Below are 144,179 nucleotides of genomic sequence, written 5' to 3'. Positions count from 1 at the left end.
TAACTAGGAAATAGATTAAAGAAAATAAAATACTTTGATGTGCTAAGAGACTATTATGAATATTAGACAAAAAGTTAGTATCCAGTACAAGCCACAATTTTATATTTTAGTTTTATTTTTGGTTATTATTGTGGGTTTTTTGCTTACACTTCAGCACACAATGTCTTCTCTGATCTTCGCAACCACTTATAAGGTAAAAGAGTGGGTGTCCCAGCCCACAATTGCAAAAAGTAAGCTTTGGCTCAGGTGGCACACCTGCCTGCAGGAAGGAACAAAGCCTTGGCAGTTGTTCGGCTGCTTTTTCAATGTTGTCTCTACTCCTGTAGGATATGACCAAGAGAGACAGCACAGTTAAAATGGTAAGTCCTATACTGCTACTAAATGACTGCAAAATAATATGCAGTGTGGCCTGACAACCCTCCAGGAAAGGATGTCATAACTGTATATTTCTTAACATACTTTTTTTTAAAGCTTTGAATAGTATTTATTTCTGCCTTCTTTCTCTATTATCTTCAAATTTTCCAAAATAATACTCAAAATTTGAAAGCTAAAAGGCTTCTGGGAACAAAGGTTCAAAATAAAACCGGCTTCAAAACTGTGCCTGGTTTTATTAGTGTGCATAAAACTGACATTTGGTGGGTGACTGTGCATGATTTTAGAGCTGTGCTTTGTTGAAGTGAAAAGACAGGGCAGTAAATCCAGGGCTGGAATCATGACAGCCAATTTCTAACTTGCTCTGTGACTCTTGACAAGTCATTTAATACCCATACTTCGCAATATTTTAATGCAAAGTGGGACAACAGCAGGTCTTAGAGGACTCAGGGCATTGTGATTACCAATAATTTGTCCAAGAGCAAGTTTTCAATATATGACTCAGAATGTTGGATAGATGTGAGAACTCATAGTTCAGATCCCTTTAGGGGATACTGTTAATGATACTGTTGTTGAGTTATAGACACAAGTTCCTACTCAAAATCAGCATGATTGCTTGGGGCTTTAATTTTACTAGGGACTCTATATAAGTCCAGCTACTGTCTCTGGTGAAGGCATTTTTATTTTATTTTATTTTACTTCTAAAGTATTGCTGAGGAAAACCTTGAGAAATTAGTTAAAATTTGACTCAGACAAAAGATTTTCCTCCAAAAGAACTCAGCACTGACTGTACCTCATTTATCTTTTGCAAGCCCAGATGAGGCTTTGATGAAGTAATTCAAATATATGAAACTTGGGACATAAGGAAATGCAAGTCGAAGGGGACCAAATCTTCTGTGTTCAGGTTCTCCTTCGTCAACTTGGCTACAATATTTAGCCAAATAGATAAGGATCTTAGGTATTTCTAAAAGAAACAGAATAGTCTCTAGACCTTCCACAATTGTAAAGATCATCAGAAATTTGCTCAGGGTCCTGTTAATAATTCAAATTGATGGCACACTTCTCCATTGATATTAACTCTGTAAATGAGTTCATCTAGCACTGGGCTTGATTTTCACTGATTTGATGGCACTCCTGAAATCACATCTTGATCTAACTCCTCCCAGAACACTAGACTATATATCCAGTAGTCTGCTACACACTTTCATTTGGTGCTCTCTCTCTCTCTGTCTCTCTCTTTTAAATGTTTATTTCACTCAAAAGACAAGTATTGTTTATTTGAACAGCAGTTACAGAAAGGGAGAGGATGTGAGAAAGATACAGCCCGAAAGAGAGGGCTTCCATTCGCTGACACATTCCCTGTTGGCTGCAACAGCCAGGTATGGGCCAGGAGTTAAGGGCTTTCTCTAGGTCTTTCAGGTGGGTGTGGGGGTCCAAGTACTTGGGCCAGTCCTCTGTGTTTTTTTAAAAGATTTATTTATTTTTATTACAAAGTCAGATATACAGAGAGAAGAGACAGAGAGGAAGATCTTCCGTCTGATGATTCACTCCCCAAGTGATCGCAACGGCCGGTGCTGAGCCAAGCCAAAGCCTGGAACCAGGAGACAGGAGTCTCCTCTGGGTCTCTCATGTGAGCACAGGGTCCCAAGGCTTTGGGCCATCCTCTACTGCTTTCCCAGGCCACAAACAGGGAGCTGGATGGGAAGTGGAGCAACGGGATTAGAACCGGCACCCATATGGGATCCCGGCGCGTTCAAGGCAAGGACTTTAGACACTAGGCCACGGTGCCGGGCCCCAGTCCTCTGTGCTTTTCCAGGAATGTTATCAGGGAGTAGGATTGTAAGTGGAGCAGCAGGACTCATGCTGGTGGCCATATTGGATGCTGATGGTGAAGACAATGGCTTAACTCTCTTGGCCACAGCACCAATATCATGGCTTTCTGATTGTATTTGAAGTTTAATGTGGCCCAGACAAGACTCCTATTTAGCCACCAAACTTTTTGTAATCTTCTCTAACTCTTTCAAGGTAAATACATATTTATGCTACTTAGTCCTAAAATGTGAGGGTTTTAAACAAATTATTATTATTATTATTATTTTCCATAATCCAATTTTGTAGGTTTAGGGATTCCTCCCTCTCATTCCCCCTCCACAATATCCCCTCCTTTCACATCCACCCCTATTATTACAGTAGTATAGCTCTTTAGTAGCAGTTGCAATTTCAGCTTTCTGCTACTTAAGTGTTTAATGGTGTTGTAGATATGGGCAAGAGGAGAATGGTATGGTAGAGAAGTTCAAGTAAACACCCTAGAACTGCTTGCAATCCTGTTCCTCTCTTTCCCTAACAAGATGAGCCTAGAGCAATGCCTCATTCCCAGAGGTATTACAGAGATTAGTGTTACCATACAAAATACAAATTTGAGAAATGAAATGGTGATTATGCTTGCCATATATTATTTAACATGCCTATTTGGCTTATGCAAGGGCCAGATGTATCAAAAGGAATTATAGCAAGCTATAGTAAACTTAATCATATATTGATTTTATTTGCATCTGTGGTATTCTATTTTAATGTGAGAAAAGGCAGAAGCAATTTGTATTTACATGGCAGGGACTACACTATACTGCTAGTATTTTGCCTGAGGACTATGTCGACTCTCCTACTCCAAGTGAGTCATAGCATTATCTAGATGGACCTTGATCATTTTTCATTTCACTAAATATTTTTGTCACCTACCACACAACGACTATAGAGTATGGTAAGCAGGAAGTAGCAAGCATTCTTTATGTCTCAGACAGATGCATTCTATCCTATATGAAAAAAGTACAATTTTAGGCTGTGATCTGTGAGTGGGTCAGTGGGAATAATGTGATGTCCTCTGCGAAGTGAGAACAAGTTGATACACCTTAAGCAATATTCAGCATTGGAGCCAATATTTACACAGCAGGACAAGCCTTGACCTGCAATGCTGGGAATCTATTGCGGCACTCAATTGAGTTCTGGCTACCTGGCTTTTGATCCGATTCCCTACTAATACATGGGAAAAGCAGCAGGGGATGGCGTAATTCCTTGAACCACTACACCCACATGGAAATTGAAGGAATCTCCTTGCTTCTGGCTTTAGTCTGTCTCACCCTGGCCTACGTGGCCATTAGGGGTGTAGACCAACAGACTATAGATTAATCCGCATCTCTTTCTCTGCCTTGCTCTCTTCCTGTCTCTCCACCCCTCTTTATTTCAAATAAATAAAGTTTTAAAAATTGAACCTTAAAAAACCCATATGTACCACTTCCCAAAATTGGTTAGGATTTTATAGCGGGAATATGTATATTTGAGCATGATACTTTGATCTATTTATTGTTGACTCACAAGGTTAAAAATTTTGAGTGGGACCTGTAAAAAAAGTGGTCCCTGCTTCAATTACAGAGTAGAGGTGCTGTGAGCATGGCTCTCAGACTCTTACACTTATTGATTAAAAAAAAAATAGTGTGCCACAGGGCAGACAGAAACGTTCTTCAGATTTCACGTGAACCTAGCAGGAAAAGCAACAGTCTTCAGGGATTTGGAATAAGGTCACAACCTTTGCATTGAAAACGTTTTTTCTATTTGCAAAGCAAGTTTTGGCTTGTTACTGGGTTCTGGTAAACATTAAAACCATGGGTATAAGATCTAAAATGAGATGAACAAGAGCTTTTCATTATTTATAAGCATTATTCCTATCTACAGATTTTAAGTTTTATGTAAACAACATAAATATCTTAAAAATTGTAATAAGTACATGTGTAATTCCAGTCCTGAAGACATTCATCAAGTATTGGAGCAGGTGGCAGATTCTATTGGTTTTCCATCTTTTTCTCAACCAAAGCTATGATTTCATGGGGAGATCACATGACTATTTAATTCTGGAGATGAACATACAGATCTGATTCAGGGATGGATCTCCATGCTCTCCCAGCGTTAGCGAAAGAATTGCAGAAACTCGCAACAGTGACATTCAATGGTCACCTTGAAAGTCAGTGACAGTATGATGGAAAGGACACCATTCCAGAATAATAATGTATCTGGCAGGGCCTCATAAGCTTCCTAAAGTAGGAATGTGTACAAGCGTAACTATAAAAATTGCAGGAAAAATGAAAATTTAAAGATTAATTTCATGCATTGTTTGTCATACAATTCATTTTTGAAATGCTTTATTATTTCTTGCCTGGTGAGGGATAGGAGTGAATGGCAAGGGGCAAAGGCTATGTTGGATAGCTTCCACTGCAACTATAGATCAACTTTCATCCTTGTAAGCCTCCATCACTGGCTTAGGAGACAGATTTATATGGATTGCATCATAAGCTTCTCTGAGTTTCAACTAGATGAGGCCAGCAGGGACCTCAGGCAGATTTTAACTAGAGTAAGATCAGTGTATTTGTTCCTCTACTTCTTTTCCTGTGAGTCCTCTTTGGCCCAGCTGTGTGCCTTGACTCAATATCACCAGTGTTTTTCAAGGTTGCCTTTTCTATATGAGTCTTTTTACCTTTGTGTTCTTGTCTGTTCTGACCCCTTGTCCTTTCAGGGTGATTTCAACAACATGCTCACCAGCACATCCCTGTGATTCAGATCCAGCCTGCCTACACCTTTGTAAACAGAACCTAATTTTAAAACTCCTCTAAAATTATCCAATTTGAGAGTACCATCTGTTTCCTATTGGGAAACATACCTCACACAGCCATCTTTTCTCCTAACTACACACTGTTTATTATTTAGCGCTCATGCAACTACAGGTGACAAAAATATTCTGACTGCCCTTGCTTAAGCTACAAGAAGCATAGAGGCTTATTGGCTGTCTTCACCACAAAGTCTAAGGGATGGTTCTGTCCAAACCTGCAAGGCTAAGCACTCACATGATGTTGGCAGAGTGCTCTTCTTTTGGCTCTACTTTCTGTTCTCTCCTTTTCAGGCAACTCTTCTCAACACAGTGACAAATATGGAGACTGGCAGCTTCTGGCTTTCAGTGGCTGTACAAATTATAGTCTCTAAAAAAAAAAGAGTATGAGAGATACTCAAAGTGTCCTAACATGCATCACAATGTGATTTCAAGGACAAGCTGCTGGAGTAGCTGAGGTTGCTGCCCTGATCATCATGTCACTCCTCTGCAGTTCTGCCAAGGAATGGCTGTGAATAGACAGGAAGATTGCCTGGCTCAGAACAGTACCATCTCTCAATCCCCAGTTCAAGTTCTCTCTCTCTGGAAGTGTGGATTTGAAAGTAAGAAACAATACTGATAATAGAGGAAGTAGGTCTGCCAAAGGTTAGTTCGTTTAACCTGAAGTATCTCTCTCACTGTAATATAGCATCACTTATCTGAGTTGGAATCAAAGATGATTTGATAAATCCACTTGGAATTGTCTCTTAGCATCATTCTTATTGGTAAATCTAGTAACAAAGTGAACAAGGGTTTCCTGGGGGCGAACAGAGAGGCATATTTGCTCAGAAGATTTCATAAAAGTCAAGAAAGTCCTTTTGCAACCTTGCATTTCTTCTTTGGAAACTCATTCTGCAAATATGACCCGGAGCAATGTATGTGGACCGCCAAGATGCAGAGCCAGCTTGTCTAGAAGCGAAGATGTTTTCTACTTTCTATAAAGACTGATTTGTAAACCAGCTGGGTATAGCAGTAGAGGCAACAGGCAGAGAGGGTAGGGTAGGCTCCAGATGGGAACAACTCACATTTATATAATTAGGAGAGTCAAGAAATGCCTTAGGGATCTCATATTAAATTGAAGCCTGAAAGTGGCAGGCATGGAAAATGATTTTGGCCATGGTGTTAGGAGGCTGGTGGGAAGGGGGTTATAGCTGTCTAGGAAGGGAGTGTCTGGGGTCTAGACAAGGGAATTAGCAATTTCCTAAGGGACAGTAAAATGAGGAGGTAAAAATATGTTTTATGTTAAAAACAGAATAACATGTGTCAAGAAAGAGTAGGCAGAATTGACTTGCTTCTTAAATTCTTGTTTATATACATCAAGCCAGAAATTAAAGTAGTACAGGAATACACACTGCATCTTTCATAGAACATACAGCATTTTGTGACTGGTGCTTTTGGCATGTTTTACTGAACAGATGTTTGTTGGATTCTTTATTACTGTGTGCTTGATACATACTAAGAAAGGTAATTTCATACAATGAAAAATATGCATTTTAGAATCAGGTAAGACAGGTCTTGAAAGCCTGCTTTATCACTTAATAGCTTTGTGCTTCTGGTGAAATAACTGAATTTCATGTTAAGAAGTAGGACACAATCCCCATCTCAGGCTGCTACTGTTGGTATTGAATTAGATAATAAACAAAAATGATGGCTCATAAACCATTCGAAAATGCTATAGATATTGCCACCAATTCCTTAATCAGAATGGATTTATTAAAGTCAGGTTGACATTACATTTGTTTCATGTGGCATGCAACTACAGAAATATTTATTCCTTCTATCCATTTCATTTTAAGTTGTTTGAGCAAATGGCTGCAAGAATGGGAGATGAGGTGAACCAGAGCCAGGAGCCTCCTCCAGGTGCTCTACACAAGACACTGGCACCAAAGGCAGAAAATCAGCTTACACAGAACCGGCCCCTCTAACAAGTATCTTTAAATCAGAGAATGTGGCTAGTACTTATGAATGTAATCATTCTGGAAATTTTCTGTTTGCTTTCTGCTAACTCTATTTGGGAGCTTGGTTTTGTGATTTCATTTTCTCATTCGTTATCCTGTATTGACAACTTCTTGAATTTTCCTACTTACATAATTGGAAACTTTCAGATATTTGTCAAAACAGGAACATAGCTATGTAGAGTAGAAGGCCCTTATTAGAGCTATACATTTAGCAACTAAGGGCTGTGCGAATACAAATTTCTTTTAGTTTTTATTAGTAAGTGTGTACCTATGCTTAAATCCTCTTTGGTACTCACCTTTTTATTGCAAAAAATGGATGCAGGTGCAGGGTACAAAGTTTATGAGATTGGTGGGAGGTCTCTCAGAGAATATGCAAAGCTGGGTCTGTGCCTCACTGAAGGACCACTGTAGAAGATGGAGTATTTCTGATGGTTGGTAGTCAGGGTTTCAAGTGCAGGTACCTGTAAATACTGCACCACCACCATGTTATGCACATCTCTGGTCTTGTTATTTCCACTTCTCCAACTGCTAAAAACTGACTGTGACAGTCAACTTTGTCTTTTTAAACTGCAAGAAATGGAGAGTCCACAGAAAAAGAGAAAGGGAAATAAACTGTAAGAGAGAATTTGGTTAGATGCTCTTTGTGAACATTGTTTTTCCCGAAGTGCTTCACTGACAATGGCATCATTCTTTGGTCCAAAGAGTAGGTTCATTTCTATCAAACTGAAGATTCAAATTTGAGTGGCTATTTATGATAAATTATGGATATTTATTTTTATATATTTTATTATTATTATTATTATTATTATTATCAGTTTCTGATACAATTCCATAGGCTCCTGGCAATTCCCTTATCCCCTCCCCAATTTCCTCTCCCCACCTAGTTCCTCTATATCATTACTAAAATATAGTCCTTCATACACAGTCATATATCCATCATTGCAGGCATGGACAATGGCAGAGAGTACAGAATCCTATTGTCAAGATATAGTAAACAGTTTCATTGTAAGTCCATCTTTGTGTGTAAGTAGAAATGCATACTACATTGTATCCTCACATCTGGATGTTAGTCTCCATTTCACAGCTACTGTACATCCCCGCAAATGAAAAGTCATAACACAAAATCAACAATAGAAAGAAAAATAGAACTTTACAATGCCATGAAGTTAAATGACATGTTACTACATATAGCAGTCTCAATTACACAGCTACTATACATCCCCTTAAATGAGAAGCCACAAAACAAAATCAACATCAGGGAGAAAAAAGAAATTAACAACACCATGGAGTTAAATAACATGCTAATGAATGACTAATGTGTAGCTGAAGAAATGAAAATCAAGAACCTTCTTGAAGAAAATGATGCTACTATATGATCTATGAGTCATTGAACGATTTAATCAGAAGAAAGTGTTTTGAAGAGATGAAAACAACAGAAAACAAAACCCATGCGATATAGTTTCTGCTGGTTTTTGTTGGTGAAGTGTGTCTCTTCTAGACAATAAACAGATTGGTTTTGTTTTTTAATCCAGTCTACTATTCTATGATGTTTGATTGAGCTCAAGCCATTTACATTCAGGGTTTAATATACATGGATGTCACTTTGGTCCTGTCATTTTAGGAATGGGTTGTTCATTGGTTTAGCCTTCTGTTGTCATTTTACTGGGATGTTCTTCCCATTTGCCTTTGGTTTTGGTAGGTGCTATACCTCTTCTCTGTCAGGAGAACATCTTGAAGCATCATTGGTAGGGCAGGTTTGCAAGAGGCAAATTCTTTTAAGTTTTCTTTACTGTGGAAGAATTTTATTTCATTTTCAAACACAAAAGAAAGTTTTGCTGGATATGTTATCCTAGGCCGACAATTTTTTTCTTTTAGAATCTGGAATATGTCACTCCATTCTCTTCTTGCCTGTAGAGTTTCCTGTGAGAGATCTCCTGTGAGTTTAATGGCATTCCTTTATATGTCAATTGATTTTTTTTCACGTGCACATTTCAGGATCTTTTCCTTATGTTCAACTGAAGAGAACTTGATGATCATGTGTCTTGGTGAAGATCGCTTTTGATCAAGTTTGTTGGGAGTTCTGTGCTCCTCCTGGATCTTGTTTCCCAATTCTTTCTCTAAATTAGGGAAATTTTCCTTTATGAATTCATTAAATACATTTGCAAACTCAGCTTCTCTTTCTGCACCTTCTGGGACTCCCATAACTCTTATATTTGGCCTCTTAATAGTGTCTTTCAATTCTTGAATACTTTTTTGGCGTGATCCAGTTCTGCTTCCAACTTTTCATTTATTTCCCCCTGATGACAGGAAATATCTTCCAATTCTGAGATTCTTTCTTCTGCTTGCTTCATTCTATTTTGGAGACTCTCCACTGTACTTTTAATTTGCTCTACTGTGTTCTTAATGTCTGATAGATCAGCCTTGATTTGCTTTATTGCTTTCTTAAATTCTTTAAACTCTTGCATGAGCTTCTCATTGTTGATCAGAAACTTTAAAATGAGTTTTATGGATTCTGTGTGCCCCATTTTCTCGATGTCTTCCTTAGTTAACTCTGAGGTTGGCATAGGGTTTTTCTCCTTTGCAGGGGAGTTTTCAGTAATATTCATTGTGCCTTTGTCTCTTCTTCTGCTCTTGATCATTGCACTTCTGGCTAGCAGAGTCTTCTCCTTGGGGCAGGTTTCTAAGCTGTGTCACCCACAGGTCTACAATGGGATTTTACTTATTGCAATTGATATGCAACTCTTTGTTTGCAGCCAATTGTGCCACAACCTCCAGCAAGTTCCAGGTCTGGGGTTCTTATGTTAGATTTGCACCGTGGTCTCCACAGCCCCAGCTCCTGGCTCACCACTGTCCATCTCCTGTGATACCGTGCTGAGGCTGCACTGTTGTCTGTACAACCTTTCTCCCACTTTCAGCTGGAACAGATCCCAGGATCAGGGAGACACCAGGTGTCCTATATAGCTAGGTTGTTGGTGGTGCTGATCATGTTAGAACCTGTTGGAGGTTAGGTTGGGTGCCACATGAACCTATTTTGACCCATACGATGCCACAGTTGGTACTATTTTCTTGCAGGACCAGTGTAATCCACTGAGCTCAGTTAGTTCTCCTGAGCTCAGCACATGCACAATTCACTGTTGTCCCCTGCAGTCCCAAAGCTATTGCCACAGTGTGCAAAATGGCGCCTGATGTACCACTACTAGAAATCTTGATCTGCTGGCCCTCAGGTCTAAGGGCTACCCAGACCTGTCTTTGGTGGAACCTGTAGAATGCCACGTTGCTGCAGTTCACCCAGACAGAAACGAGTTCACTCCCAGCTGAGCGGATGCTCAGTTCTTTCCCTTGCCTTTGCCTCCTTAAGCAAAATGGTGCCCAGTTCAGCTCTAGGGAGCTGACTGGGCTATGAAATCCACCCTGTTCTCGCAGTGTCCGTCTGGGATCTGCTGCTTTGTCTCTGCTCCTGGTCAAATCAAACAGACCAGCAGGACAGACAGTTCTTTGTCTGGGCTCACCTCCCAAGCTCCCAGTGAAAGTCCCTTCCCACCTGGTTGCTGGTGGAGTTTTGGCTGCTGGTGGAGTTCAGATCGCTGTTTGCTGAATGCTGCTGGAGTATCAGTCACTGCAACACCACACTGTTGTGTCTGCTGCTTTCCTGTGTCTGTCAGTCTCCAGGTACCCTTCTGCTGTTTTTCTGTCCTTTCCTATTTCCTGGAATATATACTCTCTGCTTCATTGTGATTAAATGTTTTTCTGTCCATTTAAACGTGTCCTTACCCTATTCTGCCATCTTGATTCTCTCCTGATATTTATTTTTCAGCAGGAGATGTGGTCATGATAAATAATCGAAGTGAGACAAACTCTATCCTATGTATCATAACTGATATACACAATCTAGAAATGTCTAATAACTGAAGTAGGTACCACATCTCACATTCATCAAGGTGTCTATCATTCTAAAAATAGAAAATAAAGAGCTTTGGTGAGAATGTGAAGACATTGGAATTCTTGTACATGACTGATTAGGATGACAAATGTGAAGTTGCAACAGAAACAAAATGGTGAGCTCTCAGAAAATTAAGAGTGATATGATTCAACGTATATCCAGTTTATACTCTAAAGAAGTGAAAGCGAGGTCTTAGAGGAATGTTTGTTAACTCATGTTCATAACAGTACACCTTCCAAGAATAAGAGACTAGAAGCAATGCAAGTGTCCAGTCATGAATAAATGGAAAACAAAATGTGATTTATACATACAATGTAATATTATTCAGCTTCAAATTTTGTCACAAACTATAGCATACTTGAATGTACCTTAAAGACACACTATAAGTGGAGTAAGCAAATTACAAATAGATAAATACTGTATTTGTTAATCTAAAGTAGTCCAATTTACAGGAAAAAATGGTGAAAGAGGCAGAGGGAGGGGTGTTTAACTGTCAGTTTTGCAAGATGAAAACAGTCTTGGAGACAGATGGGTGGCTGGTGATGATTGTATAACAAAGTGAAAGTGCTTAATGTCACTGAAGTGAATACTTAAACATGGATAAAATGAAAACTTTTAAGACAAATTATTTGTGGGGAAAGCATTTAGTGCACTGGTTAAGATACTACTTGGGACACTCAAACATTGGGGCAGAATGTTTGGTTTGAGTCCAGGCCCTGCTTCCTTGTCATTCAGTAGAGGAGTTGGACGGAATTCCTGCTCTTGAATTTGGCCGGATTCAGACCTGGTTATTCTGGGCATTTGGTATCAGTCTGCATATAGGACATCTCTGTTTCCTATCTGGATTTTTACCTTACAAATAAATATGGAAATAAATAATGAAAATTTTTAAAAGGAAAAATTATCCTAAAAAATGTAAAAGCTTTCACAAATGTACACACAACACACACACACACTTATCAAATTCATAATGAATCAGAATGATATTGTGAAAAGAGTGTAATTTTTATAATCAGTATGCTAACTTTTAAATTCTGCTTGGAACATCCTATAGCTGTGCAAACTTGGGTAACTCAAATTCTCTGGTTTTCAGCTTTTGTATTTGTAAATGGAGATGCTAATTTTTTACTTAATGAGGTTGAAGCAAAGATGAAATGAATTCCTACTACACAACCATGCTGACACATGCTGTCAATGTACTACATGCTCAAGAAACAGCAGTTATTATTTCTATTTGAATAAATCTAAAGTATTTTACTATTAAATTGAGCATATCATAGCATAATAATTTTGGCAGGTGCATTAAATTTGGAAGGATAAAAGGTCTTTGTTCTTGGGCACAACGGATTGGTTTCTTTAGACCACAGCCTCATGTATTTTTATTTTGTAATTTGCTTTTTGTAACCATTTACAATTTCATCATTCATTTAAAGAAAATGTATTTCTGCATTTGGATATTTTAGCTTCTCTTTCTCTTCCAGCAGTTTTCAGTAATTTTTTTCTGTTAGTTATACTTGGTTTGTATTTATTGTGGAATGATTTAGTGAGCTGCTAAAACAAGGCTGTGCATATCCAATTTTGCCAACTAGACCAGACTAGACAAAGGATTACATTTGCATAATGGTCTTAGTACAGCTAAACTTAAAATATTTCCTGTACATAGCAATGACATTTAAATTATTATACTGCTGAGACTATAGCTGTAAACTAACCCAGTCAGGTGTCCCAGTTAATATAACACATACTTGTCTTTCTCCCTGAATATAACTAATGAAATTTTGCTTATTCAAGTTTTCCACTTCAAAATCCATACAGGCCTCTCATGATTATGCATGTGTGAGTTTTTTGGGTCAGTGAAATTTTTGCTTAAGACAAATTTAAAAAGAATAAATATCACATGATACCAAAATGCTATTTTTATTAAAAAAAAAAAAAAAAAGAAACATCAACTATAGGGTTGTTGTGACTATTGAAATGTCATGGTTTATAGTGGAAGGTAGAAAAATGTCCAAATTCTAGTTTTTTCCTCCTTTACTCTCAAAAAAGCATCTATAAAGTTTGGCATTTATAGGCTTAGATCTGTATTTTGTCACTTATTATTTGTATAACTGGGAAAGCCACTTAGTTATTCTAATCTTGAGTTTTCCTATAAAGTATACAAATGCCTCCAATTTCATGGGGTGGTAAATGACAAAATGCCTTTTCTAGGTATGTTTGTATTTACCATTTCTAATGCCTTGAATTTCTTTCTTTGTATTTTTAAACATTTAAGTATTTTTTTTTTTATTAGAAAGGCAGATCTATGGAGAAAGGAGAAAGACAAAGATCTTTCACCTGTTGGCTCACTCCCAACCAGCCACAGTGACCAAAAGCTGAGCCAATTTGAAGCCAGGACCCAGGATCTTCTACTAGATTTCTCATGTGCGTGCAGGATCCAAAAGATTTGGGTCATCCTCTGCTGCTTTCCCAGGCTACAAGCAAAAAGCTGGATGGGAACTGGAGCAGCTAGGACACAAACCAGTGCCTGTATGGAATGCTGATGCTTGTACGTAGTGGATTAGCCAGTTGTTACCACACTGAACCATGCCTTGAATTTCTTTATGTCAATTCAAGTTCCAACCTGGTATTGTTTTCCTTGTGCCTGAGGAGCTTTAGTTTTATAAGATCTGGCAGTGAATTTTAAACTGAGAATAAATCAAAACTTTTCTTTGTGTGAAGAAGTCTTTACTCCACTTTAGTATTGAATACAATTTTGTTGGATATGTAGCTTTGGATATTAGCGGCCCCTAAAGTTCATGTTGGAATTTAATGCATGACATGACAGTATCAAGAGGTGGGGGCTACAAGAAGTGTCTAGGATTGAGTGCAATGTTTTGGGATGCCTTAATCTTGACTTTCGCAGCCTCCAGAACTGGGAGGAAAATCATTCCATTATTGGCAAACTATGCAGTCCAAGGTGTTCCGTAGTGGTAGGCTGAAGTGAGTAAGACAGTGTATTATTCAAGTTGTACATTTATAACTTGAATTGTTATCTTTCCTTTTTAAAAATTTTTATTTTCCATGACACAGTTCCATAGACTCAGGATTTCCCCCTTCATCTTCCCATTTTCTTCCCAGAACACTATCTTCCATGATATTATTACAATAGTATAGTCCTTCAGCAACAGTCACAAGTCAATCATTCTACCATTTAAGTGTGTCATGACATTGTAGGTATAGAAAATGGTGCGAAGTCCAGCATTCTATTGCCAAGCTATACTTAACAATTTCATTGGGAGTCTATCTTATTTGGGAGTAGAGGTGCATGATGCAACATATCTTCACACAATATAGTATTTTCAGTAATTCAGGGTCCTCTGATATACCTTATTTTTTTGTAAAAGCTTTTATTTTTTTTTTACTTATTTGAAAGGGAGGAAGAAATGTATAGGAATGGGGGTCAGGATAGAGGAAGAGAGAGAAAGGGAGAAAGGGGAGAAAAAAATCTCCTATCTAGTGGTTCATTCCTGTGTAAACATAGTATGTGCAACAGCTGGGTTTGGGTCAGACCAGCCAAGCCTCAAGAACTAATTCAATGCCAAATCTCATCTGGGTGACAATCACTCCAGTTCTTCACCCATCACCATCCACGATAGAATGTGCATTAACAGGAAGCTATAGTGAGAAAGGGAACCTGGACTTGAATCAAGGCACCAGACAGATGTTCTAAGCAGCCTCTTAATGGTTGTACTAAATGTCCACAATTGTACTTTTTGTCATCTATTTCTCTCCATGTGCATTTTTTTGCTTCACTTTCTGTCTTCAAGTTCACTAATCTAATTTTGTGGCATCTCGTTTGCTGTTGTTGACTTCAGTGTGTTCTCATTTAAGATATCATACATTGTGTTTCTAGATGTTTCATCCAGGATTAAAAAAATTTTTCTGGGTCTCAAATCAAGGTTCTGACATGTTCTTCTGCTTTCACGAACATTAGGACTATTTTTAATAGCTCTGTTAACATTCCTGTCTGCTGGTTCTAATATTTCTGCTATTTTTATCTGTTTCTGTAGGCCTTTTATGTGTATATATTCTAATTCTTACTTTTCTGATAAGTTTTGATTAGGTGCTGAACAGTAAAAATGCAATGCTAAGCACCCTATTTTACTATATGCTTATTTTATTAAATAAATACCTGCAACCCTATATTTATAACAGCACAATCCTCAATAGCAAAGACGTGGAAACAATGAAATGTTCATCAACAGGTGATTAGAAAAGAAACTATGGTGCACCTACTCTATGGAATTTACTATACAGCCATAAAAAGAATGAAATCCTGCCATTTGCAACAAAATGGTTCCAACTACAGACCATTATGATCACTGAAATAAACCAATCCAAAAGAAGAAACATTATATGTTCTCTTTGATACAAGACAAACCATGTAAAATACACAATAAACAGGTATATAGGTGAACAAGTATATACATATATTCTCATAGATTAACTGTGTCCTGGAGACTAGCATACCACGAAGTGAAGATATGTTGCAATGCATGTCTCTACCTCCCAGTAAAAGGAGGATTTTCAATGAAACAGTTAACTATACCATGGTAGTATGATACTGGATATTCTATCTTTGCCTATACCTACAATGCCATGGATAACTTAAATAGCAGAAAGTGGAACTTGCAACTGTTTCAAAGGACTGTACTATTGTAATAATATGGTAAATGGTGGGGGCAAAAATGGAGAGGGAAAAAGAGGAGAAGGGAAGAATCCCTATACCTGCAAAATTGTATCATGGAAAAAATAAAAATGATATAAAATAAAACATACAGTATTAAAAAACATTTTGGGTTCACCATGGAAAGGGTTGATGTTAGCAGGGGAAGGTGGATGGGTGAGATTAATGGCTCAGTTTTCCTTCCTGTGTCTGCTGGGGGCGAGGAAGGGCAAGGGAGGACAGGGAGAGGAGGAAGGGTGAGAAGCTCCTTGCTGTCACACTACATCAATGCTCCATAGATGGAGGCAGTTGCTTGAGACCTCAATGTGGGGAAGAATGGAAGAACATTCCTAGGGTGCTTCTTGAGTGGTCTTGCTTGTTCTGAGTATTTGCTGGCTTCTTACACCAAAGATGATAAATTTTTTCTATGGCCTGCTGATTGTCCTTGTCTACTTCAGTGTACCCACAGAGCTAGTTGCTTGTTGTAGAGCCTGTGCCAGAGTTTTAACTGTCTTTTCTGTCTTTTGCTGAGGTACCCAGACTTCTATCAGCTTAGATTAGCTGGCTGTCTTGTGTTATGTGTTCATACTGATAAGCTCTTCATTCTTGTATAAGTTTCTGTTACTGAGGTGGCCCAGTTGTGTAGTATGTGCTTGAGGGTTGGAGCACATGCCTATGTAATTTTCCATGAGGCTGGTGGTGGTACACAGCAGCTTAAAAAAAAAATCTTACCTGGGAGGTCCTCAGATCTTACTTTTATACATGCTAGTTGGTGGAAGGTCAGGGTCAGTCTTCCCCCTGCATCAGCCAACTCATGTATCAGTGGGTGCAGCTGCTTGATCAGACCTACCCACAGCCCAGGCTCTCATGCAAACTGGAGGATACAGCAACCTAGCCCAGCCTAGCTCAGCACACCCCAGACCCAGTGCTCATGTGCACCAGTGGATTCTGTGGCCTAGCAGAGGCATCCCCCAAAATCTTTTACTAGGCCTGTCCCAAGCCCTTGTTCTTGTGCATGCTGGCAGGTACTGTGGTTGACCCTAGCATGGACAGCCGCCACCCATGTACTCCCCAGCTAGTGCTAAAGCCTAGCCTGGCCCAGCTAACCCCTAGGCCCAGGTATCACGTGCAGGGAAGGGTTGCTTTTAGTAAGGATGATCCTAAGTAACTCGTATCAGATTTGCTCCCAAATATGGCTCTTGAGCATGCTGGTGGGTACTACAACCTAAACTAGCCTGGTTTGTCCCCAGTCCCAGCTCTTGTAACCATGGGTGGATGCTTTGACATGATTCAGGAAGGTCTTCTAGATTTTCCCTTCTGATTCACCCTGTACCAGCTTCCTCGATTAGCTGTGGATGCAGTGGCTTGATCTGTTGAAGCCCCCAGATATTTATACATGTCAAACAAGCCTTCAGTAGCTCCCATACTGATTTGTTCCCAGTTCCCATATTGTAGCAATTCATAGCTGTCCAATGTGTGGTGGTGGTGATGGCAGGGAAGTGGCCTGGGCTAGTGTACACCCTTAGTGGCATAGTGGACACTCTGCCTCTTTCCCCCTAGATCTTAAAGAAATAGATTTGTAACTATGTGGACATACTGGTATAGTTAACATAGAGTTGGGTTGGTGTTAACCTGGCGAACAGTGTAACACTTTTCTAGGTTTCCATAAATTTTTGGAAGTATTTTATTTTTTTAATAGATATTCTTCCTTTCTTCTGTTTTCTTTCTTTCCTGCCTTTCTTTCTCCCTTTCTTGCTTTCTTTTTCTTTCTCGCTCTTTCTTTCTTTCTTTCTTTCTTTCTTTCTTTCTTTCTTTCTTTCTTTCTTTCTCTCTTTCTTTCTCGCATGAAATAGTTCCATAAACTATGGGATTTCCCTTCCCATCTCCCCAAATCCCTCCCCACCCACTGATTTTCCCCTATATTATTACAATATATAGTCCTCCAAAAATATTCATTATATCCATCATTTTGCTATTTTAGTATTTCTTGATATTGTAGGTATAGAAAACAGTATAAAGTCCAACATTCCAGTGTCGATATATTCAACAATTTCATTGGGAGTGCTCTTCCTTATATCATCTGGCAATTTAGTCCCTTTAATTGATATGTTTATGCCATTTACATTTACATTTAGCCTAGTTTACCCATCTTTCTGGAACTATGTCATCTATCATAGTTTTGAAGTTACTAACTAGTAATGTTTTATTTCAAGATTTCAAATTTTAATTATTTCTCCTTCTCTGATTTCTGCTATAAAAGTAAACTTATGATTATAATTTTATATCCTCTACTGTTCTCAGCAATGCTAAAATGCATTGGCAACTGATAAGAATAGCTAAGACCTGCCTGAAAGTTACAGTTCTCAATGATATTCCTGACTATTCACTTCTTTATAACTAGAGTAAGCCCCAAGATAAGAAATTAATTCTGTGGTTTGTGCCATTGAACATGATTGACCACTATTTGATGCCTGATTGGCTATTCTCCCTGCCAGATAGTTCTCTTTTGTTGTTGTTTTCTCTTATTATAAACAGACCTGGAACAGGTTCTATCCAAGTGCTTCTTAATGAGTGGTCTACAGAGTATGTAAGTATTAGAATCTTTTACAATGTGTCTTATAATTGTAGACTGAGAGACATAGTGTCAGGCTCACATTATTTCAGGTATGTAAATCCCAGGAATATGTATTTTTAATAAGCTTACTAGGTGCTTCATTGAAAAGTCTGAAAACTAACCTGTATCCTGAGCTCTAATAATGGAAGAAATTTAGTATCCATCCTCTGGATTTCTAATATATTAATGATTTATATTTCTATTTAATTTTTGCACCTGTATTAATATTTTATAGAGGATGGGCAACATAGGCAAAAATAAATTTTAAAATATTGATGTCTAAAATAAATGAAAGTGGAAGTTCTAGTTTTCTATGCCTGCATCCTAATGAATTATATTTTTAAGACATCATGTTGCACACACCTGTTTTTAACATTGGGAGAACTTAGTAGAATATGGTTTATTTTTAAAAAAATTGTTGAGAGAAACCAAAAGGAATATTTAAAATGTATTTTAAGCAAATAACTCTTCAACCATGATGATTTCTAGAATATAGCCTAGATCAAGTCAGTATCAGTGTGTGATAGGATTCAGGCATTGGCATTTTAAAAAGCTTTCTATTACAACAATGCTCTGCATGTATGGGAACTGCTTGGAGAGCTTGGTTAAGCATAAAAACTTGGGCTTCACTTGCAGGTGGGTAGAAATCTCATGCTTTTAATAATCTCCCAGGTGAAGCTGATTTTACTGGTCCATGTTGTGTTTGGTAGCACTGTGTTACGCCTCTGTAGCCTTTAAGATGGCTCTTCATCACTAACAATATCATTCAGCTTTTAGTATTTAAAGCCTTGAATTTAGTTTGTTCCTGTATTAATTATTCTCTTGAGGTAAAATTATTATTTAAGGCAGCTTAATCATGACTCTTTGCTGAATGTTTAATGGAGCCCAGTTATCACACTTTTTAGAAAGGACAAAGCTGGCAGTAAGTTTTGGTACCTAAATTACATGATAGCCACATGATCTAGACTCGCAACTGATGACTAAGACACATCACTACGTTTATTAACCTCTCATTTCTTCATTCACAAAATTTTCAGTTAATGTGCAAATTGAGGACTAATTTGTATAATTATGTTGTTTCTTTTTTGTTTTTTTCTCTCTAGATTTAGGTTTTCCCAGACTGCTCAGGGGTCAGTTTGTATGCCTGCACACAGGACATAGAGAAATGAGGCGGTTGTAGCCTGTCTTTGCCATTAATTCTCTGGGTGAGTCTAAGAAAGGCATTAAAAGTAACGTGGCCTCATTTTTCCTTGACTATAAAAAAGGGATTTGGATAAGATGAGTGTTTTTAAGTTCCTTCCCAGATCTAAAATTGTCTTCTCTATCATTTTACAAAATACTACCCAGGCCAGGCAAGTTGTTTATTATGTGAAGGAGTTTGTGATGGTTCAGTAATTTGGAACATTAAAAAAAAAAAAAGTTCAAATGCTTAGCTTTCTGAGGCTCTAGCCTTTCAGTTTCCACAGCAGACCAAATACAATTAACATGGGTATAGTTCCATAGTGGTTTTGAAACCTCTTCATAGAATCTGTTTGAAACAATTGAAACCATCAGTTTTAGTCCCCCTTTGGCTGAACAAAGGCGCATATTTTGCTGGTAGAAATTCTATTCTTCTGTACAATAATACATATGCCAAAATTTTTTAAAAAGTACTTGATTGTTGTCAGATTCCAAAGAAGGATGAATAATGAGTTTTTAATAAGGTAACAAATAAGGGTTTTTGATCTGTTACCCTCTGTTCAGCTGTATGGTTGTGATTTGTTGTGAGAGGGATATGTAATTTGTTGTGAGGGCTTTTAAAAGGTTCAATTTGGTTTATCAGTGATTGTGAGATCTAGTAACTTTGTTATACACACGCTTAGGGAAAAAAAATCCAAGAAACACTTTAGGGGTCTTAAGGAAATGTCTGGTTACTTAACAACTCATTTTAGATGTTTTTAGTAAAGAAATAGTTAGAAATAGGTTGTGTTAGAAGGTTAGAAGTTTAGAATTGGGATTAGAGTCAGGATTTAACCCAGGTGCTTGGATACAAGCTATTGGCATCCCCAAAGGCATCCTAAATCCTGTATCAGTTGCCTACTCCAACATATTTTATAAATAATTTCTGCTCTCCTCATAGTCTACATTTTATAATGTATTTTTAATTGTTTCTTATAACACACTTGGATATATTAATCAATTTACAGGCACTCCATTGAATTATGGTTGTAGTAATGAGCACTGGAGTCCCTCAAAATGAGACATTTAATTTTTATTTTTACTCCAGGGTCTGAAATCATCACAGAGTTCCTTCGGGTATCTTTGACAAAAATGTGATTCTCATCAGCAAATAAGGAAAACTCCTTTTCTTTTTTTTTTTAAAAGGCCCATTATGAACAATTTTTATATCCAAAAATGATGAAAACCAGAATCTAAGTTTACTTCTTTTGAAACTCCCTGGCACAGAATTTGTTTCCACTGGTAGAAAACAATACAGATGGCCAAAAACTCAAACACATTGACAATCAAACATGCAAACCTTTGTAAGCTAATATTATAAATGAGAACATCGTGAGTAGATTAGGGGTAGATAAGATCTGTGTATTGATAAACATTAGTAGCAGCGTGAAGATAGTTCTAAATATTTCCAACTGGAAGGAACCTAAAATTGTCATTACTCTTTTCTGCAGTTAATAAAAATTTGTCGTTGCCTCATTGGCAGTAATTTTTCCTTTTTCTTTCCATATTTTAAAATCATATGTTTATGATTGTTTCTCAATTTATCAGTGTTTTCTAATATGACAAAATAATTTATCTGGAAAGTCAATGCATTGTTATGCTTGTGATTATTGGTTATGACTCTTACTTTATTTCCTGTTTCTTGAATTAATGTTTTCCTTTTCTGGCATCCTTTTCTGTCTTCTTGCTCTATCAAGATTTAGTTAAAAGTTATTATTTAATATCCCCTATTTGCATCTAATAATTTACAAATTATTAGATGTAAGGTTTCTTGTTATTTGACAACAAATTTATCTTGATTGATTTTCAAATGTCACATTGAATTTATAATAGACATATAGAACTGAATTTGTTAATGCTATGGAATTGTTTCATATATTGTTTCTGATATGAAATTTTTTAAAAAGATTTATTTATTTTTATTACAAAGTCAGATATACAGAGAGGAGGAGAGACAGAGAGGAAGATCTTCCGTCTGATGATTCACTCCCCAAGTGACCGCAACAGCCGGTGCTGTGCCAATCTGAAGCCAGGAACCAGGCACCTCTTCCGGGTCTCCTACGTGGGTGCAGAATCCCAAAACTTTGGGCCGTCCTCAACTGCTTTCCCAGGCCACAAGCAGGGAGCTGGATGGGAAGTGGAGCAGCTGGGATTAGAACTGGCGCCCACATGGGATCCCGGGGCATTCAAGGCGAGGACTTTAGCCACTAGGCCACACCGCTGGGCCCCTGATATGAAATTTTTAAAGTGCTGTTTTCCTCTGTATTTCTGAGATAATCCCATTGATTTCTTTTATTGCCATTGCTCATATTTGCTATCTAAGCAGTGTCAATTCTTAATACACATTGCATCAGTTGAGAATTGAAAGACTTTCTTAATTTTCTCCAAAAATCTGTGTATAGTTGGAATTATTATGAAGCTGAAATTGTTGCATACCAGTGTAAGTCACTGCATTCATTGCCGGCATTGCATATGGATCCCAGTTTGAACACTAGCTGCTCCACTTCTTTCCCAGATCACTGCTGATGCACCTGGAAAAGCAGTGGAAAATGGCCAAACTACTTGCACCTCTGCACCTAAATGGGAGATCTGGAAGAAGTTCCTGGGTTTGACCTGGCCCCACTCTGGCTGTTGTGGCCATTTGGATAGTAAATCAGCTGATGGATAGCCCCCACCTCCATCCCTTTCTTCCTCTCTGTTTCTCTCTCTATTTTTGTAACTCTTTGAAATAAGTAAAATCTTTTCAAAAAGAATTATTCTTCCTTGTATGTTTGGTAGAATTCATCAGTGAATCAATCTGGACATGAAATTGTCTTGGTAGAAAGTTAAATTGCTGAATTAATTTAACATTAAATCCTATTTTAATTTTTATATTATTATTTCTTTGTTAAGATACTAGTTTTGTGAAATATCTTAAAATTGTAATTTATTTGTTTTCATTTTTATTTGAAAAGCAGAGAGATATAAACATGGAGATATTGTCCATCCACTTGGGCATTCCCCAAATACTCAAAATACTCAAGGTTGGAAGCCAGGAGCCACAGACTCAGTCAGGGTCTCTTATGAGAGTGACACCTAGGCACCTGCGCTGTTATCTGGTGTCTCCCAGTGTGCACATTGGCTGGACGTTGTATCAGAAGTGGAGTAGCTTAGACTCAACCAGGCCTCTTATATGGACTGTGGGCATCCCAAGCAATGTCTTAGCCCATGCCCCATATAGCAGTGCAGACTGTGAGCCAACCCCATAACCCTCCTCAATGACAAACAACCTACACCGTCAGCTGCGAAAGGGCTCCTGGCAGAGCCTTTCAGGTTTTTCTTGATTGATAAGAGCTGCCTGACTCAAGCTGTATTGCTCCTGTTGGTGCCATGGATCTAGTATGTGATAGAAATGGAATATAAATGAACCCATCTCTTCAACTTAGTGCAGTGCCTTTGGTCTGCTTTAAAACTCCCCAGAGTATCAACCGAATTTGAGTCAAATTTCATCAGATCAAGATATCTCCTTCTACCCAAGCTTGTTTTCTTACTTTTCCTCAACAGACACTGACCCCTCCAACCTCCACCAAGAATATGTTCTAAGAATCTGATGATGACAGAGCAATCTCTGGGCCAGTCTTCTTTTTAGAGGGGTAACATCTATGACAAAAGACTTTCCAAAGAATATAATTTCCCACCTGAGCACTAGAATAAGTATATAAATGTATGTGGGTGGCAAGTACCAACTTTTCTTGTGGTGGAAGGGTAGAAGATTTTTGCAAGGATATATATGTTCAAGTGGAAGGATGAGGATGAAACATAGCACCAAGACAGACACAGATAGCAAAGTAAATTTTGTTTAGCACAAAAGGATCTTATCATCTTCCTTATAGCTGAAGATGTTGGGACAGTAAAATTGACTGGAATCCCTATGCACAAATCTTCTGTGGGAAAGACCTCATCATGTTAGGGCAGCAGGGTTTACTGAAATAGAAAAAGCATCAATTTTTGAAGTGTATTAGCACTTAGTCCGCAATAAATGTTTGCAGATAAAAATGATTGCTGAGTGATTATAGAATTTCTAACTACCAAGTTCCTCATTAGAAGTCCATTTCACTGTTGACTTACCCAGCAGGATTCTGGAGAGTGATTTTACTCTTTTGGGACCATGCAGCCTTCTCCTCTTACAGCTTGCAGGCAAATGGCACCCAAAGGGAAAATTCTGCATATTGTCAGTTTTCAGATACGCAAGTAGATCACTGCTGTGCTTTATTAAAGGCATCAATCTGAACTTGTGCTGAATACGTACAAAGGAATTTGATTTGTACGTCTTTAGGACATAAAACACATACTCCAGTTTCCAAACACAGCCTTTTTACCATCTCATTAACTGATCAACACCACAATAATACTTTCCAATAGGTGATTCCAGTAACCGCTCTGAGTGTTCTGTGCTTTAAATGCATGTCACACAATCATCAGTAAGACCCAAGCTAACACTCACTTCTTCAATCTTTAGTAATAAATGCAGGAACATCTTGTTTTGCTGCAAAAATTGCAGTTCAATATTAAACTCCAGATGGAAAAAATATTTATAAAGCTTGTAAGAAAATCACAGTAGGTAAAGGCAACAGAAAAGGAATGAAAGGAAGAGAGGCAGATGAAGGACTAGAGCTAGCTGTTTTAACTGAAGAGGAAAATAATTCGGTTTTTTTTTCTGTAACGATTTGTTCAACCACTTGAAAACTCTGCCAGGAAAGCTGGCCCATTAGCTTTGCTCTACAACCATCAGACCATAACAAATTCTCTTTCATAAGAGGCTACTTCAAAAGCAATATTACAACTCATAAACTACAATGTTTTTGGATGGAGTTTCCTGAAAGAATTGTAGGTAGAGTGATATTTTGCAGTTTGTATTTGGATAAAATTATTTGCTGTAACAGTAAAAAAAAAAACCACCGCAGTGGAACAGATTAACATGTGGAGATTATCTTTCACAGATATGATAATTCAGTAAGATCTAGCTGGATATTTTTACCTTCAAAGCAGGATCATAAAAGCAACCTATACAAGCTATCACTATATTTGGAGAATTTTGGTGGATAGTTTAACTTTCTATTCAACACAATCACTATCTTATGAAACTAGCATGAGCTTCCTTTTTTGTTTGTTTTTTTTTTAAATAAATTATGCATTGGTAAGATCACGTCTAACCTATATGCAGTATCCTGTATATTTTTAAAAATTGCATTGTGTTCAAAAATATCATTAAGAATGCAATGTTATTGAGTCTGCCATTTTAGATTTCACAAATGATGACAGATATCCTGAGGTGTGCTTAGGGAATTCATAGAAAACATTTTCAAATCATGTCCAATTCCAACATCATGTACTGAATAGCAGTCTCTGTTAATATTGTTGGACATATGCTCTTCCTGTATTTTAATGAAACGCTACTACAAATGAATTAACTGCCACCAACTCAAATGTGATTATACAGATTTTGACATGAGAATTACATTTATGCCTTATGCTAAGAACAGAGACAAATTTTGTATGATTTTATTAAGTCCCTAAGACATAACTATTATGTAGAAAAGTTGGCTTTGGATTGTTTGGTTTAAAGGAAACACTTCTATCTTTTTTAAATATTTATTTTATTCACTTGGGATCAGATACAGAAACAGGGAAAGAGAGAGAAGTGATTCACTCCTCAAGTAGCTGCAATGGCCAGGGCTTAGCCAGGAGGAAGTCACAAGTCAGAAACTCCATTATCAGGGAGTTCAATCAGAATTAGAACCAATCAGACTAGAGTTAGTGGTCATATCATATGCATGTGATGCATAATCTGCTGACCCACAAGGCTGTCCGCTCAAATCTGGTTTCCGAGATGGAGGAAAAGTGACTAAATGTCATTTTAATTCCATATCATAACACACATGTTCAGTATTTATTGACCAACTTATAACTGACTTATAGTCTTATAATCTTCATTGAAAAGTGATTATTGACATTTGGTTTTAATTGGTTCAAAAAGTTTTTCTCTGACCGTAGTAGCTTAAGTGCACCAGATCTTATTTTCTGATGTTCTATTATAGAGTGCAATTATTTTAGTAATGATAATCTACTGAGCTTCCATATCTCAAAAAAGCTAAAAATGAGGGAGACATTTGGGACTGTAGTTAAGGTGTTGTTTGGGCCTGTGTTTGGGGGTTTCTGGTTCTAGTTTCAGCACTTTTGACTTTGATCCAGTTTCCTATGAATGTGGGCTCTGGGACACAGTAGGAGATGACTTGAGTATCACCAACTGGAACTTTCAAACTGAATTCCCAGTTTCTGGCTTTGGCTTGGTCCAGGGCTATGTGCATTTGGGAAATGAATCAATTAATGGAAGATACCTTCCTCTCTGTCTTTCAAAGAACATAAATAAATACAAACTTGAAAATACAAAAGAAATATTTTTATTGCTTTCACCATAAAAGAATTGTCCTACAGTTGAAGAGATAGAAATTTTATTGTTATTTGGGCATTACAAGATCTATCTATCTATCTATCTATCTATCTATCTATCGCAAAATATAACCTATACAGTTTTTATATGTTAGTTACATGTAAATAAATAAATACCTCTTAAAAAAATAAGAGTATAGCTATACACACATAATAAACAGTTTTTAGTGCCAAATGGACTGCTCATTAGTATACTCTCACTTTTCTGATTTAAAAAAAAATGCATTTTGGATCTTTGTATGTATTTAGGTATTTGCAGTGGAAGGAAACTAATCCCAAAGAGCCTGGCTTTACTATTTTGTGATCTGAAATTTGCATTCAGCCACTTGATATCTCTGCTTCCTTATGTGTGAGTGCAGAGTTTGAAAAACATGCAGTATGAGTTGATTCTGTCAAGGTATCCCTGTATCATTTTGCTGCTTACACAGGGGATTCAAACATTAAGAAAGGGGTTAATGCAGACCATTTCAACAACAGTTCTTTTGTTGTTCATATGTAAATTTAGGTCTGAGGAAAAATACCTTCACTATTCAGAAATCAATTTCGATTGGTTAATTTGCTGCTTATTCTTTGGCTTCCTCTGTTAGGTTTTGCTACTTATCCTCTTAAATGCAAATTTTTAACTACATGCAACCTATTTCATGAGCTACATGGTTACAAATTTGTGCAGTTTTCATGTTTGGCAAAGTTTTACTGAGGAAGATAATGCATTAAAAGTAAGTAGGCTTGGTTTTTGGAATGGTTCCAATTTTTGATCCTTGGCAGAGTTAGATTTCTACTGGAAAGTAAAATTAGCCAAAGCTCCAGCTCAAAATATTTTGCAAGATAAAGCTGTGGGAATTACTCTAATATATTCAAGGTGTCCGTGTACTTTGAGTACAGCTAATAATAAGCTCCTTGGAAAATATGAGAAAGACTTTGGCAGATTATCAAAATTCAACAAAATCAACTTCATACACATCTGAGATGATTATTCCCAAAATGGATTGGCAGAGTTCAGGTTTATCATTTCATCTGGATTGCTAACTTTGGAGTTGTGGGAGACATTTTGCATAAGCACAAGGATGGGGACAATCAGCATTGTCTCCCACATTCGGTGGGTCTTCATCCTCAGACTAATTTATCTTACATCAGAAATTCAGAGCAGCTTCCTCCCAAGCAAAAGACCACCCAGGAGTTGAAATGAAAGGAGTTTGTAGAAGAACTTGTGGTGAATTTTGGCCATGGTCCTGAAAGTCCCCTTTCCTGTAGTTTTTCAAAGTATTGAATATCTGAGTGCTCAGTAAGGGAATGAATTTTCTGCCCAACACACTGAGCTTTTAGGAACGCTGGAACATCACAGTGTCCTCACAGTGATTGGTATTTGAAAGTGAAGAAGTGAATTGGAGCGCTGTCTTGCTATTCCCAGATACGGAAAAGCTAATGGAAATATCTCAGATTGTAACAAGTAATGAAGCTACATGTACAGTTCAGAGAAAACAGTTAAATTTTCGTACATGAACAAATAAACTCCCTTTCTATTCAGGATTATATAACTTCAGCAGTTGTTTTCAGCTAAGGAGGTGAAATGCAGGCTATTTCGTAATCATCTGTGATACATATTCCCCTTTCAGCAGTCCTGCCTTTCTCCAAAAGATTCTAGCACATTCTTGCCTATGAGGTAGCATGGATAGAATCTGCCACTGTGATCAATAGCTCCTTGAAAGGGTGGGCTGCGTGTCCTGGATACGGGGGTGAGAAAAGAGGTTGAGAAACACAGATCCAAGTCTTATACCAATATTCTTCATGAAGCAACCTTAGGGAACCTTATGTTTACTGATAATAAAGCTGCTGCAGCTGCTGGTTAAAACATTGTCTCTTTACTTCAAGCTGAAATTTGCATGAACTCACAATGAAATGCTAACTCCTGCAAACTCTTGGAAGCTCTGATGATCAGTTACCTGTTCTTTGACAAATAGAAATAGAGAAATGAATTTCTATTCAATTACACCTAGTCATTTGATAGATGAAACAATTCAAGCCATGAGACACATAGGAAAATAATGATTAAATGGTAATTTGGTAGCTAGGTGTGAAAACCTAAAGTAGAATAAGCAGCTCTGGGGAAATACTTTTGATTTACCTTAATTAATACTTTTTATAGTAGAAATATGTGCACTTATAAATGCTCAGATGTCTGTTTTGTTCTACAATAGATAGGGATGAGAAAGGAACAATGATTCTATTAATTAGAGATAAAGTTGTATATATACTGGCAGCCATGGTCAGTTATTAATTCTAAATATGAACTTTTAAAAGTGTTCCTGTCTTATGTGCTTTGGTAGATATGAATTCCACGCCCTTATTCTTCCAGAGATGGGTGCTGTGGGTGGTGAGATTGTGGGAAGCTAACTTCAGAATTTGCTTTTACAAAATTAGTATCATCAGCAAGTTCTAGATCTTACATAACCTTTGAATGCTTGTCCTTAAAACTATTCTCTCAAATACAATGCTCAATAATATAGTTCCTGCAAATTTTCTTGTATTGGATCATAAATTAATTTCTGGAAGACAGGATTCACTTTATTGCAGAATTAGCCAGAATTTCCAATAGGACATAATGATTAAGAGAGTTGCAAGAAAATTATAAATACCCAGGGCATATTTAACTTCTCTGGAGTAGAAAGAGATTTTTTCTGTTCTCATTCTTTCTTCTAATTCCAACTCAGACTGAAGAAAGGAACCAGAGTAAAAGAACTTTCTTTATTGCAGTGAAGAATACAACTGTGAGAAGTCTGATACAGGTTCAAGATAAATAGGTTTGATTGCCAGGATATAAATTAGAGATTGAGGAAATGGAGTGCAAAAGCTACTTCATGGAAGCATATGTCTACATCCAAAACCACATTGTGTAGTTTTATCTATATGTGTATTATATATGTCTCAGAAAAATACTGCTGCTTAAAAGTCCATCTTTTAGGACTGCTTGTATGGAACACATACATATATTATCAATATTTTCTGTAATTCGCTCACTTATTTACTTAGCAACATTTTTTCAAAGATTTATTTTATTTTCATTACAAAGTCAGATATACAGAGAGGAGGAGAGACATAAAGGAAGATCTTCTGTCTGATGATTCACTCCCCAAGTGAATGCAACGGCCGGTGCTGTGCCGATCTGAAGCCGATGTAAAGCCAGGAGCTCTGCTGTGTCTCCCATGCTGGTACAGGATCCCAAGGCATTGGGCCGTCCTCGACTGCTTTCCCAGGCCACAAGCAGGGAGCTGGATGGGAAGTAGAGCTGCCCGGATTAGAACTGGCGCCCAAATGGGATCCCTGCGCTCAAGGCGAGGACTTTTAGCTGCTAGGCCATGGCGCCGGGCCGAACTTAGCAACATTTTTATATTGGTGGGCTGATACTGACCTATGCTGTTTCTACTATTTAATTAGTGCATATCAGAGCTCCTTAAAAAATTTGAACAAAAGGAAGTTGGTCAGAGATCAGAAAGAAAGAGATGAAGAATGCCAAATATTTGCATTGTAAAGTAGCATTAAACAGAGTAAGCCTTTTGAATTCCCTTCTTGTGTGTCTGTTTCCAATGTATGGTGGGGGCCATAACTGAAAAGTTAAGGGCAGTTTGGTCATGTTTTCTGTCTTGTGTATGTGAAATTTTGTTCTTGTTAGTGAGTTTTCCATCTGGACAGTTGAAGAAAGAGGAAGTTCAGTGCAAATGACTTGAAACTGACAGGCTGCATAGAGGCCTTTTTCCAGTTACATATTTAGTTAGAGAACACAGAGCAAAGTGAGGAAGGGTTTTCCAGGTCTCTGTGTGTTCTGAAAATCTAACTCACACTTACCTATCCAACAGTCATAGGGAACAAAGGATAATCCTTGCTCTTTGGTCGGCGATCCCAAAGTTATACTCACCTTGGTTTGAACTTTGTGACATTTTTATCTGTTTTATCCTCCATTGTCATCCTAGCACGTGGTATAGCTGTATGGCTCTCAGCCATCATGAGCAAGCCGGAAATATGACACATTCAGAATATGAGCATGGACTTGGACATGGAAGTGTTGTGGGCACAGCCACTGATGGACAGCCCCACTGATGTCTTCTGAATTCAGCTGTGTGTCTAGACAAGACCAAGGTGGCTGACCCATAAAGGTGAGGGACTGACCTCTTCTGATGGCTTTAGATTCACTTAGGGCTGGCTGATGCCCTGGGGGGTAGTGCTGTAGTGTGAGACTCAGAGCAACCTCCCTTCCTTTCCCCTTTCCTTCCCCTTGGAAGCTTCTCTGCCTCCCTTCTTAGCTCCCCCTTTGTCCCTCACAGGGATTTTTTCCAGTACGTCTCCTGCAAGACTAATATGGAATTGGTGTTTGCTCCTGAGAAGATCTAAGCATCCAGAACAAGAAGATGCTAATGACGTGCTAGGAAACATTGAGAAAAAGAAAAGCATATATTCAAATGATATTTCAACTCATTCTTTTCCATCCTCTCTCTTACTAAACTCTTTTGGTTCCCCCCAGGTGCCAGAACAGTGTTGGATCATTTTTCATTTTCTGTAAAGAATGAGACACGCTCCCCATTCTCCCTCTCCCTAGTGTTTTCCTCTATATTATTACAATAGTGTAATCCTCAACATCATTCTGCTATTTAAGTGTATCCTGACCTTGTGGGTATAGATAATGTTAGACAGTCAAGCATCCTATTGTCAAGTTGTATTTAATAGTTTCATCAGGAAGTCCCTCTTTAATTTGGGAATAGAGATGCTTACTGTGATGTATCTTCACTTCTTGGTACGCTAGTCATCATTATATAGTTCCTCTAGATGGGGAGGGTGGAAGGGGAAATCCCTGAGCCTATAGGCTTATATCATGAAAATAGAAATTAAAAAAAAAAAAGAGTGAGGCAGCAAATGTCCTATGCTTTCAGGCAAGTACGCAGCTTTGCTTTGGGCGAAAGCACTCACAGGACATGCATAAATTAATGGATACGTCCTTGTTCTGATAAAGTTTTATTTAAAACACAGGTACCATGGTATATTTGGGTTGCAGGTGATTGTCTGCCAACTCCTGGTCTATTGAGTTTATTTTGGAGGTCCTTTGGCCAGCTTATCCAGTCATTTATCTGGGCATCTGGAAACAGAAATAATTTACAGGGGAGCATTCATTCTCTGTGTTAACATCTCCTATTTTAAAGATGTTGCATCCTGTGATGAGAATGCACATTGCCCTTCTCCGGGGATCTTGTGAGTGTCCCACTGTTTCTCAGTTCCCACTCCCCAAACTCTTGGTCATTGGCTAATTACCCCACTTTCTAAGTCTTCAAAATAGGCTTCATTTTTCTTATTGCTGCAAATTTTAAAACCTGAAATATAACAATAGGATCACTGCCTCTTACAAAGGCAGCTAGAAACTACAATAGGAGTCACCATGGCAACTCACATTTTTTGGATTAAAGTCTTTTGGAGTGGAAATTGGTGAGGAGAAAATGGTGCATGCAGCCAACTAAAGGTTTTGACGTTAACTAGAAAAATATCCTGAAGTTTTCTCAAAGGCATAAGGATTTAGAAAAAGGAAGCAGTGTTAATAGAGGTCTTGTGGATCCCAACAAACCAAAATTGGATGTGAGTCAATCAGGTAGCCAAGAGCTCTGTGGCTGCAAGTAAAATGGGAAGGCTTTACTCCTTGCTTCCATTTAATGGTGAGCAAAACTGTTTTGTTATCAGTGTTCTATACATGGTATCATTGCTTCATGAGTATGCTTGCTTAGATGTTGCACTTGGGTTATATCCTTCTTCAAGAGAGGATTTAGAAAAGTGCATGAGACCTGCATGGTTTACCCTTGGCACCTGTTGTTCCAAATAATGTAGATAATAATGGCCTCAAATACTGAACTAAAGTATACATTAGACAGCATTAACCTTCGCCCTACCTTTTGAAAGAGATCTGTGGCTCACAAGGGTTTTCCAGACTTTGTTTCATTTAAGTTTATATTCTAATCTCTCTGTTTTTTCCTCTTCCAAAGTCATTGTGGAGGACTGAGATAGAGGCACAACTGCAAAATGAGAATCACCTGATAACATTTAAAATTTACCAGGCATCCCTTTAAAATGGTGGCAGTGTGCAAGACTTTTAATGAAGCACCTATAATTGTGAAGGTTAACATCACATTAGTAACAACTTGGCATATGATTAACACAAGTTATTAGTAATATGTTAGTGAGTGGTAGACTAAGGATACTCATAATGATGAATAAAATAAAATAGTGAAATGCATATTATCTCATGTTGTTTTTCACATCTTGTAACCAATTTAGGCTCAGAGTTGACTTATGATTAAATAAATCCACCAAACACATAAAACTGACAATTTGTGAAGCTGAGAATTTCTGAAATTGAAACTGCTGGTTATATTTCTGTCCTATGAAGATTGGGACACAGGAACAGGACACGAGGACTGTGGAGCCAAATGACCTGGGTTTTAGTTGCTCTGCCTCTTCCATGGCAAGTGACTGAACCTCTATGTGTCTATCCTATAGTTAACGGGAGGTTTAAATGAGTACTGTTTGGATATTGTTAGAAACTGATTGGCTTCAGCAGTCCATTTGTGTTAGTAAAAGAAATAAATATTCCACAGTTTCTTAATAGTTTTGTAATCTGTTTGACCCTGGGATATTTAGCTGCTCTCGTTAAACCATATATTTTTTATTTGTCAAAACTTAAGTTGAGTGAGTGAGTATGAAGACTTTAACATAGAACCTGGAAACTGTTTAGGCCAGTTTGTTGGCCATTATGGCTGGTTTGTTGCTATTTATTTCTTCTATTTTTTAAAAGTTTTTTTTTATATTAGAAAAGCAGAGTTACAGTGAGTGAACAAAGGAGAGAGAGAGAAACAGAGACAGAAAAAGAGTGATAGTGAAATTTTATCCATTGCTTTACTATCCAAATGGCCTCAATGTCGATAGCTGAGCTGATCCATAACCAGGAGCCTGGAGCTTTTTCTGTGTTTCCAGTGTGGTTTTCAGGGGTTTAAACAATTGGGTAAGCTTTTGCAGGTTTCCCAGGTCATAATCAGGGAGCTGGATTGACAGTGGGGCCGTAGGACTGGAACTCATACTCATATGGATGCCCATTCTCTCAACAGAGGCTTAGCTTGCTAAGCCATGGTGCTGGTATCATGTTATTGTATGACCTTATGTTAGATACAAATAAAAGCTGTCTTCTAAAGTTCATGGAAATGGGAGAAAGTGATGCAGGAATTTCAATTATTTTTGCACCAAAATAAAATTATTTTAAAATTACATTTGTCATAAATTTTTGAAGTCCCTCCATAGATGTAGATATATATACATATATAAATATAGATATATAGCTATATATACAGAGAGTACATATACATGGAAAAATACAATATATATGGAGAAATTAATTATATAAACATTGAAATGTAGATATATAATTTGGATCATTATTATGGATAATGCATGTGAGATTTCCAACATTTTAGGACACATATTATTCAATGAAAAGCAATTTCAACTATGTTTTAAAAATATTTCTTCTCGTAGAGATACATCTTGTTCATGCCCAAGACAGTCTCAAATTAATAAGAAGCTGACTGAAAAGGCAATCAGCTCTAAGCAAACTGACATATAACCTATTAGGACCTTCCGTTAGTGCTGGGATTTTAATGCATTATTTGACGATAGGCTTTCACCACTGCTAAATTAAGTCAGAGTTCTTGGGACAGAGAATGCCCCTGCAGATGAGTGGAACTTGTGAAACTGTTCAGATGCTTTACTAAAACAGATCCCAAGGACATTCCTACAAGCACAGCAACAAGTGGTGACACAGCACACAACTGTTCTCAAACTGCCACTGGGAATATGTCAGCTCACAGCCATGGTAACCCAGAAGGACCCGGGTCCCTGTCTCCTCCTCCAGCCCCTGCCTACCTCTTCACCACCTTCTGTGCCTTACTTGTGCGGGGCCCCTCTGAGTTCTTTACTTCCAGTTCTTTCCTTTCCAATTCCAGACCCATTGCTCAAGTATTTACATTTGCCCAGGCAATGACAACAGCATTGTGACTGCTGCAGGGCTAAACTGATTTGAAGATGTATTTCGTTTGTTTTTTTTTTTTTAAAGTGAATGTGTCATTAACCAGAAAAACAGTTCATATGCTCATATCAGAAGTTCTGTGCATATAGATATATATTTAAAATAGAAAAATCCATGTAATTATATATTTGTATTTTATAGATTTATATATAGGTACATATATATACATGCAATATTGATAAGTGACTGTAACATCTTGTTTATCAAACCCATAGCAGTTCTCTTTCCAAGGCAGTCAGTCTGAAGGCAACACTGCAGTGAACTGTCTTGGTGTAGAAGCCCAGCAGGCAGCCCTGGCAGGACTGGGAGTGGAGCAGAAGTGAAGTTGACTCCTTAGGAATGTGTAAAATCTGTTCTCACTAAATTAATAAAAAAGTTTGAATGTCATGAGAAAGAATGAAATGAAAGTGTCTTTGTTTGACCTGGATTCACATACGTCTTGGTCTCCAGCTGCCAATGCAATGAGACAGTGCACAGAAGAGAAAATGTCATTCATGGTGCTTTCAGTTCTTTATTTCTACTTGGGTAAATCTGAGCCATTTATATTTCTTTACAAGTCACATTAGTATTTCAGGAATATTTATTAGAATAAAATTACACAGTTTTACCTTTTAAATTTCTATGTATTTCTTTTTTAAAAAATTTTACTTCTTTTTATTATTATCATTGTATGATACAGTTCCTTAGGCCCTGGGATTTCCCTTATCTCCTCCGCTATTCCCTCCCCCCTCACCAAGTTCCTCTATATCATTGCTATAGTATAATTCTTAATACACAGTCATTTGTCCATTATTGCAGGCATGGACTTTGGCAGAGAGTCCAGCATCCTATTGTTAAGATACAGTAAACCATTTCAGTGGGAGTCCTTCTTTTTCTGGAAGTAAGTAAGATGGTTACTGCATTGTGTTCTCACATCTGGATATGATAGTCTCCATTATATAGTTACTATACATCTCCTTAAATGAAAAGCCACAATACAAAAGCAACAACAAGAAGAAAAATAGAAATTTACAATGCTATGAAGTTAAATAACATGCTGCTAGGTATGATAGTCTCCATTACACAGTTATTACACATCCCCTTTAATGAAAGGCCACAAAACAAAATCAACAACTGGAAGAAAAAAATCAGTTAACACCACCATGATGTGAAATAACATGCTACTGAATGACTATTTTCTTTTGATAGAGAGAAAGAGGGAGAAAGAGACAGAAGAAATTTCCATTTTACTGGTTGAATCCCCTTTACTCCTCTCTGCCTAAAACCCCAGAGCTGGGTCAATCCAAAGCTGAGAGCCAAGAACTTAATACAGGTTTTCTCAGGTAAACAAGGAACTAAACTGCTGGAGCCACCACCTGCTGCTTTCCAGAACATACATTGGTAAGAAGCCAGATTGGAAGTGGAACCTGAAGTCCAACCTTGATCGTCCAACATGAGAGGTGTATCAGAATGTATCTTCATCACTAGACCAAATGCCTGCTCCATATTTCTCCTCTTTAAGTAAAAACTATATTATATATATTTACTATACGCAGTGTGTCATTCCTTTTCAAATAAATTTATTTTTCTTTCCCAATCTTTTCTTCCTCAATTTAATCCCTCTCTTGTGTTTGATTCCCTTGAAATCTTCAAAACATTTCCCCCAAGGTGCTGTCTTAGCCTTTCAATCTGTGCTTCTTATGCATATTTTTTTTTCTGTTTCATAGAGTTCAAATTCTTTTCTTGGATTGCTCTCTGACTCTTGTCTTAAGCCAGCTTTAAACTAATCATCGTTTTCTGAGTTGTTATTATCATTCCCTATTCTATTCTACAGCTATTTTTCCCCCCACAGGCTGTATTTCATGGAGCTACAACTGGCATTTGTAAACAAAGTACATGGATTGACCCATCTCACTAGCCATCCACTTCAGTGTTCTTTTTGTTCAATCTTAGGTTCACAGCAAGAAAGAGCAAATGATTGCCTACTGTTTCTATTTCAGTTTCTGGAATTTGACAGCTTTTATTTAAAACAACCCTGTTCATGTTCAGTCTTGTGACACTCTTCTCTACTCTCCCACCCCCAACATTCTTCTGTAAGAATTTGAATCAGAGCAAAAGTTAAAAAAAAGAGCAATCGACCGGATATCCTAGTCCACGTGTCCACTTAGTGCATCTTGAGACGTACTCCTGCAGTCTTTGCATGGACATGGAGACGGAGCTGTGATGTTCCAGCGCCAAGGAGAACGGGAGATCCCTTCTGACCTATGATTTTCATCTCCTAAGACTTTGCTTGAATTTGGTTTTAATTTAAAAAAAAAAAAAAAACGACTAAAACTTAGCTTCCCTTAGCCAGGAAAATATACAAACTTAAACTTATTTATATGTCTTGCAGAAATCCACAGTTCATCAAATATTGACCAAATTGTTGTTACACAGAAAAATATCACCCTTGTATTTACAATTTTTTCCAACCATTTTGCAGTGTTTGCTGCTGCCCCGAAGTTGCTGGAATTGTATTATTAAATAAACATGTGAATTAATGTTGATATTCTCTCTTCAAGTAGTTTAAAGCACTTTGTACAGATTTTTTCACCGTAAATGAATTCATGAATCAAATTTGATAAAGAACAAGACAACTTGCAGTCTTAAGTATTTCAAGTTCAACAAACAATGGACTTACAAGTTAGAAGACTTGTCAAACGATTATGATGAGTACATAGAGTAGAGAAAGATGTCACTTTGGCTCTGCACTGCAGCTTTTCACTGCTTTGTTCTTGCTGCTTAGACTCTTCCTTGAAACAGCCCAGCTCTCTTTTCAATCATTATGTGCATATTGATACATTTCAAATCTGTATTTCCAGCTCTTGTATCTCTCATGAGATTCAGCCTTCTGCTTCCCATTACACCACCACCCAGACTAGCATATGAGTATGTATGCTTTATCACAGAGAATGCAGTTTTTACTTCTTTAAAACCAACCATTAGATTCATTATCAATTCTCTCATGTTTCTTAATTGATTCAGCTAGTCATCCAAGTGGGCTATCATCTAAGAAGTAGTCATTGGTACATCTTTTCTATTTTATGTAATAGAATTTTGCTAAACTTTCCATTCATTTTTTCTTGTGACTGTTTTAACACAGGTACTAGGGTAGTTTAACTGGAACTACTTAAATGACACTTCTTTCCACACAACATATACAGACTTACATAAAGACCAGATCCCCTTAGTCTCATGGATTATTTTAATCTTGACTTTATGATATTTATTTCTAAATACAACTGTTGAATTAATAGGTATACCTTCTTTTTAAAAAAGATGGAGATTCTGCCATTTCACCTTTTTTCCTTCCTTCAGCTTCTTTGGAGATTTCTGCCTTTACTGGAGTTTTGGGTGCTTAGAAATTTTCTAACAGATTCAGGGGCCGAAGAAGGTAGATATGAGAACAATGTGACAGGACTTTTGCAGGAAATTTAAGGGGGTATGTTGTATTTCAATACAGTGAGTGGGACAGGAAATGGAGATTCAAGGACATGTAGCTCACAAAATCTAATCATATGTGGAAAATCTATTTGTGTTGAGGAATTCGATTAAGTGAATAATAAGTTGGAATTATTTTTGATTGCCTAAGTATGCAACCAAGTTGTGCACCTATAAAATGGTGATTTTGTTTACTGTCTTGTAAGCCCTGATCAGAAAATCACAGATTTAATGGAGATACATAAATGCAAAGAAAACACAAATTATTCAACACAGAATAAATAACTGAGTGGGTGAATGAATAAATAAGAGCTTGACCAATAAAAAATTCATATCTTCACAGAATTCACTACAAGTTGTCTATGAGGAATGGAATACAATCAGATAATGCAGCAGCATCTGATCTAAAAGAGGCAAGTTTGATTTTAAAAATTTCAAGATTAGACGACAGTCATTTCATGATAGAAAAATGTTTAACAGAATTGTATTGCAGTAAGACTACTAAAATTATTATGTAACCACATGTGAAAGCAACTAACAAATGAATCTCTGATGAGATTATTTAATGGATTCAAGTTACATTATATTTGATTTTTTTCTATTTTAATATGGCCAGTATTAAACTCTGTGAGTATATGTGCTTATTTTGTTATAGATAATGCTCAGTTTATATAATTATCTGCCTTCAGTTTATTTGTTAATTATGATATTAAAGCTGTTACTACCTTGGCAAACATTGAGTATATTTTTGATTACTAAACCAGATGCATCCTATCACCTAGTCACTATCTAAACATATATTGTTGATTGAAACTTCAAGATATAATGTTCATTTTCCATGTTATTAACAATGGATTTTTTCTGTCATAGCTTTACTTCTGTTTACCATGATGTGAGCAAAGTGATGTTATGTAGTTCACAAATAGTTCTTCATTAGAATTTTGAATGTGGTGAGCGTTTGGAGCAATCTGAAAGTAATCTTACCTTTATCTGTGTATTTCACACTTATCTCAATATTGATGCTATGCAGATGTCCCTGTTGGGTCCAGGTGCAAGATAATAGACATAAAAGCTAGGTTTTTTAAAAAGGAAAAACAGGAGAATAGGAATATAGAGCAAGGTTGCTGATCTATAACCCAAGAGAATTATCTTTTATAAACATAACAGGGACATCCTTTTTTTTAATTGACAAATAAAGTAGTCTATCAGTAAAGACTGGGTCTGAACTAGTGCGATGCTTTAGGACGCTGTTCTATCTCTGCTTTCCCATTTCCAGGTATGGATATTGGATTTACTAAATCAAGAACTAGAGTCCCTAGAACTCTTACACCAGCAGTGTCTAGTAAAATGGCCGTTAAACAGTGCCTATTGAACATTTGAAGTCCTGTTAATTAGTTAAGATAGGCCAAAATGTCTAAAATCTCCCCTTCATTTCAAAGACATAATTTTGGAAAAGTAACTGACGCAATGTGAAACACTGCTTGGCATGTTTGCCTTCCTAGAGGAAGTGTGGTTCCAGTATTGACTGCTTTTTGAACCGGTGTCTTGCTAATGTAGACATTTGGGTGGCAGCAGATGATGATTGTCTTGTGGGAGGTCTGGATGGGGTTGGGATCCTGGTTTCAGCCTGGTCAATCCCTGACATGGGTGTCTGTTAACTAAACCAGAGCAGATGGAAAAGATTCTCTATCTTTCCCCACTTTCTCTCATCCCTTAAGATGAAAATAAATGAATTGAAATTTAAAAATTGGGAGATGATCTTGCTTTTTAAAAAATATATTTATTTCTGTTTATTGAAAAAATGGATTTATAGTGAGAATGAGACACACAGAGAAAGATCTTCTATCCTCTGGTTCACTCCTAAAATGCTGCCATGGCTGGAGCTGAGCCAAGCCAAAGCCTGGAACGAGGAGTCAGGAGTCTCCGTTGGGTCTCTCATGTGAGCACAGGCTTTGGGCCGTCCTCTACTGCTTTCCCAGGCCACAAACAGGGAGCTGGATGGGAAGTGGAGCAACAGGACACTAACTGGCACACATATGGAATCTTGGTGCTTGCAAGGTGAGGATCTAACCATTGAGTCATTGTGCTGGACCTAGTGAAAGACAGTTTCTAAAATGATAATTATTAAAAAGTTTTGTTTATTATGTGTATGTGATAGTATCTATAGTATATTGTTAAAGCTCATGTTTCTACTTTTTGATGTGGTTATAAGAGAATTTAGAATTGTGTGTGTGTCTCAATCTATTTCTATTGAATAACACTATGTAGGATTTTATAGTATAGTGACATCATTTGCCTAAATATCAATGAAGACATAAAATTTAACAACTCCGTAAGTCCCAAATAGTATAACTTCTGATTGCAAATATGTGTATATTAAGTTCCCTTTCCCCTTCTCACTTCTGAACAAGCGAAGACGATGTAAGAATTTTCTTTTAAGTTTTTGATAGCTGAGCAATATTTCTTGTTGACATCATGCTAATTTTTGAAGACTCCACAGTCTAAATTACATTTCAGGTGAAAACAGAAGGCTATCTGATTACTCCTGACTAAAGAATGTGTAAATTTCAGCTTCCATTGGAAATGAATTTGAATTGGGAGTCAAAGGTCTTAGTTAGAAGATCTTAGACTTGTTAAAATCACCACAAGTTAATTCTGGATAAATTGTGTTTCATGAAGCCAATGATATACCATCTATCTAAAAAGGTTAATAATATCAATCCAACCTATTCATAGGGTTATTATGGTAAATGGAATCATAATTTCTTTTTTTAAAGACTTGTTTATATTTATTGCAAAGTCAAATATACAAAGAGGAGGAGAGACAGAGAGAAAGATCTTCCGTCCGATGATTCATTCCCCAAGTGAGCGCAATGACTGGTGCTGCAGCAAACCAAAGCCAGGAGCCAGGAACCTCTTCCAGGTCTCCCACACGGGTGCAGGGTCCCAAGGCTTTGGGCTGTCCTCGACTGCTTTCCCAGGCCACAACAAGGAGCTGGAATGGGAAGTGGGGCTGGTGGGATTAGAACCAACACTTATATGGGATCCCAGTGTGTTCAAGGCCAGGACTTTGGCCACTAGGCCACCATGCTGGGCCCAATTTCTTAATTATAATTCATAATTACTCATAGTAATCAGTTTTCATTCCATTTTTAAAGCCTCACTTACATAAGCTTCTTCCAGGTCTCCCATTCAGGTGCAGGGTCTCAAGGCTTTGGGCTGTCCTCTACTGCTTTCTTAGGCTACACTTAGGGAACTGAATGGGAAGTGGAGCAGCTGGGATTAGAACCAGCGCTCAAATGGATCTTGGAGCATGCAAGACATATGGGATCTATATGAGATCCTGGCTCTTGCAAGGCAATAGCCACTAGGATGTTGTGCCAGGCCATGGCTTTTTTTTTCTTTTTTTTTTTTTTTTTGTTTATTTAAACTTAACCCTGTTAAAATAGGGTGGAATAGGGTAATTTACAGAAATTCTCAAGCTTTTGATACAAAAGGGACAGATATTAAGTTTTGGCAGTCCAATGTAAGATTTAATTATTAAGTAATATGAAATTATTTAGCAAATAAAGGGATTTTTCTGTAGATCTTTAGAAAAATGTTTGCATCTTTAGGTTTTTTTTTGGACCTTTGCTGCCTTATTGAAATATCTTGTTAATTGTGCTCTGCAAGAAGAGCATCACTACTGATTCTTAACTAATAACTATCTCCTAAAATAGATCAAGAGGAGAAAGCATAATTCTGCATTATTAAGTTATGAATCTTAAAAAGACTATTGTAAGTGTCAATACTGCATGAATTCTTTTGAAAATATTCTCAATTGTGTATTTTTCCCTTTCTGCATTAAGATAGTGAAACAAAAAATGAGTTTCTATATTATTTTCCTTGTTTCTTGACTCTATAAGATGTTTTTAAACTAAATACATTTAGAGGTTTTCAATTTCTTTCAGAATATTTCTAAGATAGGACTTCCGTTAATGCTGCAACTTTGTGTATCTAATTACTTGTGTGTGCTCTGTCACATTTAATATTTGTTGCTCTGAAGTCATTATCTTTCATGCTTGATTTATATGCTAGGGACTGTATTAAATTATTTGCATGCATTTGTTTATTTAATTTTCTCAACATTTTAATATTGCTGTGCTAGCATTGGCAGGATAACCGATGAAGTTAGACTTGATCACACATTTACCTGGGAACTCATCCTTTGTTCTGCTACTGTGTGCATCACTGCAGGCATCAGAGAGTAAAAACAATGGTACAGCACTTGCTGTTTTCTATTTAATGTTTTCACTTCACCTGCATGTATTAGCAGTAAGTAAAACAGGAAAATCTTTCTCCTTAAGCTATGTATCTTATCTTCTTTGTTAGAAGCATCTTCAGAGGGAATTATTGCTTATGATATCTTTTTTATAAACCTTGGGCGTTCAACAATAGCTTGGACTGGTAGGCAGCTAGTGAAACTTTTGATAATATGCTGCTGAGAGTAACTATTAGCATTTGGTAGTCATAATTTGAATTTTTATTCATTTCCCACACACATCTCTTTAAAATTTTAATCTTTGAACACTTCCCACTCTTCTCTCTTCAGATAGTTTGACTTCAGTTCCATACTTCATACTCTGAGCCTCCACAGAGTGGGAAGCTCAACTATCAGAACTTTAGAGTCACTGTTCTTCTGTAATAAAAAGTCATGCCAATCATAAGGAGCGGGCCATGTCACAATAACAGAATGAATTCAGAGTGCGCATATCTTTCCATAGATGCCAAAGTGAAGTTCAGCACATTTTGGAATCACAGCACTCCACATGAAAGATAAACTGATAAAACCGGACTGCTGAAGAAAACTCAATGTCGTGTGGACGCGAACTCAGTGGCTAAGTGGACTTTAACTACAAAACAGAAGGAAAGTATGGGAGCCTTCTTCAAATCCATCGGAGTATCCAACTGTTTGAGGGAATTAAATGACATTGTGATGAAACAGCAGTGCAGTGGCTGACAGTATTGTTTTAAATGCTCTCAAATGCTTTAGTCCTGAATCTTAAGAATGCTGTCAATCCTATGTGGTGCTTGTATTTGTGATTTAAGTGCAGGCAGCATTCTTACACTATACTGCAACATCAGCAGGGGACATCACTGGCTGAGATCTTGCCAGCACACCAAGGATGCGCTGTCCTTGTTGTAATACTCCCATTAGCACCTCCCCACAGCTACACACAGAGCTTTGGTTTGTGTTTGTAAGAAGATGAGTACATCGATATGCACAGGCATCTGGTGGTAGAGACAGCCAATCAAGACTTAATGTACAGGTAAGGTTTTAGACACATTCTGAAAATTTAGCGAACCCACAACAATTCCTCAGAACACCCATCCCTATTGTTTTCCTCCTTGTTGTAAAACACATCTCTAAATACTAGTGACATTTGTATCTCCATTCAGTTAGATCATTAATCTTGTAGGAAAGTAGATCCATTGTCTAGGGTTGCCTCTAACAAAGTACTGTACAGTATTTCAATAATGACATTGACTTCCTGGGAATCCAAGATTGAGATGTCAGCAGGGGAGGTTTAATTTTGAAGTTTCTCTTTTGGTAGATGGTTTGTGCACATCCAATTTCCACCTCTTGCCTTTAGGTGGTCTGCTCTCTGCTGCCCTCCGTGGGTGGGAATGACTGCTCCAATCTCTTCTTATAAAGACAACTGTTGATTTAGAGTTCATTCTAATGATCTGGTTTATGATTAATTATCTTTCTAAAGACCCTGTCTTCAAACATAGTCACACACAGAGGTACTGGGAGTTATGACTTCAACATGAATTTAGGGGCAAAGGCACGAATCAGCAGGTTTGAGATGTAACGGAAGGTAACATAGTCTGTTCTTTTTAGAAATTATTTCTAAAGTCAGATTTTTGAAAGTCTGTTTAACAAAAACAAACCATTTTAGTGGAAAGCTTGAGTTTTAGAAAGCCTGTACATTTACATAAGCAACATCATATTCAGACTGTAGCATATTTTGTCATTCAAAACAACTCACTTGCATGCTTCTCCTGGAAATTCCCACCTATGTTTAGCTTGGGAAGGTCATTGTTATTTCTTTTCCAGTATTTTTTCCATAATGTAGCCATGGAATAAGTACTTTATTGAGAGCATAATGCAAAATGCTTTGCTTGACATATCAGTGTTTATTTCACTTCACTGCTGTTTGGCATTTATTATATCATTATATCACAGTTGGCTTCTCTATTGCTTATAGATTTTGCCTACCTGAATAGAGCTACTGTGAAGATTTTCATTGTAAGTCTTTGTATAGTCCATTTGGGGGGTAAATATATACAAATGGAAATGACACATTATATGGAAAAATATATTTTTAAATTTAAGGCAATGGAAAATTATTTTTCAATTCATATTATGAGTTTACATTCTTACTAGCAATATATGAGAGTTCTGGTTTCTCAATATCACTACCAAGGTTTGATAAAACTGACATTTGTAGATTTAGCCACTCTAATGAGTATGTAGTGAAATAAATCTCATTTATTTAAATTTGTATTTTTGTAGTGTCCAAATAATATTGAGTATCTTTGCTTATTGGTAAATCATTATCTTGCTTTTTTTTTTTTTTTGAGTTACATGGTCGAATGTTTTCCCTATGTTTCAGTGTACTGATCAATTGTTTTTAAGTTTTTTAAATTCTCCATATAGTTTGGATACAAGCCATTTGCAAGACACAGAACGTAAATAGTTTCTTATGTTCTTTGTCTTTGAATTTAGAGCTGATTAATACTTGTTTGAAGAGCAGGAATGCTTACTCTAGATCAAATTTTCAATTCATCATTTTGTCTTTAGTTTTGATTTTTGGTATCTTATCCAGGAATTTTTAGTGATGCTAAAGAAGAAGATATAAATCTGGAGCTTAGGTTTTTGACCCATTTTGCTACATCTTTCAATGCTTTTGAGGCAAGTGTTGAGCTTCATTTTATCCTGCTTGTAAGCATCATGTTGTACCAACACCATTTTTGTTTCTCCATTGAAGTACTAAGACACTTTTGTTCACAATCAATTGACCATACATGTCAGCCTGGTGGAGTGGGCTTATTTTTTCTTGTCTCTGAAATAGCTTTTTGTTCCTTTAATTAAAATTTGATTCTGAATGTTGATTATTGTAGAGTTATACTAAGTCTGTAATGTAGAATAGATAACTTTTTATTAGAAATAAAACTTTTATTAGAAAATTTTAACTGCTTTAAGTTCTTTGTATTTCTGGAAACTTGTGATTTCTACAAAAAAAGGACAATTGGATATGGGTTGAAATTATGATCACTTGATAGATGAATTTAATTATAAATGGCATCATCATAATATCAGATCTTTTAGTCTATGATCTGAAACCTTTTAATTTTTGCCAAGTATTTGGTTGTTTTAAATGTAACAAGGATACATAGATTTTTGTAAAACTTCTCTCTAGCATTTTATATTTATTGATGCTATGCTAAGTTGTTTTCTCATTTGAATTAATTTTTAGCATCTGTATTTTTGTTACAAGAACAGAATACCAGTTGATTTTATGTATTGATCTTTTGTGCATTAACTTGCTAATGCTGGCAACATTTTTTGTAGGTTTGATAGGAATGATGAATGATGCTCTTGTCTTACTTTCCAACTTTCTTCTTATATTATTCCTAAAATATGTTCAATGGAGCAGGTAAGAGTGAATATGCCTTGTTTCTAATTTTAGGGTAAAACATTTACTTTCATCACCATTTACGTAAAATTTAGTTGAAGGTTTCCCTTAAATTGCTTTGCTAGACTAAGTTCCATTTCAGTTCTCATTTGATGAGAGATTCCATCACAAAATATGAGTGTTGACTTGTCAAATGTCATTTTCTTATCTATTGAAGAAAAATTATTCAGCTGGATAAATTTTATGCTCTTAATATATTGAATTAAAATTCTTTATATTTAGATAGCCCTGTGTTTCCAAATAAATCTTCTTCAGTATTTCTTTAATTTTCTTTATTAAATTGGCTTACAGTTAGTTAACAGTTTCATTATTTATGTTCATGAGAATAAATAAATTTTTTATTTTTCTTCTTCCTTTTTTTTTTCTTGTAAGGTACTTAACTGCTTTTGTTTGCAGGGTAATACCAATACGATGAAGTACATTATGATGCATATTTTTACATTTTTTAGTCTATTTTTTATCAACTGATGTTTCTCATGGTTGTGGTTTACAATCTACTTCCTTAGGGGCCTAATTGTAAGTTTCGATGGGAAGGCTTTCGTAGTTTATGTTATGCTGTACTTTGTTGTCTTTATGAACGATTCTCAGACTTTGTTCTGGAAAGCTGCTATGTATTTTGTGGCTCAATTTTATTCCTTCAGGAGTTGCTTCTGAACTGTATCAAGCCTTGTTGAAAGTCACTTTTACTCTTGGAGTATTTTAGCTGTTCTACTGATACGTGACATCTGGGGTCATTCATGAAGGTGACCAGTGAGGATTTTCCAGGAAGGTTGATCAACCTTTGACCATTTTTGTTCTATGTAAAATCTGGGAATTTATAACACTGAACTTAGTCACGTTTTCTTAGTTGTCTTTCCTTGGCCTCATGGAGTTTCCTGTTAAAAATTTTTATAGTTTGCCATTGATTATCAACAGATGTGGTCACCTATTTGAAGCTCTTTTCTGTGTAAGTCCCTTTTATCTGGTTCTTTGTTCCAAATTCCAGCCACTTTTGTCTCTTGGATCCAGTCTGTCAGCTTAGTGTGACTGTCAGGTTCTAGATAGAGAATCATCCTTCAAGAAGCTTGCCTCTGCGTGGGCTAAGTCAGGGTGTCCTGGGGCTTATGTTTGTGTTTCTCTTGGTTTATGGATGGCAGTCCAGCTCTGCCTGTTTGTTCACTGAAATAACAAGTCTTTATTTTTATTAGAAAGACATATTTACACAAAGAGGAGACAGAGAGATCTTGGCCTGTTGGTTCACTCTCCAAGCAGCTGCAATGACTAGAGCTGAAGTCAGGAGCCAGGAGCTTCTTCCGGGTTTCACACAAGGGTGCAGAGTTCCAAAGCTTTGGGCCATCCTCCACTGTTTTCCCAGGCTGCGTGCAGGGAGTTGGATGGGAAGGGAACAGCTAGGACATGAATCAACACCTTTAAGGTATCCCTGTGTGTGTGTCTGCAAAGCAAGGATCAATCCTATGAACTATCGGGCAGGGCCCAAGCTTGCCACTTTTAACTGTGACCAGGAGCATAATTCTTTCACCACTTTTTATTGGTTAAGCAAACTGAGAGAGCATATAATGAAGTGAGGAAGGCAGGGGTTTACTTGTAAGTTGGAATTCAGTTTTTCCCATTTACTAGTTAAACATCCTTGTTATGTTATCAAGTTCAATTTTTAATATAACTTTGAAGGTGTATGTCTTGTTTCTAAATGTCAGAGTTGAAGGCCATCCTTGGAAACATTTTTAGATAAGTCCTTGGAAAACTCCAAGCTCTCGGTGATCTTGTCTTTGGAAGAATTTCTGATTTCAAGTATAATAATGTAATGTTCTATGGAAAGATAAATGTTTTCCCACTATTTATCAAAACAGTTTTTCTTCTAGTAAGTGTCCATACCAAAAAGAGCTGGATCCTCTGGAGACAAGGACAATCTATACTCACTAACAAGGAACATGAAAAGTCCTGTTTGTGTTTCTAGGGAAGTTCTAAAAACAAGACTTGTACAGAACCCATCACTAACACTCCATTCAAAATATGTTGCATAGATTTAATTCATCACAACAATGAACATACTGTTAGCACCAAAGTGACAGCTTTATAATCTTGAAATAGTCACTCAAAACACAAGCCTTAAAAGACATCTCTTGTTTTCTTTTTAGAACTCCTTTAAGTGTCCAGCAGGGAATCAAGGCAAAGCCAGTATGTGCATTGCTGGGAGTGCAGTGATGTCCTAAACTGATCTTCATGAGGTTAAATATGGCAGATAGGCAAGAAGTAAAACAGATTTGTCAGTCTTATGTAATGAATGAATAATTCCGGCTCAGCAAGGGGATTTTAAAAATCTTTTTCTGTTGGCTGATCACAGCTAATGTCAGCCAACATCATCTGTATATTCTTAGATGAAGATGTGCCCACTAATTAGATCTTGTTTATGTTTGGATTGTTAATAAGCTTAAGTTATATTCATATTGTCATGCAGAGCAAACACACAGAAAGTCTTGTGTTTAAATTCAGGTTTTCATTGCTGCACTGAAATTTAAAATATATAACAGAATAAAAAATATAATAAGTCAGGCATAAAAAGTAGATGATTTAAATCTTAAAAATATCTGATTAATGATAATTCTGACTTGAAAACAAAATGCCCCATCTGAACAAAGACTTAAGCTGGTTTATAAAAATCCAGACATTACCTTTGAGATTGATGCTACAAAATGTCATGAATGTCTCCATAAATTTCACATTACTCTTACCACTTTGACCTTTTTAAACATTGTATGTTTTAGTTGTTAGTATAAAGCATATTCTTTGTGTATAATTCTTGAACTGGGATGAATTCTTTATGGCCATTAAAAAGCTCTCCTTATTCCCATATCTTGTAAACTCTTGTAGCAGTGCTCACAAAAGGTGGAGAAAATGGTTTCTCTAGAAGTTGCAATGACATCAGTCGCAATAACTTAAATTATGGCAGAGGTCATTTCTTTGCTGTCTGTTCTATATAACCAGACTTTTGCTAAGCAGCTCAGCAGAGAATTCTAGTACTGCTGGGCTGTTTTCCTTTTAATGACCAGTACATCCTATTTAGCATGCTCCTGCCACTGACTTACCCCTTTTAAGTATTTCTTAAAAAGCTTGAATTAAGCATGGGCTAAGCAACCTTAAAGAGGAAGTAAACATTTGCCCTTTTTTGTTGCCTTTTACTTTCTTTAGATCTTTTTACTATCCCACAGTCTCCTTCCTGAAGAAACACAGAGACACCTGTCAGAAGTACAGATCCACTTGCTTAGTGTCCTTGATTAGAAGTAGCCCAAACCTCAGGAAGCTAAAATCAAGGCAATTACATAAATCCCAAAGCTGAAAGTTTTCAAATGCATTGCAACAACAACAGAAACAATTTAAGAGGTGGTTCTAAATACATGGTTTCATCTCCATTATACTGCTTTAGGCATACTAAGATAATTTAACACCAAAATAAGTTTACATAGTCATAGAAGATAAAAAGCTGTGGCTGGCAGTCTGGTGGTTCCTGGGCTTCTTATCCAACCCTAGCCAATTTGACATTTTGATTCCATATGTGGAAGAAGTGGTCAAAGTTGATAGCTTTTAACGAAGGTCTTTGCTTCTGATAGCGCATCAGTTATAAATATGCAGTATTTTTTCGACAGTGAAGTGTCACATTTTACAAATCAGAGGTTCAACAATAGCTGCTAGAAAAAAATTACTATATTTTTATAAAAAACCACAGAAACATTATCAAATGAATTAATGAAAAATCTTACTGTCATCGTCTCAATAAATGCTGTACAGAATGTCACAAATGCCTTTGGATCCTTGTTAGACAGTGTGAATTACAAAAAGAAAGATCAAAGAGATATTAAATGGCTGTCCTAACAAGATCTAGTCACTTTTTGCAGCACTTGATTTTCATAATTATTAACCCCAAATTATTCATAATTATATGAATACCATTGAATTTTTGTGTTGCATGATATTTTAGTATGTCAAATACAGCAATTATTTATTGAAAGTAGTATATGAAAATATGAAAAGATAACTGTATATACAAAGTAATATCATATGAATTTTACCTAATATTTAATAATGCAATTGCAAATTCTCCCTGCATTAACAGAATGGACAATAATAAATACAAATGTTAGATAATATAAGACCATGATGAAAGTTGGAAAGTCTCAATGGATATACACTGTCAGCCCTGGAAACTGAAACTCCAGGGAATGGTTTGCCTGGGCTGTCAGATCCACGGCTCACAAACACCCCTTCCCCAGCTCACTCTCCTAGGAATGTTTCTACAAAATGTAGTAATATGCTTTCATTTCATTTGAAAGGATAGAAGAGGCCCGATGTTCTTTCTTATCCCATCAAATTAGTGCCTGTCATCTGTCGTTGGACGTCCTTTTCTTGGTAATGTATACTGGTGGGCAGGAGCAGAGAGTAGGATTGATTCAACAGGATTTTCTCCCTGTTTACCCTAGAAGACAGAAGCTGATGATCAAGCCTGTGAACAACAACAACAAATCAATTCACATTCCAAAACACAGGAGAGGTTGGGATGGTGGGGGCAATGCTTCAGGGTAAGAAATATTATTGACTAGCCAGAGCTGTTCACCTGGTAGACTGACTTGAACATCTCACTAGCACTTCAAACTCAACACATTTGGTTGGAAAACCACTATCTGTCCGCCCAAACCTGTTACTATTCACCCTGTGAAATCTGTTTTGCTGCTTCGACCATGGCATGTCCACACAGCAAAACTAAACATATGACTGTAATTAGCAGTCCTTTGCTTTCACAGTCTTCATTATAAACACCCAATCAATTATTACATCTTCAGTTTTTATTCTTTTAGACATTTATTTTATTCTACTTCATCATTTCCATCTCTTGTGTAGTTGCAGATTTTGTCTAAATCTTTGTCCTTTTCCAGCAGAATATCATAGTAATTTTTAATTCTCTGCTTCTGGTCTTGCTCACTTTGGAGTATCTTGGTGTATCTCAAGAAGAAAAATTCTAACTTAAATCATTAATGGGACCCTATTCCTAATAAATCCAGTTAAAAGTAGATTGTTTGGGTGACTTTTTTAGTAGTTAGTAAATCCATGCATAATGTTCATTATGTCTTTGCTGCTTACTCAACAGGGAGAAAAATAAACAGGAATCTTGCTGCTTCTCTTTCATAGGATGGATGTACAGGCCTTTGGTTCAGTACTTTAAAGTTTTCTTGTTGTAGAACAAAAATAATTTTGTGTATTATGACTGAGGTCTTCCCAGAGAGTCTATGACTGAAAGATGGTCCAGACTATGCCAGAGGGTGGTGTAGCAGAAGAAGCACTACACTGGAGTTTTATCACATAATTCCTCAAGGGTGTCTTTCTCAAGACATGGATCTTGCTTCACAAATACCTTTCCCATTGGGTAGTAGTTTCAGTTTATAAGTGTACAAATACCAGCGATTTTAATCCCTCACAGATCCAGTGTATTAAGTATAATGAAAGATTTATTCGTCATTGCACAACCTAAAATTTTGTAAAGTTGTGATTTTCATGAAAACACATTATTATAGAAACTCATAGTAGGTGTCTTTAACAATACTGACACCATTTCTAGGAAAGCAGGAGAAGTTTCATTCTGAGTTTGTCGAATTAATTGGCAAGCAAGTCTGAAATTGGCCTGGTCTATTTTACTGGAATAAGTAATAGACATTCATTACACTGACTCCTGGCCAGGACATGGAACACACTCAAGATTACTGTTTACTTTTGGTCTCATTGAGGTACCTGGAGCACTTGTCACTAAAATCAGTTATACAAATAAAGCAAGAATGTGTACTTCTGTGACAAACTGGGAATAGGAATCCCCAGCTGATGCAGCATTTTAGGCCACCTTATTCAGACTGTGTTATGTTCATATGCATGGTTTGTGGAACCCAATGGAAAGTGCATTTTGGTATGGTGCCTTGAGTGGCTAATCAAGTGATCTCCCATGCCTCTTGAGATCGCAGAGCCTGAACCACATCCTTACTTTAGTATGCTTTCTGTACTGGATTCTTCTCCTGAACTGCAAATTTGCAACCATCATCACTTAGGTCCCGCTACTTCATTATCAATGGAAACTTTTCTAATTGCCAGTGTCAGAGTGGGCTTATTGACCCAGCTAAAGGCAGAATACAGTTACAAGGAAGCATTATCCACAGGCAAGAAGAGTGGATGGCATCATTTCCTAGAGAGGCAATGCAATTGAAAGTCTTCTACAGCCACCAAGTTACTCATTTCTCTGTCAACTCTTCTGAGAGCTTGTTGTTAGATAAATAGACAATGATGGCTTCAATGACACTAACCAATAACTTTTCAAAAAGCTTTAAAAATGATCTCAGCTGCAGCCACAACAAGCTCCAAAAAAGATGTTAGTGAGTATATCAGCAAGTGAAATTAGGAAACTTACATATTTATTGCCTAGCTGTAGGAAGGATACATCAGGCTGTCAGTTCTTGGTTTTTCCTTGCACAGAGTGCTCACCTAAGAACAGAGCATATGTCTTGATTGATCAATTCAGAAAATGACTAAGGTTGAAAAAAATTTCATTGGCTTGTCTTTTTTCTTTTCAAATAGAGTTCAATTCTCCTTCAACAATGTCATTAGAGCCACAATTTGCCTCTTGGTGTTGTCCAAAAAGTTTCACCAAGATTTATGAGCTGTCTAAGCAGTCATCCCTGATCCCCCTTAAGGAGCAAAACTCACTCACTTCCTAGGAGCTGAAGTGGGAGACCACACCTTGCTCTCTGCCTGCCTAGCCCATGTGGGAGGCCATAGGCACATAGCACATTGTGTCTCCAGGGAGCCCCTGGCAGGAGTCTCTGCTGAGACCCCAACATGGCCTGTTCACTGGGCCTGGAGGCAGAGATGCAGCGGTGATCTCCCACACAGTAGTGGGTATGGTTGGGAGGTGACAAGAACATAGGCACCCTGGGGAAAGAATTCTTGACTTTTTTTTTCTTGTTATATGAGCTGGCACCGCCTAAGTAAATCCATATCATAAATTTAGAATATCGTTTTATCATGAAGATGACATACTAGAATCCTTCTATTTAAATGGTTCAGCAGGGTATTTGTGAAAATGAATCTGTAGGTCAATACAAACATTCTGGTAACATACATGGTAGTACAGAAACATTATTCCACTATGACATTATTCCACTATTCAATATTAGTATAAATCCAGGATGACTGGGAAACTGAATCACTCTGGGCATTTTTTTTTTTTACAAAATACTGGATGCATGATTGGCATATTACACATTATCTATGTCCTTCAGGTAGAATCAAGTATCAATCTCAGTCACATTATATAAAGGACTATAAGGGCACATCTTACAGTTTAGAATGAATATCATCAATTTGGCCCCAGTGGTAAGGAAATGTATCTTCTGAGAATTTTGTGGAAATCTCCTCTCACTGGCACCGTTATAATGATGAGCAGAGGCAGAAACAGAAAACCAACTCAGAGATTTTCCCCATCCCACTCTGTGAGAAATACCTGATGTAATGTAATACCCTACAGCCAGTGCTCTACTGCAACACTTTGTGAAATGAACAGCACCCTCCTGGAATCCGTGGCTATGAGGCTCATGATTCAGAATCACTTGAAATATAGATTTAATGGATCACTACTATCTGCCATAAGTCTTCTAAGGCAAATATTGTGAAAATAATTACAATTTTTAAAATCTGTCATCAACATTTGTGTAACTAAGATAGAAATCATGAGAAAGTTAATAATATGATTCCACTAACAGTTATAATATGTCAATGGTAAAAGCAAATGAAAAACACAGAAACCTAGAGAAAATCATAACTGGATGGAAATATGATAAAATCATTTATATCAAGGTTGTGCTTCATGGATAATTTTAAATTCTTTTATAGTTTCCATTATATTTAATGAGATCAACCATTAAAAATAGCAGTTTAAGCCAAGAGATCTTATATAAGGCCGTCATATGCATTGTATTGCCAAATTAGAATTGAGTGAAAAAAAGAAAAAATCATAGACGGTACAGGCACCAATGAAGGTTTTTTTCGTGGAAATTCAGCCAAAAGTGATGGGCTGAGGAGACAGAGACGAAGGCAGACATGACCTTACACACTTGTGAATGTTTTACTCATTGTTATCTTTTTGTTAAGATCTTTTTGCTAATAAATTGTTATTTGTAATAACAAGCTCATAAAAAAATGGACTGTGCTTTCAATGAGTAAATGCTACAATGTTTCAGTTAGTATTAGTGTACTGTAGTGATGGAATAGTAATAAGGTGTGATTATTATAATAATTAGTGAGGAAGGTAGGAATGGCAAAGACCTTCTCTTCCCAGAATTCTTCCATTCAGTGAGGAAGGTAGGCAGAAGCAGCGGATGAGGAAGTGTGGAGAAGATGCACTGTGAATAGCTGATAGTTCACACACTGAATTAAGAGAGACTGAAACTTCTTAGGAGGCCATTTGGAAAATCTTATTGATGTACTAAGGTGTTTTGACCTTATCTTGCAAGTAAGAAATTAGCAGTTTTCTAAGCAGAGAAATGTTGCAATGAATTCAAATCTACTTCATTTTTTAGTAGATGATTAAAAATCAAATAATATATTTAATTAATTCAATGATACAATGCTTTTTCCTGTAAAATTATGTATTCTTTAACATACTTATGCAGCTTTCTTCAGAATTTTTACCATCTTACATATTAAGCACACGATGGTGTATATGAATGTCATGAGATATGATGTGAGAATCATGTTTAAAGTGCATGGGTGATGTTTAACTTGGCAAGATTTCTTACTAAAACAGAATGGTATCTACAGCTCTCAAAAAGAACTCCTTGAACTGCTATATTTGGTGCTATTTTCTTTATGGAAAATTGCTTACCCTAGTAACTTTTCTCTTTTCCGTTAAAGAAAACTACAAATGTAAACATATATGGTCTGAATTTTCAACATAAGACTCAGCTGGAAAAAACATTTAATGGAAACAAGGAGTTTGGATGGCTGCACACTGTGACCCAAACAGAGGAGCAAGACTTAGGGGCAAGGAACTGCCATCCCAGGAATAATGAACAGAAATCCAACTGTCACTCTTAGAGGCTTCTAGAAACCAAGAAAATTTAGCATCCTCTGGTATTTTCCCAGAAGGTGAAATTCTGCAGAGGTTTGTTTCCTTGGAAACCTTGTTTATTGGCCTCTACAATAGTACAGCTTACTTAGAGGTAAAAGTCCCAAGTTTCCACCCTGAGGTAATAACTACTATGCAGAATTCGGGTGACTGAAATTCAACTTAAGCTGTGCTGCTCACTTATGCATGTTAATTAACACTATATTCCTTAGAACTTGAAGAAAATAGATGAAATTGTGTCAGTAATCAATTCTGAGTGATAGGTGGTCATATATATTTGTTTTATAAAGTTTTTTCTGTATTTTAAAACCTTCAGTCTATATATATGATAGTAGAAACATTGAGCTAGTTTTGTAAACTTGTATCAAACTAATTGTTTCAAATTTTGTTCTAGCTATATTTTAGAAAAGATGTCTGTACTGGGTAAAAGATTCCTAGGAAAAATAGCAATAACAATCCAAAGTTGGAGCACTGTGTTGCACAGGTTAATTTACCACTTGTGACATCAGCATCTCTTATGAACACCAGTTGGAGTCTCTGCTGTTCCATCTTCTGAACTAGCTCCTGATTAATGCTCCTGTAAAAGCAGGTCAAGGTGTCCTAAGTGCTTAGGCCCCACCACCCACGTGGGAGATTTGGATGGGTTTCCTGGCTCCTGATTTCAGTTTGATCCAGCCTGGCTACTGAGCCATCTGGGAAGCGAACCAATGGATGGAAGAGCCCTCTCTGTCATTTCCTCTCCGTAATGTTTCCTTCCAAGGAAACAACTCTCTAAAAGAATTATCTTCTAATAGAGTGAACACTGTTAAAAAAATCAGTTTTAAAAAACCATGGGAAGAGCGTTGTTTGCTAGATTTTTAGGATCCATCAAGTGCAACTAATGATCGACTTTTATAAAAGGTGCAGTAGTAGAAAAGGCATTTGGAAAACAGTACGTTTGAGATGTTGAATTACCGATCACTACTCTGCATCATCAATTCTGGTCATGCTTTGTCACCAAATATCTTCTCTGTTACTCAGTTGGATTGACTTTTGAGAGGCTATTTTGCTAACAATCATTGTAATTCCTACATTGAAGTTGTCAGAAATAAAAGTATCAGCAATTGTATCTTGCTATTTTTGTGATATTTCCTCCTTAGAACTGTGACCCAGTTAGTCACAGATGAAAGTAAGAGAGTCAGAGGAGGAGAAGGGAAGACCTACTTATCCTCCCTGTCATGATCTACTACACTGGTGACTGCAGTTACTGCACAAGTGGGGAAAGTCTCTGGAGAATTTTCTTGGGTCTCAAAGAGGAGTCAGCTATTTAATTAGAGGTTTTGCTCTTCTGGAAGCTAGGTTCTTGGTCCCAGCTGGTATCAACTAGATAGAAATGGGTAATGGAAAATCGCAAGTTTTTATGATCTCAGCCCTTTCTTCATAAGCTACACAGAAGCTACTTCCAGGTCCTGGTTAACACCCTGCCCACCATGAAGAACCCTGGCCACTGCAGTGTTTGAATCAGTACCTAAGGGGGAACACATGAAAAGATTGGGACACTCCTGCAACTTCAGGCTGATTAGAGAAATTTTTCTTGTTTGGTGATGTAATCATGCTTCAGTTCCCTTATGAGCTTACTGAAGATTACTTCCCACTTAGGCTACTTGCCCCATCTCCAGCCCTTTTCCCTGACTCAGTAGTATGGTCTTGGTTACTTAGTCAAAGTTGGTGAACAGCCAGGAGACACCCGTGGGTATTTCTAACTATTCTCTCAATAAAGTTTGTTTCTTTGCCGTTTCAGGTGGCTACACCTAAGAGAATGAAAAACACAGAAATAACGGAAGTGTGCATAAGTAAGGAAAATAGAAACACAAATAAAGATTTCTCTTAAAATGAAACTACTCACACGAAGGCTTTGGTGTACCTGAGCGGGTTCTGTGTGCCTTGTTCCTCAATCTGCTGTCTGCCTGTTTTAATTCTGGCTTGAATTTTCCCTATGATATGGGGCCATGTTCTGGCATTAATGTCTTGCTCTTAATTGGGGAAAATATCGTTTTCTGTATTGAAAAATTATTTTTAGCTACTGTAAATATTTATAAGGTAGTTTATCATTCTGAAGATCTCAATATAAGTACCCTGAGATTATTCTCTAAAAATAAATTTAGGAAATCAATTCTGTAATGTATTGGTTTAATACAACATTTGAATCACAGTTTTTAATGGCATTTATAGTAGTAATTTTAGATAACTAGTCAACTAAGAACAGAAAAAAGCACCATGTTTTTGCTAATTTGTTATATTTATTTTCCTGCAAGGGCAGATGGATGGAGAGAGATCCTCCATCTCATAGTTTACTTCCCAAGCCTCTGCAACAGCCAAAGGTAGATCTAGCCAATCCAGGAAAGCAGAATTCAGATGGGTCTTCCATGTGTCATAGTGTTCGAGCTACTACCAGTGCATCCCAGGGAACATGACATTAGATGTGAAGTCCAGGTTCAACCTCAGGCATTCCCAGGTGGAGTGAGCACCCCAGGTGATATTATAACCACTGGGACAAATTCCCACCCTCACTTTTTATTCTTATTACTTACTTTTACTAAACTTGAAAGATAGTGAGATAAAGAGCCATCTGCTTGTTCACTCCCTCAAAACTCCCAACAGTCAGGGCATAGCTAAGCCAAGCCAAGAACCAGGAACCCAATCTGAGCCTCCCATGAGGCAACAAAGACCCAAATAATTGAGCTCTCATTTGCTGCCTCCTGGGATATACACTAGCAGGAAGCTGGGTTGAAAGTGGAGACAGGACTCAAACTAGACACTCTGATATGCAATGCAGCTGTCCTGAAGAGCAAAGTGCCCACTTCTGCTTCTTTTATTAAAAGCTGTTCAGCGTGTAATTTTTCATTGTTCTTCACATAAACATAACTCATGCAAATCTTATCTTTATTTTGAAAGTTTTATGTTTCAAATCAAACGAATATAATTAAGAAATTAGAAACACAAATGCAAATTATATCAACAGGAAATTGTGTTTTATCTTTAGTGGAAGCTCAATTAAAATTATATGAAATTATGTAAAACGTGATTTACATTTTGGCTGATAAACATAGCCTGGTTCCAGCTGGCTATGCATAGCCATCACTAAAAATGAAGTAAAACAACAGCAATGAGAAAATAATGCACAAACAGTGCTCTTCTTGCCACTGCTGCAAATTGGAATTGAGTCCACTCCTTTGAGCACATCTACCCACCATAAGGGCCACTAGTCCAATAGGTTCATCAAAATCAGCATTATTCTCAAAATCATTTTATTTAAAATTTTATTTAAAAAAGAGAGAAACACACACACACACACACACACACACACACACACACACACACACTTTTATTCGCTGGTTCACAAAATGCCCACAATAACCAGGGTTAGGCCAGGCTGAAGCCAGGATTCAGGTATTCAATACCAGTCTCCACGTGGATAGCAAGGATCCAAGCACTTAATCATCATGTGCTCAGGGTTTTAATTGACAAGAATCAGAAATCCAGAGCAGAGCCAGGACTTACAGCGAGGCACCCTGAGAAGTGATATGAGTATCCCAAGGGGGTAATTTAAGCCTTATGTCAAATGCAATGCCTCAGTTTTTCTTAATATGAGAATTTGTATTTATTTATAGTTACTGAATTATTTCTAAAGAAGTTATGAATTTTGACCATGTTCCATGAAGCCAGTCCAAGGCTGTGGTTAGATTTGAAATACCTATTTTTCATGTAAACACCTGGAAACTTACCAGACTCGTGAGAAATAGTCTTAACTGTGAGAAGTTTCACACTCTCTTTATCAGACTGAGGTCTATTTGAAACAGAAAACATTAACACCACAGTGATTAGCGTTACATGTCTGTGAACCAAGGCCATTGTGACATAAACAGAGTGAAGAAGATACACAGGCCTGTGCATAGTTGTGTGTTTCTATGGCAAAACCTATATTTTTTCACAAATAGTATTTTGGCACTTTCCATCTCTTATGAAATCAAATCAATAATCCCTATCATGATGTTATAGTGGCAATCACCAGATAAACTAAAACATCTGTTTAAGCCACATTAAACCCCTGTGACAAGGACCACATTGCACATTCCCAGTTACGAATTATGAAAAAGAATAAACTTGGAGTATGATGCTGAGTTTTGGAGATAATTCCTGTTCAGGAGATCATAAGATACTTTAGTGAAGTGTCTATTCTAACCAAGGTTTCTACTGATTCATTTTCAAGTTCCAAATAGTGTCAAACCTTGATCTGATTCTGGTTTGAACCTCACTAGAGCCTCCACTTCTAATTCAGATGAATAGGAAATGTGGGGATATTATTTCTAAAGTTTAAAATCGGATGAAATAAAAAAGATACTTATGTAAAGCCAAACTACAAAGTCAGATCAACAAAGAAAATCTAACCCTAGTATTTGATTTTTCCATGGAATTCATCATATTTCCTTCAAAGCACCATGACATGATAGTTGCCTGGGTTTTTAAGTACTTTGTTTTAATAAAGTCCACATAGATTAATAATCTGTAATAAGGCAAAGACACTCAGAGTTTGCCCAAAATACAGTCATACTCTTTAATTTTGCACTGAAAATTTTATTAGGAAAACTATCTTAAAGCTCAAGAAATGTCTTCTGTAATATTTTCCCTCATAAGTATAGTCTTCTGTTTTTCTGTTTTGTCTTTTTATTTTACATTTAATCACTTTTTCCAACTTGTGATCAATTTTATCAATGAATTAGAATTTCCCTGCTGGTAGGGAGAGCTCTGATCCACAATCAAATCCCATCCACAATGCCTTCTTTAAACATTTCCATAGATAGCAATACTAAGTGTATAAGTAATAGATCAATCACTTTCCTTCCATAAAGCAGTGATGTAGCCTTACTTACTGATCATTTCCATTGTCCTGTGTTCCTGGGAAGAGAAGAGAACTGTTGTTAGTGTTGCAAGGCGCTTAGCTACCAAAATCCAGAGATCCCCACTGCTTCCCAGATAGAGATTAACCAACCATTTTTAAATTATTTTTCTTGCTCACAAACGTCCCCCCAGGTATGAATGATTAATATTTATGCTGACACTCACAAGATGATTCTCATTAGGCCAGCCCCATTAAATTTAGTTCTGGACTAATTTTGTTCCCACAATTTCAATTATGATGAGAAACTATTGTCTACTATCACACAACCCACACATACCACAAAATGACTAAAAACATTTCGGTGTCTCTGAAAAAATTTCTCCTCAAGTATTGAATTACCTTTTAGACTAGAGAGTTGAATTTTATACTTTCCTTTAAAATACTGCTTTCTTGGGGCACAAATCACTGAAATTGTGGTGAGCTACATGTGGCTATTGTTTCTAATTGCATCTTAAATCCACTGATTTGGCCTCTCAAAAGTGCCCTGCAAAATGTCACTGAAGCCTCAAACTGTAACAAATCTTCTGTATTGCTTCCCAGGCTGCCTTGTGATTGTGTAGGCAGAAAACACCTTGGGTTTACAGTGAGAATGCAGAGTGACTCACTGTGAGGAAGAACACAGCCTTCCCAGCAGTCGATGTCAGTGGTCAAACTTTCCATTAGGCCAAGTGTCTAAATGTGATTGTTTAAGGACCCCCTGCTATATTTCTGATTTTGTTTTGGTTATATTCCTTTGCCACTCCTCTCCTGTCCCTTGAGTGACTTTTCATATCTAATCCAGGTCCTCTCATTGGAATATGTTCTTTGACTATAATTTTATAAAGACCTAAAATCCTCTAATATTTCAGGTGATTGTATTTCTGTCACTTTAGTTAGCGTACAGCATCACAACTCTTACTCCTTATATCTAATTTTTTTCAGTAGTTCACATGGTGCTTACCACTTGCATCTGATCTTTTCTTAATCAGTAGAACTTTAACAATGTTGTTGAATTCCTGCCTGTGTTAACTGTATCACCCTGATGATCATAGTCCTGTTTAAAACTGAGTTTTCATGTTTATGTTTTTCCTTAGGGTGCTGTAATAGAATTCTGGGTTAATTAACAAATATAAGGTTGTGAACAGACTACTGTGCATATATACCATGTTTATTTGAGTTGAAGCTCCGCCTACCATTAATGACATCTATATAAGCTTAGTTTTATACCAAAATCTTTTATTTATTTTTTTCACAGCAGGCAGAATGAGTTTATCAATTTTTTAACTTACTAAAGCCTCACTCACATCCTTGAAGATGGGTTAATTGAGGGTGTTTAATGGTGTTAACTTAATGGCAACAATCCTATAAAATCTATTTGCAGAGCAAAGTCAACAGTAGCCATGTAGATTTGGCTATTCATGTAGCTGCCAAACTTGTTTTAAAGCACTGTGTGTCTTCCAAATAACTTCACATTGAGGTAGAAATTTTATACATTCAGTGTTTCCTTCAATGGAAAAATGTTAACTTTCTAATAATATATGTTCAGATCTTTTTAGGCAAAGAAAATTTTCAGTTTGAGTGCTTTTTATGAATGGATTTCACATACGAATGTTTACCTAACCTATGTGCTCAACACCCACAGGCTTCCAAGTCTATGGCTGTTGGTCTGTAACAAGAAGGATTGGTGGCTTGAAAACTCAGAGTAATTAAGCTGATTTAGAAAAATGCTATTTCCTCTCTGGTGGCTGGGCAAAGAGACATATTTCAGACTTGGTCAAGAAGTTGATACGCTCACTACCAAAAGAAGAAAATGCTGATTGTTTTCTTCTTGTTGTCCATCAGAAGCTAAAGCGAACACTGCTGCTTTGGTCTCCCACCCGTGTCCATTCTGTGGTTGGTTTTGGGAACAGCAGCATCACTGTTCTGGGGGCACAGTGTCCACGAGCCAATGAAAGCATGGAGTAGCTTATGTGACTTTTTAAAAATTAGTAATTAAAAATAAAAATTAAAGCATTTCAAAAAACTGCTGTTTAGCTTTGAACAGGTTATGGAACTTAGAGGTTTGCTAGTGAAATATTTAGAATCAAAGCAGAGAAATGTAAGATTCTATTTTAATGGATGTTATAAAACTGCATGCCACAAGCATACAGCCAAGGGTTGCTGTATCCCAGGCATGATGCCCTGTAAACAGTGGGTGAACTGTGGCTTGCAGTGCTTGTCGGGTGTGCAGGAGAGGCTGCCACAGAAAGATGAGCTGCAGTTTAGTATGATGAATGTGACCATCAGTTTCTGTTGAATAACACTTAGAGAAACAATCCACTGTGGTTGAAGAGGTGCTGTGTCATAGAAAGAAAAAAGTAAATTGGTGTTTGGGCTGAATCTTCTAGGGTATACTGGAAAGGAGTTGTTATAAATACTTGAAGGTAAGGTGGAAATTCTAGAAGGATTATGAACAGTCATAGATCCATGATGCTCAACATCACCAGGGCAGAGTCAGACATGGAAAGAAGCATTGCTGAGGTAGTTAAAATAGGAAGAAAGATAGTTATGTAATATAAGGGAACTGCTGAATTATGGGAGCTGAAAGAGAAGCCAGGTAAAGGTTTGAACAAAAACACTGGAACAGAAAAACAAGATTGAATAGAGATAGAAAGAAATCTGACCACAGTGGGGAACTTAGTAAAAGTCCTTAAAATACTGCTTCATTATTTTTGACAAACATAAAATATTAGTAAAAAGGGAAGCTAGGTATGGAGTCCATGAGAACTCCCAGGTTATCACTGCAAATTTCCCATTGGTTGTCTATTCTAACAAGGAAATTTTATATAAATAAAGAACAAAATTTGTACCAATCCCTTCAATGGGAGGAATCTGTGCTCCCCAAGAGGGAAGTAAGTCACAGAACTTTGTGAGTGTGAGCCCCGACACTGAATTCCTGGACACCATTCTGTGTCCTATTTGCTACTCCATTCTCTGACAACCCACAAAATCAGATACTCTTTCATGAATAAGATCTGTCAATGTTTGGTATTCACCTATAAAGATTCATCCTGCCTCTTCTTACTTTTAAAGTTTTATTTCTTTTTATTAGACAGGTAGATGTAGAGAGAGAAAGTAAGAGCGAAGGATCTTCCATTTATGGCTTAATGCCCCAAATTACTGCAAATCAGTTCTGGCTAGAGTTGAGTCCATCTGAAGCCAGGAGCTTTTTCTGGGTCTCCCATGTGGATGCAGTGGCTCAAGTATTTGAGCCATCCTCCACTGCTTTCCCAGGCAACAAGCGGGGAGCTGAATGGGAAGTGGTGCAACCGGGTAGGTGGAGGATTAGCCTGTTGAGCCATGGTGCTGCCCCCGATTCGCCCCCTCAACTTTAACCAGTTTTTCTCTTCCCCTCTAATTTTGTGATCAAGCAATATGATTTTTATTTGTGGCTGTAATGCTTCCATCCTTTTAAGCACTTAAACTGTAATTTAGACTGTATATATATATTTGCCTTTAAGGAAAATGAAACAGAACACTGTTACCTACCTGGGTCTGTCTTCCAGCACATTCGATATAAACCCACCAGTACAAATACTGAAAGTGTCACTACGATCAGAGCAATAACCACTGGCAAAATCACACCTAAGAAACAGGAGGAACACTGTCAGAGTGGCTACTGTGTTTTCACATTCACTGAGAAAAAGCATGCAGGTTTTTCTAGCCTTTAGACATCATCTTGGGTTTGAAAGCTTTATCTAATTCGTGGGTTTTTCTCTAGCTGTCATTTCTGATGTGTCCACTTGATGTCAGCCTTGTAGCCTTTCTGAAACAAGACTTCAAACCTAGAGAGACAATCCCCCATCTTCCTGGAGACTCAAGGAATGAGGAAATGGATGCCCTGAGAGGCAAAAAATGTCCTCTAAGTTCCTCTAAGGAAGCCTGTGGCATGCTTGTACATGTTACCCCACCTAAGAGAGCTGTAGCCCCTCTGCTGCTTTTCTGAAAAACTCACAAATATCTTTCCATAACACAATCACAAAACTACAAAGTCATTAATAATGTACGTAAATATTGTAGTAAATAGGAGTCCTTAAGTGAGCCACAGGATTCAAGCAAGAGGATTCAATGCGCATGTGTGCGCATGTGTGTTTGGGGAAAACAGAGCTGCTGCAATAACGTAGGGTGAATTTTTTCTCTTGTTATGAACAGAGGGGTTCCCTGTGGTTTTTGTTTTATTACCTATCTTCTTTTATAACTGTCAGTTCCCAAGGAAACACCAGTCATGAAGGCAAAGCATAGGGATATGTGCGGTCCTCCAAAATTCATGGGAAATGCATAATACAAAAAACCTCAGACAAACCTGGATTTCAAAATAAAAGTCTGAGACTATATGTATCTTTTATCATCTTGAAGTCCCCTCTTAAAAACAGAGGGAGAGAAATCAAAGTTATTATGTAGTTAGTTATTCCATCTTTTTGCGCTGCACTCAGCAAATTTATTAGGAAGTGACTAATTCTCTGATTCATAGGGTAGTTTATGAGTCCACTCTCAGGGTTACATATTTGTTCTAATTATGTTCTGCTGATTTCATAACAGTCCTTCGATGAGATCTTTATTGTCTCTAAAATGTAGGTACCATGAAATAGCAGGTCAAAAATTTCTATGTTAAGTTATTTAATGGGATGGCTTTACTAAACCTAAGTTAAAAATTTATGATTCCACATTCACATAAGTTCATTTCATTTATAATCACCATTAAAATTATTAAGTATCCTGTATGCAATTTTAGCAAGCATGTAGCACTGCTTCAAAAACTTCATATAAATATTGAATTAAATGATATGTGTAGCTTGCTTCAAAAATTATGAAATTTGTGCTTTTTTTTCATTATACATCTTTTCAGTGTGGTTTCATGAAGAACCCTCATATATGATTGAGCTAAAATGTAACATTTATTTAAAGTCATTTTTAATGTTAGGATAAAGTTCTGTCAGTAAAAATTCATTTTTGGTCTATTTTTATACTCACTATATTTTAGTAAACAAATAAAAGTGGAATGGATTCAAAATATGCAACTTGGTCATTTGAATATAATTTATTTTATGTGGATCTCTGTGTGCTTTGGTTTGTCTGAAACTAGTCTCAAGATTTAGCCTTGGTCCTTGATCGTAATTGTTAAGCTGTTCGGTCGTAAACAAAGTATTTCACCATGTCTTCCTGGAGACCTGATTCACTTGTAGGGAACTCTCATGGATGCAACAGTTGGATGTGAGCATAGTGGAACCAAAGATTCAGTGACATTGAGAGAAAAAGCTGTGCATACTCTGATCCTTCCCATTTATACCTATTTACCAACTTCTCTGTTGCCATAAAACAAGATACGCCTTTACTCACTGGAATAGGAGGTTTTTGCTGATGAAGCACTCATGTTCTTTCCATCCTCAGTACCTGATATTTTAAAAAAGAAAAAGACAAGTCAATTGGGTTAATGTAAGCAATCTCTACAATCTTCCCTCCACCTCCACTTCAAGAAGCATCTGCAAGTGACACATATGGTGTTCCCAATGCAAGCAGTTCTATGTCCTTGTGGGAGAGCTCTGTTTTCTGACTCAAGGCTGCTAAGGCTTTCTTGTTAAGGTTGCACTCAGGCACCAAGAAATCCTACCTGGAGATGAAAAGATGATGTCTGGAGTTGTTATTACCAATGACAATGAAGGTGATGTCTTGGATTCAGTAACTGATCCAGCTGGGTGTGGAGTGTTAACTGAGAAAAATCACAAAGCCGGAGTCAGACAATGACATTACCTCTTCATAACGAATGGCTGTGCAGATTCAAACTGGTTGCATTACTGAAGATCTGTGGAAGCTATTTACTGTTGAATGATAGGACACATGCTGTCATAATACTGAACAGTGAGATCATTTAGTTCTCCTGGAAAGATGATTAAATTTGTAACCACAAAACCTAGGTATCATTATTTCATTTTCACAAATTGGCCAAGAAAATTCTTACTCTAGACTACAGCCTGTATTACATGCTGCATTAGATTCTTGTGGAATACATCTATTGAAAAGCATTACTCACATTTCAGGTATTGTAAATTTGGGCAATAGTGATTTTTTTCTATCATAATACTTTAAGAGTGACATAGGAGAGAAGAAAAGATTGCATTTGTGGCTTTGGTTAGATGGAATGGGAAAGAATACAGAGGATGCTTTCATTTCCATTCCTCCAGCTCAGCCGTTGTTTATACTGTGTGCCTCCTCCACTGTCCAAGCTCTTTTCACCCAAGGAAAATGTCATTATACACTTACTGTTATTAGTATTCATTTGTTTAATATTCTGAAACAGAAACTACAAATAAAAATGTATTATTCAGAACCCACAGTTTTGAGGGGAAAAAAAGGATGTGAAAATAAGGGTTTAAAAAGTTTATGGCATTTATTCTTGTGAATTTGGGATAAAAATGGAATTCACATGTAGAAAATCACTTAAAAATGAATTCCTTTTCCTTGGCAACATGCCTGTTTGCCTTGTCTTGATACAATTGCCAGCTTCTGGAAGGCAAACGCCATAACTGTCACCAAACCCCACAGAGCGTGCCTGCCCCAGCAGGAGTGTGGTAGGGACTGCTGGGCTGAGCGAAGAGGCATCTCTGATGACTGCAGCTCCTCAGGAGGCCTGAAACCACAGATAATTGCGTCAAAGACATTGTTATTTCCATGATTGCCCTCACTCTTTCCTCCTTTGCCACCCACAATTCAGCACAACCTGCCACGCTCAGACTTTTTTGACATCTGTGGGGGAAGAATGTTTAGAGTCTGTACCGTCCCTGCCTGGTAAGAGGTCTGTGGGAGGAAGCTATAGATACATGCCCACAAGAACAAAGAAAAGTGCCAGCCTAGTGTACCAAGCAGGCAGAAAAAGGAATAATAAATGAAAGAGTGAGAATGAACTGAAACCCGATGCTTTTCGTTGCTGCTTGCTGTGCCAAGTGCTTTAGTGAGGCACAAATGCTCTTTTGCTTGTGTTGGTAGAGAATAAAATGGCTGATTAAATAGCCAAGGGGATTAATCCTCCTGGGATTGCCTATATGTTAATTTTTTTAAGATCTCCTGTCTGGTCTGATTACTGTCTCATAGAGAGGCCATGCAGCAACCTTGTGACCGAGCATCACCTCTCTGGATCAGGCAACGACACATCCAGATGCTTCACTCCAATGTGCATTGTCAGGTTCGTGGTGACTGCCAGCCATCCAGAAGTAGCAATAGAGCTAACCTTTCTCAACAGTAAGTTTGAGTGGCTCCTTAAACAACTTTCACATTTTTGTTTATCTTTTGGCAACAATTTCCAGTTTTGAAATCATTTCTCAATCTTGTACACACACAGTTGCTATTTTATTTTCTAGTTTCTTTTATTCGTTTTTTAGCATACTAGTTGTGACCCAATGGTAGGAAATCTTGTCATGTTGCATGATCAGATTGCTAAAATTAGGTTACTTGGCTGAATTCACAAATTGTGAACCTGCTGTTGTTCTCTGTGTTACTAAGGTAGAGGGATTCATGCTGTGCTCAGAGCTAATAATCTTCTTGGGTTCTGCTGAGATTCTTTTATTCCACATTCCTCCCCAACTATGTTGTCAGAGGCGATATGGTAGAGATGTGGAGGAGTGGTTAACAGCATGGTTCCAATTTCAGTTGGAGCCAGCATCCCGATCTGAATCTAGAACTTAATGTAATTATGAGCAAGTCACTTAATTGCTTTTTGCCTGAGTTTCCCCATATTTAGACTGAGGTTATAGAGCAAGATTGTGATATTATATCACAGCATTATTGAGAAAACTAAATGAGTAAAAATGATTTTAGGCAGCTCAAATTAAGGCTTAGTATTAATACATGCACAAAGTATAAGGGCACTTAAACATTCACAGAACAAAAAGAAGTAGGTTAATTTTTATGCCATTTAAAAAAACTCATAATCACTCAGATATTTTCCACTTGATTTTAAAAACAGTTTATATACACACATTTCAAAACTTTCACATAAAAAAAAACTTTTTTCATTAGTTAGGAGCCAGAGAAACTGCAGGGTATGTTGTTCATCACAGTCTGCTTTTGGACGCTGAGTTCTGGAGATTGTAGTGATTACTAAGTTGTAGATATGGTGTGTCACAACATAAATCCACTTTGTCAATGTCAGGTCAGGTTTGAGGTGACTGGCAGAGCCAAGTCTGTTGTAATAATATGTTTCCAAGTTTATCACATCAGTATCTGATAGTGGCACAGAGCTGGCTATTGCTATAAACCAATCACCTGATGATTCATTTGGAGTTTTAAGGACAGGAGGCTTTCTGGATGTCCTGGCAGCTTTGGAGCTCATGAGAAGGCAACTCACAGAATCCCTCATGAAACAGTATAAGCGTCGTAGGTTCTCCACCTGCTCTCTGACATCCTTGGTAGTGTTTGCATGGAAGCTTGCTCCCAGCCACTTGTGAGCTGTTAGGAACTCTAAGGTATATCTGTTGGGAGATATGAGCTCCCTAAAGAAGGAGCTGGCCCAGAGGGTTTGCTGATGGCCTTCCTGAATCTTCCCTGGAGTGCATGGCAATGCGAGATGATGCCTCCCTGTCTTTCCTTTGGAGTACACATGCTTCTCAGTCTGATGTCTTTCCCAGTGCCCTTGCCATTTTCCGACATTGGTGTTTTGTCCCACAAACCTTATGCCTTTAACTACATCTTGAATTCTGCTTCTCTGGAGACCAGACTAAAGCAATCTATACCAGCAGTGGTTCAAATGACCACTTCCTGCTGGGGTAAAACGAAACCACTGGGCTTAAAATTTTCATCAGAACATGTGGGTGCCATTTGCCCTTGCAAATGCTTTCATTTTTTCTTCTTTAGAGAAACAAACTATTTCTCTGGGGAAAAACCCTTTCCTCATTTCACAAGACCATAAAAAATGACCCTTCGTATTCCAGACTTAGGGCACTGTTACATTAGCCCTTTCTAGAATGTGGTGATTCTGTTATTCCTAGCACCGATGCCAATACCGAATCTGTGAAACTACTTGCCTCCTTTTTATTCTGTGAGCTTCATCGTATCCTTTGAATTTTTAAAAATAGGTATTTTATTTGATTAATTAAGATGGGGCCAAATTCTATGGTTTGCGACCAATCTTGAATATTTACTCTTTTATATTTTTGTTTTGCCAAGATTGATATGGTAGTTTGAAGTTTAGGTCTTTCTATTCAAGCATTTTGAGTTTAATCTAGTAAAGAAAATGACTTTACATTTAAGAGAATAAAATTTAAGTTCCATATTTAGAGTTCACTTACACGGCTATGTTATGTAGACACCAAAATAAACTCTTTTTACTTTTATTTTTCCATGAACACTTCAAAGTATCTGCACATACTTTTTAACTTCTATAAGCTTTGGTTGAATTTCATCAAAACATGAGGATAAAACAAGAACCTGGCACAAAAATTCATTGAAAACACAAACAGAAATATATACAAAATCCTCTTGTAAGCTCTTAAATTCTATTACCATTTGTTCCTTTTTCTATTAGTATTTGGTGAAAATTACTATGGTTTGATTCTTGTACTAGATGGCTAAAACTCTTAGTAAATGCACTTTTAAAATACATTTATTTAAGGGGGTAGTTATTGAGAGATCAACAGAGAAGGTGAGAGAGTTCTTATCAATCAATTCAATTTCTAAATGCCCACAATAGCTGGCCTGAAATGGACTGAGCTGAAACCAAAACCGGAACTCAGTCCAGATCTCCCAGCTGGGTGACAGCATCTAAACAATATGAGCTATTACTGCTGCATACTAAGGAATGCATTAGCAGAAAGCTGGAGTCAGGAATCAAGGCTAAGACTTGAACTCAACACTCTGCTGGGGGATGCGCATGTCCTAACTTCTGGGATAAACACCTATCACTAAGTACACTTAAAGAGAAATGAAGATTGAATTTTTATTTATTTATTTGAAAAGCAGAGTGGCAGAGAGAAAGGAAGACAGAAGGAACAGAGAGCACTCTCATCCTATGATTATTCTATGATTCATTCTCTAATTTGTCATAACAGCTAGGTACGGGTCAGGCCAATGCGAGGAACCGGGAATTGCTCTCCCATGTGGGTGGCAGGGAACCAAGCACTTGGACCATCATCTGCTGCCTTCCCAGGCGCTTTCACAAGAAGCTGGGTCAGAAATGGAGGAACCAACACTTGACCTGGTGCTCCAGTAAGGGATACTGGTGCTGCAAATAGTGGTTAATCTTTGCTACAAAATGCCTAAGTGCACTTTTTGTTCTGAAATCATCTAGCTAAGGAACCAATATCATCGTCATGGTATCCCTCTGCTTGAAGTGATATGTTCTTTCAGTAGAATGGCAAATCATTTTCATTTTGAGTGCCACCCCAGATGTACTGGCAGCAACTCTGAGGAATGTTCTATTAAGAAATGCTATGAAGCCAAATCTGAGAAAAATATGACATGATCAATTGGCAGAGACTGCTATGTATGTGAGAGGAGCTGAGTGGCAGCATTAGGACACACATTTGCTGATTCTGACTTGTCCAAATCTCTTAGTCTGCATGTGTCCAAATTGAGGTTGAACCCTTTTAAAAAGTTTCTAAAATTTTGCAGATATTTAATAACTGAACCATAAAATCACCTGAGTCTTTACAGCCCCTTTCCAAACTCAGTCTATGCTTTACTAAATTCACATGCCTGCCTAACAAAGAATAAACATTTTTAAACTCAAAATGTCCACACGTGCTTTATCTGTAGCCTTCTTACTTTTGTTTGGTGGCAAATATTCTCTATAGTTCTGAAGCCAACAGTTTAGTTTGTTGAATCTCCAAAGGGCTGCAACAGCCAGCCAGTGTTAGACCAGGTCAAAGTCAGGAACCTGGAACTCCATCCACTCCCTGGTTCACTCCCCAAATACCTTAAACAGCTAAAAGCAAATTACGCAAGGCCAGTGTGTCGAATTCAATCAGTATCTGCCAGGTGGCTAGTAAGGATCCAACTACTTGATCTAGGTCTTATTCTTTAAAAACAAAATGTATCTGAAGTTTAAATATAAAGAAATGAGATAGGCTTTTCTTGTGGTTTGTAGAACTAGTTCAGTTCTTTCTAGTCCAGTATTCCAATCAGCAAATTTTGTTAGCTGTTTCATGAGAACTAGTTTACAGAACCACTTAAATAAACTAGCTTATTAACTATGTAAATAAAACTATAATACCCTAGAAGGGTGTCATCTTCCATTGAAAATAAGTTATAGTTGGCATTTTTATCTGCATCTCTAAACAGAGTGAAGGATGCTTCAGTCCTTAAAGGGAGCTAAACTTGTGACTTTCCCTCACCAGTCAATCAGTAAAGAGAGAGGCAGCACTCCCCCAGATGGTATCAGTTCCCTTGGTTCTAGTGCTCTGTTTTTATGTTTATTTTACCTGGCTTGTTGATGCCCATTTCTAAACTAGGAGGTAAACTAGAGCATATATATGTAGCTTTGTAATAGAGAGATAAATTACTATAAGTTGAAAAGTACACATGAAAAGCGTAATGATGTGTTTGAAATGTCTCGTACAAGAAGTGGAAGAGAGAGTATGATACTAACTGGATGTTTGCTGTGAAAATAAGTGATATTAGAGTCTCTCATGGTTTTTTTTTATGGCAGAATTTTCTAAGTTTATTTCACATCTTTATCTGACTTGTGCAAAAGGAAATCAGGATTGGGAACCTATGCATTTTGTCATTTGTGTACACACCAAGAAGAATCATTTAATTGTGATTTCCAAACAAGAGGAAAACTCCACGTCTCTTTCCCCTACTCCTGTCCTGCGTTCTCTGCCAGTCTCATCTGTCCCACCATCCAAAATTCATATGGTTTAAAGCTAAGTACTTCTGGGAATGATAACATTTTAGATTGCTAGCTCTGGTTTCTATCACCATCCTTTAGGACGCCAGGCCCAGATTTGGTTAGAAAGTACAGAGAAAGTACTTTGTACTTCATGGAGTGGGTACACTGACTTAGGAGCAGCCCAGGAACAGTGAGTTCTGCTCAGAGGACAATCTCACAGGCTTTAACCATGCTCCAGGACTGGCTCCACTCACCTCACTCACATCACTCACAAGTGTCTTTTTATGTTCTTCTTGGCATTTTTTCTTTTTTATCCAAGCTCTTCTAAACATTTTTGTTGTCATTCAATACTTACTTTAAAATCATTTCATCCTGCCTTCAAACTGACTGGTCTGCTTAGGCTCAGTTTTGAGATTTTTACTCATGAATTTACCCAGAGAAGAGGAAACAAACTTACCTATTATTTCTGCTGTTGTGCTTGAACTCACATTCTCAACTTTAAAGGAAAGAAAAGGAGAAAAAACACCAAAATGAAACACTCAGTGATAAATGGATTTGCACAATTAACTTCTGTTTCATTTTTCTTCAAGACATAAGATCATGAGGTTTCATGTTTAGAAGAAATTTTAGAGGAGGAACCAAGTTTTTTTTCCTTGGGATCAAATACCAAATCTTTTAGGCTACCTAGACTCTGAGTCATTTTATCACTTCTTAACTCTGGTTTTTAGTGTAAATACAATGACATAACATGTGGGCACCACAGTGTTCCAATAAAGCTTTCTTTTAAAAATCAGAAGGAATTAGATTGGCTTGAGTACTATAGTTCATTGAGTCTTATTTTGGAGTACCTCGTTCAGACTCATGTCTTGAATGCCCTGAGATATCACAGAGAGCAGTAGATCCTCCAGCATGTGTTGCATGAACAAGCTGCAATGTGTACCAATCCCACTAAGACAAGACATCACATGAACTTGGGATGCCAAGAAGGCCCTGACGTATGGTTGGAAACCTTTATCACCAAGAGCCCAACAGGACTGTCTGCCAGAAAAGCCACTGGAAGCAATGGCAGAGATCTTTTTCAGAACCTTGAATCTATGCAGCACGTACAGATCTGCCATTTGAAAAACATGAAAAACAATTTTGAAACAAATAGAAGCTCAGTAATGATGTATAAAAATTGCCCTTTTGTCTTCTTTGCATAATTACTTGGCTGTCTATGTTAGAATTTCAAATTTAACTAGTGGCCTCAGCTCTGCCTCTTTAAAATCATGGATCAATGGTGTGGTAGCATATTGGTCAGGGCAAAGCATGAATGGCCTTTCTTTAGTTTCTACTTTCCTTTATTCCATCAGATCCAGCTTTATTTGTCTTGTATTCAAAAATGTCTCACCACCAACACCCATTTCTCTCTCTCAGCAGTGTGATGCTTAGAAAACTGTTTAAACCTAAACTTACTGGCTTGAGTGCTTCTCTGTTCTCTCCAACCCATGGCAGGCACATTTTTGCAGGACACAGTCCCTACCTTGACCTCCTCCCATCTGCAAGCCTTGAGGCCCTTATTTTCACCCTTCTCCCCTTGTGTTTCTGTTGAGTAAAGTCACAAGGTTCTTCCTGACTTTGGTTTCTGTCCTTTCTCTTGTCCTCATTCTTGCAGTTGATACTTATTTCTACCCCATTCTGTGCAGATGTTACCATTTGGAAAATTTGTTCCAGCTGGCCCTAGCTAGTCTCTTGGCACTCACTCCATCACCCTGCTTCATTAGCCCAACAACAGGACTTATATTACAAATGGTGAAGCTCCCTCTCTCTGGGAAATGCTGCGTAACACCTACTGATATGTCACTCCATGAACATAGATTTCTAGTCTTTTTAGAGCTGCAATTTTAGTGCTATTAGGACACAGCAGAGTTGGTCCACTGCAGAAAATACTGCATGAATGAATGAGAGCAGAAAATATTAATATTGACAAATAATACTAGTTATATGTGCCTAAATGTTTAAGAAAACATTTGAACACCATTTAATTAACTAATTAGATAATGATATTACTGATTTTGTAAAGCAGTTCAGATGCTGATGCTAACATATTTGTATTACCTTGAGATATGATTATTTCTGTTTTGCATATTTGCAAATATTAGCAGAGAGAAATGAAAGTTTCTAAGGAGGGACCGATACTATAAAACTGGTTTGAAATTTCATCTTCTTTCACTAGATAACTGGTTCTTGCTTCCATTAAGCTGCTCCAAACTGAAAGTGTATGGTATTTATTCCAAATTTTGATAACTAATCAGAATACTACAGAACATGGCACAATGCTACATTTGGGAATGCAGTTGAAACAACTGTTAGTTTTAGAGGATTAGAAGACAAAGAAAACCTCAAACCTTTGTGCCTTTTATTAATAATTGGCCAAAACCTTTCTTGCTGATAGAACTGATTGAGAATCAAAAAACTAAAGTCAATGTTAGACAAAATCTTCCAGCTATCCTTTATTTAAATCTGATTTTAGACACAGTTTTTTGTGTCGTTGGTTTTTTGTTTTTTGCGTCGTTGGTTTTTTGTTTTTTGCTTGTTTGTTTTGCTTGTGGAGTCAAAGTGTTGAATCAATCAGGATTGCTATTTAAAAATTGTAGAAATTTGGATTTTTTTTCTAGAGGAATAATAAAAAAGTAAATGAAGTCAATGAAACGGGAGAGTTACATGCAATTCCCAGAGAATGGAAAAAGATGAGAGCGTTTTTAAGAACATACTTTACTTTTATCTGCATCCCATATTTCTGGAGAATAAAGTGTGGCATACAATTGCTCTTTGCTCTAAGTGAAACTTGTATTTACTGTAGTCTTGATATGACATCGAATATTTAACCATTGAATAAAGATAGGGATGACTCTTTAGACATTACACCTTCTATTATTATAGTTTTGTCCTCTGTGTTTTCTATCCTGTCAATTTTTGATGTGTGTGTGTGTGCATATATATATATATATATATATATATATATATATATATGAAGGTGGTACTCTGCTAATCCATAATCTGGACGAGAGATCTTGGTTTCATCACTTGCACAGCAGAAATGTGTGCATTAAGAATTGGCCCTACACATAACATACCATGAAGAAGGAAGGAATTCCAGGGAAGAGTGACTGCCAAAGGAAGGAATTTCACTATACCTATCTGGAAGACTTCACGTTGGAACAGAATAGTCAAATGACAAGAGGGGAGAACAGCGGTACAAGTTGTTATTTCATTATCACACTGTCTAGGGTCCTTTTTTTTTCTAAAGCAATGACTGATATATTTTTTAATGACGTGGAAGAAAATAATTTCAAACTGTGTTTAGAAGATAAATGAAGACAGCAAGCCCTAGACCTGAGCTGTGGGGGGCATTTTATTTCATGATTCACAGAGAAACTAAGAATCTTAAGTGACTCATGGGAATAAACACATATTTCTCTATAAATTCTAATTTTAATAACTTACAGCCCATGAACAAAATTTCCTTCATCGGCTGAATGGATGAGTGTTTATTGCAGAGTATCAATTATTTGAATGTAGTCTTCCAGAAATTACAGAAACTTTTGCAGATACATGTATGTATGTATGTATATATGTGTATACATATACAAACACACATGGTTTTATTTTTATATGTATTAGAAATAATTATACAAGGAAATGGGTCACTTTTGGTTCGCTAAAATTTCCTTTCAGTTATTTACTCATGAAATGGGTTCTATTTGTCAAAAGACAAGAAGACACTATTATAAGGACATGCTTTTCCTATGAAAGAGAGCTGATCATATCTTCTGAATTCTTCCTTGGGGCTCTGTCTCACTAAAAGTTATTATCATTTTATAATTGTGGTATGAAATCTAGCTAGCATTTTGATGCTGTGCTAAATTAAGTTGATTACAATAGAAAGGGGGAATGGTGCCCTTGATGTTTTGCTACACAGGAGTTGATTTTGATTTTCTGTCTTTCTCTTCCTTGGAGGTCTCTTAAGAGCTTTAGACTGAGTCATTCCTCATTGCTTTTTAGTAAGGGCTATGGATATGCCAATAATACAAGAATTTCTGACAGTTACTTTTGTAGTCAGTACATTTTAGCAATACATATGATAACAGACTATTTGTATCACAGAAACTAGAATGTGAGAGGTGCTTATTGTGGGAAAACATATGGACAACATTAGCGCAATGTCGGAAATCATGGGGGGTGCAGGTTCTGCTCCTCTCTGTCTCAGGAATAATTTCATTTAACTCTTTGGGTCTATCCTCATCCTCTCCATTCTTGTCTATTAGTTCTAGTCTATTTCTCCACAGTACCTGTTTCTAAATGTTGTAGGCATGCCCATGAATCACCATGACTGTCTCAGACTCACTCATAAAACTTCAGTATCTGTTTCCACAGCTAGCTCCAGTGTCTGTGTGAATTTTGTAGGGCAGATTACTCAGAAAGGAAGTTCGATTCCCTAAGCTCCACATTTTCTTTTCTTATGAATCTAAGACAAACTTTATAAATATTATTTAGATATCACTAAATTCATTCATTTTAACTGTACAATGAATAATTTTGGTGAATGTATAGAGTTTTGCATCCAACTTCACAATCTAGTTTTACAATAGTGGTTGCAGGTAATCATTTGGCTTTTTTGTGTGACTATGAAAATGTCCTATTTGTATAGTTGATATCAGTGAACTTATGCTGCATGACATATTTTATAAGTGGTTTTTTTAACTGAGCATAATATTTTTGAGATCCATTTTTTGTTACTATTGCTTTAGATTGTATGTTGAAATTGATCTATGTAAGGATTCCAGTGTTGTTGCTTATACAAAGTGTTTTGGGTATTCTAGGTTCTTCTCATTTCCATAAAAATATATGGATTGGCACCTGAAACTCCAAAATTTGTGTTTTTCTAATAAATTTCCCATTTTAAGATGTTACTGTTTTGTTGGCATTGCTGCCATTTGTGGTCCCATTGAATCACAGATTATTACTGCACAGCTTTAAATAGATATTCCTTGATACACACTCATTTGTGGCTATAGTGAACACCATAAAAAATAGGGTTGTTATAACATTTTCCTATTTGGTAGGGAGAGACTATAAGTATAAGAATGCAAGCCCTGGGGCCTGGCACTCTAGCCTAGTGGCTAAACCGTTGCTTTACATCATCCAGGACCTCATATTGGCACTGGTTCTTGGCTGTTCCACTTCCCATCCAGCTCTCTGCTGTGGCCTAGGAAATCAGTAAGAAACCTTGGGGCTCTACACTCACATAAGAGAGCTGGAAGAAGCTTCTGGTCCTTGGGTTCAGATTGGCTCAGTCATGGCTGTTGCAGCTGCTTGAGGAGTGACCCAATAGATGAAGCATTTTTTTGTGTCTCTCCTCTCTGCCTTTCCAATGCAAATAAATAAATCTTTAAAAATGCAGAAAATACAGTCCCTTTGCAACTGTGGCATTGTGAGACATTATGAGGCTTTGTTCTGCTCACTGTGCTAAACAGACTCTTCAGCATACATCCTCATACTTACTCTTGGGTTGGGGACTTTGTACAGTTGAGATAGCATTGACAGTTGGAAGATTCGTCATTGTGTCATTTGCAGTGACAGACTCGTTCTTTGTGATGTCATTGCTTGTGGTTCCTAATTATATAAAAACAAAAGCAGCAATGAGAGGTAAAACAAATCGTTAGTCAGGCTTATTAATATTCATATTAGCATCCAGTTACAGCTTGAAGATTAATTTACTGAAAATCATCTGACCAAGTTTTAAAATCAGCATTTTGACCTTCACTTTTTACTGATTTCAGTTCATTACTTTAATGATAGTGGAGGGACATTAGACTTTCCTTTGTGCCCACTCTGAATGGTCTAATTTGATTATGACAGTAATTGTATAAATTAAATAGTCATCATGATTACAATTACAGATGAGGCTTGGAGAAATTATGTAATTTATCTATGGTTTCATAACTTGTAACGGGATAAAGATATGGGCTGAAGCCAAGCTTTCCTGAAGCAAAAATTAAACCACCCAGATACCCTGCTAAGGAAACGATAGCAGTTGAAGATGATACTGAGGTTCTCATACCACATGGGATAGAATTTTCAGGCAGATAAGGCAGCTAGACTATCCAGAGGAGAAAGTAAGTATACTTATTTATTGCATTATGTTTTGTTTGAAGGGTCAAAAAGGAAAATCAAAAACAAAAATAATCTGAGCTTTTAAAAATTGTTATTAGAATACAATAAATTCAAACAACCTAAAATACAACAATACAACAGAAGCAAAATGATTGATGCCATTTGCTCGTTCATGGTTTAATATAGAAACTGATAAGCTAGTAGAGATGGACAGAGCAGTTGGTGTGTACTTAGTGCGAGCTACAAGCAACATTCACTGGAGATATATTGGAAAGCAGCTCAAAAGATTTCTGGCACAGGGCAGAATGAGCCCGAGTTGTTAATGCTGTCCAGATATGTTAATCACCATCCACTTTGTGACATTACCGTATAATGCTAATTCTTTGTGCTCATCATGGAGAAACTGATAGTTCATAGAGAGTAGAGAAATACAAGATGCCTTCAAGTAAAAACTTGTAATAATTGTTAGGCAAGCAAGCATGAAGATCAAAGCACACACAGGAGTTCTTCTTCAGAAATCTTTGAACTTGAGCTGAAATTGGAAAGTATAAAAAGCCATCCTGATGGCCTAAAGGAATGGTTCATGTAAACCAGACTCAACTTGGTGATAGAAATAATGTTAAGCAAGATAAAGTGCTGCTGTATTGAAAAAAATATATAAAGAGTAAAATAAGAGAAATATTTGTTAATGTAAAGCCAAGAATCTTGCTAAGAGAATTACTTGTTGGTGTGAAACACGATTTATACATGAGAGTGGAGTTAGAGCCACATTCTGTTTAGGAGAAGATGTTCCAATAAATTGCACTAACTGGACCATGGAGGCAGGCTTAAATGCTTTTATATGTAAATTAAGATATTTAAAATGGACTCAAAATGAATAGAATGAAAAATATTGAGACTGACACGGCCATAGCAATAGATTTTCAAATTTTACTAGTGTATGAAAATGCTTAAATCCTAGCTTAGGAGATGAAAATAGTTTTGTAACTCATGTTTACTGATATATTTGAATCCTACTCTTGTATTACTATCTTGTTGGGAAATTTTTCTGAACTGCATTTTGGTCACAGGAAGCAAATCCTGGACTACTACTGAAGGACAGACACCTCAGAGAAAAAGAAAATCAGTCTAAAAGTAGGAATTTAAAGTTACATACTTGACTCAATTTCAGATTTCGACCTGGCCAATTTTTTCCAGATAACAGCATGTACTGTTTTCTCTAACAGATGAGACTTGCTTCTTAAGTCTAGATAACAACATGTATTATGTTGGCAAATGTAATTTTGCCTTAGAAATCATTATTTAATAAGAGGATTGCAACATCATGAGAAAATTGGATTTATCTGTAAGAACTTTGATTTTGAAATGCATATTCTCTTGAATTTTGCTACACGTAGGGAGACAAAAATAAGGAATTTTATCCATATTTGAGTTGGAATAAAGATAACAACACAAAAGATGATTAAGAGAGTCTAATTAGTATCAGATTTAAGTGTAGAGAAGAAACCCTAACTGCCATGATCTATTTACATGAAAATCAAACAGAAGCATGGGATGCTGCTTTACGAGTATATTGAAAGTATTAATGTAAGATTCATTTATTGTATTTCAGGGAATTAAATCTATTAAAAAATAAAATGATGAACATTAATTACACTAGATATTTAATGTAGGGGTTACAGCAGATTAACCTGAAAAGAAGGATTTATGAATTTTAATTGTAAGAAGAGGGAAATTAATAGCCTTATTTTCTTGGATTTACATGATTGGAAATACAGCGTTGTTTGTTTGATGACAGTAGCAACAACATCTGGTCATTTTCTCTTAAAAAATAGAACAAGAGGATTCGGAACCTTGGGATTTGGGGGTGGCTGGCAACCTCTCAGGGCTGGTGACCCTGGGGGGTGCCCCAGCAGGGTCGGGTCCCAGAATGGGGACTCAGCAGGCCAAGACCACTGCCGCAAGGCGGTGACTGAGTCCCTGGCTTTGGGCAGCCAGTGCACCAAATGGTGCCAGGCTCTGCCTGCTGGCCGGCCAGCGGCGAGCTCTGGGGTTTTTATAATTTGAAATAGCTGCTTAGGGACACCCATGAATAAGGCCAGCTTTAGTGTAGGTGAGACATGAATTCCTGGTGATTCCCAGTAAAAGGGACATGAAACTTTAGGGCAAGAGTGGGACTGAGACCTGAAGGTTTGAAGGGGAGTGCCCAAAAGATGAGCAGTGGCACTCGAGAGTGCATCCTGAGTGGGGTGTGGTGTGGGCCAGACTGTAACTTTCACCAGCTCAAGCAGAGCCAATGGGAGGGCCGGACTGCACCAGGCACTGGCCTAAAGCCCAGTGGCATCTAGGAGAACTGGATCTGGGAGAGGATCAGGGGGAGAAACTTGGGAAGCTCCCCGGGCGAGTTATAGCTCCCACTGGTGAACAGGTGGTACGGACCTGGGGTCGGACAGGCTGGGCAAAGTTGTATCAACGGCTCGTCAATGTATGAAAAGGCGATGGAACGGGCCCACCAGGCAGTACTGAGCAAACCTTAGCTCACAAGTAAGATTGGAAACCAGGATGGACCACAGGACATGCCCAGCTAGGTTTTTGCACCAACTGGTCTGCATGAGTCACGGATGCCAAGTCACAGTGTCTAGGGCAGGGGTCGCGACAGGTGATGGGCTGTGCCAAGCTGAGTCAGAGTACACCACTGGCATGCGCATGATCTATGACTTGGAACAGGCCCGGTTGCGGGGGCTTAGGGAACTCTCTAGCTAGGTGGAGGTTCCCACCAAGGGGCACACAAGCTGGAATGGGGCTGCGTTCTGGTCAGGATACAGTTGTAGTCTCCCTTGGCACAAGTGTGAACTGGGACAAGACGCACCAGGCTGGACCAGACTGCAACACCTGCTGGTGTTCTGGAGGACCAGGGTAGATGTGGAACGGACTAGGCTAGGTCTCAACCCCAGCTGAGCCATATATGAGCTGTATGTGGGTATGGGTGAGCCGTGGCTGGGCTGAAACATCCAACAGCAAGGACGAGTTTGGGTTGAAGGCCAGTTAGGAAAAGCCACTGTTCCTGCTAGGACAGGAGGTGAACTGGGTACTGCTGGCTCATGGACCCTCTGGTATGCGGAAAATCTGGCACTTGGAGGGGTTCTGATGGAGCAGCCTGGGCAACTCCTCTGGCAGGACACAGACTCTGCAAGTAAGCACAAGAAGCATGGAAGGATACAGCCAAGAGGTCATGGAAAATTTCCCAGTGGCATACATTTGGCAAGGGTCGGGGGCAGACCAAGCTGAATCAGTTCATGTCACGCACTGGCAAATCTGAACACCTGAACAGAGTGTGAGTGGAGCCAGGTTCGGTCACTACAAAAGCAGTACACAATACAGAATGCCAAGGTGAGGTTGCCTGTGCCAGAGGTGACTGCAGCACCCAAACAGCACACGTGAGAACCTGCAGGGAAATAAGGGATGGTTCCCTTGCTGAACAGCTACTCCCACTGGAGAGTGTGAGCTGAGATGGGGACAGACCTGACTAGGCAGGGCTACAGCACCTATGTGCCTCATGTGGGCCAAATCACGGAAGAACCAGGCAAGGCTGATTATTCCTACTGGTGCAATCTACAATTAGAGTGGGTGAGGGTTGTTGGGGCTTAGCCACAGCATCAGCTGGCAGAAGCTAGCACTGGGGGCTAGTTCTGTCAAGTTAAACCGCAGAACCACCTGGAGAGTGCATAATCTGGGAGTGGGAATGGCCTGGGAGGGAAATAGTGGGCTCCTCCCTCTTAGGTAACCACCCCCCCACGGGAGGGCACGAAAACTAGGGCAGGGGCTGGGGTGGCTAGACAGAGAGGCACTCAACAACATCCGGGAAGGCTGGATAGTGAGCTGATTAGATGGGACATGGTTCTCATACCCATTGACATGTATGAGAGCAGAAGGGGATGTGGACAGACTGGACTAGTCTGCTACACATACTGGCAAACCAGGGTAGGGGGCGGGCCTGGTGGGGGTTATTGTGGGTCGCTCCGGCTGGGCTGCAGCCCCCACTGGCTTAAGCGAAGGCCGAGTAGGTGCTGGGTAGAACCAGGCTGGACTGCAAACACCCATTGGTTCCAGTGGAAGACAGGGCTGAAAAGAGAACCAACCCAGCAACTAACTGCTGATCGGGGCGATGGACTGTGCCGGGCCCGGTTCTTACCAGTACATACAAGAATCTGGTCTGGGAACACCTCAGACAAAGTTTCTTTGGGGATTCCCCAATCGAGCTTTCGGACTCAGAACCCTAACCATCAAATGACAGAGGACAGAACAAGTCAATAAACCACCTCAGCTATATGTTGGCAATGAAAATGCTGGGCAAATGGAGACTCTATGATGGACTGTGTCAATCAGTGGATTCTCCAACGACCTCATTGTGCTTGGAGTGGTGAAAGTGGCAGCAATTCGTAACTGTTGAAATATCAAAACCACTCTGCCAGCTCTACCTTCAGACCAGAGATGGTCTCCCCAAGAAACTGATGAACTTATCTGGACAATAAGCTGTTGGACTTTATGCCTGGTAGATGCTTCCAATGAAAGAATCTCAACTGAATTTGAACTGTGGTAATGCAACAGGGTGGAGGAATCCACCATGGGGGGTGGCTGGGGGGGTTGGGGAGGGGTGGGGGGAATCCCAGTGCCTATAAAACTTTGTCACATATTGCAATGTAATCAATAGGAAAATATATATAAGAAAAAAAAAGGAAAACACTAAAGATGAGTGACCAGAAAAAAAATAATAAATCATGTAACATAGCACCATTCTAGTATGGAAATCAATAAAATTACAAAAGTCTATGTAAAAAAAATGGAACAAAGGGTAGGTAAGTTTTTGACAAATTACCATTTGTTAAAATAGGAACTATAGAATGCTCCTACTGTGGCACAGTATTTAGTTTATTAAAAAGATACTCTTAAAACACTTAGAAGTATGTTTAATCAAGAAAGTGATAAGTCTCTACATTGAAAACCAAAAATCATCAATGGAGAAATTGCAGGAAATTAAAACAGTGAGATATCCCATGTTAATAAATTAGAAAAGGTTCATGAAAACACATATTACTGAAACGTGTACGTGAACTGCAGAATTTTTGCATCCAAATAAACAAATTTGTTAATGACATTTCCCATGTAAGGTGTTTTTTAAATTGGGTTTTGTGTCTAGTGCTGCTGTCAAGATTGGACTGTAGTTATCTTTATGATGCGGTGATTTCATTTCCTTAGGGCATATACTCAGAAAGTAGATTGCTGACTCAGCCCTATTTTATTATCTCTTTAGGAACACCCAAACTCTTTTCTACAATAACCACACAAATCTACACTCCTATAAACAGTGCACATGGTTCCACATTTCTTACTGTCATCATTTACTAAACTGTAAAATACCTGTACTGTGGTATCACTGAACTGTTTGATAATAATAACCATCCTAAAAGGCATGAGGCATTATCTCATAGTGACTAAGCAAGCATGCATTTGTAGAAAATCAACAACTATCAAAATGGAGATGAGAATGAATATAATATCTGATTCATCTATATTGGATAAAGAGCTTGAGTTATTTAAAAACAAAACAAAGCAGAATAACACACTTTCCACAAAGAAATCCTAGGATCAGACTGCTTTTCTGCTCCATTCTCACTTAGTGTGAAACTTCAACTATTCCTCCCTGACAACTGCTCCAAAAATTAGAAAAAGGAGCACTTTTCAATTCACGCTAACAGGTTAATATTACTGTAATATCTCAAATAAAGGCCTCACACACAAAAATATTGCAAACCTACATGCGTTATGAATGTAGATGTTAAAGTATTAAATAAGAAAACGCAATAAAATGAAGCACTATATAAAAAAGGTTTTTATACAATAACCAAGTTGAACTAATGCCAGCAATTTAAGGTTCATGGAATATGCAGAAATAAGTGTCAGATGAATATTAGTAAAATAAAGGAAAAAAGCAAATGATAATCTCAATGTATTAGTATTCATTAAAGAAAAAAATTTAAGAACAATAGCCTTACATGATAAAAAGAAAACAAAATTTAACAAACTTAACTGGGATAAATTTTTTCTTCCCGATAAAACTTGTCTATGGAAACTCCAAACTTAACATCATAATTAATGATAAACCCTTTGTAATTCAAATCAGATGTATCTCCTCTCACAACTTTTATTCAACTTTGCACTAGGGATTATAGGCAGGGTTGGTAGTGTAATTATGCAGTAAAATAAAGGCATTCAATCTGGAAATGAAGAAGTAAAACAATTTGCAGAAGACATGATCTTGTGTACAGAAAATCTCAAAGAATACACGAACACACATACCCAAATTAAACATGAGTTCAACAAACAGAAAAAAAAACACCACAGTATCAATACATGATAGTAAATTGCTACTCTTTACAATAGCAATGAACAATTCAAACTTCAAATTAAGAAAAATAATCCTGCTTAAAAAAATCATCAAATTGAAAAATTCCAGGGATATATTAAACAAAGCACTTCAATTCTTATACGTTACAAAATCTAAATATCACCATAAGAAATGAACAAAACAAAAATGGAAAAACATTCTGTGCTCATGGATTACAAAATTTAAGATTGTTAGAATGACAATATTTCCCTTATTCTATTACAGGTTCTATATAAATCCAAGCTAGCTTCCTACAGAAATTCTCAAGTTGATTATAAAATTTGCATCAAAATTCAAGTTACTTAAAAATGATAAAATTTAGAAAAAGAGAAAAATATTTTAAGGACTTCTACTTTCCACTTTTGGCACTTAACATAAACTTTGTTATAATTAATATAATTAAAATGTATTAATGTATATACATATAAATGTATACACATAGGTTAGTAGGCTAGATTTGATAATCCAGGAGATACAATAAAGTGCTCATGTTTATGGTCAATTGATTTTCATAAAGGATGTGAAGATAACAAAAGAGAGAAACAATGACTTTTTAAATAATCAATTTTAGCACAAATAGACATCGACATGTGGGAAATGCAGTTAGATATCTACCTCACACTATATATAAAAATTGAAGTCTGCAACTTAATAGCTAAAACTTTGCTCTTTTTGTAAAACACTCAGAAGAAGACAGTGATGAAAATCTTTGAGGCCTTAAAATGGGGAGTAGTTTCTGAGATTTCACTTCTAATGTACAAACGACAAAAGAGAGGACTAATTAATTTTAATAGAAAAATTAGAGATTTTGGTTCTTAAAAGAATATCATCCTAAAACTAAAACCCACCTATAGAAAAGGAGAAAATTCTTGCAAATTATCTGATAATGTTCTGTTTTTCAGTATGTAACCCCTATAATTGTACACTAAAAAGACAACACATTTTTATGTGTTTAAAGGATTTGAATAAATTTAATCCCAAATACTGTCTGCAGTTGGCTAAAAGGCATATGAAATGTTGTAAGTATCCTTAGTAGCTAGCAAAATGTAAATCAAAACCAAAATGAAATACTATTTCACATGCACTAGAATGAATACGATTAAAAACAAGTGTTGTGCTCTAATATCTCTTTGCTGATGGGAATGAATAGCTGCTCTGGAAATCAGTTCTTCAAAATGTTAAACAAAGAGTTTGCTACGAGTCAGCAATCCACTCCAAACCATGTCCCCAAGATAAATGAAAAAATATATCCGCACATAGAAATGGATGCACAAATGTTAACTGAAGTATTCTTTGATGTCTTGCAAAAATAAGAAATGCAAATGTTCATTAACTAGAAAATATGGAAAATGTGTTATATCCATACAGCTAAATATTGTTCAGCTCAAAAAAAATGAAGAACTACAGATAGGTTCTGCAACATGAATGAAACTGAGATGATCATGCTAAGGTAAGGAAGCTAGACACAAAAGGTCAAATATTGCATGTTTTTGTTTGAATAAAAGATCCAGAATAAGTGTATATGTGAGAAGTTAGTAGTTGCTGGCGGTTGAGGAAATAGGGAATGTAGAATGAACAGTAATACAGGGTTTTCTTTTAGAGAGAGAAAAATATCTGCAGTTTGATAATGGTGATGATCACACAAGCTTTATGAATATACTAAAAAACTCTAAATTGTCAACTTTAAAGAAGGTTTACTATAGTGTGTGAATTATAAAGATTTGGAAATGGTGGCAAAAATTTCACTCACCTTCAACTGTAACTGTTGTAATTGAAGAAACTGTTGACATCAGAGATGTTTTTGATGATTCATTGCTGATTGTTCCTAGTTTGATAAGACAGATGACATTATTATTAGTCACAATCTGATTTCACCTGTCAAGGAATAAATAAAATTAAGTGAAATCTGGATGTGAGCTGAAACTCCGCTGCAGTGGGACTGGACAAACTTTCATTTTCCCATTTTCCAGCTTCTTTTTCATCTAAAGGATTAGGCGTTGAATGCCTGAATGGATTGTAAACAAATCATTCACATATTTTTACATGTAAAGTGAAAATGGAAAATTTCCACTACAGATGCTTACTAGAGCATTATCAAACACACAATAAATTGCTACAAAACTAATGATTTTAAATTATTTTCTTTTTCTCCTTGGGAGAAATGATCTCGTTAACAGAATCCACATACATTATGCTTTTTACTTCACAGTTACATTTTATTTTGTTTATTTAGTTGTGGCAATGAAACATGCAAGTGAACACAAGCAAACAAAAAACTCTATTTGTGTATTCATGAAACATTCTTTATGTCTCCATTCTTGGCTAGAGCTTTTCCTAAACTACTGGTGGGAAGCATACAACACTTACTCAACCTTCATAATCCATGTGTTATCAAGAGGAATTACTGGCATAGAGTAGGCATTGAGTAAATGTTTCAATGGGGCACACAGGCCACAAGGATCCAAAAGGACAAAGATCTGCTTTAAAAGGTCAACATGACATATCAGCTTGACATCCACTCTGCTACGGTTAACATTCCTTGGCTTCTTAAAATCCTTCATAACTTTCAGGATCCTTTCTTGTATCTTTTGAATAAAGTATCTTAGCATATCCTGTGTGATTAGGGTGTTTATCTCATATTTACTATAAGTATAATTGTGGTTCTCATACTTCAACATATGCACATAGTCTTTGAGGGAAGAACCATTTAGCTCTGTGCAGTTAACCAGATGCTTTAAAATTCTAGTCCAGATGAGAGCTTTTAAAAGGTAAATGGATGAAGCTGTGTATCACATACTAAGGAATCATAAGAGCAAGACAATGCCTGTGCAGGATGATTGTAGAATAACCTCCAAGCAGATAGGAAAGGGTTTTCCCACTGCCCACTACTCTCTCTCTCCACTGCTTATCAGGAAATATATACTTTTAAAGTGATGAAAAGTGTTGCCACAGACAGATTCTGTGAATTATAATGTAATATGGAGAGTGCCTAAGCATTTTTGACTTTCCAAACATCTTTCAGACTCTTATGTGGTTATATTTCAAAGGAAGAATCCTACATATGAAATTGTGTTCCACTAGGCTTTGAGTTGCCTGCTCACATGATGTCAACAGCGTAAAATCAGGATGAAATGATATGAATGAACATTTCCTCCAATTCCTCTGCTACCTTTCTTTGCACTTCATCCCTTAGGATTTGTGGTAATTGCAGTTTTACAGTTAGTTTGCATTATCGTTCACTGACATGTCACATGCGTTTTTTCAAAACACAAAACATGAAAATCACCTAGACTCTTACAATGATAATAGTGACTATAAAACATAGGATGTGTCAAATGTGTATAACATATGACTTTTCAAAGCCATTGATCCTTTTCTTTGACACCTATTTTGGATTGATGCTTGAAAAGGGGAAGAGATATGGATTGAGTTTTGGACTTATTTAATATTTAGTCACTTTGGCTTCAGTTTTAGTCTTTGTCTTTGCAAAACTGAGGATTCAAATGGTTAATATTTTGACTTTTTTTTAAAAAAAGAATTATCTTATTTGAATAGCAGAGTTATACAATTATACACACACACACACACTAGAAAGAGAATGGGGAGAGAGGGATCTTTTCATCCACTGATTCACCCTCCAAATGACCATAACAGAAGGCACCGAGAGCCTCTAATTTCATTTTGCTTTCTCATTGAGCACTTGGCGCCATCCTCTGCTGTTTTCCTTGGCACAGTAGCAAGGAGGTGGATGGAAGTGGAGCAACTGGGATTCCACAGGTCTCATATTGGATACTGTCATCATATGCAGTAGTTTAAGTTGCTGAAACACAATGCCAGCCCTGTCAAATGTTCTCAAAATTGTGCTTCAGGAATGACCTTTTGACAATGTCGATGATCATTACAATAATCAGTGAGACAATATTTATAATTGAATCATAAATTATTTTACTTTTTATTTTGGTTATTTCTCCAGTTTCAGTGAGGTAAATTAACAAAAAATGTGTATATTTAAAGTGTACAAAGTGTGATGTTTTGGTATATAATTTGTGAAATTATTACTACAGTGAAAATTAAACATACGTATCTCTTCACACAGTGAGCATGTTTCTTTTTTTGTTGTTGTAAAACCAAGGACAGTACTTTGATTATTTGTAAATATATTAATGTTTACTTTCAAAAATGAATAAACATTTATGTAATTTGAAGTGAACTTCTGTATTATTAAATGCAAATGCTAAAGTATAAATACATTCATTATTAAAGATTAAATTTTGCAATATCAATAACATTAATTTCTGTTAATTTATGTATAAAATAATTATTGCATGTCATGAAGTATGTAATTAGAGTGAGATTATTACATTCACATGTATAAATATGTATAAATATGTTTGTGTGCTTGTCTTTAAGGATATTACATTGAGTCAGCAAATGTTTATGAATGACTAAATTTTTAGAATATAATAATTCTCTGTAAAATTGCATAGTCAATCAGCATTCTTAACATTTTTCGAAAATGACTTTTTGAATCTGTGTTAAATTCCACTTAGGCTACAAATGTTTCAATAAAATCTATAATTTGCAAACATTTCTTATTTGCTAATGAAAAATTAAAAGCAAGATAAGCATTCTTTGATAAACTACAAAAAGGAGAACCCCAAAATCCAAGTTCAGGACTGCACCAGGTGGTTAATTTTCTTTTTCTTTTTCTTCTTCTTTTTTTTATGTAAGATTTATTCTATTTTTATTGGAAACGCAGAAGTACAGAAAGAAGGAGAGACAGAGAGAAAGATCTTCGGGCGGCTGCAATGGCTAGAGCTATGCCAATCAGAAGCTAGGAACCAGGAGCTTGTTCTGGGTCTCCCACACGGGTGTAGGGTCCCAAGGCTTTGGGTCATCCTCAACTGCTTTCCCAGGCCACAAGCAGGGAACTGGATGAAAAGTGGAGCAGCCATGTCAGACCCGACACCCATATGGCAAGGACTTTAGCCACTATGATACTGTGCCGAACCCACAGGTTGTTAATTTTCAATTCAAACTTAACAAATAATAGAAAAAGACTGGACAAAGAATGGCTATGGAATAAAATAAACTAACCATGTTAAGTTTTTCCCAATTAGTCATATTAGAAAAATTAGAAAAATGATGTTTATGTGTTTATTCTTTGCAGTTTCTATATAAAAGAGTTTCATTTTATGTTGGTGACATTCGGTGTCTGCCAAATGTTGATTTTTAAATTCCAGTCACTTGGCCTTTGCACAAAATATGCAGTGCACTTGATGTACATCTAGGACAAAGTTAAGTCCCTTCTCCCTAATTGGATAAATCTGTAAAAGCAAGTCCTGCTTCGGGCAAAGCCCTATCAATCAGTTCTGCCACTGTGACTCTGCCTCTGTAAGAATTCTCTTACACATTATCCATGTTTCTGATGACAGAATTTCTGCCCTTGGCAATAGGAAGAAAATTTATGTACTTTAGATATACATTAAGCATTATTAAGAAAAAGCCTTTTGACCTTTTAACTGAGAAAATCTGACTGGAAAGCTTTAAAATGAAAATATAACAGCTTATCCATGTTCTATATTTTTGCAAGCACCTTAAGAACCATTCTCACCAGAGGAAGGAGGATTAAGGAACTGCTTTGTGTGTGTGTGTGTGTGTGTGTGTGTGTGTGTGTGTGTGAGATATTTTCTTATGGGGCTGGCTTATTTGGCTTATTTAACTAAGCATAGTGGCCACCAGTTGCATCTATTTTATTGAAAAAGAGAAGTTTTAGATGGTTATCTTGAAAAATGGGTGCAAGCATAAAACTCTCCCAAATTTAAACATTTCCTAGGCCTGAAATCAGGAAACCAAACATAACTGATTTTCAAAAAGTTCATGGAAATGTATAGTTATGAGAAAACTAGACATAGATGTCCAAATGTTTTGAGATTAAATAAACATCGTTTACTTTCATTTTCCCACAAACCACTTACAGTACCCTTGTGTACTGACATACTGTATAGAACATGAAAACTTAGGCAAAATGGACCCGGCGGCGTGGCCTAGCGGCTACAGTCCTCACCTTAAACATGCCAGGATCCCATATGGGCGCCGGTTCTAATCCCAGCAGTTCCACTTCCCATCCAGCTCCCTGCTTGTGGCCTGGGAAAGCAGTAAAGTATAGCCCAAAGCTTTGAGACCCTGCACCCGCATGTGGGAAACCCGGAAGGAAGTTCCTGGTTCTGGGCTTTGGATCCACGCAGCACCGGCCATTGTGCTCACTTGGGGGTGAATCATCGGACGAAGATCTTCCTCTCTATCTCTCCTCCTCTCTGTATATCTGACTTTGTAACAAAAATAAATAAATCTTTTAAAAAAAAACTTAGGCAAAATGTCCATTGTTTGCATACTGTACTTTGATGATATTGTCTTCAGGAGCCCAGGAAACATCCAATATACGGGACCTAATGCACATACAAGCTTACTAAGTCATGAGCAGCAAGCACATCAGATGACGAGAGGCTGCCTTGTTTGTTTTTCTTCTCCTATGGGTTTCTCCAATTCCGTATGAGTACCAGGGATTTCCCAGCTGCACAGTCACCATTCCAGACTTTACCACATCTGAGGTGCTGACTGGAATTGTGTTACCTGCTTAAATTCCCTTGTCTCCCTGAATCCACTGGTCTCAGCAGAACATCCAGGTTGCATTTCCTCCACTTATTCCATCCTATAGTATATTTGTGTTTTATTAGATTTTAATGTTTAAAACGTCTAGAAATGGATATTAGATATCATCATGGCATGGTTAGTTTGCAACATTTGCTATCATAATATCCTTGTAATAGATTATTTATGTAGTTTGATATGCATATTATGTTTTTTAAGGTAAAATGATAAAAATTTAGATTCCTTTCAAAACACTTTAATAATCAAAGCTAAAAAAGTGGAATAAAGCAATAAATGAAGGAAGGAAGAACAGAAGGAAGGAAGGAAGAAAGGAAGGAAGGAAGGAAGGAAGGAAGGAAGGAAGGAAGGAAGAAAAGGATGTATAGGTAAACATGGATTTGGAAAGATGGGCACTTGGAAAACAATTATAATATTCTCTATCTTGGGGTATATCTGATCACTTTTATAATGAATATTAATAAAAAAGTTGCTCTGACCTATTACAATTTATAGACTTGCATAAGTATAATTTAAAACACAGCTGGAAAACTTCTGTAGAACACAGACAAGAAATTAATTAGCTAACATAAGTCAATAGACGTGTTAAAGAAATTGAAACGAATACATGCTTGTTTGTAAGAATGTGAGTGCATCTATGTGACAATGTACATTTAAAAATTCAAGTGTTCTATGAACTTTCCATTGCAAGCACCATGAACAGTAAATTCGCTAAAAATGTCTCAGTAATGGTTTATTTGAACTTTAAAAATCAACAGATAGGGCCCGGCGGCGTGGCCTAGTGGCTAAAGTCATCGCCTTGAACGCCCCGGGATCCCATATGGGCGCTGGTTCTAATCCCGGAAGCTCCACTTCCCATCCAGCTCCCTGCTTGTGGCCTGGGAAAGCAGTCGACGACGGCCCAATGCATTGGGACCCTGCACCCGTGTGGGAGACCCGGAGGAGGTTCCAGGTTCCGGGCTTCGGATCGGCGCGCATCGGCCCGTTGTGGCTCACTTGGGGAGTGAATCATCGGACGGAAGATCTTTCTCTCTGTCTCTCCTTCTCTGTGTATATCTGGCTGTAATAAAATGAATAAATCTTTAAAAAAAAATCAACAGATAAGATGCATTTCTGGTGGTATCAATTACAATTCTGTTAGAATTACTTCACTGACCCCTATGTCTGTCCTTTCCTGGTTGCTTAACACAGTGGTTAGGTTTGTGTTTTTATAAGAACAATGTTAGAGGCCCAGTGCGATAGCATTGCGTTTAAATTCCTCGCCTTCAACGCTCCAGCATAACATATGGACGCCGTTCTAATCTCGGCTGCCCTGCTTCCCATCCAGTTCCTTCCCTGTGGCCTGGGAAAGCAGTTGAGGACGGCCCAATGCTTTGAGACCCTGCACCCTTATGGAAGACCCAGAAGAAACTCCTGGTTCCTAGCTTCGGATTGGTTCAGCTCCAGCCATTGTAGCCACTTGGGGAGTGAATTATTGGACAAAAGATCTTTCTCTCTGTCTCTCCTCCTCCTCTCTCTATATCTGCCTTTCAAATAAAAATAAATAATTTTTTGAAAAAGGACAATGTTGTTCAGCATGGGTCTTTATAAAGAGAGTTAGGGATTTGCCTAGAGAGAAATTTCAGTTTGATGTAGTTAGCACAAAAGTTTTTAACTTCAAATTTTAGGGTCTGCATGTATCAACAACACCTGCATATAGTTATATTTTCTAAGAGTATTAGGATTCACCTGGGAGTACAGGACTGTAACAATTTCAGAAAATACAAAAAAAATACAATATGTGGCAGTTGACTGGAGGTCATTTGCCATGACTTCATATTGTGTATTGTGGAGTTTCCTGTGATTGGAAACACAGATTGTACAAAAGTGAGAATGCAATTTGCCTTGTTCCTTTCTTGGTGGGATGCTCTCCTTTGCTTTGTTGGACAGGTACTTGAAAACTCGGCTTGGTTTCTTCTTAGAATCAAATCTTGTGGATACAGTGGATTAAGGTCATAATATTCATTAAAGCTTTGCATTTCGCTGCATGTAAAGGCTTTAACTGGTCCTCTGCATGTGTTTCAGCTCTGCCTCATAATGAAAATTAAAGGAGAGATGAAGAGTTGAGAAAGACAGCAACAGGAATTGCAGTCATTGACTCACCAGGGTTACTAATTGGTTGGTCTTTCTGCAGCCCTAGCATTCAAACCGAATTTTTTGCTGATAGGCAATCAAATCTGTTTTCCTTCTCCATTATTTGTGGAACTAGAATGAGATGCTTCATTGTATGTGTGTTTTAGGATGAGCCATGCAGTGTGGATTGAACTACCAACCTGTGAGTTTTTAACAAAATGAATCTAATGGCTTTTAAAATCCTTCTGGACAGTGAAATAAACCCTTTAATACCCAGCCAGAAAAGATGATATTGTTATTATTCAGTTCAGTAATGAGAATGATGACATTGTTGCTGACAAACACAAATAAATTTTATTATCAGATCATATAACAAAATCAGTCTGTTTTAATGTAATTTTATTTTTTTGGTGTGTGCATAGTGGATAACTATGATGTTTAAGAAGATGCTTTTATGACTTGATGCATCATTTTTTCTTCTCTGAAAATAAACTTTATGTAGTACTGACAACATGATTATCCTCAAATAGGAAGTGATTCCAAAGAATATCCCCAAAGAAGCCAACTGAGATCCCAGAGCTCTGTATACAAGGCAACATGTGAATTTCAAAATAGTGAAATAGCACTAACATGTATATCCGCCTAATATGAGACCCCAAATTATTTCCATGTGTTAAATTAGATAGCTTATCTTTTTATTATTGTTGTTAAAGTGAGGCTATATTCTAGTCAGTGTTTAGCCTACCTGGAGGAGATGTGCCAAGTGTCGGCTTGTGAAGATCAGGTGATGGTGTTATAGTTGTTGCTGATGTAGAGCTTGATGCAAGATTTGGTGGTGGTGATGTAGAGGACCCTGTATTTTGAACATCTGGAAAAAAGTAAGTTGTGTTAAAGTAGTTACATTTACATTTGCTTTGCTGATCAATAGATTAATATTTCAAGTGCATTTAAGTGCAGAATACTGTATACATACCACTGCTCACCCATTCAGTGCGGCATGGACTTGAGATCAATGTCTTGGTTGTAAGAATCTGTCTTTAGCTTAATACTCTTTCACCACCCCTATCTGTTTCTCATCAAGAGCATGAATTTTTAAGATTTCTGTCAGGAGTAGTCTGTGGTTCTGACACTGAACTCCCATAATGAAAAAGCAGGACCTAACCTCATGTCTTGTCCCTTAGCCCATTACTCAGTGATTTAAGAGGGATTTCCAGCTAGCTTCACAAAGTTCTAAACTTCAAACTCACAGTCATTTGCTTCTCCAATCATTAAGAACCTCAATGGTCAGTGTTTGTCTATGGGTGATTTGTGTTGGGGAATTCCAGGTCTGAGTAGAATGTAACTGCCACCTTCATACAACTTCCAGATCTACTGGAGCCCATCTGGCCATCATCAGTTCCCTAAAGAGCATGCGTAGCATCACTGAACAGGCAAAGGAAGGACACCAGCTTCACTGGTCAGCCTGGAGCTTGGACACAAGCTGACCCAATGTATAAGCAAATGTCACTCTTAACTTCTCAGAGCCTGGGAATTAAGCCATAGCTGCCCACTCTTTTCTCCGTGCTTTGCGATAACTACTTACTTTCTTCCACAGATACAGCATTAGTGATTGGCTTTCTATGTGTCAAGCAAGCAGATTCAGTTTGCAGGTACTCTAGCAATCCCTCCAAGTAGTTTTGGGTGTCATTAACAGTGCTTCTACTGTACAATTTGTGAGAAAGCTAGTGAAGAATAAATGTGTAAATTTGAAATTTAACATCACTTGTAAGCTAATAAACTAATTGTTAGATTAAGTAATTGTGCAGTTTGTAAGTGGATGATTTACTACATGGTAGGCTAGTGGCTGGAGTCCTCACCTTGCACGTGCCGGGATCCAATATGGTTCCTGCTTCCCATCCAACTCTCTGCCTGTGGCCTGGGAAAGCAGTCAAGGACAGCCCAAAATATTGGGACACTGCACCTGCGTGGGAGACCCAGAAGAAGCTCCTGCCTCCCGGCTCCAGATCAGCTTAGCAGTGGCCATTATAGCCACTTGTGAAGTGAATCAGCAGATTAAATACTTTCTCTCTGTCTCTCCTCTCTGTATATCTGACTTTCCAATAAAAATAAATACTTTTTTTAAAAGTTACTAAGTAGTAAAACATCAATATTAGTAAAGATCTTTTCTAATGTTTATTTTTTTTCTCATTTGCTTGAAATGCAGGGAGACACAGAGATTGATCAGTGGTCATGTATCCCTCTTTAAATGCCTATAATAACCAGAACTGGGTCAGACTGAAACCTGGAGCCCAGGACTATGGGGGTGGCAGGAGCCTAAACACTTGAGGCACCATCCACTGACTACCAGAACTCCTCAGTGAAGAGCTGGAAGGGGAGCAGAGTAGTTGGAACTGGATCCTGTGCTCTGACATGTGGATGTGCACATCCCAAGCGGCTGTTTAACGTGCTGTCCCACACTGCCTGTCCCTTGTAAATGTTCCTGTTGTGAAGCACTCTTCTAAAACACATACATTTTGTCTCTCTGTATTTTTGTGTAAATACGTTTTCAAGAAATATAACAATCCCAGCATGCTCAAATTTTTGGTAATGGAACTACCATAAATCTGTAGTTTTCAAATCATTTATGTTTTTAAATTGCAATGATACCTTGGCAACGAAAGGGTTGAAGGGACTATATTATAATCCACTTTATAGGTTTCATTTTATCATAATTTCTAAAATTTTGTTGTAGGCAGTTTGGGAAAAGGAAAGGAGAGGAGAGGAGAGGAGAGGAGAGGAGAGGAGAGGAGAGGAGAGGAGAGGAGAGGAGAGGAGGGGAGGGGAGAGGAGGGGAGAGGAGAGGAGAGGAGAGGAGAGGAGAGGAGAGGAGAGGAGAGGAGAGGAGAGGAGAGGAGAGGAGAGGAGAGGAGAGGAGAGGAAAGGAAAAAAGCGGAACTTGATATAGAAGAGCAGGACAGACTGTCCAGAATCTTGAGTTCACACAAGGCTGGTGCCAGAAACCAAGGTCAAACTCTGCAGGCAATGGCCTGTAAGTGGACAAAAGTCCAACATCAAAGTCAAGACCTACAAGCAAGGGTCTGCAGCTGGGCAGCAATCCAAACCCACAGGTCTGTGGGCTTGAAGATATCCTTGAAACAGTCAATTCCGACTTCTGTGCATGGGTCACAATGTTGCCTCCTGATCATCAAGCGTTGGCTACTTAACATTTATATAGGCTGTAGTTATCAATGTGCCACATCAACTCAAGTAACCAGACTCCTCTTAGAATTTCAGCAAAAATTTGAGGCAGTGAGATTTCCAGAGTGGTCTTCTTCCTCAGAGAAGGGGGCTTCCCTCATAGTCTTTCCTGTATCTGCCTCATTTATTATTTTCTCAATTGCATGTCACACCTTCTCTAAGCCTGTTCATGCTGCTGCAGGCGGTGATTAATTTCCACTGAAATATATGCAGGAACCAGTCTTCTGTAACAGCTGTAGTTGGCAAAGATTATCACTTCACTATAATTTTTTCAAAATAAAGTATGTAGGAAATAGCTCTCATGATGCATGAAAAAACCATTTTGTGTAAAATTATTATAACATTAACATTTTTATAATCTTTTCAATACTGTATTTTGCTGCTCTCATCTCTGGATACTTACTGTTACGTTAAAGATTACAAAGAAACATAAATGTATACAATGATTTTGGAGAAAAATTTATTCCATGAAAGGCATTTTAATGTCATTAATTGGTCTATGAAAAGCACATGTAACACAGTGTGTTAGTTAAGATGAATTCTGCGTAATAAAGGCCAATAGTTAAATCTCAAAGTGTGTATGCCTTTATAACAAATGAATGTTATTAGTGTGGCTCTCAAACTTAAATTACAGTCAATATTTCCTTCTTTTGAGTGTGAAGACATCATGATCTGGCATGTTAGTGAGGAGCAGTATCTCAGATGTCACACGATAGAATACATACACTATTCCATTTTATAAACGATATACTCAGAAATGCTAGTTCTCAGTAATGACCTTGTTTATAGACTCAGTGAGCAGAAATCTCTTGATGTATTCAGCACATAGGGATATGTTGAGCACACACAGAAATGACAAAATTGCTTTTGCGCAGGCTTTTTGGCAATCAAATCAAAAGCTCTGCTAATCTCTGGAGGTACACATCACACCCTTGGTCCTAGCCCTGCCCTCTAGCATTTAACAAGAGACAGGAAAATAGCCTCTATGAGTTTATACTTCCTGCTTTAGTCCTCTTTCCCCAGCTGTCTTCCTTTTAATTTAGATGCCAGTGAAGGAACACCGATTTCTAAGCTTACATCAAAGTCGAAGAAAGTTTTCGAAGATGTAAACCAGAGAAATTGGAAATTTTCTCTACAAATGGCTTGAATGATCTTTGTTGACTTCCAAAATATTAGCAATATAATTTTCTGAGCATAATCAATAGAGGTATTTCTTCTGTTTCCTCCCCCTGTCGCTCCATCACCCTTTTGTCTCTCTTCCTGTTTGCCTTCTTCCCGTCCTTGTTTCCTTCCTCCCTCCTTTACTCCTTCCTTCTTTCTGTTTGCTTTCTCCCTACCTTCACTTTCTCTTTCTTTTCCTTTTTCTCTTCCTTCCTTTCTCTTTCCACATTTTTTTGGCAACTACTTATATGAATGTCAAGAATAGATACAATAAAGCACCAATAAACACACTGTATGACATTTAAAAAATGTAATCTGATAGAGAACATAATAGCTTTGTCTAATAAGTAATGCATGATATTCTGTTTGAGTCATATAGATCAGTGTTCTTCAAATTGCACACTGTGATACAACTAAAGGTAATTAAACGTTTTTAGTGAATTGCAATCAAATTTTCTTGCCAAGTTAAAAAAAATAAGTGATACACTACTAGAATATTATTGCAAGAAGTGGAGGCTTCCTACATGAAGTTTTTGTATAGATGTGTGTATCTGGGTAAGTCTGCCCTACACAAGTGCTAATATAAAATGTATTACTTAGTTAATTTCAGTTGAAATTTTGGAAGCTTCTGGCAAAAAAAAATTGGCAAGATTTCACAAGTTGACCAACCTGGGAACAGGAAAAAATGAATATTTAGTGAAAAGCTGACAAAGAACTAGACCTTGAAAAGTAACTCGCATGGCTAACTAGGGACAAGAATGAGCATAAATCAAGATTTGGAACATTAAAATGAGAAATATTTGGGAGCACTTCAAACAACTATGTTTCGCAGAATGAAAATGAGGAAAGTAATGAAACAGCGTAGTGGACATTGAGGAAACATTAGAGGCCAAAATGCATTACAGAGGACGTGAGCACCAACCCTGGTACTTGGAATAGTTTGAATCACTGGGGAGCCACAGAGAATGTGAAAACAGAGATTTCAATGTGGCAAAAAGTTGTAGGGGAAGCTGTTGTTGAATGGAGCTACAAATTCCCATCTTTATATCTATCCCACCCCTGTCCTCCTGCAGTCACCAAGTGGAATCAATGAGCTCATATCCATTAAATGACATGATATAGACCACAGGCAGGCAAATGTCCAACTACTGATGTATTAAGATTGGCAAGTACTGAGGTGTACTTTTGCTCCTCATCACCCTTAAACATTTCAGCATCTTTCAAATAGTTCATTAAAAATAAAATTAAAACATGACTATATTTGGGTGCAAAATTTGTTGAAATCTGTACATTCAAGGGGTCTTTCATCAGTTCAATGAAAATTCATGTTATAAAAGGAAAAAAGAGTGTATTTCGAAAATTTCACCCTATAAGAGAGTTAACTTTTAATTTAGTTTCCCTCAAGTCATTTGAAGTTCTTAGTTTTTGGCAATTGATTTCCTCTGAGTAAACAATAAACTATTAGCACTCATTAGCACCTTCATTAGCCTTAGAATTTGCTCAATAGAGACTCCCTGCTTAGGAAAGGGCTGAGAACTCCTAAAAGTACTGTTTTATGTGCTAGGTTCAATATAAGTACTTTCTGTGGAATAAAGAGTATAGTCCATAAAACATTAAAAGGCCTACATTCATGATCACCATTTTGAATAGGCAGGTTCATAAAGGATTAATAGTTTCATTACATTATATTGCACACTGGGAAAGTGTTGTAGTTGAATTTTTAAATTAAACAACCTTGCAACCATCAGTATATGCATAAGCTGATTGGGGCGAGGGACCCTATACTGGCAATCACATACAAGAATCAGGTCTGGGATCACCTCAAAGTTTCTTTGGAGATCCCTCCAACTGAACTGCTGATCTCAGAACCCCAACCATGAAGAGACTATGTCAGCCAGTAGATTTTGAAGAGATTTCATCGCGATTGCAATGGCGAGATTGGCAGCAATTTAGAACTGCTGAACTATCAAAACTGCTTGAGCAGGACCCTGGGAGCATGTCTCACATTGGGGACCAGGGATGTGTGGGAGGCTGAGTCGGGCTTCTCCCTTTATCTCTCCCCTTACCCCAGATATAGAAAAAAATTAATATTAATGTGAAAACAATGGTCTTACCCTCTTTGCTGCAGCCCTTGATGCTTTGTGCCCTAATCAACTATGTAAAGATTATCAAAATAAAATAATTTAAAAAAACAAAAAAATAAATTAGACAACCTTGTTTTCAGAGAATATATCCTTCACAGCTACTCAAAAGAAAGTGGCACAAAGCAGAGACGCATTCCCCAGCTCTACCTGCACTTTGCCTTTTACAGGGTATGATGTCAAACGGGAGGAAGTGATTAGCGCCCAGATGGACTTCTGTACCTATCATGAAGAAATGGGCACACTATTTTTCTCAAAGTACAAACATTTCACGATGCAGTGGAAAAGCAGAATTTCTTCTATCATAGTTGAAAGTTTTGTTGACCTCAATGCAAATAAGCACTAGATATTTACTGTATTATCTGTAGATTTCTTCCAGGTTCAATTTGATCTTATAGTATACTCCTGATAAAAATGTCTTATTTTGATGTAAATTTTTCTTCACAGGAAATGGTAATGTAGCATTTTCCCATCTTTTTCTTTACAAAAGTAGCTAAAGAGAAGTAACAAACAACCTAAATCTTATTATATCACTTGTGCCAAACTAGAGAGTGGTGCTCTGGGATGTTGCAGGAGAAACAGATGACATTTTGTCCTAATTCTGCCATGTACCTGTACACCCAGCTCTAGAGAGCCCCAGGAAAACCACAATGTTAGTTTCTTTACTGTGAAAGGATGAAGTATTACCTGGGTTTTATTAAAACAACTCTTCTAATTGTGTAAATTATGTAATAGGTTTACGCTGAGGTGAATCCCTACGTTCTGAGTTTTACATACGCTGAGTTCAAGTTAGGGAGTTCTCAATTATTCCATCTCAAGTTATATGGGAATTTTCATGTCAGCTTCCTTCTTTTGTCCTGAAAATCCAGCTTATGTCTAGAAACTAAATATGCTTTTTCCTATTTTCAAATGATTAGATTATCTATTGAAAACATTTTAGGCATGCATGGTAATTATGTTACTAGGAAATACAAATTGTAGTTGTGCTCAACTTCTGGAGCAAAGAACCTGCAAGGCAGGGGTGATGGCTGAGGTAACTGGACTCCTGCCATTATGTGACAGACCTGGATTGAGTTTCTGAATCCAGGTTTCATCTCTAGGCCAATTCTGGCTACTGCAAACACAGGGCAGCAAATCAACAAATCAGAGTTCTGTCTCTGTGAGTCTCTCCACTTCTGGTATAAATACACAAAAAACTAAATAGAAAAAAGAGGATTATAACTTAAAATATGTTTTAAATTAAGGTTAGAGAAACATCTTCACAAGAACCAAGATTTTGAGAATGAGTCAATGTGCTATGTGGAGTGACTACAAGGAAAGGTAACTAGAAAATCTCAGCTCTCGCAGAAAGGCAAATATTCCAATGAGTGGGGGAAAGCTGCACGAGAAATGAGAATCTCCTCAGGTCGCATGCCATCTGTGAGGCAGAAAGGGAGTGCCAGGCCTGGCAGGCTCCAGGGAAGGACAGGTGTTTCAGCCAACTGGCCACTTCAGGGAGAACAGGAAGGCAGTATCACATTGCTAAACAGAAATCAGCAATATCTACAGAATGGACCCAAGAATCCAAGGTGTTCTGGCTGGAGGTACACTGGGCAAGCTTCCTGCACTCAGCCAGGTGGCCAGGTGGCACGCTCAAAACTGCGTGGTGATGCCTGTTATTTTTCTTGTCCAAACTGGTGATTCTTGAAAGATCATGCTCAGTAACAGGGAGATATATTTAGCTTGAGGGCTTTTTTTTGTTCCCTTACAGACTTAAGCTTTTATTTATTTATTTATTTTTAATTTTTTTTAATTTATACTCTTTCATCCATGCAGTTCTGACTCCAGAGAGTAACTGTGTTTCTGCAGCTAAGGTTCCTTCCAAGGAAGCAGCAGGTGAAGGCTTAGACAGCCTTGAGCACACCATAAACTCCAGAGGCAAGTCTCGGGCTCCTCTCACGATTTCTGAAAGGGAATCTGCCTATCCTTGTGTTCCTGGGAGAAGAAGTACTGCTCTGTCCCTTGTCTGGACCCCAGATTGAGCAGGTGATTGTAGGAGAGTTTGCACTATTCTCTAAGAACACCTTCAGCTTTCTGCTGAACCTCGAGTCTACAACTTGAGACCTTTGGTCTTACACCACAGGTTCGATTGAGCATTTCTCCAGAAATGCAAAATGTCCCACTATTTGCTTTTTACTAGCAGATCAAATTTAGAACAGTGACTTCCACACGTGAAAAGACATGACTGGCAGTGGAAAAATACACATTCAGACCTGGCAACACACACCTGACAAAACGCAGCTGTGCTGTGCCACTGCACCTCTCTAGATGTGTTTCTTCATCAATAAAAAGTGTCCCTAGGAACAATGTCTCTTCAACTATGAGATTTCACTAAGTTAAAATACAAAAATCCATCATGATCAATAATACCTAATAGGATGCATTTATACATAACATCAGGAAGCTTGCACTTTAGAAGTTATACATGGGCTTATAGCATTGTCATTATTGGAAGAAATCTGGGCTAAAAATAGAAGCGTATTTTAACTGGAAAGTAGGACTATTAAGTATTTCACTTTAGTGTGTTTATCTACTCAGAATCAAAGAGAATGTTACAGAATTTGAATGAGTCCTGAAATATTTTATTTGGAAGTTCCTCTTTTAATGTGGAAGGGCAAGTATAATAAAATGAATTATTTTCCATGGGTAAAAAATCCTATATGAAAAAAATACAGCTTATACTCTATGCTGGTCAATTTTCTTTCACAGTGTAGTGTGCATATTTGGTCATGTTTATATTTACTTGGTGGCAAGTGAATACCTAAAATCCTATAGTATCGTTTCTGAAGCTTGCAAATTACATTTAACTGGAATTTGAGATTTTTTTTTGTCCTTTCCTAGACTTTTATTTTCCCTAAATTGTAAAGAAAATCCATATAGCTGATTCAAAACACTTGAATGTATTCCGGCAAAATAACTGTTTCTAGTTAAGTAAAATAAAAAGAAATACTTATTCTGTTTTCCAGAAAAGCAAAGATCACCTTTTCCCCTTTTTTAAGATGAAAATACTTCTTAAGAGATACAAAACTTTAAACAACATATATGCCAGGAAAAGAAGGATATGCAATAGTATTCACTTAAATTTACATCAAATGCCTTGAGCAACAATTTCATGAAACACTTGAACAAGTACTAATTGTGTTTCTGTCTGACAGATACAAAAACTGAGACCCTGGCAACTGATTTTGATTTCTCAGTATGCAGAGTCAGGAGATACCGCAACTCTCAGATAGAAGAAGATATTAAGCTGAGGTGTAGGTTCCCAAATATGACATCATGTTGTACATGGTTGTATTATTGCCAGAGCCCAAATATTTTTATATTAGGGTATTCACACTGGTTATGAAAACAACTGTATCAAGTTAAGGTTTATGAAGTATGTAAAGCTTAAAGGTCATCAGCAGTATCTCCCCATTGTTAACTGACTAACCATCAAAGATTATTAAAGGAATAAAAATAACAAAAAATTCTTAGCTCAAAATTTTGCCTTATTTTGTCCATCACCAGAACATACTATGAAACAATTGCAAGAAACAGAAAAATAGAGAAGTCAACTTTGATAGTAAGTTAAGTAAGACACATTCTAGTTTTTCGTACACTTGTTTCTCATCTTAAATTTAGAGCAATAACACACAATGAAGATCTTTCTTATTTTGAGTAAGGCAAATGGATATTGTAAAGACATAAGTGTTTCAACTCATTTCGTTATATAATCACTACTTTACTTGGATCACAGCAAAGTACCATGTTCCTTCTTTATATCATTTTCATCAATGCCATTCTTTTAAGTAAGAGAATGATTTAACATTAGCCATTCCATCAAAGCAACTAAACTCAATGTTTTCTGCTAATAATTTTGCAGTTTTATATTTTATGAGTATTTATTCATTTTGAGTTGATTTGTATATAAGAGTCCAATTCCAGTTTTTGAATAAGGATATTCAGTTTCCAAACCCTATGTAGAGAAGCTTCTTTTCCCAATTTTTATATTTGGCATCTTTACTAAACAATTGACTAAACCTACATGGGTTCACACTGGACTGTTCTGTTGTACCAATAAGTAAGTTAATTTTCATTCCAATATCATCATGTTTTAATTACTCTTCATTTGCCAAGGAATTAGCACTCCCACCCCCATGATTTTAATGTCCTTTCATGTGATATCCAAGCCAATCTCCAGACTCCACTCAGGGAGGGAGACAATTGCTGCAGAATTTGTAGACAATGCACACAGACTAGATCTTCAGACCTGGGAATTTGCATAGTCCTCAGCCCTACTTCAGAGTCTACTGCAAGACCTTGCATAGAAACGGAGAAAAATCTTAACAGTGCACTATTACGGGACAAGCACTTCTCATTCATTCCAACCAACCACTCCATACAACCTCAGAGTCCTTCATTTCTTTATGAGTCTTAAACTCGAATAGAAGTATCAGTTCAATAGATAATATCCCATGAGGCCAAGTGTTATTTGAAGTTATTTTGGTGCCTCTACAGTAACAGCCTGACTGCAGAACCCATCCTGCTGTCTCTTCTGAACTCAGAGCACAGGCAGTAGCCGAGCCGTCTACAGAACCCAGAAGCAAGCTGTACCTGACAAGGTGGATACAAGTTGGTCCCTGCAGCATAACAGCTCAAACTTTGATGGCAATAAAACAAACAATTAAGTTAAGAAATGGGCAGAAAACATGAGTAGATGTTTTGCTAAGTATGAAGTTGAAATGACAACAGAAACATGAAAAAGTGCTCAGGATCACTACACATCTGTGAAACGCAAATAAAAACAGCAACAAGATTTCCCCTCACTCCACTTAGAATAGCTCTCGTCCAGAAAACAGAAAAGAATAAATGCTGGTGAACGTGAGGGAAAAGGTGTGCTAATGCCCTGTTTCTGGGAATGTAAACCAGAGCAACCATTGTGGGAGGCATCATGGAGATTACGTAGATCTGTCATATGACCTAGCCAGTCCACTCCTGGGAATTTACCCAAATGAAATGAAATCAGTATATGAGTGAGTTATCTGTACTCCCATGTTTATAGCAGTCCAACCTATAATAGAAAAGATATAGAATCAGTCAGATGTCCACTATCTGATGACTGGATAAAGAAAATGTGGTAACTTTTTGATTGGAGTAACTACTCGGTCAATTAAAAGCATGAATTCCTATCTTTTGCAATAAAATGCATTCAACTGGAAATCATTAATATTAAAAAAAATAAACCATGCCCCAAAAACATGTCTTCCCTGATCTGTGGCAACTAACACACAGAGTACAAAAAACTTAATCTACATGAGCAAAATTTGAGTAACTTTTCCTTTCACAAATGACGATAGCAATCTAAGGATAAAAGGTCATGAAGACTCAATAAGTCATGATATCCTCAAGGGAAATTAACAAAGATCCAACACTGAGCCTTAAAGTAAGACATCAATAACATGACAGAAACAGAAAAAAGAAAAATCTCTTGAAGTTTGCTGAGTTGCAAGAATAAATGGATGAATTTATATATGAAATTGGTAAACAGTACTTGAAAAATGTGATTTGATCAAATAATATAAACAATCATGAAAAGTTGAATAAAAATCTTAGAGATGAAGAATACAATGATAGAGATGAGAAAAAATACAATGAAAATCTTAACTAGGCTCAATCAAGCTAAAGAATGTTTCATAAAGCTATCTAAAGAAATAATGACCTAAATATCCCTTCTAGGGAAAGATGCCAATACTCACATACAGGAAGATGAGATTTCCTTAGTCAAATTCAACCAAAGCAGAATATACTAATTTCCAGAAGAATGAAACTTTCAAATATAAAAGACAGAACAATCCTGACAGCAGAAATAAGAAACACATCATTGATAAAGGAGTATTAAAATGAACATCAGTGGCTTTATCAGCACAATATCCTTTAACTTTTACCCATTTTCAATTGTGAATGAATTAATAAATGAAAATAAGTCATTATCAAGAAATAATTCAAAGGGTAGCATAGTAAGATTGGATCGCAGTAGGACTCGGATTTTATTGTAGTTTGAGTCCAGGCTCCAAAACTTACCAGGTATGTCATTATACAATTAGTTTAAACTGTTTAGCCCCTGTTTTATAATCTTACAGAAACTTGCTTGTAGCATCTTTGTGCACATATAAATGTTAGAATAAAACACTAAGAAGTACAACAGACAGTCATATTATGATTGCATTTATTCTGATGAAAAATTTTATAAAGTGATATGAACTTCAGAGTACTATCTTCAGATCACATAAATTTTATTCTTTCTTTTTTTAAACAATATTACTTTTGTAAGTTTGGTTAAGTAGCTACTGAACCATCTCTAACCTCCCTCAGTATATTCAAATCAGTGAAATAATTCTGAGAAAAATTAAAACTCCTTAATAAATTGTTACCTAATTATTTTAGCTTTATTATGACTTTGATGGCCATCTTGCCAGAGCTTGTAAATTACTTTCATTATTACATTTTTCATAATATTATTGCATAATTGCTTCCAAGAAAGTATAATTATACTGTTAGAAAAGAAATATTTCATTATATAAAAAAGAAATGTAGAAATTTGTTTCCTACAGTGAATTAAACACATTCTACAAGTTGTAGTTTTATAAGCTATGTTGGCTGTTACCATGTTGTGTACATTAGACTACTGAAAGCTAATAAGGTTTCCTCCAGGGTGTGAACCCATAGTCATGTTAAATATTATCTGTGTATTACCCAAATGGATCCACACATTATCCTACTAGATTCTCTAGTGGTTACTAGCTTCTGTGCTCAGATAGCATTTAGCATTTAAAATGTATATATATATACATATATATATACATATATACATTTATAGCATATACATTTTTAAATGCTAAATTTTTAGGATCTTCTTTCCTCAGTTGATGGATGTGATTTTTTCTTATTGGGACTCTTGCATATTTTTTCATGCAAATAAAGTGTCTTCAAAACGTTAGGGGCCACTTCTTGTCTGTTAGCATCTCCTACAATCAATGCAGGACCTGATGCTGCTCACTGAAGACCTCCTGGAGGACCTGGGCCCTGGACCTGGTCCTGCTCACTGACGACCTGCTGTGGCATATCTTTAATCAGTATTATAATAATAGTAAAGTTAACTAACATCACTTAAAACTTTGTAATGCCTCATAGGACTGAAACAAATTGAAATCTTACCTCATTCATTGCCTAAAATACTCAGGGATTCTCATCAAATACTTGTGACTCATATTGTTTAATTAAAAGCAAGAGAATACCAACAAAGCAAGGATGTATAGCCCTTTTTCTCTGCAGTTTCTAACACTTCTAAGTGCTAGGACGAAAGTATGTCTTTCCTTTCTCTGATTTTTTCCCCTACAGTTTTTCCATCACAGAGATGGAATAACAGCTTCAAACCACATACTCAGCAGGAGCCCACCGTGTAATCACCCGGGAACAGAGAATAATTCATGATTGTCTACTTTCTAATTTTAAAGACCAGTTTGTATTTGGTATATTTTCCAGATTAAAAATATGCTGAACTATTCCATTAAGATATCATCAAAGGAGTTACTTGTGCTGGGTTAATTAAATCTAACACATTTAAAAATAGATGACTGTTTGGGGACAGTTGCAGCCTTTGGGCAAAAGAAATCTTACAGTAAACATTATAGCGGATTTTTGTGTTCGGTCGTAGGCAGCAGGCACACTTCTAGAACACGATTTCAAAATTAGGTTAGAAAGTATTAGCTCTGCTTATGCTGCTGGAATTAAGAAATCCGTATGTAAAACGATGTCCAACAAAAAGCAAAGCATATATATTGGTTCTCAATATGTCTCCCTAATTCCTTCATTAATTAAAGGTAGTAATTCATTGCATAAAACTGTCAACTTTAACTTTAGAAAAACCTCATCACTTTAAGATCACTTTATAAATATCAAGACAAAGACTGTACATTTGCAACAAGAGGCAACTTTGAACATGTGAAAACAATGTCCAGAATTGAGTGCTAAGAGAAAGAGCTGGAAAGAATTGTTAAGAGAAAAATGAAACAATTTATCACTTTTTTAAAACCCTAAGAGTATAGTAGGAGAGTGAAAAGATAAGAAAAAAAATATGGTGTGTGAAGAACTCTTAAGAACAGACATTTAAAATACACTCTTTACATCAGTCTGATGTCAAGCACACTTTCCTCATCACAGCCTGCAAGCACACATCAAGACCAAGTTAAGTGAATTTTCTGGGCATGAATGAAAGGAAGACAATATTTTGGTTGTTACCCGATGCAAAGTTAAAGAATATTTCCTAACACACCAACAAAAGTGTAAGATTTGATGGGTGTAGGTAGTTGTAAAAAAAGCATGAGAATTTAATGCTTACATGCAATAAGTGATTTGCAGGAGTTTGAGGCGTTTTTACCAAAAACACATAGTAAGTCTGACTTGAATTTGTGCATTAATGTGTGGAGACAGCTAGAACACATTAAGTTGTAAAAAGTAGATTTCTTATTTTGTCCAATGTAGTTTGCAAGATACCTGCTCAAATTTATTGCATTATAATCACGTGTTTAAACCCTGAAGAGGATAATCCGAAATTTGTTCTATGGCAAATTATTTTAGGTGATATTGCCTATAAATTGATTGCTTTATAGATACGGCAGGCTAATTATAAACAAATAGATTTTGGAGCTTGAGAATAAACAGTTGGAAAGAGCATCAATAATTATTTGAATTTGAGATTACAGAAAAGTTAAGTAATAGTAACAAAGTGACTTCTGTATGTGAAAGTCTCTCAATAGGTTAGAAATAAAATCTGTAACCTGATCTTTTTTATTCTCAAGGCAAATTCATGCCAAAACAATTAAATTTACTTTGTCAGGAAAACAGAGGTAAAAATAAGAGACAATAAAAATAGGTGTAATCCCACAGTTTTAACAGCATAAATAATCCATTTTATTCAGGTCTGAGGATATAGTATTCTGTATGATTAGGTGCTTTATAATTTTAAAGGCAAGACACATAAAATGATTAATTTTCTTGGAATTTGAATAGATAGCATTAATATTTATCTGTTCAGGTGCTAATATGCAAATATTGAATTGTTTAAAATATGTATTAAACCACTATATGTAAGTTTTTTTCCTGAATAAAATTTATGTAGTTAAATTTTCTGGCAAATCTTTATTTCTTACACTTATTTTTTATGTATAAATATGCTTTCGCTTTTTGTAATTTCATTAGGGCTAAATTCTGATTTCTTCTAACTTTGATTTCATGATTCATTTCCTTCCACTGTATAAGCACTTTAAAATCTAAGTTTAGGGCCCGGCACCATGGCCTAGCAGCTAAAGTCCTCACCTTGAACGCGCCGGGATCCCAGATGGGCGCCGGTACTGACCTCTGCAGCTCTACTTCCCATCCAGCTCCCTGCTTGTGACTTGGGAAAGCAGCTGAGGATGGCCCAAAGCCTTGGGACCCTGCACCCGTGTGGGAGATCCGGAAGAGGTTCCTGGTTCCCGGCTTTGGATTGGAGCAGCACCCAGGCATTGCGCTCACTTGGGAAGTGAATCATTGGATGGAAGATCTTTCTCTCTGTCTCTCCTCTCTGTATACCTGACTTTGTAATAGAAATAAATAAATCTTTAAAAAAAAATAAAATCTAAGTTTAATTCAAGGGACATTTTCTGTGTTCTCAGCATTTTTGTATCAAATGAAACTAACTTTTGAAAACACTACGCTTTCAAATCTGGTTGATAAAGGTTAAAATAAATGTATTTGATTGGTTCAGAAGAGTTATTTGCCTACTATGAAAGTGTTTTTGAAAACTTTTGTCAATTTTAGCACCTTTTTAGTGAGAAAATGAAAAACTGGGAAAGTGTAATGTCAAATGGCAGCCTCCTATTGATTTAATCCCAGAAACATGTGTCCAAAGTGTCGTTCACTCCTGTGCCACCTTTGTAAGTTTTTTACTTTAATTTTCTTACTTCTTTAAGTCAGCTCACTTCTTAAAATCCAACTGCTTCTTAAAAAGTGATTTATTTGTTATTATTGGAAAGGCAGATTTGTAGAGAGAAGGTATTAGGAGAAAAATATCCCATCCAATGGTTCACTCCCCAAAAGACTGCTGAAATGGCCAGATCTGTGCTGATCCGAAGCCAAGAGTCAGGAGCTTCTTCCAAGTGTCCCACACAGGTGAGGTTCCCAAGGCTTTGGGTCATCCTCCACTGTTTTCCCAGGCCACAGACAGGAAGCTGGAAGGGAAATGCAACAGCTGGGATGTGAACCCATGTCCATATGGAACGCCAGTGTTTGTAAGGCAGGGGATTCATCAATCAAGTCATTGAGCCAGATCTTTCAATTCACTTCTAAAAAATAAATGTTATAATTCTAACACAAATAAAGGATATCATTAAGCATTAATACAAGTATTAATAAATATAAATACTATGAAAAAAGTGTATTACAGATAGAAAAAATGAACTGGGAAAGGCTTTTTGTTTGGGTACTGGCTTCTTGATTTTTTAAAACTTAATTTTGATTAGGGTGGGAAGGTTAAGTATTAGGGGAAAATGGGTGAGACCATTGTTTCTACATTTTCTTTTTTTCTTCCTGTATCTGGGGGGAGAAGGGAGATAAGGAAAGAAGCCATACCCAGCCTGCCAACCACTGCTGTACCCTGGGATGGCAAAAGACCATTCGATGTCATCCCCTGGTCCCTGATGTGGGTCCTGCTCACAAGGTTTTGATAGTTTAATATTTCTGACATGCTGTTGATCTCACAACTACAAGGACAATGGAAACCTTCCAAGGTCCACTGGCTGACATAGTCCAACTTAGTCTTCATTTGCCCAGCTATTTGCTGCCAACACCTGGCTGGGGTAGTTGATCAATTTGTTCTGCCTTCTTTCCTCTGTTACGGTACTAGATGTCCTCTGAAGGCTCCAATGGATCCCATTACTCCATATTCATCTTGGTATTCCATCTATGGCTCTGTCTTTTCCACCGAGGAGGCCCAGTTCAGACACATGCACACCACAATCAGACCACAGACTTTTGTGATTCTCCCCGTGATTGGAGTTCATCTGAAGGAATCCTGAAAAAACTCATCCGAGGTGATCCAGACTTGACTCTTGAGTTAGCTTGCCAATATAGGGTCTGACTCTGCTGTCACCCACATCAGGTTATACAAACACTAGTAGTTGCAACTGCTGGGCTAGTTCTATCTCCAGCTCTATCTCCTACACAAACCAATGAGTGTTGCAGCCCAGCTTAATCCTGCCCACCACACCTTGGCATACGCCAGTGGGAGCTGTAACCTAGTAGAAGCAATCTCTAACCCTCCACCCCCACAACTCCCACAAGGCCTGTCCCTAGTGCTGGTTTCTGTCCTTGCTACTATGTGCAGCAGACTGATCCAGTTTGTCCCACATCCTATTCAGCTCTCATATATGTCAATGGGCATTGAAACCTAGCTCAACCCAACCAACCCACTACCCAGTTCACACTTATGCCAGCAGGTGCCCTCACCTGTCTAGTTAGGACACCCCAACCCTGGTTTTCATGCTCATCAAGGAGAGTTGCAACCCATCAGAGATGCCCACATTTTTCCCACTGGGGTCACCTCCAATCCTGAATCTTACAATCTCAAAATGGTTCTGGAGTCTAACTTGGCAGGACTTGTCTCCAATTCTAGCACTTGCCAGCTGATGTTATGGCAAAGCCCAACCAACCCTTACCTACTCTGGTCTATACATGATCCAGTGTGTAAAGTCATTTAGTCCAGCCTGGCTCTGCCCCGAACCCAGCTCAAATGTAGACCAAAAAGTGTTATAGTCCTGCCTGGCCTGGTATGTACCCAGTCCCAGTTTAAAACTTGCCAGCAGGAGCAATGACTCAGCAGGGCAGCCACCCCTTACTGGGCTTGCACCCTACCTCCCCTACTCTCACATGTGCTGGTGGATGCTGCGGACCAGTTTGGCACCTAACCTCAGCATTTCCTTGTGGGTGTTGTAGCCTAGTTCAGCCCAGCCTACCCCTAGTTCCAGCTCATGTTGGTGGGTGTTGTAGCTTAATCCAGCCCAGCCCAACCTGCCCCCACTCCAAGGCCTGATTGGAACTGGTTAGTGTTGTGGTCCGACCTGACTTATCCTATACCCCTTGCTGGTTCTGCATTTCCACTGGGTGTTATAGATTGGCCCATCCTGGCCTACTCCAGACCTGACCCACATTTATGCCGATGGGTACCATAACCTGGCCTGGTTTGAACTGCTCCCAGCATTATTTCCTGCCCTTACTTGTATGGATTGTATCCTGATGGAGGAGCTTGGGGAACTCCTCCATCAGGCCTCCTCCCAGTGGCAGTCTTGTACATACTGGTAGGTCCTAGTCCCAGCCCAAATTAGTCTACCTCCTGTCCTGGTAGGAACAGTGCCCTTGCCCAACCGGCCCACACCCATTCAGATTCTTAGTGTTGGCTGCTACATCCCAGACACACCTGGTCAACACCCAGAGAAAGCTCTCATGTAGTTCAGTGGGGGCAGAGGTCTAGCCTAGCCAGTCCTATACCTACCCTGGCTCTCATGAGCAGAAGTTGGTGCTGATGTCTAGCCCAATTTGGTACTGCCCAAACCCAATCCAAATCTATGTCTAGGGACACTGCAGCCACACCCGGCCTGGATTTCCATCCCCATTCCAGCTCCCATGCTCATCAGTTGGACCCACAACCCAGCTGGGGCAACCCTTCAGCTCCCCAAACAGGCCTGTCCTCAGTCACAGTGAATGTGTCAGTGGTTGCTCTGATTTGGTTTGGCATAACCCATTCCCTGTCTTGGCCTTTGCTATCAGATGCTGCATCCTGACCTATCAAGGCCACGTCCAGTCCCAACTCATTGACAGGTGCTGCAACCTGACCCTGCTCAGTCTGCACCCATCCCTGGCTCATGAAAATTAGAAGGTGTGACAACCTAGCCCAGCATGATCTACACTCCAGCCTGGCTCCTGCACCTGCCAGTGGGCTAAGGTTGGCCTGGTGCTGCCTGGTTAACCCATCTCCAGACCATTCCATAAACTTGCTGACAGGTAGAGCTACATTGCCTGGCTTGATCAACACCCAGGCCTGATTCACATGCTCCTCACAGGAGCTACAGCCCACCAGGGCAGTTTCCCAAGTTTCCCCAAAAGTCCCTCTCCCAGACCCAGATCTCACTCATGCCAGCAGGTGCTAGACCCTTACCCACTGTAGCCTGCCCATTCTGTCCCAGCATTTGTGTGAACTGGTGGATGTTGTGGCCCAGCCTGTACCACACATTCTTCTTGGTTGTGCCTCTGGCTGCTGCAGCCCAGACCTACCCAGGCCGTTCCCGGCTCCAGCACTGTAAGTGTCGGAGGGTTCTGTGGTCATGCTCAGCTCAGCGCATCTCCACCCCTAGCTCTTAAGCTAACCAGTGGAAGTTGCAGTTCCACAGGTTTGTGTCCACATATCCTCCACCCAGGATCAAGCACATGAGGGAATCTCCAGGCCTCACGCAAGCCCGCACTCCCAGGCCCCCATGAGCCTGCTGCCCCTGGCCACTTCGGCATGGAAATAGCAGCAGCCAATTTCTTGAAGTAGAAGCATTATTAAGGAGTCTTAGTGCATGGCAGAAACAGAAACAAAAACACAACAAAACTCCAGACATAAAACACAAAGCATGAACATCCTCCCATATATAAAAAAAGGAGAACATGAATAATTTGAGCAAATTTTGTGTAGTTCCATAAGCACTTATAACTAAAATTATTTCAGATACTACCAATTACATTTGGTTTTGGGTTTTGTGTACTGGCTACTGTCGCCTAAGATAAAATCAATAAAGTGATTCAATTAATTAAGAAGGATGCTATGATCTGCCAAGTTAGAGTTTCTCTATATGACAGAGTCAGACCCAACTCTTCTCTTTCCTTTGGTATCCTATCTGCCTATATTATTCACACTTGCTTTAAGATTCAAGGGCAAAGGAACCCTAAATTTTGAATTTTCAAGAATTGGTAGTATAGATGAAACATAATGAGCAAGTAGGTCCTTAATAAACAACCAATGTTTCAAAGATGGAAGAAATATTGTTTGTAAAAGAAAGCCATAAATCCTACAATAATCTATTAGCTTGCAAAAGGCTTTTAATTTTTTAATAAAAGTTTATCATTCTTTAAAGATTTTTCTTGATTTTTATTGGAAAGGCTGATATAAAGAGAAAGAAGGACAGAGAAAGATCTTCCTTCCACTGATTCACTCTCCAAGTGATCACAATGGCCGGAACTGAGCTGATTTGAAACCAGGAACTAGGAGCTTCTTCTGGGTCTCCCACAGAGACCCAGAGTTCCAAGGCTTTGGGTATCCTCTCCTCCATTCCCAGGCCACAAGCAGGGAGCTGAATGGAAAGTGGAGTCCATATAGGATCCCAGCGGAGCCCAAGGTTTTCAGTTTTAACAGAGATGGCTTTAAGATCAATAAACCAGGGCCCGTTGTGGTAGCTCAGAAGCTAAAGTCCTCGTTTTGCCTGCACAGGGATTCGATATGGGTGCTGGTTCTAATTCCGGAGGCCCCACTTTCCATTCAGCTCCCTGATTGTGTCCTGGGAAAGCAGTTGAGGACAACCCAGAGCTTTGGGACCCTGCACCCACCTGGGAGACCTGGAAGAGGCTCTGGTCCACTGGTTTCGGTTTGGTCCAGCTCCTGCTGTTGTAGCTGCTTAGCAAATGAATCATCAGACAGAAGATCTTTCTCTCTCTCCTCCTCTCTGTATATCTGACTCTGCAACAAAAATAAATAGATCTTTTAAAAAAATCAATAAACCAGAATAAGCCATCAGCCAGCAACTGACAGAATCAATATAAAAAAGATTTTATGCAGTATTTCAAAGAAACAGAAACTTAGCAATTTAAAAATAATTAAAATCAAGATTTTAAAGGATTGGAATTGGAAATATCTTTCTTTTATATAATGAATAAGCGTAAAAAAGTTACAATATAAACAGAAGAAAAATAATTAGGGAAATTTCATCTTATTTAATGGATTTCAGAGAAAACAATCCAAGAGTAATGGAGAAGCTATCTGTCTTTAGAAGTCACTCAGCATCACCTATATCTTGCTCTGTTAGACACAAATGACGTAACTCTTTCTGAAGTATAACATCAAACATACTGCCATATTGACATAGTTCTAGATAACAAAGCACAAGGATTTACTCATTGATACCATCATAAAAGTTTGATTAAAACCCTATTTAAAAATACTTCTGTCTTGAATTAGAATTTTTAAATGGAAGTGTTTAGAATTTAAATATTGTTCTGACATTATCACCAGCATAAAGCATAGTAAGCAAGCTCAAATTTGGGTTTAGGAACACATACATCAGCCTTACAACAATGACCTTGTGGCGATTGTATTTCTGCAGGCCCATAGCAAGCCATAATCCTAATATCAATCTTCAGCCTAACAGGATAACAAAGAGCTAGTGTCTCGCTGAAGATAATGAATGCCTGTAACTGGGAGAGCAATCCAAGAGTGACATCCTTCAAAAACCCATCTTACTACTAGGTGATAAGTTTGATAACTCTCACAAGCAATGTTTCTTATTTTAGATACATAGTGCTTGTGAGAATCTAAGATTCAGAAAAAAACAAATTAGGACTGGAAGGAAATAACTGACCATTGAATTACAGTTTAAAATATGCAGTAATCTTGGGTGTTCATAGGAACATGAGCATACATAGAAGCATCCAAGTTTTAAAAGATATGTGCCAATGAAGACTCTGCTTTTCCAAATGACCATGGAAATTATGTTAGAAGAGTATACATGACTATCATTGAACATCTCAATTATGCTATATCTCTTCCTAATTTTCTTCCTTTGCTGTGTCTTTAGATTTTTGTTAAAGGATAGTCTCTCTTAAATACATACCGCATTTAAGATCTTGAAAGGATTGGAGTTTCATTTATTTCCCATAATTCTGGTTATGATTACCAAGGTAACACAAAAATATAAAAATACAAATTTTCAGAAAATGAATAAATTTTATCATGGTTACAAGCAGTTGTAACCATGACTAAGATTTTAAGGTGTAATGTTACCAGCAGCTCAGAAGCCTCCTGCAAACCTTCTGATACGGATGACATTCTTCCACGTGTCCACTGGAAGCCACTAATCTCAGGGTAACATGACTCCTGATCTTGGCTTTAGAGAGCAACTCCTTATGCGTTCATCTGAAAATGATGGAGTTTAAATTTGACTATTTTCACTTTTAGGTAAATGGCAATATTTATGGGTAGTTTTCTTTTTTGCTCAATACAATTTATTCTTTTTATTTTATTGATTATAGTGATGATGTATCGTCAGTACGGTTGTCACTTTACTGAATGGATGAACTGCAATTTATTCATTGTGCAACTGAAAGGCATCGAGCTGTGACCAATTTTTGATCCTAAGAATATGCTTTTGTGAATGTTTTTGTGTATGTATACATGTATTATAATCATCATTATAGTCATGATTTTCTTATTTTCTAATTATTATTTTTCTAATACTGATTTATAGCATGATTACATGAAACAAAGGGAAGATAAAATTAAATGTTTAGTTATTTTTTGGAAAGTTGAATGCAAAATATTGAACATAGTATATGAGCATATTTTTTAACCAGGTATTAGAGTGTCTGATATTATTAAAGTGTGGGACAAATTCTATGCATACAAATTTTCTCAAGTTAAATATTATAAATCTGCTTTGTGAATTTTTGAATCTCTTTATCCATTATGTAGTATAAAAATAATCAAAGGAGAAGTAGGGAGGGAAATGGTTGAGAAGGAGTTGTCTTTGCAGAATATTGGATTTTATGGGTTTTTTTTCATCGAGTCCTATCCCCATTTTCTCTACACCCAAAGAAAAAGACTTGTGTATCCCCTCAATTCAGACCAATCTTCACAAGCAAATCCCACAGTTCACTTATAACCCAAATACAAGCCTGGCATCTGATGTAAGCAAAAGAGATTCAAGAATGAAAATTACTGCCTTCCCTGCTATGGCTTAATTCCAGTAGAGTTGTTACTGTGCAGAGGATAAACTTTTCTTGGCAGACATTGTTAGGGTTAAAGATACAGTTAAAGATAGATAACTGATCCCTGATGGACCAAAACGAAGGGAGAGAATGACAGTGTGGATTTGGGGTTATTAGAGTTTAAAGCCTTGGGGCTACTTGGGAGCATCCAGATCCTCTAGGTTAATCCAGGAACCCCAGTGCTTTGGCAGGAATAGCCCGTGTATTCCCAAAATGGAGATCAACCTTATGAGTCAAGATCTGCAAGGGAGAAAAGCTTCAAGTGACTTTCGAGGGGCCCATGAAACTATAACATTTAGTAGTGCCAGCCTATGAACATACCCTTTATAGTTCCTTTCACTCCTATCTCTACTAACTCTACTGTCAACCTGGAATGGTTAGCAAGAGGAAATAACAAACAGAAAGAAAGATTTTTAAAATATGTTCCAAATTGACATGATCAATGGAAAAGAAATCTTACTTAGTATTTTGGATTATATATTTTAGTTTTGAATTAATACACTCTGCGAATGCAGTTATCCATAGAAATGTCTGTTTCTTAAGTGTGAACAAAAGGTCATGGGGTTTCAATAGTTTCATAAAGAATAGGGAATTTATGTTAACCAGAATAATAAATAATAAGAGATGGTGGGTAATAAAATAATTTTAACCATGCTTTATGATTGGTAGTTTCTATATTCTTCAAGTTGTTTTGTAAGTTTTATGCTTTTTTGATTATGAAATAAGAAGAGGAAAAAGCACTAAATTATTAAAGCCATATTTTAATAAAAGCATCTGGTTTTAGAAAAAGAAAGTTGATGCTTAAAATATACTTTCAAATCTTATAAGTTGATCTTGCCCAATCCATGATATGGAATGACTTCAAACCTTGTCACGTCAGTATTCATAACACCTGCGTAACAACTACAAAGATGGTGCTTGCTTTGTAAATGGTATATCTTAAATGCTTAGAGAAAACACTGAAGGTGGCTGAGGAATTAAAGTGAATGTTCACACACATGGGAGAGAAGTGGATGAGAGGATTAGATGGGGTAAGTAGTAATGGAGATATTCCTACAGGAAAAATGGGTGCTCTCAGGTGAAAGAAACCCCCATGATTCTGGTCTAACTGAATAATATCTTGAATGTCCACTAGGCCCCAAGTTGCTGGAAAAAAACTTAAAAATAGGGTCATTTTCTCTTTAATCACTGCTAGAATTATTTGTGATATTCTAACATTTTAAAATATTCATCTGCAGTAATCTAACACTGTGTGACCATGCAATACACACAGGAAGCTTTTATGCCAGTGAACTTTGTGAGAAAGGCAACTAAATTCTGCCTGTAACTTATCCCTCTTATACAAAATTAAATCAGAGTTGATCAAACATCTGAATGTATGACATGATACCACCAATTATTAAAGGAAAGTTTAGAGATAACTCTGTAAGATATTGGCATACACAAAGCAATCTTGGCCATGAAAGCAAAAATAAACAAATGGGATTACATCAAGCTAAGAAGTTTCTGCATAGCAAAGAAAACCTTCGATAATGAAGCCACCAACACAATGTGAGAAAATATTTGGAAATTATGAATATCATAAAAATTAATATTCAGTATATATTAAATGCTCAAAAACCCAACAACAAAACAGACAATCCAGCTAAGAAATGAATAAAAAGCATGAACAAATATGTTTTTCAAGGGATGAAATACAAATGGCCAATGGACATAGGAAAACATACTCACAATCACTAATTTTCAGAGAAGTACAAGTATGAAATCAAAATGATGTTTCATCACATTCCAGTTAGAATGGTTATTATCAAACATCCAAAAATAATAAATGCTAACAAGGACATGGAGGTAAAGGTACCCTAGTACTCTGTGGGAATGTAAACTAATATAATCATTATGGAAGACAATATGAAGAGCCCTCAGAAATCTGAAAATAGATCAACCATATGACCCACCCATCCCACTTCTGGGAATTTATTCAAGTGAAATAAAATCAGCATATAAACTGGTTGTTTCTACCTTCAGGTTTCCAGCAGTTTAATTCACAGTAACTGGGACTTGAAATCAACTGATCTCCATCAGCTGATGACTAAAGAAAGAAATTGTGGTGTATACACACTATGAACTACAACTCATCCATAACAAAGAATGGAATACTGTCTTTTGCAACAAAACAGATGCAACTGCAGGCCATTGTTTGTGAGACAAGTCACCATCAAAAGGTTAATTCATGTTTTCTGTATGTTGGATATGTGGAAGAATGAAACTGACACATTATAATATGATTATTCTTTATGCATTTGTCTAAATTCCTGTGAAACATCAGTCTGTATTTTTTATTTGTTGAGCATTATGTCTGTGGTTATAAACTAAATTGATATTATGTTACTATAAAAATTAGAGAGAAAAAATATAAGTAAATGAAGAAGGAGTATTCACAGAGGATGGGTAGAAAAGAAATATGGTTGTCTCCTTACAAATTTATCTGCAAACTATCTACACAGTATTTGAAATTTATTTTCTATATTAATAAAAATGGAAAATGATAAATGAGTTTCTATTAAAATACTAACATATTTCACTTGGAAGTTATGAAATACACAGAATTTCAAAGGTGTTTTTCATTGTTCTATAACACCAATACTTCAAGGACAGTTCAAAAAAAGTTCATGAAAAATGTCTTTTATGAAAAAATAACTGCATATGCATGCACTTCGAAAATGCTTTTGCATCAAAATAAGCTTCTTTTTCTTTTTTTATAAGATGAGGAAAATCACTTTAAGCAAATAGGCAATTTGAGAGAATCTATTCATACTACACTTGAATATGATAAAGCAAAGTCACAGAGATCTGAATCTCATTTCTGTTGCTTGGTTGGATAATCTTAAAAGTGTCTTTTTAAATTTTAAGTTACATTTGTTAAATTTTTGGCAGGCAGCATGATAGAGTAACACACACATAGAGAATATACATGTCCTGGGGAGAGAGAATGAGAGTGAGAGAGATAGGGAGAGAACCTATTTTTTACCTCTTGGTTCATCCTGCACGTGTCTTAAACAGTCAAGTCTGAGCCAAGCCAATGCCTGGAGCCAGGAATTCCACCATGAGGATACATGTGAGTGGCAGAAATCCAAGTACTAAGCTATTGCGTCTGTGCATTTTCAGGAAACTGAATAGGAAGCAGAAGTGGGAATTCATCCCACCCAATCTGAGGTTGGAGTTTGACCTTCTTCACCACAATGCCTATTCCTAAACTCATTCTTCAATTCTCATTGTGCATAAAATTTTTGAAATACCTTCATGGGTCAACAAAAAGGAATGTTCTCTTTCTCTTAGTATCATAAGAAGCTAGAATAAGAAATTTAGGCTAAGCATGTTTCACATCCTAGTAAATTTCAGCATACTCAGAAACTAGATTGAAACTTGTTTGTCACAGAGTCAGTCAAATTGGAGGTCATAGTAAGAAGAACTTCACTTTTACTAAAAGGCTCAACCTCTCAGATTGAGCAATACTCAGCTTTTTTTTTTTTTTTTTAAGATTTCTTTCTGTTTATTGGAAAGGCAAATTTATGGAGAGAGAGAGAAACAGAAACAAAGAACTTTCATCTGCTGCTTCACTCCCCAAGTGGCTGCAATGGCCATAGCTGAGCCAATCCAAAGCCAGAAACCAGGAGCTTCTTTCAGGCCTCCCAGGTGGGTGCAGGTTCCCAAGGCTTTGGGCCATTTTCCACTACTTTCCCAGATCACAAACAGGGAGCTGGAAGGGAAGTGGAGCAGGTGAGACAGGAACTGGCAACCATATGGTATTCCAGCAATTATAAGGCAAGGATTTTACCACCAGGGTGTTGTGCAAAGCCCAATAGTCAGTACTTTATAAAAATATTTGAGGATACTGACTTTTTCAGACTGAAAAATCAGATAATAACATTGAATGCAAATACTCTTTTGCTTATAAATTTGAGTAATTATTGCACAGAGTAAGTTAAATAATGAGCAGATTGGAAAGGCATTCAAGAAAATACACCCATTGGCACAATATTTTGTAACTTTATATATTATGATTAAAAGGTTTATTTACCAATCATGTTCCTTTTTTTTTTTTTAAAGATTTTATTATTATTGGAAAGCCGGATATACAGAGAGGAGGAGAGACAGAGAGGAAGATCTTCCGTCCGATGTTTCACTCCCCAAGTGAGCCGCAATGGGCCGGTACGTGCCAATCCGATGCCGGGACCAGGAACCTCTTCCGGGTCTCCCACGCGGGTGCAGGGTCCCAAAACTTTGGGCCGTCCTCTCCTGCTTTCCCAGGCCACAAGCAGGGAGCTGGATGGGAAGTGGAGCTGTCGGGATTAGAACCAGCGCCCATATGGGATCCCGGCGCTTTCAAGTCGAGGACTTTAGCTGCTAGGCCACGGTGCCGGGCCCCAATCATGTTTCTTGAATCATTTTCTAGAATCCCATACAAATTCTTTAGTAAAAAAATATCATGTTTGGCCCTGTGTGATAGCTTAATTCACTGAATCCTCACTTTGCAAGTGCCAGGATTCCATACAGGTGTCAGTTTATGTCCTAGCTACTCTGCTTCTCTGTATATGGCCTGGGAAAGCAGCAGAGGATACCCAAAAGCCTTGGGACCCTGCACCCAAGTGGGAAGCCTGGAAGAAGTTCCTGGCTTCTGGCTTCATGTCAGCTTAGCTCCAGCCTTTACAGCCATTTAGGAAATGAATCAATGAATGGAAGATCTTTCTGTCTTTCCTTCTGTTCATAAATATGATCAGCCTTTCCGATGAAAATATATAAATCTTTAAAAAACATTATTTAGCTATTTTTATGTTGTGTCAATGATATTATTTAAATATTTGCTGAATCTACTTGGAAATAATATGACTTTCCTAAGAGGTGGAATATTATAAACTATAGGGCTTTAAACCCCTAAAGTCAGCCAAAGTTATGGCATCCCACTGAAGACACAGTGGACATCTTTCTCTGTCCACATGTTACCTCACATGATCCTTCTGAAAACATGATACATACAGTCATGGGAGCAGTGTGCTGGCTGACACAGCAATGGATGAAATGAATGCCAACTAGAGAGCCTTATGGGAAAAGCAGTAATGGTCACATCTACTGAGAGACTGATGTGATGATCTCCACTGAAATATTCTATAAGACTTGAAGCCAGTTTCAAAAATCATTTTTTTCCATACACTTGCTCAAAATTTGAGCAACTTATAAGTGGCCTTTCTAGATATAATTGACCCATTTTTCCTCAGCTAATACTGTTTTTAATGCTTAGATTTAAAAATTTATTTCTTTTCTTTATTTAAAAGGCAGAAAGAGATGTATAGGCAGATATGAAGATCTCTTCTGTAGTGGTTCACTCTCTGGGAGCCTGCAGCAAGAACGGCTGGGCCAGGTCAAAGCCAGCAGTCTGGAACCCAATCCTGGCCTTGCACATGGTTGGCCGGGCCTCTGTGCCATCATCCACCACTTCACATGGTACACAGAAGCAGGGAGCTGGAATCTTGGCCAGCAACAGCATTCAGCTCAGACTTACAGTCTCATTATGTGCAACAGTCCAAAAAAGCTCATCTGCTGAGAGACTTTATCCTATTACCCAGCAGGTAATAGAAATCAGTGATCTACATGAATTCAGTAGCAGGGAAGGAGATGCTGCACAGAATTTGAACATCATTTCTAACATACTTCTGTTTTGATGGTCAGTGATTTCTAATGTTTTTCTTACAGGTGAAAAGGAAGTTGGAAAATTGCTAAGACAAAGAATACATGTGACATTGATTAGATAATTAAAAGTTGAAACATTTACTTGAAGCTTGAAAAATATCTTTAGCAATGGCAAGGAAAGGAAGGACCATGATATAGTAAAAGTTTTTTGAAACACCATGTATTCAATATTGTCCTCAATTTTAAGAAAATTATAATCCACAAAAAATGGCCAAAGACTTTGCTTCTGAAAATTACTGAATCCCTTGAAAATAGGAATTTCAGTGTGGAGAATATTCAAACAACTCAAATTCAACATACCGTATGATCCAGCAATAGCACTCCTAGGAATATATCCAGAACACTCGTTTTATGAGAAACCAACATGCACTCCTATGCTCATAGCAGCACAATCAGTAATTGCAAAAACATGGAAGCAACCAAAATGCCCATCAGCAGAGGATTGGATAAGAAAGCTATGGTTCATCTACTCCATGGAATACTGCTCAGCTATTAAAAAAAACAAAATGCAGTTCTTTGTGGCCAAATGGGCCAAACTGGAAACCATAATGCTAAGGGAAATGAGCCAATCCCAAAAGGTTAAATACCACATGTTTGCCTTAATTTAAGATGATGTGATGTTATGTATAACATGTTATGTTTTGAATGTTATATGTTGTGTATAAACTAAAATTGAAGTGTAGGTGAGGTGGTCACAGAAGGTGACTGGGAACTCGCATTTACTTTTAACATATTGGTTACTCATTACTATGTCAATTAATTCCATAATGATGTAAATTTTTGCTGATGGTATGTTGGAGCTTTCAATTGACTGGGATGATACTCTGCTGGCTCTGTCTTCAGACCAGAGAGGGTATACCTAAGAAGCCGTTGAACTTGACTGGACAATAAGATGCTGGACTCTATGTTTGGTATACGCTTGCAATGGGGGAATCTCAACTGAACTTGAGCTGTGGTTATGCAACTAGGTGGAGGAATCCACCATGGTGGGGGGGTTTGGGGAGGGGTGGGGAGAACCCAAGTATCTATGTAATTGTGTCACATAATACAATGTAATTACTGAAGTTAAATAATAAACAATTAAAAAAAAAAGAAAATAGGAATTTGGAATAATCACTTTTATTTTTAAGTAGGGACCATTAAAAATAATATTGAAGAAAGAATATTAAAGAAATTATTTTGGATTAAATACATTTTACACCGATTTTGTCCTGCATTTAGTTACCATTCCTTTAATAAACCCTTCACGTTAAGTAGGAGATGTTGATACAGATCTCCTAAGCTGAATAGATTTGGTAGGCAAAATAATCAAACCTGCAACACGTCATGTTACCTAAAGGACACATGAAGTAATGATGTGAAATACTCATCTAATTCTTTGTAAATTCTCTTTTTTGTAAACTTAGATTTGAAAAATAATCCTCTGTATTTTTGAGAGTTGGCTAAGAATAAAGTATCTTCTTATACATTTTACCCTCAAAAGAAAAGCAGAACCAATTTCACTTAGATATCCTTCCCAAAACTGTATTCACAGTAACTTCTTCCAAATTTCTTCTTAATTCCTGTTACCTAATACTGTACTGTGCAGCTATTCCTAGTATATTTTTTAATGCTTGGACTTTAAGACTGAATACTCTTTGATAAACCTTTTTTCATGCATTTCATGATCTTTTCATAGGCTGAAATCAAAAGAATCTACTTAGACATTTGTCATATTCTATGATTGATACATATCATTTTCCAAAGTCAAGATGGTAAATTATAAGTGATATTCATAGGGAGAAATTAACAATAGGAAAAATGAGGCAACTATTTCATTTATTTATATTCAAATAATATTGATCTATGCATTTGTAGTTGTTACTGATGTAGCAAGGACACAGCCTCAACCTTATGCCCTGGGAAATTAAATAGGGAGTTTCCACCAGGGAGCTGCTTGTATATTCCAAAAGACTGGGATAACCTGTACATCGTACTACTCTCTGCCTCATCCTCCACAATCTATCCAATCAGTTAGTCCCTAGGGAACAAGGCCTATCAAGGTTGAAATGCCCATGGAAAGCTATCCCCAGTTCCACTTAGCTTCCTATTTCTCCAAACTCTTCCACCTCCACTCTTTAAAGAGCATCCCAAGACCCACAAGCTATAAAATGCCGAGCCTGTAAAAGGATTGGGCTGCAGCCTTGAGTCCTTCTGTCTAAAAACATGCAAATTTGTTTCTCTCTCTCTCTCTTTTTAAAGATTTATTTATTTTTATTACAAAGTCAGATATAGATAGAGGAGGAGAGACAGAGAGGAAGATCTTCCATCCAATGATTCACTCCCTAAGTGAGCACAATGGCTGGTGCTGTGCCAATCCAAAGCCAGGATCCAGAAACTTCCTCCAGGTCTCCCACGCTGGTGCAGGGTCCCAAGGCTTTGGGCCTTACTCCACTGCTTTCCCAGGCCACAAGCAGGGAGCTGGATGGGAAATGGAGCTGCCAGGATCAAAACCAGCACTCATCTGGGATCCTGGCACAATCAAGGCAAGGACTTTACCACTAGGCCACCGAGCCGGGCCCAATTTATTTCTCTAATAAACATGATTCTGGTTGTAAATTCCTACCCCACCTCTTTCTTTGTTTCTTGTCTCTTTCCTGTTACTACACTAGAAAGTTTTTTAATTTTGGCTCCTACTTCCATGGAATTTACAGTCTGGTAGAGAAGATCAGATTTTCACATAAACAAGTATAATAGAATCAGAAAATTTTGTACCATATGGGAATTAGAAATAAGAACATTCTGGAAGAAGAGAAATGGTTTCTCTACATTATTCATGTTACACTGGGTAGTACTAAAAATTTACTGGTTACAGAGAACAGTCACCCTTCACCATCACCATTGGCTTCAACCATTTGTTTTTCAATACTTTCTGACCTGTTCTGTGGCTTAGCTTTCTACTTCTGATTTTCAAATAATCCTACCTCCACAATAAAATTACCTTCTCCCTCATTGCCAAACTCCAATGTTCTCATTCGTTAAATCTCTTCCTAGACTTCTCTTTCCATTTCATTGACCTACACTTAGAATTATAATAACATTTGAGCTAGTTTATTTGATTTTTATTTCTCTTGATACTCCGATTTATATTATAATGACAGATAAGTCTTCGAATGTATAGCCCCAATCCAAAGCATATAGTTTCCATATTCACAGCTTCTAGACTAAAAAGTTGAGTCAAGTTTTTTTCATCATAGTAATCATTATATCCTAATACTGTATTCAAAAACATTTGGCACGGGACAGTGGCGGACTAGGCTGAATCAGTACATGTTGTCCACTGGCAAATCCAAACACCAGAACAGAGAGTGGGTTGGGCTGGATCTGGTTGCGACAAAACCAGCGTACAATGTGGAATGTCAGGACAAGGTCACCGGTACTAGATTTGACTGCAACGCCCAGCCAGCACATGTGAGAACCAGGAGGGGCAGAGCTGGCATGGGAATTTAGGGGCTGGTCCCCTCACTAGACTACTACTCCCACAGGAGAGCGTGGGCTGGTCTGGGGACAGACCACACTAAGCAGGGCTACAACACCTGTGCGCCACATGGGTAAAAGACCAGGGGAAAGCCAGGCTGAGCAAATTATCCCCTGCTGGGGCAAGCCTAAATCAGAATGGATGAGGGATGCAAGGAACTAGTTGTAACACCAGCTGGCAGAAGCTGGCTCTGGGGACTAACTCTGTTAAGTCAAATCGCGGTACCACCCGATAAGTGCATAAACCGGGATGGTGAGTGACCCAGGAAGGAAACCTTGGGTTCCTCCCTTCTGGGTCACTGCTCCCGCAGGAGGACACGATAACTTGGAAGGGGGCTGGGGTGACTAGACAGAGAGGAACACAACAACATCGGTGGGGGCAGGATGGCTGAGCTGGCTAGTTAGAACTAAGTTTTAAAACCCAGGGACAAATACAAGAGCTAAATGGGATATGGGACAGACTGGACTAGTCTGCTATATACACAGGCAAACCAGGATAGGGGGAAGGCCTAGTGGGGGTTATTGTGGATCGCCCTGACTAGGCTTCAGCCCCACTGGCTGATACAAGTGCCGAGTACGTGCTAGGCAAAACCAACCTAGTCTGCAACACCCACTGGTTCCAGAGCAACTTCAGTCTGAAAACAAAATCAGCCCAGGAACTGCACCTACAAACTCATTGTGGCGATGACCAGCTGGACTCAGAACGCTAGCCAAAATAAGACAGAGGACGGAACGGGTCAATCAACCATCCCGGATATATGTTGGCAGCGAAATCTGGGCGAATGAAGACTCTATGATGGACAGTGTCAACCAGTGAACTCTACAACAACCTCATCGAGATGGGAGAGGCGAGACTGGCAGTGATTCATAACTAGAGAAATATTAAAACCAATAGGGGTTGTTCGCAGCTAAATAGTCTCCCCAAGAAGCTGATCAATCCATCTGGACAATGAGCAGCTGGACTATATGCTTGGCATCTGTTTGCAGGGGAAGAATCTTGATTAAATTTGAACTGTAACGATGCAACGGGGTGGGGGGGTTCACCGTGGGGGAGGGGCATGGGAAGGGGTAGGGGGGAACCCCAGAGCCTATGAAACTGTCACATAATGCAAAATAAAAAAAAATAAAAAAAAAAACTTGTTTCCAAATAATTAACTGTGCTCAACTTGTGACCTTACATTTCTGGACTAAACTATGCTAATTTTTAATCTTTCTATTAAAAATTTCATCCATCTAGAACCTCCTGACTTTTAAACTTTTTCATTATTATTGTTTCCCATGATATTATTTTGTAGGTATGGGATTCTCCCCTCCATCTTACCTTTCTGCATCCCGACTCTCCTCATCAACACCATTACCCACCCACCCCCATATTATTACAATAGTATAGGTCTATAGCAACAGTCACAAGATCCCACTATTTAAGTGTATCATGAGATTGTGGGGATAATCAATGGTAGAAAATCTGGTATCCTATTGTCAAGGTGTATTTAGCAGTGTCAGTGGGTGTCCTTCTTTTATTCAGGAGTTGAATGCATATCAAATGAATCTTCACTTTTTGGTAAGCTAGTCCCCATTATACAGTTCCTCTATGAGAATATATGTATATAAATTTTTATTTATATATCCATTGATTTTGTGTTTTGCATGAAGATTGCCTTATATCAGAGAGAACACAGGATATTTGTCCTTTGGGGACTGGCTTATTTCATTAAACATAACGGTCTCCAGTTGGGATCATTCTGTTGTAAATGGGAAAATTTCATTCTTTTTAATGGCTGAGTAGTATTCAGTGGAGTAGTGCCACAGTGTCATCATCCATTCCTATTTCAACAGGCATCTGGGTTGGTTCCATGTCTTCGCTCTTATGGATTATGCCACTATAAATACAGGATTCAGGTCACCTTCTCATATGCGAATTTCACATCCTTTGGATAAATTCCCAGGAGGGATAGCTGGGTAATCTGGCAGATGTATTTTTAATTGCTTAGCACTCTCCATATGACTTCCATATGAATTAGCCTATACTCTACCAACAATGGAATAGGGTACCTTTTACCCAACCAACATCCATGCCAACGAGTGTCATTAGTTAATTTCTGAATGTAGGCCTAACTCCAGTGAGGCTGGAACCCCTTATTTTAAAACTTCAAGGTTTGTTTTGATGTTTCTATACCTAAAGCAAACTAATCACACATTTTCCACAACATTCTTTCTCTCTTGAAGTCTATAGCATCAGGAAGTTTGCAATGACTTGACATATCCACCTCTCTCCTCCACTCTAGGGAAAGTTGTATTGATATCTGTAAACTCATGGCATTTAGCATGCTGTGTACTTACAATGTATTCAATTTTTCATTTCAGAAAATTGAATGTTTAGTCATCAACAAATGAATTTCTCCCAGCAATTACAAGTTTCCCCAGATACCAATAGACTGGTGCCTGTTCCTGCTTACCTAAAACACTTTAATCATTAGTAAATTAACCTAAGTTCCAAGGAGCAAACAATATTTAAATAATAACTTCATATTATTTCTAGAAGCATCTTAATCTTGGAACATTTCTTCCTTTAATATCTTTTGAGCCAGTCAATCAAAACCTTACCTGTTTAGATTTAAGAAACCATAGGGTTTGAAGAGCTACTGCTGAGATGTTCAATTTTAAATATAATATGCAAGAGATTATGAAATATTATACATGTTTCAATAGAACAACTTTGCAACTGGGAGACTGTAAAATGTTACAACACCAATGAAGCAACAAGAAGTCACACACTGCCACCCTGCCACAAAGAAAGATCCTCTTGGTTTTCACAAACAGCATGGAACAATATATTTCATTTGTTTAAATACAAGACTGAGTAAGATGTCAGAAAGGAAAATAAAAGGTTAATTGCTCCAGAAGATCATTATTTAGAAATCAATTAAGATACCAAACCATATAAACCTACTGGACTACTTGTAAATTTAAATATCTTCTTCCTATCCCCAATATTTAACTCAGCTTGTGAAATGTGCTAATCATTGTAAGTTTGGGGAGCACATAAAGCTCGGAAATCAATGTGCTTCTGGTACAAAGGATTAAGGAAAGAATTTACTAAATCAGCTTAGGAAATGCTTCATTTCCTTTCCCAATCTGCAAAGGAAAACACAAAACAGAGCCAGGTGCAACAAAATCCTATACTTGGTGTGGGAAAAATCTCTTCCAATTCCTCCTAGGCACTATTTAGATGATCAAATTATGCTTCTAAACTATAACTTCGTTTCTTAATACAAGTGGGGTTGTTGTTGTTGTTGTTGTTGTTATTTTCTTACAGATACTGTCTTGTTAGCAAGCAGAAAAACTGGAAGAAATCAGAATTTGTTAACTATTGTCTTTGTTCAGAGAGAAAATTCTTTTTCATGAGCTGGCAGTGAATTAGAAACAAACACACTGTTAACATTCAACTCATTATTAGTGAAGTGAAAGAACTGAATTTCTCCCAAACAATCAGTGGTAGAAAAATCTTGCAGGCATCTCTGGGCTGTCCCTCACCTTCACTCCCTCCTTCTGGCTACATTTGGAGCCAACTTCTATTAATCCTATTCCACTTTGCTTTCAAAAGGAATAGAAATCCACTTAAGGGTTGGCATTCCGGCGAAGCCTGGCCCTGTTGATAATTGCGGATCTGAAATGGGGAGCAGCCTAACACAGATGCCTTTCTGCCATCCAGGAATGTGTTTGTGAACAGTGGTTTCCATAGCATCAGGGTTGCTATCCATCTTTCCCACACATATTGAAGAGTTATTTATGCATTGATGCTTTGGTTTCTGCTGCACCTCGTAAATATCCTTTATTTTTAAAAAGTCAGAATCTTAGTAATTCTGCCAAGTTCAATGTTGTGGTCACTATACTCGCCACTTAGCCTCAAAAATTGCAAGATGCATGGTTTAGGTAAGCAAACAAATGTGATTTTGAAGTAATGCAGAAATTGCCCTAAACATGTGTACATTGAGAAATTCACCAAAAAAAAAAAAATGTTTTCAGAAGGATTGTGATTTTTGAATATTATTTTTGTAAATTTTAATTCTGTACCTAATGAATTTTGGAAAAGAATATGAGTAATGTACTCTCGGAATGCATATGGAATGCATGAAATCAGCTCTCTTTTTATTAATAAAAATAAAAATATTTGAAAAAAATGTGATGTTTGTCCCTCTGCTCTACACCCTCCCACAGTTCATTAGAGCTAGAATGAATCTTTCCCAACTGTGTTTATGATGTTTTATACTCTCACTTTCATGCTTATTATATCTGTCTTGTATTTAAACCATGTAGTATTTTTCCCACTGTGTACAAGGACAATCTATTATTCATACTGTCCAAAACAGAGTGGAAGGCTAACAAACATTGATAAAAATTAATTACTTATCTGGAAACATGTAAGAATAATTAATAGTCAAGTGACATCACTTTTTGTAACTGATCATTAGCATAGTATGGTCTTATGTATGTACATATGTATTCTTATCTGTTTCCTAATTTGCAGTCAATGAGTAGGGTTTCTATGTCTATGTCTATGAATTCCTGAAATCTTATGCCAATGTTATAGTTTCATGAATGTACTTAGATGCACACACATTTAGGACAAGGAAATTGTATAAACTTTAACCAAATGGCTCACCCTCTACTCAGCTCACCCCCTCAAGGTATTCTGTTTCACTTCCTTAAAACAATTTCTCCTAACTGGTCAATCTAATAGAGCTGGAAGATAGATTGGACAAATACAAGCTAGCACCTACTGTACAATATTCCTCTTTATAACCTTTCACTCATACTCAGATATGGCAATCTTTCTAGGTTTAAAAACTAAAAGATACATTTTTGAGAAATAATACATTTTTCATCAGTTGTCTAATCCCAGAGTGTTATGCTTAAAAAATGCCATTATATGTTTTCCCAGTACCCTTATAATTCTTCTCAATACGCTTCACAGCCACTGCAGGCAGCAATGTTTCACCACAGTAAAAACAAACACCCAGCCTAGGAAGCTTCTCTACTCATTCTAATTTAACATCCACTGGCTCAACTCAGATTAACTGACCTGCCACCTCAGTAAGCTACAAGAAGCTTCCTAAAAAGTAACCTGAGGCCAAAATAGCCCCCTCGTGGTGTCTAGTCAACGCTATTATAAGACTGAAAGGAAGAAATAGTACCTTTGCTGCCTTCACCGCTGCAAACACTGGACAAAAGAAGAAAAAGAAGCGTCCTTTGCAGTACTTCCATGATGTCTGTGTCCCGTCTCAGTGGCTTTTCTCCAGAGGCAAGCAGACACAACTGTCTCCCAGACTGCCAAGGCCTTGTTAGCAAATGGAAAAGGTGTGTTGACTGTGAGCAGCCGCTGCCCATTCCTACTTATTTTGGGGGCTCTGATAAAGAACGGGAGGAAATACACAGACTCCCTTTGGGAGTTCAGCAGAGAGGAGATTTATTGTTTCAGTCCCTTACAGGAACTCTTTTTTTTTCCTCCTCTTCCTTTGGCAGCCTCTTGTGTTTTTGTTACTACATTATTTTGTTCTTCTTCAACGAAAAGGTCAGGACAGGTTTTGAACAGAAACAGATCCTTCTTGAGAGTGGATACCAAACTTTCTAACTTGGGTTGTGAAAGTGTGTTTTGGAGTGGCTTATTCAATGGTCTCACTATGCAGCTACTCGATTGAGAAAGAGGCTTCCACTGTCTGTAACTCAAATTTTACAGCACAATCTACATGAATTCCACTTTGTTTTCTCTTTGCAATGTGAAAGACAGGCTAGCACACATTACTTTCAGCAGACTATGCTTGGTTTTATTAAATAGATCATATGTTGCTCTTGAGTACGCAAAAATACTTCTGAGACATGTCTAGAGAGATTTTTCAGTATACATCAATAGAGTTAAGAAAATACTTGGGCATGTCCATTGCATATTGCTTGTTTTTATTGGTGGTATCATTGAGGAATAAGGTAAAATTTATTTATGCTAACTTGCACTTGTAGGGAACAGAACTGAAATGAAGCGGAGTGGCATCAAAAAGAATCAGTATTATTGCTGAGAGATAGATTCTTGAGATCAGAATGCCAACCAGGCTGGATACTCTGTATATAACGGATATCTGAGAAAAACGTGGAGCTGCTAATGCCACAGCTCTTGATATAATCCCTGTGTGAAATGTCACTTTATGCTTTCGCTATTATACCGGTGACATACCTGACACGTGTATTAATAAACCAATGGATTTGTCTTTCCCACCAAGAAGATGTTTCAGAAATCATACCTTCATCTGTTTCTAGGAAAGGCACACATTTTGTTACTGTGTGAAAGAGGAACTCTACATGGAAGAATGGCCAGAGCAAGTCGGATGCTCAAAACAGCTTTGAGCACCAGGTCATTACATCTGAAGTCATGTCATTTAAGAAAAGCCAAGCTTGCAATTTGTGCAGAAGGAAGACTCAATTTTATCTTTCTTGTTGCTTAATTTTCTAAGACATAACATGTGTAGGATTCTTTAGCAAATCTTGAAGAATATAAATATCTAATGCCTATGAATAAATGTCACATGTACTCTCCAGAAATAAATTTGGGTGTGGCCGTGTGAAGTCAGACACTCATACTACTTGATTTCCTGCTCCTTCTTGTACTCATACTCTGACTTTGTCAGCACACAGGGTCAGCTCTAATGCTAACACAATCATATCTGTGTGGTTCAATGGCATTTGAGTTTCTAAGGTCTGACTTTCTGCATGTTCATGGTCAACTGGTATCTATTCTAATAGTGAAAGGTGACACATTGTGACCATTAAAATAAAAGAATATGTATAAAAAGAGAAAACAGAAAGAAAAACCAAAACTAAGAAAATAATAAGTATATATTAATTTTATTAATTAATGGCTAAGTAAATACACAAGCATGTATATTTCATATGTAAGGAAACATATTAAGTAACTAAGGAAATAAAGAAATAGCACAAGTAACAAAGAAGGATGAGCTTTGCTTTATGAGATCAGAAGTTATAATTAAAGCCGTGGTGATTGTTACAGACAAGCAGCCAGATGGCATGGAATGGAAGTATTGAATTATGTGTATTTACATGTTTATTATTCAACATTCTGTATTCTAATCTACTTACATGTTTTTTAATTATCAGAAGATGTATGACCTAAATTCACAAATGCTTTTTCATTTAAAAAAATTTACTTGAAACAATTACAGAGAAAGGGAGAGATAAACAGAGAGAGACCTTCCATCAGTGTAAAGACTTTCCTCTGGGTCTCTGAAAGGCATGCAGGGGCCCAAGGACTTGAGCCATCCTCCTTTGCTTTCCCAGGCCGTAAGCAGGGAGCAGGATGGGAAGTGGAGCAACCAGAACTATACCAATATCCTTATGGGGTGCCTGCATCACAGATACAGGATTAGCCTGATATGCCCTCTCTGGCCCTTAAGAGCATTTTATTAAGCAAAAGGGAAACTGAAGCAAGATAAACCATTGTCCAAGAGTTGAAAAATGTCTGCTTTTTTGTTTTTCCCCAGTTTGCTTTCCATTCATCTTTTCAAAGCTTGGTCTACCAGAAAGATAAGCTGCTAGGAACAGGGCAAAAACCAACCTGATATTTAAAAATCATTCTGTAAGATGTAAGGCCCTCCACCCTTTACAGAGTCAAAATGCTTACGAGTACAAACAGTGGGCGGGTTCAGCCGTTTGGTCCAATTTTTGCCAGGGAATCAAATTTCTTCCCCATTGATCAGATTTCTATTCATATATCCTAATGGCCTACAGCCAGTTTTATTTCACTATTGTTCAAGAAGATATGGTGGAAATCAATTCTAAAAGAGGCCATAGAGCTTGTCCCTCACATTACCCAACTGTGCATTGCAATTTTACTCCTCAGCAATGAAAGATGTTCTCTCACCTCACATTGGTGAGGTTCATAAAAGCATAATATCTCAGAGATGAGATATATTGAAAGTTATTTTGCTGCAAATAATGGACTAACACAAGAATCCTTTGGCTTTGGTTTGTATATAGTTCATTCCCCATTTTTATGTGTTGTTCCCAGTGTGGTGACGTTGGGAGGTAGTGGGAGGCTTAAGAGGAGGAACCTAGTGGGATGCCATTGGAAGTTGTACTGTTATTAGAGATTTTAGGATAGTTTTTCTAAGTTAGTTCTTTCAAGAGCAAGTTATTATAAAAGAATGAACCTGAGGCAGGTGTTTGACCCAGCAGTTAGTATACCACTTGAGGTACCAGGTTCCAGTTAAGAGTGCTTGGTTCAATCCTGGTTCTTCTACTTCCTCTCCAAATTTCAGCTAATATTCTATTCTATTATATGCTGTATAATATAATATAATATATAGTTATAATTATGGTTTTAATGCTAGAAATGCTAGACAAACAAGAGAAAATACTCAACGATTGTACATTAGGAATGGCTATAGGTTGGTGCTATTTTGAGTAATAGCCAATCACAAGTGTCCTAGGCTATCCACCCAAGCTTGGGAATATTATAGACCAGAAATTGATAAATGTGGTTTTGGGTCACAAGCCTAAATGGCACCAAGAGTGGTTTAAACAAATAAAAGAGTATAGGGTTTAATTATGGACTATATTACCAGGGTCTCTAAGGACAGGTCCAAGAAAACTTGTATTTTAAGGAACACTTATGCATATTCAAGTTATTTGATTTTATTTTCTCTAAGGTTTACTGGATGTAAACTCCGTGTAGATTCAAAAACTTGGTAATCACATACCAAGAAAACTAATCCCCTTACACCTGATGATAATCAATGTGGTTTTCCTGAAGATATTTCAGTCCACATGAGATGCACAGATGTGCTTCAAAATAAGGGAATTCATTCATATACTAGACCATGTATTTGGCCCAAATACATCTTTTCTAGCTCATTGGCATGCTAGAAAGTATTGTTAGTGAGGAGCAAAGGAAAATAAATGTTTCTGTTTATATAATGCTGGCTTAGTGATTTTATTTGATAGAGAAAACAAAGCACCTTCACCACAGATTCAACTGGTTTGGGAAGCCCTAAGCTATAGTGCAGTAAAACATGTGCATTCATGGAATTTGTCAGTAGCTAAATCTACAGCTGCAAAGTGCGATGTGTGCTTGCCTTCAGAATGAAATTATTCACTTGGTGACTACATTGATTTGAGTCTTCTGAGCGGAAAGACTACATCAGGAGCAGAAACCCAAGCATAGTACAATTTTTGCAATTGATAATATGAAAAGAACTCAATGCCTATTGGACTTGAATGTTTTACATCTTTCAGAAATGTATTTGCAATGATACCTATCAACTGCACAGAAGATAATCTAACTCAAACCTCCATCTATATATAAAAAAAAAGGATTGCTTGAGTTTGTCCTTTTGTGGTATTCTTCCAGATAATGGAGTTTATAATGTTGACTGTATCTTGGATCAATGTTACTAAAATTAATTATCTTAGTACATGTGTATCAAGTTACTTGCTTGCAGTTCCTAGTTACATGTAATATAAATTTTATTCAAACCAGCCTGAGAAACACTATCTTCCCATTTTCTTTGTAGAAAATCTTTTTAATACCCATTGCTTTAGGCAACTCTCTGGATTACCTCGTACCAAGGAAAGTGTTACACTGTTATGAGTAAAGTAGCTGGTAGGCATTCTGGGCTTTACTAATGCCAAATTTGCGTTAATTATGTCAATATGTCAACACAGTTGCTTATTCTTTCTTTTTTTAAATTTTAAGGTAAGTCCCTAGGAAAGACAGTGCACTCTCAACTTGAATGTGCCACCATGGCCAGAGTGTTGTGGGCACCCTGAGGATATGTTTCACAGAGGATGAATGAATTCTGGGGTTCATGAGCTGATCCACTGCACTCACAGCTATGCAAGAGAACTGATATGAAGTGGTTTAGATGAGGGAAACTGTAGGGGATGTCTGGTCAGGCCAAGACACCTGCCCATGTGAGAGACCTGAGCTGGACTACATAGCATCACTGACCACCTGCTCATGCATTCAAAAGCTTGAGCTGGGAGGTATGCTTGGCTTGGCAAGGCCACTATACCCTGCCGCAAGTGTCCTAGTAGGGATGGGCCATGCCAGACTGGGCCACAGCACCTACCAGAACATGAGAAAACCAGATCTAGGGGGCAGATTCTGTAGGGGACTTAGGGTTTTCCTCCATGGGGGTGCTGAGAACAGATCATGCCAAACATGGCTGCTGCACCCTCCAGCACCTGTGGGATCTGGGGCTGGGAGCAGGTCTGGTAGGGTAATTTGGGGAACTCCCCTACTGGGCTCTACTTTTGCTTGCTTATGGTGAGCACAAGAGCAAGGAGCTGCTTTTTCTCCCTCATTTCCTGGGGACACGGAAGGAAAAAAGTACTGAAACATGTATCCTACCCACCTACTTCCATACCAGACCGTCCCCACCCTAATCAGAGGCTCACATGGGCATGCATCCCCCTCAACTATGTAAACAGAGTTAAAAATAAAATTAGAAATAAAAAAGGAAAATGTGAAGCACTGATCAAATGTTGAAAATTGTATGATAAATGATAATTTTTATATTTGTGGACTTTAAAAATTGTCATGCTTTTGTTCTCCTGCTATAGATTACTTCTATTACTTTCATGTCATAGAGCTTTTTTTTAAAAGTGACCATAATGTGTCTTGATCTTCACATTCTACAATTTTTTTTCCTTTTCTTTTTTTTTTAAAAGATGTATTTATTTTTCATTGAAAAGTCAGATTTACAGAGAGAAGCAGAGTCAAAGACAAAGATTTTCCATCTGCTGGTTCACCCCCCTAGTGGCCACAATGGCCAGAGCTGAGCCAATTGAAGCCAGGAGCCAGGAGATTCTTTCAGGTCTCCCACATATATTCAGGGTCTCAAGGCTTTGGGCCATCCCCTATTACTTTTCAAAGCCACAAACAGGGAGCTGGATGGTAAGTGGAGCATCCAGAATATGACTGGCATTCTTATGGTATCCTGGCAGTGCAAGGCAAGGATATATCCACTATCAATTGCCCTGGGCCTTTTTAATTTTTTTTCCTTTTCTTCCTTATGTGCTATGTGAAGGGTATAAAATGCCTAAAATAGCCAACTAAAAATTAGTGTGGTTCTGAAAAAAAAATTCTCCCAAAATGTACAGGGCAGCATAAAACTGTATCAGGCCTCTTCCTTTCTATTTCTCCCTCTCTCAGCACATAGGGCTACATATAATCTCTGTCTATACTTCATACTGTAGAGAACAGAACAGACATGCTCCACATTCAGCCTGATCATTGATGCAAGAGGTTGGTCACCCTTCAGGAGGGAATCCCCTAGTGATTTTGCCTCTCCACAAAAGACCAAATAAAACTCTATCAACTTCATGTCAGCTGGAGTTCACTCCTCTCAAGCCCCCATAGCTCTAAACAGCATTTATCTGTTCTGTATGTCTAAAAGCAATCTCTAAATTTCTCTGGATCCTTAACAGGCATCTTGGGTTATTTTTTCACCAGATGCTGACTAGGAAAACAACTCAAAGTTATGTAGAAAATGCATTCATCTCTCCGTGACAGACCACCACAAAAGCACCCACAGTTTGATGGATAGTTTATGTAACTAAATCTAAAAAATATTAACTAAATCTTCAAAACCAGTCACTAGTGACAGACTTCAAAACTGAGAAGAAAACATCCAGCTGGATGAATTTCCCTGGATGATGACACTGTAGTCTCACGTAGACTCATGCAAATGATAAACAGGACAGTATCAGGTTCTGAACCAGTCTCCTTGCCTGAGGACCAGGCTATCCTGATTATGGTTGTGTTCAGCATGCTGAGAAGGCATAAGGACTAAAACATCAGTGGAGACCAGTCTTGTAGTGTAGTCGATAAAGCTACCACCTGTGACCCTGGCATTCCACAAAGGTGTTAGTTCAAGATCTGGCTGCTCCACTCCAGATGCAGTTGCCTGCTGATGGCCCAGAAAAGCAGAGAAGAGGATTGACACTCTTGGGTTATTGAACCCACCCAGAAAACACAGAAGAAACTCAGGGTTCCTGGCTTTACCCTAGCACATTCCTGACCATTACGGCTATCTGCGAAGTGAACCAACAGATGGAACATCTCTCTCAGTCTCTCCTTGGTCTCTGTAACTCTGCCATTCAAATAGAGCTAAATCTAAAGTAAAATAAAATGAAACAAAACAAAATAAATTAACTATGACTTCAGGTTCAGTATTCCTTTTTTTCTTTTTTTTTTTTTTTAAGATTTATTGTTATTGGAAAGCCGGATATACAGAGAGGAGGAGAGACAGAGAGGAAGATCTTCCATCCGATGTTTCACTCCCCAAGTGAGCCGCAATGGGCCGGTGCGCGCCAATCTGATGCCGGGAACCAGGAACCCCCTCCAGGTCTCCCACACGGGCGCAGGGTCCCAAAGCCCTGGGCCATCCTCAACTGCTTTCCCAGGCCACAAGCAGGGAGCTGGATGGGAAGTGGAGCTGCCGGGATTAGAACCAGCGCCCATATGGGATCCCGGGGCCTTCAAGGCGAGGACTTTAGCCGCTAGGCCATGCCGCCGGGCCCCAGGTTCAGTATTTCATACTCAGGACTCAAAAATTATGGACGATTTTGGGTTTCTGTAAAAACGAGTCAAACAAAGTCCAACAGTTTGCTTTAAGGATTAAATCTTCATTCATTCATCAAATGCCTACTGACTCCCTTTAAGAGTCCATTACTGATCTAGGAACAAGATAAAGGAGAATTCTAGCCCTGTGCTCTTCATGATGAGGAATCTTTAGAAGTTTTATTTTGTGTTTAAACACATTTATTTTAGAGAAAAGCACACAGAAAACAGAAAGAGGGAGCTCTTATCCACCAGTTCCTTTCCGGAAACCCCACCCACAACAACAGAGGACCTAAACTCCATTTAGGCTTTCATGTGTGTGGCAAGAGGCCAAATTACTTGGGTGATTACTGCTGTATCTCAAGGTGCATTAGCAGGAAGGTAGAGTTAGGAGCCAGAGTGTGACATGAAACTCAGGCACTGTGATGTAGGACACAAGATTCTTCCCACAATCTTAGATTTTTTTGATTATTTAAACAAAAATATTTATTAGTTAAAACACAGAAACAAAGTGCTTTAATCATTGGATTATTTAGCTACAGTTACAATAAAAGATACAATGGAAGTCAGTATTTTGCAATGAAAGTATATAACAAAGGAACTCAATTCGAGTAAGCATGAACTGTGGGAAATTAATATTACATCTAGACTAAGAAAAAGAACAAGTATTAAGTAGGCATAAAAAATGGAAAATTCTGAAGGCCCTGAAACAGGAAAAACAATCAGCACCACCACCTCATGGCATTCAAGGTAGAAGAAATTAGGTTATTGTGACTTCAGAAAATGACAGAGACACATAACATAATATGAAATTAGGATAATAGGAGCCAGGTTGTGTGAAAGCCTGCTTTGAAATCTAAGGAACAAGAGTTTTCAGATAAATATTCTGGTAGAGCAGTCACTCACCCATGCTGTGAGAGAGAAACGTTGTTTTCATCAGAATGGTTAGGGAGCAGAGGCAGAGAAAAATGAATAGGATTGTTTCCCATGAGATAAGTGGCTACAGGAAAACCTGACTGCAAATTCCAGAGATTCAGAGATCTGTGCATGAAGGCAGATCATGTGTGGAGACTGGAAAGAACAATCAAGTAAACTAGAGACAGCAAGAGTGAGGCCAACAGGAGGGAAACGTACTTAGGGTACAGACAAGCTCTGTGAAAGTGTGCATTTTTAGGACAACTACAGAAACTAGAATTGGTTTAGTGTGGCAAAAGTTTTTATAAAAGGCATGGGAGATTGTCTTCCACTAAGATCACTGTGAAGATGGGAATCAAACAGCTCACCAAGATCATGCATAGAAAAGAAGGGAGGTGTAAGGGCCAGTGACCACAATAGCTACTGTTTAATGACTGTTTTCGATGTGACAAACTATGTCACGAGGACACTCATCTGCATTCCGTCATACACTCCTCACAAGAATTTTATGTAGTCTCTATTTATCAGAAACGGACATTTATAGTAATTTAGGGGCCAGCACTGTGACAAGGCAAGCTAATCCCCACTTGCAAGTGACAGCAAAATGTGGGCACCATTTTGTGTCCCAGCTGCTCCACTTTCCTTCATCTCCCTACTTATGACCTGGGAAACTAGTGAAAGATGGTTCAACTTCTTGGGTCTCTGCACCTGTCTGGGAGACCCAGAAGAAGCTCTTGGCTCCTGGCTTTAGATCAGCTCAGCTCTGTCCATTACATACATTTGTGGAGTGAACCAAAAGATGGAAGATCTCTGTATCTCTCTCTCCTTCTCTGTAAAATCTGTCTTTCAAATAAAAATGAATCTCAAAAAAAAAAGAAGTTACATCATTTAAAGACATCTCAGATTTATTAGATAGACATACTGGATTTGAAACGCAGGCATTTAGACTTCAGTCTTCAGTCTTTCGTTTTGTTTGTTTGCTTGTTTGTTTGTTTGTTTGTTTTACCAATGTGAAAAGTTCACACAGAATATGGAAAGGGAATTACAGTTGCCCAAATTTTGAAGTTCTCCATGTTGTCTAAATTTTCAGAAGGAGAGAAATCCTTGCACAATATGTTACATGTATTCACTCAGTGGTTTACTCAACACGCATTACTGGACTGTTTATCATATGTATAATACTGATCTAGGCGCTGCAGACACTGTGGTGGGACCAGTACATTCTTCTCACAAAGCTGATACTTGCTCTCTCATGACAATCTAGTGGGGATAGGTTGATGTCAGAAATAGATATTACCCAACTGTGTATTGAAAATATCCAAATTCATGATTAATTTGACATGCTATGCAATGAGAAAATATTATCCAGCAACCTGGTCTGGAAGAATTCATGTAAGTGGTAAATTTCATTCATTTAGAATTTATGCCACGGATTCCGGGAAAGATAAAAATTATGTTTCAAAAGAAACAGAAGACTAAACCAATGAACAACTCATTCCTAAAATGACAGGACCAACATCACACCCATGTATATTAAACTCTGAATGTAAATGGCTTAAGCTTAATCAAACATCATAGAGTAGTAGACTGGATTATAAAACAAAACCCATCTGCTTATTGTCTGGAGGAGACACACTTCAACAAAGATTAGCGGAAACTGTATCATATGGGTTTTGTTATTCTCTGTTAGTTTCATCTCTTCAAAACACTTCCTTCTGATTAAATCATTCAATGATTCGTATATATAAGGTAGCATCATTTTCTTCAAGAAGGTTCTTGATTTTCATTTCTTCAGCTACACATTAGTCATTTATTAGCATGTTATTTAACTTCTTGGTGTTGTTAATTTCTTTTTTCTTCCTGTTGTTGATTTTGTTTTGTGGCTCTTCATTTAAGGGGATGTATAGTAGCTATGTAATGGAGACTGTCATATCTAGTAACATGTCATTTAACTTCAGGCATTGTAAATTTCTATTTGTTGATTTTGTATCACGACTTTTTATCTAAGGGGATGTACAGTAGTTGTGTAATGGAGACTATCATATCTAGTAACATGTCATTTAACTTCATGGCATTGTAAATTTCCTCTTTTCTTTCTATTATTGATTTTGAAACATAACTTTTCATTTAGGGGGATGTACAGTAGCTGTGAAATGGAGACTAACATCGAGATGTGAGGATGTAGTGTGGTATGCGTTTCTACTTCCAGACAAAGATGGACTTACGGGGAGGGGATAAGGGAATATGAAACTGTACTATAAAATAATAAGAATAATAATAAAATGAATTAAAAAAAGAAAGGATGTTTAAAAGCTGACTCACCTAAAAAAGGAGAGACTATTGCTGTGAAAGGAAGATGACTCAACAAAGGCCTTGTGGCAAGAGGTAATATGGAAGGAAAAAGGTGGTATCAGCAGAGGGATCAATGTGCTTGGAAAATGAGTGAAATTAGAAGCTTGTATGGTGAACTTAGGTTGGAAGAAAGTTTGGGTAGATGATATAACAGTCTGGCCTATTCTGACAATTTAACTCTTTATCCTCAGAGTATAAGTACAGATTTACAGTCTTTGACAGAATCATCCTATATATTGAGAGAGATAAGAGCAAATGTGGTAATCTTATAAGATGATTATCGAAAAAAACCCAGACATGAAATTATGGAAAACCTGAACTAGAGTGAAAGTAATAGATATGAAGAAAAATGAATACATGAAGGAAGCACTTTGATGGTAGTACTGAGAGCAATTAATAATGTCTAAATTAAAAACTGGCAAAGAGTGAAATGTCACTAAATTTCTGACTTGCAAAAATCAAAGAATAATTGTATTAGTCACAATACTAAAGCACAATGAAAACACACAACATTTCAGATGAGAGAGCACGCATTGAATTTTTGCTGATGCTGAATTTTAAGTTCTCTGGAATATTTAAGATGAGGTACAAGAAGGCAATTCCTGTTACTATATGAAAATGCAAGAAAAAAGTAAGTAAAGACATTACCATTTAAACTAATAGCAATGGAAAAATTGACCCAAGAATAGGGACCTAAAATAACATCAGAATTTAACTACTCACTAAGGGTTGGAGAATCTACAAAAATGAAATAAAATTTCAAAAATGTAAGATTAAAATCTCTGGCCTACATAAAATGGAAAGAATGTTGCAAGAAGAGTAGAGAGTCCCAAGCTACCAAATGCTGTTAAAGTTATATATATGAAAATTTTAATATTAGCTTTCAGAGAGCATTAAAACTAGTAGTCAAGAAGTTGGGTAGGATTCCCAAATCCCATAATCAGAGTGCCTGGGTTCAGTAACCACCTCCAACTCTGACTCCACTTTTCTACTGAAGTATGGCCTGATAGTCAAAGAAATGGCTACAGTAATTGTGTTCCTGACACTCAGCGAGACCTGGAATAAGTTCCTGGACACTAAACTTCAGTCCTAGTCCATTTCCAATTTTTATGGGCATTTGAGAAGTGAATCAATGCATGGAAGGTTTCTCTCTGTGCTTCTTTCTGTATGTCTAACAACTTACCAATCAATCAATCAATGTATTCCTTGAGAATTCAGCCACATGGAGGTTGTGGTGATACAGCACACTGTCCTCAGTATATGGGAGCTGTGCTGGAATGAGCTAGTACATGATACAATGACTGGGAACTAGACAGCTTCTGCAGAAATGGAAACATAGGTTGCAAGTACAAAATAATCTTTTTTTTTTTTTTTTGAGAGTTTTATCCAGGATGAATAGGGGGAAAATGCTGGGACAAGGAAATTCTTTTGGAGTGAGTCCATCATGACCAGTAGATAAAAAACAAAATATTTAGATTCAAATACATATAAGCGTCTTTCTGTTTATATGGGAGAAAAGGAGAGGAAAGCAGCCACTAGGAGATAGATATAAACGCTCATAATATTTTTGAAAGGTTTATTCCCACTGAAGTGTGGCAACCAGATTAGAGAGACCCATGAAAAGATGTGTGAAGACTGATAATAAAACCATTATTTAGTTCAGGAAAAAAATGGTTTGACATATTAGAGAACCCTATTGTGATGAATTTTTAAAATATTTTGAGAATGAAATTTGAAGACTTAAGCTATTCGTACACATGGAGAGAGGGTGAGACAAGTCAAGAATGGTTCTGAAAGTTCTTAAAAGAATGGATGACAGATTGTCTACCAATATATAACAGGGGCTGCTTGGAAGATGGAACATGCGTTAAAGCTTGACTGTTGATCTTGGGGTGTCCATAAAAACATCAAGTAGAAAGAGTCTGTCAACTGTTGAGTTGGAGTTCAGAAAGTAAGGATTGTGTCAGAGTTATAATAGGAGAATAGCAAATTCTGGATTATACACAGCAACTGAAGACTCAAGTATATATTAAAGAAAGGCATGTAGGAGAGGATTAAAATGAACCACAAATCCAGCCTCAAGGATCTTTACATTTGGAGAAATCCTGAGAAAGCAGTAAGGTTGCCACCAGGAAAATAGGGAGAAATCTGGAAACTTCTGTCTTGGAAGCCAAGGGTGAAGATTGCCAGTTTACATCAAATAATTCTAAAAGCTAACACAAAAACATGATAATGTTGAAACATAAGTATTGCAGTCATGGAGATAATCATTGACTATGCTGAGAATCATTTGAATAAAGGGTTAATGTTAGTGTGGAATCCAGAGTTTGAGTTAATGGGATATAAAAAGAACAGCATGTGCAAACAAATATTTCCGTAGGTTTGCACAGGATTGAAGAGGCAGGAGAAAATTTGAGGGAGTAAGATCATAATAACCATGAATACTACGTGACTCATCATATTGCTCTGGACACACCTGTCTTCTAGATCATTAGTTTGGTGGAAGCTGACCAACTCTACGTGGCTAACACAAGTTCATTTTCTGGGCTCAAATTCCCAGGGAAAAAAACAGGTTCTATCTTTCAGCTACTTTTGTGCAGCCTAACTAACCATCAGAACCTGTGGATGTTTTGATTTCTCATGGCATTTTGAACTTAGATTAATCACAACTGCATGCCACACTGATGGATTCTGGTATGGAATGTGGCATCCCAAAATAACTGGACCCCAAAACTCAAAGCAGAAGAGA

At 37.5% G+C, this 144,179-nt stretch overlaps 1 protein-coding gene across 1 annotated transcript; it reads right to left on the bottom strand.

Moving 5' to 3' along the window:
- Positions 1-49,238: 49,238 nt before the first annotated feature.
- On the bottom strand, positions 49,239-130,936 carry EMCN (endomucin). Its single transcript, XM_012929558.3, has 12 exons — positions 130,728-130,936; positions 93,351-93,473; positions 85,575-85,649; positions 76,768-76,878; positions 71,681-71,719; positions 65,014-65,112; positions 64,743-64,796; positions 62,895-62,990; positions 59,359-59,383; positions 58,213-58,274; positions 51,734-51,807; positions 49,239-49,789 (listed from the first exon to the last, which is right to left on the bottom strand). The coding sequence occupies exons 1-11, from the start codon at positions 130,918-130,920 to the stop codon at positions 51,773-51,775; spliced, it is 912 nt and encodes a 303-aa protein (XP_012785012.2). The 5' UTR covers positions 130,921-130,936; the 3' UTR covers positions 49,239-49,789; positions 51,734-51,772.
- Between the last annotated feature and the right edge of the window lie 13,243 nt (positions 130,937-144,179).

The sequence above is a fragment of the Ochotona princeps genome, chromosome 7, assembly GCF_030435755.1.
Source record: "Ochotona princeps isolate mOchPri1 chromosome 7, mOchPri1.hap1, whole genome shotgun sequence".
Lineage (NCBI taxonomy): Eukaryota > Metazoa > Chordata > Mammalia > Lagomorpha > Ochotonidae > Ochotona > Ochotona princeps.
Note: the sequence above shows the minus strand (reverse complement) of the source record. Positions and strands in the feature narration are given on the sequence as shown.

Coding starts and splice junctions, on each gene's coding strand:
- EMCN (XM_012929558.3), bottom strand. CDS start 130,920: ATGGGCAGCGGCTGCTCACAGTCAACACACCTTTTCCATTTGCTAACA. Junction 71,720..76,767: donor ACAAAGTCCCCAACCCAAGA/GTAAGTATGAGG, acceptor TTTCCTTTAAAG/TTGAGAATGTGAGTTCAAGC. Junction 62,991..64,742: donor AGCAAAAACCTCCTATTCCA/GTGAGTAAAGGC, acceptor CCTGTTTCTTAG/GTGTGATTTTGCCAGTGGTT.